General features: G+C 40.8%; 14 protein-coding genes, 1 long non-coding RNA gene and 1 pseudogene across 18 annotated transcripts; 11 read left to right on the forward strand and 5 right to left on the reverse strand.

Annotated features, from left to right (window-relative positions):
* Window positions 1-28,129: 28,129 nt before the first annotated feature.
* LOC130139694 (stigma-specific STIG1-like protein 3) lies at window positions 28,130-28,594 on the reverse strand. The gene has a single exon (XM_056317233.1). The coding sequence runs from the start codon at window positions 28,592-28,594 to the stop codon at window positions 28,130-28,132; it is 465 nt and encodes a 154-aa protein (XP_056173208.1).
* Window positions 28,595-31,099: 2,505 nt separating this feature from the next.
* LOC115674978 (uncharacterized) lies at window positions 31,100-34,927 on the forward strand. Of its 3 annotated transcripts, XR_008817877.1 has the most exons (8): window positions 31,105-31,397; window positions 31,619-31,685; window positions 32,261-32,307; window positions 32,653-32,740; window positions 33,541-33,674; window positions 33,934-34,032; window positions 34,338-34,472; window positions 34,651-34,927. XR_008817877.1 is itself a non-coding variant. In XM_030597517.2 (7 exons), exons 1-7 carry the CDS (start codon window positions 31,176-31,178, stop codon window positions 34,416-34,418), a joined length of 738 nt encoding a protein of 245 aa, XP_030453377.1. In that variant the 5' UTR covers window positions 31,105-31,175; the 3' UTR covers window positions 34,419-34,649. The 3 variants fall into 3 exon arrangements, 2 of the variants coding, with proteins under 2 accessions (XP_056173436.1, XP_030453377.1); XM_030597517.2 differs by lacking the exon at window positions 34,651-34,927 and having other exon boundaries at window positions 34,338-34,649; XM_056317461.1 differs by lacking the exons at window positions 34,338-34,472; window positions 34,651-34,927 and having other exon boundaries at window positions 31,100-31,397; window positions 33,541-33,738; window positions 33,934-33,972.
* A 1,583-nt stretch (window positions 34,928-36,510) lies between these two features.
* Window positions 36,511-41,773, forward strand: LOC115674976 (uncharacterized). 2 transcript variants are annotated; one of them, XM_030597516.2, is made up of 9 exons: window positions 36,515-36,784; window positions 37,732-37,803; window positions 38,098-38,187; window positions 38,634-38,676; window positions 39,402-39,508; window positions 39,700-39,795; window positions 40,538-40,728; window positions 40,824-40,893; window positions 41,329-41,773. In XM_030597516.2, the coding sequence occupies exons 1-9, from the start codon at window positions 36,581-36,583 to the stop codon at window positions 41,431-41,433; spliced, it is 978 nt and encodes a 325-aa protein (XP_030453376.2). In that variant the 5' UTR covers window positions 36,515-36,580; the 3' UTR covers window positions 41,434-41,773. The 2 variants fall into 2 exon arrangements, with proteins under 2 accessions (XP_056173361.1, XP_030453376.2); XM_056317386.1 differs by lacking the exon at window positions 40,824-40,893 and having other exon boundaries at window positions 36,511-36,784.
* Window positions 41,774-44,649: 2,876 nt separating this feature from the next.
* Window positions 44,650-48,358, forward strand: LOC115674975 (ribonuclease 3-like protein 2). Its single transcript, XM_030597515.2, has 4 exons — window positions 44,650-45,133; window positions 46,819-46,971; window positions 47,079-47,455; window positions 47,836-48,358. The coding sequence occupies exons 1-4, from the start codon at window positions 44,759-44,761 to the stop codon at window positions 48,005-48,007; spliced, it is 1,077 nt and encodes a 358-aa protein (XP_030453375.1). The 5' UTR covers window positions 44,650-44,758; the 3' UTR covers window positions 48,008-48,358.
* A 16,607-nt stretch (window positions 48,359-64,965) lies between these two features.
* Window positions 64,966-67,839, forward strand: LOC115674974 (GDP-L-galactose phosphorylase 1-like). Its single transcript, XM_030597513.2, has 7 exons — window positions 64,966-65,693; window positions 65,806-65,927; window positions 66,068-66,127; window positions 66,248-66,490; window positions 66,585-66,770; window positions 66,877-67,125; window positions 67,216-67,839. Exons 1-7 carry the CDS (start codon window positions 65,576-65,578, stop codon window positions 67,555-67,557), a joined length of 1,320 nt encoding a protein of 439 aa, XP_030453373.1. The 5' UTR covers window positions 64,966-65,575; the 3' UTR covers window positions 67,558-67,839.
* Window positions 67,840-72,975: 5,136 nt separating this feature from the next.
* LOC115674979 (uncharacterized) lies at window positions 72,976-75,526 on the forward strand. Its single transcript, XM_030597522.2, has 2 exons — window positions 72,976-73,154; window positions 75,058-75,526. Exon 2 carries the CDS (start codon window positions 75,069-75,071, stop codon window positions 75,273-75,275), a length of 207 nt encoding a protein of 68 aa, XP_030453382.1. The 5' UTR covers window positions 72,976-73,154; window positions 75,058-75,068; the 3' UTR covers window positions 75,276-75,526.
* A 1,543-nt stretch (window positions 75,527-77,069) lies between these two features.
* Window positions 77,070-77,567, forward strand: LOC115675139 (stigma-specific STIG1-like protein 4). The gene has a single exon (XM_030597750.2). It carries the CDS (start codon window positions 77,070-77,072, stop codon window positions 77,565-77,567), a length of 498 nt encoding a protein of 165 aa, XP_030453610.2.
* Window positions 77,568-77,942: 375 nt separating this feature from the next.
* Window positions 77,943-81,211, reverse strand: LOC115674973 (adenylyltransferase and sulfurtransferase MOCS3). The gene is made up of 11 exons (XM_030597512.2): window positions 80,814-81,211; window positions 80,628-80,720; window positions 80,447-80,502; window positions 80,256-80,320; window positions 80,074-80,148; window positions 79,869-79,947; window positions 79,443-79,481; window positions 79,224-79,332; window positions 78,909-79,027; window positions 78,666-78,782; window positions 77,943-78,477 (listed from the first exon to the last, which is right to left on the reverse strand). The coding sequence occupies exons 1-11, from the start codon at window positions 81,076-81,078 to the stop codon at window positions 78,100-78,102; spliced, it is 1,395 nt and encodes a 464-aa protein (XP_030453372.1). The 5' UTR covers window positions 81,079-81,211; the 3' UTR covers window positions 77,943-78,099.
* A 2,567-nt stretch (window positions 81,212-83,778) lies between these two features.
* On the reverse strand, window positions 83,779-86,477 carry LOC115675138 (endoglucanase 11-like). Its single transcript, XM_056317335.1, has 5 exons — window positions 86,119-86,477; window positions 85,767-85,979; window positions 85,295-85,495; window positions 84,779-85,033; window positions 83,779-84,551 (listed from the first exon to the last, which is right to left on the reverse strand). The coding sequence occupies exons 1-5, from the start codon at window positions 86,347-86,349 to the stop codon at window positions 83,874-83,876; spliced, it is 1,578 nt and encodes a 525-aa protein (XP_056173310.1). The 5' UTR covers window positions 86,350-86,477; the 3' UTR covers window positions 83,779-83,873.
* Window positions 86,478-92,107: 5,630 nt separating this feature from the next.
* On the forward strand, window positions 92,108-95,149 carry LOC115668240 (receptor-like protein 9DC3). The gene is made up of 2 exons (XM_056317334.1): window positions 92,108-93,565; window positions 93,638-95,149. Exons 1-2 carry the CDS (start codon window positions 92,166-92,168, stop codon window positions 94,974-94,976), a joined length of 2,739 nt encoding a protein of 912 aa, XP_056173309.1. The 5' UTR covers window positions 92,108-92,165; the 3' UTR covers window positions 94,977-95,149.
* Window positions 95,150-101,209: 6,060 nt separating this feature from the next.
* On the forward strand, window positions 101,210-102,649 carry LOC115664097 (receptor-like protein 9DC3). Its single transcript, XM_030586045.2, has one exon. It carries the CDS (start codon window positions 101,472-101,474, stop codon window positions 102,552-102,554), a length of 1,083 nt encoding a protein of 360 aa, XP_030441905.1. The 5' UTR covers window positions 101,210-101,471; the 3' UTR covers window positions 102,555-102,649.
* Window positions 102,650-108,044: 5,395 nt separating this feature from the next.
* On the forward strand, window positions 108,045-111,420 carry LOC115664096 (receptor-like protein 9DC3). The gene is made up of 2 exons (XM_056317331.1): window positions 108,045-109,921; window positions 109,994-111,420. The coding sequence occupies exons 1-2, from the start codon at window positions 108,108-108,110 to the stop codon at window positions 111,324-111,326; spliced, it is 3,147 nt and encodes a 1,048-aa protein (XP_056173306.1). The 5' UTR covers window positions 108,045-108,107; the 3' UTR covers window positions 111,327-111,420.
* Window positions 111,421-114,621: 3,201 nt separating this feature from the next.
* On the reverse strand, window positions 114,622-116,495 carry LOC130139727 (endoglucanase 5-like). Its single transcript, XM_056317336.1, has 2 exons — window positions 115,813-116,495; window positions 114,622-115,673 (listed from the first exon to the last, which is right to left on the reverse strand). The coding sequence occupies exons 1-2, from the start codon at window positions 116,041-116,043 to the stop codon at window positions 115,395-115,397; spliced, it is 510 nt and encodes a 169-aa protein (XP_056173311.1). The 5' UTR covers window positions 116,044-116,495; the 3' UTR covers window positions 114,622-115,394.
* A 5,211-nt stretch (window positions 116,496-121,706) lies between these two features.
* Window positions 121,707-124,930, forward strand: LOC115675137 (receptor-like protein Cf-9 homolog). Its single transcript, XM_030597748.2, has one exon. The coding sequence runs from the start codon at window positions 121,804-121,806 to the stop codon at window positions 124,915-124,917; it is 3,114 nt and encodes a 1,037-aa protein (XP_030453608.2). The 5' UTR covers window positions 121,707-121,803; the 3' UTR covers window positions 124,918-124,930.
* A 5,228-nt stretch (window positions 124,931-130,158) lies between these two features.
* LOC130139728 (uncharacterized) lies at window positions 130,159-130,919 on the forward strand. Its single transcript, XR_008817829.1, has 2 exons — window positions 130,159-130,472; window positions 130,580-130,919. It is a non-coding gene; the product is annotated as an uncharacterized LOC130139728 (long non-coding RNA).
* A 2,864-nt stretch (window positions 130,920-133,783) lies between these two features.
* LOC115668766 (uncharacterized) lies at window positions 133,784-137,733 on the reverse strand (annotated as a pseudogene).
* Between the last annotated feature and the right edge of the window lie 3,247 nt (window positions 137,734-140,980).

The following is a 140,980-nucleotide window of genomic DNA, read 5'->3' on the forward strand; positions in this document are numbered from 1 at the left end:
CAGGAAACAAGATGCGTTCGCATGTAACCCGTACAACATAAACACCCGAGATGAAGAAAAGGCACAATTGGAGCAACTACTGACCCATAGCAAACATGAAGAAGTCCTCCTAAAGCAAAAATCTAGAAATCTATGGTTGAAGGAAGGGGACAACAATAGCAGGATTTTCTTTGCCTCCATGATGCGTAGAAGTGCTCAGAACAGAATTAACCAGCTCTCACTCGATGATGGCACTACTATAACAGATGAGGGAGTTCTTAAGGATGCAATTGTATCTTATTATCATCGCGTACTTGGTAGCTCCAGGCACACTCATTTCCCTTACGAACGGTTTACTTCCCTATTCCCTGAAGATGTCAGTACCGCCATCATTTTACCAGACTTTCAACGTACTGAGATCATTAAAGTGCTCAATGGCCTAAATAATTTCAAAGCCCCGGGTCCAGATGGATACAATAGTTTATTCTTTAAAAAAGCCTGGCCCATCATAGGGCGTGATATAGAGGATGCTATCATGGACTTCTTCTCCTCTAGAAGACTGTTGAAAGCTATCAATTCTACCCTGTTATCCCTTGTGCCGAAGGTACAAAATCCATCCCGCCTCACGGATTTCAGGCCCATCTCATGCTGCAATGTTCTATATAAGATCATATCAAAACTACTTGTGGAAAGACTCGGCTATTTCCTCCCTTCGGCTGTTGGTCTCAACCAAATCGCTTTTATCTCGGGTAGACAAATATCGGAGAATATTCTGCTTTGCCAGGACCTTCTTCATAACTACCATAAGGACGATAAAGGTAAACGTGTGGCAATAAAAATTGACCTTATGAAAGCTTTTGATATGGTAAAATGGGAAGCAGTTCTTGGTGTTCTTAGGGCTATCAATATACCTCAGCATTTATTTGATCTGATAGCTCAATGCATAACTACACCGAGGTTTTCGATAAACCTCAACGGCGAACAAGTTGGCTACTTTGCTGGTACCAATGGACTAAGACAAGGTGACCCACTCTCTCCTTATCTGTTTGTCTTGGTTATGGAAATCCTCAACAGGATCATAATTGAGAAAGTTGCAGCATCCTCCTTCAAATATCATTGGCGCTGCAAAACGGAAAAAATCACTCACTTATGCTTCGCAGATGATCTGTTTCTTTTTTCTCACGGGGATGTAAATTCAGTCATTTGCCTTGTTGATGTACTTGATGAATTTGTAACTCTCTCAGGACTGCACTTCAATCCAGATAAATGCCAAATCTTTTTCTCTGGGTTGTCCGAGGAAGAAAAGGGAATTATATTGGATCATACACCTTTCCCCACAGGTAACCTCCCTATTAGATACCTTGGTGTTCCGCTTATTACAAGAAGACTCACACACGCAAATTGTAAAAGTCTGACCGATAAAATCTTCAAAAAAAATAGAAGGCTGGGGCATGCAACATATTAGCTACGTTGGTCGTCTCCAGTTGACGAAATCGGTACTTATTTCCATCTGTACCTTTTGGATGCAAATGTTTTTACTTCCTAAGCAAACTATATATGAAATTAAAAAGAAGATTAGACATTTTTTGTGGGTTGGAAATACAGAAGGCCACGGATCACACAAAGTTGCTTGGGAAGTTGTTTGTTCGCCAAAAAAGGAAGGAGGTCTAGGGTTGCCTCATCTAAAATTATGGAACAAAGTTTTGCTTGGTCGTATGCTTTGGAACCTCATAAATTGTCTGTCATCTTCCTTGTGGAGTAAATGGGTCCATAGTACCAAGTGTAGAGGCAATTCGATTATGCAGCTTGAAATCAAGGGCTCTATGGCATGGAGTTGGCGTTGTATTCTTCAACTAAAACCGGCTTTAGCTTCAATCATATCTAGACCAAGATATTGTTGCCAAGAGGTATACGATGAAACCAGAAATGTGAGACCGGCTGTGGAATGGTCCCAATTGATATGGAAAGGCGGTATTAGCAAGCATAACTTCGTCGGCTGGCTAATTTGTAGAGATAGACTACAAACAGCAGAAATCATATCACATTGGAAGCCTGAAGTAGATATTCATTGCAATTTTTGTATGTCTGGTCTGGAAAGCAGAGACCATCTATTCTTCCAATGCACCTGGACCGGAAGCATTTGGCGCACTATTCTTGCACAATACGGAATTCGACGGCCTATAGAAGGATGGAATGATGAACTTAAATGGATAATCAATGCTACAAAAGGTAAGGACTTGGCGGCGAAACTTCTGAAGGTATCTTTCCTAGCGATCATATACTGCATTTGGATGGAGCGTAATCGTAGACGCTTCCAACAAAAGTCAAATGACGCCCTTATCATTTGGCTAAAGTTCGCAAACTTGTTAGAGGGCGAGCTTCGCACTACAAATCTTTTAGACTGTCCCGAACAAATGAAACTTTGGCTACTATATGGAGACTCCCCCACTCCATTTTTTTGTAATCTTAGTTCTATTTGTAATACTGGGGAATGCCCCTAAGCTTCTGTACGTCATCTTATACATATTACTTACATTTACACCCAAAAAAAAAAAAGATGCGTTCGCATGTAGAAGCTATTGGGACATGTAGATTAGTTTTCAATAGTGGCTTTGTTTTGGATTTGGAAAGGACCTATGTTCCAAGTTTCTCTAGAAACTTAATTTCAGTTTCAAGACTTGTGCCTTTGGATTACTCTTTTAACTTTTCAGATTCAAACTTCAGTTTATTGTTTAAATCTGAAAGTATTGGGAGTGGTATTTTGTCTGATGGTCTTTTTCGAATTAATTTACAAGACAATACCTATTATGATGCGATGCATGTTCATGATAATGCTGGTATAAAACGATGTGTTGTGAATGAAGATTCCTCTATGTTGCGGCACCGGAGATTGTGACATATCTCCATAGATAGAATTAAGCGATTAGTAAATGATGGAGTACTCGGTACTTTGGATTTACTAATTATGATATTTGCGTGGACTGCATAAAGGGAAAGCAGACCAACAAGACAAAGAAAGGTGCCAAGAGAAGTACAGACATATTAGAAATCATACATACGGACATTTGTAGTTCTGATATGGACTCGTATGGTCAAAAATACTTCATTTCATTCATTGATGGTTACTCACGTTACATGTATCTCTACTTGCTTCATAATAAGCATGAAGCGTTGGATGCCTTTAAGGTTTTTAAGGCGGAAGTAGAGAAACAATGCGGTAAGCAAATTAAGATTGTGAGATCAGATAGAGGTGGAGAATTTTATGGTAGATACAGTGAAGATGGACAAGCACCTGGTCCGTTTGCAAAGTTTCTTCAAGAGAATGGGATAGTTGCCCAATACACTATGCCAGGTTCTCCGGACCAAAATGGCGTAGCAGAAAGAAAAAACCGAACTTTATTGGACATGGTGCGGAGTATGCTTAGTAGCTCCAAACTTCCTAAGTCCTTGTGGACCGAAGCTCTTAAGACGGCAGTGTACATATTAAATCGAGTTCCAACCAAGGCTGTCCCAAAGACGCCTTTTGAGTTATTTAAAGGTTGGAAGCCAAGTTTGCGACATGTACGCGTTTGGGGATGCCCGTCTGAAGTAAGAGTCTATAATCCATAGGAAAAGAAGTTGGACCCAAGGACTATAAGTGGGTATTTAATTGGATATGCTGAAAAGTCTAAGGGATACAGGTTTTATTGTCCATCTCACACTACTAGGATTATGGAATCAAGAAATGCTAAGTTTCTTGAAAGTGACTTGATTAGTGGGAGTGATCGATTGAAGGACATTGTTTCTGACAAAGATCATTCAGATACTCAACCTTCCACTTCAAGTATTAGGTTGGTTGTTCTTCATAATGCCTCTTCAGTTCAGCCGGCTATTGAACAACCAAATATTGAAGTTCCACAATTTGCTGATAATGATCTAGTAGATCCAGTTGTTCAACAATTACCAGAAGCTGTTGAACAACCAGTTGAACAACACGCTCCTCCAGAGAATGTTGATACAACATTAAGAAGATATACTAGAATGAGGAAATCAGCAATTCCTGGTGATTATATTGTGTATCTATAAGAGTCTGACTATAATATTGGAGCTAAGAATGATCCTGAAACGTTTTCACAAGCCATGAGTAGTGATGAATCCAATTTGTGGTACAATGCCATGAAGGATGAGATGAGTTCTATGGCATCAAATGAAGTATGGGATTTGGTTGAGTTGCCTAATGGTGCAAAAGCCATTGGTTGTAAATGGGTCTTCAAAACTAAGAAGAACTTGTTGGGCAACATTGAGAGATATAAAGCTAGACTCGTTGCCAAAGGATTCACTCAAAAAGAAGGAATCGATTACACGAAGACATTTTCTCATGTATCTAAGAAAGATTCCCTTCGTATTGTTTTGGCCTTGGTTGCCCATTTTGATATGGAATTACATCAAATGGATGTGAAAACAGCGTTCCTCAATGGGGAACTAGAGGAGGAGGTATACATGAAACAACCTAAAGGATTCTCCTCTAGTAAAGGTGAGCAATTGGTATGCAAGCTTAAGAAATCTATATATGGCTTGAAACAAGCATCCCGTCAATGGTACTTAAGGTTCCATGATGTCATCTCTTCGTTCGGTTTTGTAGAGAATATCATGGATCAATGCATATACCAGAAAGTCAGTGGGAGCAAAATTTGTTTTCTTGTGCTATATGTGGATGATATTCTACTTGCAACCAATGATAAGGGGTTGTTGCATGAGGTGAAACAATTCCTCTCTAAGAGTTTTGACATGAAGGATATGGGTGAGGCATCTTATGTCATTGGCATTAAGATCCATAGAGATAGAACTCGAGGAGTTTTAGGACTATCTCAAGAAACCTATATCAATAAGGTCTTGGAGAGATTTCGGATGAAAGATTGTTCACCAAGTATAGCACCCATTGTCAAGGGTGATAGGTTCAATTTGAACCAGTGCCCGAAGAACGATCTGGAAAGGGAACAAATGAAGAACATCCCATATGCTTCTGCTGTCGGAAGCTTGATGTATGCTCAAGTTTGCACTTGACCTGACATCGCTTTTGTTGTAGGAATGTTGGGAAGATATCAGAGTAATCTAGGGATAGACTATTGGAAAGCTGCAAAGAAAGTGATGAAATACCTTCAAGGTACTAAAGGCTACATGCTTATGTATAGATGAACTGGCAACTTGGAAGTAGTTGGTTATTCGGATGCGGATTATGCTGGTTGCGTTGATTCTCTAAAATCAATATCAGGATACATTTTTATGTTAGCTAGCGGAGCCGTGTCATGGAGGAGTGCGAAGCAAACTTTGACTGCTACTTCCACTATGGAGGCTGAGTTCGTTTCTTGTTTTGAGGCTACGTCGCATGGTGTATGGTTGAAAGGTTTCATTTCAGGGCTTAGAATTGTTGATTCTATTTCTAGGCCATTAAGAATATATTGTGACAATTCAGCGGCGGTTTTTACGTCTAAAAATGCTAGAAGTGGTAGTCAAAGTAAGCACATCGACATTAAGTATTTAGCCATAAAGGAACGTGTTGAGGAGAATAAAGTGGTCATTGAACATGTTTGCGCTGAATTGATGATTGCTGATCCTTTAATTAAAGGCATGCCACCAATGAAGTATAAGGATCATGTGGCTAGTATGGGAATAGTTCCCATGATGTGATTTATTGTCGTATGGACGACTTTTGTTGTTTGAAACTCTTATTCAATTGTAATGTTATTCTCAATTTCTAGTGTACACATTCAGTTGTTTATAAGAATAACAATTATCCTTGGTTCTGGAATAAACATAGGGTTTATTCATTAAGATATGTTGTCACATATGGGCTGACATTAAAGGAATAAAATGCATTGTAATACATGGAAGATATTACTCGCTCTTAGAGGACATGTCGCTGTGATTCATGTGTCTTGTTTCTTTTCTTAAGCATAAGGTTTTTGTGGATTTGGTTGGGTAATCCGTATGATGAAAATGTTGGGATTAAGTGGGAGAATGTTATATTTATAATGTGATCCCACATTTAGGGATATAGTTTTTGAAATAAAAACTAATCCGTTGGGTTTGACCCATATTTTCTCTTTTGAGTGACGGTTATCCACATGCGGTTTTTTCCACACTTCGTACCCCTTCGGTGACAACCACCCTCTTCGGTAACCGCCTTGATGGGAAGCGGTTTATAAAGATGAATGTTGATTCCATAAGGGCAGACACAAGGTCTAACGCAAACCCTCTCATTCGGTAATATACCATCAGTATGCGAGGGAATTGGGTTAGTAAAGTACGCCCGTAATCGCTGTCATATTAACGTCGAACTACCGTGGATTTTCGACGAACATAAAGTTGAACAATGGCTGGAGGTCAGTTTATTTTCGATCCTATTTTCCGCATTTGATTTTAATTGTGCATGAATTTTGTTCTTCTATGCATGATTAGAATCCTTCAGTTTTAGTCTTTCATGCTCCTCCCACCTGGCCTCAAGTTTCATCAGTCCAGACAACAAGAACATCTCAAAGAACCCACTATGGTGAGAGCCTGTAGCTGGAGATACCCATGGACCAAAAAGATAACTCAGCATCGACATGCCTGGTTGACAACTGACTCCATTCCAAGCAACAGTCCCCGTGAAGTGATTTAAAACCTATCAGTATGCAATTCAAATAGCAGAGGCAGAAGATGCCCGATAGAAAAAAAAAAATCAGAAGCAATCTATTTCTCATTCAGATGCTAGAAACTCCGTCCAGAAGAATCGAGGTGAGTATTCTAGCACCTGGAAGACCGCCGAAATCCGGGTTGGATGCATCGGCCAGGGTGTCAAGTGCATAAGTCTGTGGGGTCTCCTGCTCTTCTGGTTCTGACGGCACAGCTACTATGGCATAATTCAAAAACCGCCGTAGTCGCACTTGGCCCCCGGTTGACGAACCGCCTAACGCTGGAGGAAACTGTCACCTGCATTATTTCCAGAGGAACTAGGCACGTTGTCCCTTAGAGCCACGGGATGAAAGTTTACACGGAGCCCATTTTCGTGCATGGGCTCGCATCCAGTCCACTAGCCACCATCGGAGGCAATGATAATTGATCAAGAAAGCCCATTTCGAGAGCCCAGCCTGGATGAACGGCTCGAAATGGGCACTTAGACCTCATCAATGTGGAATCTCGAGCAACTCCAAGTTTTATATCTAGCTGGGAATAACTTTAATGGGGCCGTAGAGTTTGAAATATTTACAAAGTTTAAAAATCTGCGAATGCTAAATGTTTCTCTAGAACTAAATGTAACCTATAATACACTGAAGTATACATTCCCGAAGCTCGAGGTGTTAGGGTTGCCTTCTTGCAACTTGACCAAGTTCCCCTATTTCTTGACTTCCTTGAAAAGATTAACGCACTTAGACCTCTCTTCCAATAGGATTAGTGGGGAGATACCGATTTGGTTTTGAGGAATAAGCCATGATACATTTGAAGTCTTAGATCTTTCTAACAACCTTTTGGAGGGAGGTATACTACAATTGCACCGGAAGAGATTGTCGAATATTTGCCTTCGGAACAACTCATTCCAAGGACCACTCCCCATCCCTCCACCTTCTACTTCTTACTTTCATGTATCCAACAATTTTTTCACCGGTGAGATCCCCTCTTCAATTTGCCAGTTGAATTCACTATATTCTTTATGTTTGTCTAACAATAATCTCTCTGGGAATGTGCCACTATGTTTTGGTAATATAATCAATCTTGGATATCTAGACTTAAGCAGTAATAAATTTGGCGGGCCAATTCCACTTCCACCTCCCTTCACATTTTTTTATTGTATTACAAGCAATGATTTTATAGGAAAGGTCCTTTCTTTGATATGCAATGCCATTAAGCTCGAGCACCTCAACTTGTCAAACAACAGCTTAACAAGTAGCTTGCCTCGGTGCTTAACAAATTTTAGCATCGATCTATCAGTTTTGAACTTGCGAATGAATCGCCTTGAGGGCACAATTCCTCAATCATTTTCTTCAAGCAATAGCTTGTCAACTCTTGATTTGAGTCAAAATCGGTTGGAAGGCACATTGCCTCGGTCCCTTGTCAAATGTAAATATCTAGAGATTTTGGATCTCAGTGACAAATCGAATAGATGATAGATTCCCAAGATGGTTGGGAACACTCCCAGAACTAAATATTCTTGTTTTGAGGTCCAACAAAGGATATTTTGAAGTTACCCAAAAGAGCTAACATCTTTCCCAAGCTACACATTTTGGACCTCTCCAACAACAATCTTGGTGGTCCTTTGCTAGTCAATTTAATAATGAACCTTAAAGCCATGATGAATGATGAAAATGGGAAAAACAAATCATTGTATATGATGCGGTTTTTCCAAAGGGCGGCCGGATATGAAAATTCAGTCACCATGAGCATAAAGGGCCAGATTGAGCTGTTGGAGATCTTGAATGTCTTCACAATTATTGACTTGTCGAACAACTCTTTCCAAGGGGATATTCCAGGAGTTGTTGGATGTGTTCACTCTCTCATAGGGCTTAACCTTTCTCATAATCACCTTACCGGTTCCATCCCTATGACTGTAGGGAATTTGACTAATCTTGAATGGCTTGATCTTTTTTCGAACAAGCTTGGGGGGTAATTCCGAGGAAATTGGGAGATTTGGCATCTCTTGGGTACTTGAACCTCTCTCAAAACCAACTCACTGGTCGAATTCGTCAAGATAAGCAATTGAGCACATTTTCAAATGACTCGTTTGGTGGGAATCCAGGCTTATGTTGAACTCCGTTGTCGAAAGCATGCCCTGGTGATGCTCAACCTTCTCCACCAAGTTTCGGCCGGAAAGGGCATGAGAGCTGGATCAAATTAAAAATAGTGTGGATAGGTTATGCATCTGGAATTGTAATTAGGATTTCCATTGCATACATTACATTTGAAACGGGAAGGCCCAAATGGCTCGCGCGAGGTGTGAGAATGCTAGAGAGAAGAGCAACTGAGTGGATGGAGAGCTAGAGCGGAAGGTCATCAAGTTCCATGGACAATGAAATTGTTTGAGTTGTATCTTTCAACTGTGCAATGTACTTTTAATGAATAAATATGTCATTAGACCAGCAAAAATGTCATTTTCCTTATGAAGGGTTGTTTCTATGTCTTCTCTTCTTGTTTCTTGGTGCAATTATACATCGGTTAAATTAAGAGGATAACAACTCAGTTTATATTCTATTTTCCTTCTTGACACTAATTGAATCTTTTGATTCTAGATTTGAAAAAACAAGATTCATGAAAGGTTGCATCGCTGAACACCACATTTAGGTCGCGTTTTGTATGTTCAATTAGAGAAGGGTTCTTATTTGGTTGACAACCCAATTGAAATGCATGTAAGGATTTCAAACACTAGCAATATAAAAAAAAATAGATACCTGTAAAAAAAATGTCGCAGGTGAAACAAGTCGCTTCCCTTGCAAGCACGCATATATGACTGGTCGCAATTAGTAGAAAAATATAAAACATATCGAAGAACTCTAAAACAAAATGAAAAGGCAAGTTGAACTCGTCTTCATCAGAGACGATGGGAGGAGGAGAAGTTGGAAGGCTACGTGAGCCCACCGACAGACCTTTCAAAGAAGACTTGTGTTGATAATCTGGCTTATTAGAAGACTGAACTTAGTATAAGTTCAAGCACTCTCTCCCACCACTTGACTCCCTCGCTTGTTAAGCTGCCAAAATGGGGTGGAATCAAATCCTTGGCCTCCTCTGTTTCCTCTTTTTCTTACATTCCTCCCTTCCCTTTGCCTCGCCCCTTTGCCCTCCCGACCAGCACGATGCCTTGCTCCCATTTGAAAATTCCTTCGTGCGTGGTAGCACGGTGTCCCAGTTTAGTTGTGATGAAGATTTGTATTACCTCGTCACATCTTATCCAAAGACAAACTCATGGAATGAGGGCCTCAACTGCTGCTCATGTCACGTCCTATTTGGCACAGCCGGCGCTGACGTGGACATTTTAAAATAATATTTTAATAATTTTTCGAATTTCTTTTCTTTTCTTTCTCTTTCTTCTTTTTTTCTTCCCTTCTTACTATAGTTGGTCATCGAGGTCCGGCGACCGGCCAAAGGTGAGGGCTGGCGAGGTCGAGAGGCTCGCCATCACCAAGATGGAGAGGTCAAGCCTTCCGACCACATATTTGTGGTTGCTTAAGGTACGGCACGTCCATGGCCGTGGTGTCGAGATTTGGCTTGGTCGATTCGATTGATTTTTGGCCACGAGTGAGAGGAGCTAGAGAGCCATGAGTGGAAGGAGCTAGAGAATTGTGAATGAGGAGGGAGAGAGCGGCCATATCCGTAAGCTCAAAGCTCGAGCAACAATGACTTGGAGCCACCATGGCTTGGAGCTCCAAGATCTGGCAGCCATGGTCGCGAGTGAGAAGCTAGGGTGTCCATGGCCAAGCTTTGGTAGCCACGATCGAGCTCAAAGCTCAAGTGGCCAAATTTGCGCCAATGGCCAGTGAGGTCGCCCTTGCCAGTGGATGGTCGCCGGACCTTAGTAACTTGCTAGGGGGAGAAAGGAAGAAAAAAGAAAAGAAAGAGAAAGAAAAGAAAAAAAAGGAAAAATAAAAAATAATTAAAAATTTCGAAAAATTATTTAAAAATATCATCGTCGGTGCGGGCCACACCACGTAGAATAGCCAGTGTCCATGTTAACGATTTTCGGCCAAAATTGGCCGGATGAACTGAATTGACACAAGTGCAAAAAGTTTAACACTCAATTAGCCAAAAAAAGGTTTGGGACTCAATGGCACAGTTACAATAGGTTTAAGGCTTTTTTTATAATTCTCCCACAAAGGAATTGCTTGTGTTCTTATGATTTTGATGTGTTGGAATCGATGCATATTTGAATATGCTGAAACAATTTATGATACACAAGAATTTTGCGTGTACGAGCCAATAGTGGTGCTATAGAATAAGGGTACGGTAGATGTTGATTAATTTGAAGGCGGCTATTTGCATAATGCAGCCAAACCTTATACTCTCCTTTAAACTCTCGTCATCTTATTTACAATAATTCCTCTCTAACTCGTGTGATAATGACAAGGGAAAAAAAACACAAAGTGCACCGGTCCTATGTTGTATTACGATTTAGTTAGTTAATGACGTGACAACACACTATTTGAGGAAAAATCTTTGTCTTATTATCCTCTATGCTTGAAGTTTTTATGATATCTCGAGGATCGATTTACCATCATATTCAAATGCATTTTCATTCTAATACTACTACACTTTTTGCAGAGATAATCAAGGCCTCCAATGGGGGGATTGTTCAATAAGAGTTGCCCATTAAGAATAGTTTGCGTACAAGGGAAGAACTCCACTACAACCACCCGTTCATTTCAGTCTCCTAATACGTACATGGATCCAATTGGGAAACGGTACAATAGCAACGCAAGCGAACCATCTCTTTTGACAGCTTACAAGACAATCCCTCGACCTGTTTGTCTGTGAATTTGGACAAACTAATTGGGCCCTGATTATGAAGGTTCTTTCTTTATCGTAAGAAAAGGAAAAATAACAGTAGTAAAAGAGAAGGTTCTCTCTACTTTTTCTGAAAAAACCCAATGATAGGTACCAAGTCCTAAAATATCGAGGGTTCTTGTCATACATAAGACAAGCTGAAGGTGGGAACTCTCTCTTTCGTTATTTTTTCAGTAGAATTATTTGAAATTTAAATATGCTTTGAATATTTCGCCAGAACATTTTTCTGATCCACTTTGATTTATGTTCTCCATCAAAGACAATGTATGACATCATAGCTTCCAAACCACAATCTACTGCTACTCACCTGCAACTTCAAACATATAATTGTTGAATCTTGTAGACATATTTTCTCAGCAAATTAATTTATTAACAGCTTTGGCTGAATGGGTTAAGGCCACTATTGGCTTCTAATTCTTCGAGGCCAAATAAAAACTAATCACACGGGAAGATGTAAAAGATATCTGTAGAGGTTAATGGCGTTGGATTCATTTGTGTTTGTCTTTTGCTTCTTCTTGTTCTTTAAAGCTCTACGTTTGACATATCTCATTATCCAACTTCTTAAATTAACCGATATATAATTGCACCCAACAACGAGAAGAGAAGACATTAGAAACAGGCCTTCCTAAGGGAAATGACATTTCAAGCTGGTATAGTGACATCTTCATTCATTGAAATTACATTGCACGGTTGAGAGAGACAACTCCTCACACAATTTCATTGTCCATGAAATTTGATGGCCTTCCACTTTGGCTTCTCCATCCACTCAATTGCTTTTCTCTTCAGCATTCCCACTCCTCGCACAAGCCACTTGGGCCGTCCTGTTTCAAATGCTATGTATGCAATGGAAATCCCAATAACAATTCCAGATGCATAACCTATCCACACGGCTTTCTATTTGATCCAGCTCTCGTGCCCTTTGTGGTCAAAACTTGATGAGGACAATGGTGAAGTAGGTTGAGCATCGCCAGGGCATGCTTTTGGCAATGGAGTTCCACATAAACCTGGATTATCACCAAACAAGTCACTTGAAAATGTACTCAATTGCTTATCTTGAGGAATTCGACCAGTGAGTCAGTTCTTCGAGAGGTTTAAGTATCCAAGGGATGCCAAATCTCCTAATTTTCTAGGAATTACGCCACCAAGCTTGTTAGAAGATAGATCGAGCCATCCAAGTTCAGTCAAGTTCCCTAAAGTCATAGGAATGGAACCTGTAAGGTGCTTATGAGAAAGGTTAAGACCTATAAGAGAGCGAAGATGTCCAATGACTCTTGGGATATCCCCTTGGAAAGAGTTGTGCAACAAGTCAATGGTTGTGAAGAAGTGAAGATCTTCTCTAGCTTAATCTCTCGCCCTTTTATGCTCACAGTCACAGAATTTTCATATCCCATCGTCCTTTGAAAAAACCGTGCCATATACAATGATTTGTCTTGTCCATTTTCGCAATTGATCATGGCTTTAAGGTTCATTATCAAGTTGGCTAGCAAAGGACCACCAAAGTTGTTGGAGAGATCCAAAATATGTAACTTGGGAAAGAGGTGAGCTCCCTTGGGAATATTCAAAACATCCTTTAAATTGTTGGACCTCAAAATGAGAACTTTTAGTTTTGGGAGTGTTTCCAACCATCTCAAGAACGTATCCTCTATTTGATTGTCACTGAGATCTAGAATTTCTAGATATTTACATTTGACAAGGGACCAGGCCAATGTGCCTTCAAACCGATTTTGACTCAAGTCAAGAGTCGACAGGCTATTTCTCCAAGAAAATGATTGAGGAATTATGCCCTCAAGGTGATTCTTTCGCAAGTTCAAAACTGACAGATTTGTGCTAAAATGTGTTAAGCACCAAGGCACGCCACCTGTTAAGCCATTGTCAGACAAGTCGAGGTGCTCGAGCTTAGTGGCATTGCATATCAAAGAAGGAATCTTTCCTGTTATATTATTGCTTGCAATGCAATAAAAAAATGTGAAAGGAAATGGAAGTAGAATTGGCCCTCCAAACTTGTTGTTGGACAAATCTATTGTAGCCAATGAGGTGTTTAAGAAACCCTGTGTGGGCCATAGTCCAATAAAATTGTTGTGGGAAATTACCAAATATTCAAGAACGGGGAAGGAGAGTCCAAATGCAGTGAGGTTGATACTACCATGAAATTTGTTGGAACTCAAATCAAGGTACTCCAGATGCGATTCTTCCAGCCAATGTGGGAAGATATCATTGAACTCATTATCACTGAGAACTAGTACTACTAAGTTCACGCATTTGACTAGGGAGCGCAGTAATGGCCCTTGGAATTTATTACTGCTCTAAGTGTAGATAAGCCACATTTCCAAAACATGGTAGCATATTTCTAGAAGGACTATTGTTATACAAAATTAAATATCGGAGTGAAATCAACTGGCAAATTGAAGAAGGGATCGCACCGATGGAACCATTATTGGAGGCCTTAAAGTATGAAGTAGAAGGTGGAGAGACAGGATGTGTTCCTTGGAATTTATTGCTACTCAAGTCTAGATACCAAAGATTGGTTATATTACCAAAACATGGTGACACATTCCCAAAGAAATTATTGTTAGACAAACATAAAGAATAAAGTGAACTCAACTGGCAAATTGAAGAGGGGATCTCACCGATGAAACCATTGTCGGAGGAATGAAAGTAAGAAGTAGAAGGTGGAGGGATGGGAAGTGATTCTTGGAATGAGTTGTTCCGAAGGTTAATATACAGCAATCTCTTCCAATGCAATTGTAGTATACCTCCCTCCAAAAGGTTATGAGAAAGATCTAAGACTTCCAGTGTATAACAACTTATTCCCCAAAACCACATCAGGATCTCCCCACTAATCCTATTGAAAGAGAGGTCTACGTGTGTTAATCTTTGTAATGAACTCAAGAAATATGGGAACTTGGTCAAGTTGCAAGAAGGCAATCCCTAACGCTTCGAGCTTCGGAAATGTATACTTTAGTGTTTTATAGGTTACATTTAGCTCTAGAGAAACATTAAGCATTATGAGATTTTTAAACTTTGTAAAGTTTTCAAACTCTACAACCCCGCTAAAGTTATTCCCGTCTAGATATAGAACTTGGAGTTGCTTGAGATTCCACAGTGATGAGGGGATGTGTCCTGTGAATCTGCAGTCACTAAGACCTAAATTTGTTAATCTCTTCATGTTTCCAATTGAATTGGGTATTTCTCCTGAAAAGCTAGTACTGTCGAGAGACAAGTACACAAGAGGACTAGTCCAATTGGAGTTGGGAAGAATCCCAAACATGTTGAGATTGGAACGTAAAGAGAGAGTAATAAGACTAGGTAATCGAAAAACAGTATCAAGAAATATACCCCCTAAGGAACAAGTAGAAACTCTTAAATGTGTCAAAGAAGACAAATTCGCAAAGGACATTGGTGAAACTGTGGACATGTCTACTTTATCTAGAAAAAGCTCTCACTGTTGTTAGATTCCGAACAAGCATTGTGAAGATTGAATTTTCCAATGGAAGAGAAGAGAATGAGTTTGTAACATTATAATTGTAAGAGAGATCAAGTGACACAAGCTTGGAGAGGCGAGAGATTTCACCGGGAATGGTACCAAAAAAGTATGTACGTGAGAGATTCAGATGAGTCATTTTTACAAATGCACTTAGATTAGGTGAAATTTGTGGGCCGACGAATTATTACCAAAAAGGTTGAGGCTCCAAAGATGGCGAAGGAGAAGGAGGGAGCTATTGGAATGGAGAGTGCCACGAAGCCAACTGAAAGTAAGTCAAGACCGACAACATTGCCGGTGACACCGTTGCAAGTGACACCATCCCATGAGCAGCAGTCAAGGCTCTTGTTCCATAAGTTTGTCTTTGGATAAGATGTGACAGGATAATACAAATCCAAGTCACAACTAAAGTGGGACGCCATACTATCAAGCACGAAGGAATTTTAGAAGGAGAAAGGCATCGCGCTGGTCAGAAGGGCAAAGGGGCGAGGCAAAGGGAAGGGAGGAATGTTAGAAAAAGATGAAACCGAGGAGGCCAAGGATTTTATTCCACCCCATTTTGCAGCTTAACATGCGAGTGACTTCGGTGGTGGGAGGGAGCGCTTCTACTTATACTAAGTTCAGTCTTCTAAAAAGCCAGGTTACGAACACAAGTCTTCTTTGAAAGGTCTGTCTGTGGGCTCATGTAGCCTTCCAACTTCTCCTCCCGTCGTCTCTGATGAAGACGAGTTCAACTTGCCTTTTCATTTGTTCTGGAGTTCTTCGATATTTTTTAAAAAAAATTTCCGCTAATTGCTACCAGTCATATGTGCGTGCTTCCAAGCGAATCGACTTGCTTCGCCTTCGACATTTTTCTTTTACATGTGTCCTTTTTTTTAATATTGTTAGTGTCTGAAATCCCTACATGCATTTCATTTGGGTTGTCAACCGAATAAGAACCCTTCTCTAATTGAACATACAAAACGCGATCTAATTGTGTTGAGGAAAACTCCTATTAATTTTGAAGTTGACAAAACCTTTTATGTTATTGTAAATCTGATACTTATTCTGAACTATTCCAGGTCTGTATATTCTGGAAGCTCAGAAGAAAGTTATTCAGACTTTACAATCTGTCAAGTATATTTCTGAAGACCCACATAATCGCAGTTCTGAGATTCAGAAGCAGAAGTTATTCAGATGCAGATGCAGAAGTTATTCAGATGCAGATGCAGACGAAGAAATTATTCAGACGAAGAAATTCGTCAGACGCAGAAGAAATTATTCAGACGCAGAAATTCTTCAGACGCAGACGCAGGAGTTCTTCTGATGCAGACGCAGAATATCTTCAGACGCAGAATTCAGAACGTAACACAACAGCTAGTGATCTGGCATGGATTTCACAGAAGGAATGTTCTGATTGTCTCAATCTGAATCAAATTGATTGACAATCAAACATCATGACAAGAATGCATTACAACGGACAAAGTTCTACTTATGGAAACCAAGATTCTGATTGTATGGGCAACCAGAATCAGCGGGATTCAGAATCTGTCAACCAACGGCTACTCAATCCTTACTATACAAATCTGTCCAAGGTAAAGATTGGAAGATGATCCTCTGAAAGCTGTCCAACGGCTAGTTTGGAAGCAGAGGAGTATTTAAGGAGATCAACGAGCAGCAGAAGGAAGTACATAATCAAGAATCAACAAGTCCAAAGTCTGAGCTTAATCCAATCATTTTTCTCTTGTCATTCTGAGCCAAATATTAAGATCTTGAGGAACACTTTGTAAGAGTGATTGTGTGAGATAGAGAGTCCTATCATACACAAGAGTGTTAACACTCAGAAGTTGTAATTCCTCTTGATTACATAGTGAAATCCAGCCAGTAGAGAGGTCGTAAGCGTGGGAGAGTGGACGTAGGCTTGCTATAAGCCGAACCACTATAAACTTGTGTGCAGATTCTCTATCCCTTTATCTCTTACTTTACATTCTGCACATCAAGAGCACAGTCTATATAATCTGTCTTGAATCTGAATTTTATTCAGACTCTTCTGTGATTTATTTTGTTTCCGCATAAATTACTAAAAATTGTTTTAGATCACCTATTCACCCCCCTCTAGGTGATCCTTGCTAGCTACAACAATTGGTATCAGAGCAGGTTGCTCATTTATTGAAGTGTCTTACTTCTGAGCTAACGATCTATATGGCTAGCTATGGTGCTCCAGGGCTCATTGAAGGACAGAGCAACAACAGACCACCATATTTCGATGGCAAGGAATATAGTGTCTGGAAGAATAAGATGAAGGCATTCATAAAGTCAATTGACCACATGCAATGGGATGTCATCATCAGAGGTGTCAATCCAAAGTCTTCTGATTCAAAAGAAAAGGCAGATGCAAGCAAAGCAGCAGATCCTCCATTATCTCAAACTGAGATATCCAAAAGAGAAACCTTAGATTCCAAAGCAATTTATTCTCTTTATTGTGCCTTATCACCTATTGAATATAAAAAAATTGCTGCTTGTGAATCAGCTAAGGAAATCTAGGATACTCTTCTTATTACTTATGAAGGAACAGATCGAGCCAAGGAAACTCAAATTAATCTTCTGCTTGGTCAATATGAATCTTTCAAAATGAAGCCTGGAGAATCAATTGCTGATTTATATGACAGGTTTACTGATATAGTAAACGGTCTTGCTTATCAAGGACAACCAGTTCCAGATGCAATGAAAGTCAACAAACTTCTGAGAGGACTGACAAATCAGTGGGACAACATCAAAACATCTCTTCGAGAGACACAAAGGATCAAGCCTCTATCAGTGAATGAGTTAATTGGAACTCTTCAATCATATGAGACTGAGAAACGAAATGAGGAGATTGAATCCAAAGGTAATAAATCAATTGCTTTGAAGACTAACATTGATTCTGATGCAGATTCTGAAGATGAAGACGTTGATGATGAAGAACTAGCTCTATTTATAAAGAAGTATAAGAAAATGAAGATCAAAGGAAGAAACCTCAGGGGAAAGAAGCCTTTTGAAAAGAAGAAATCTTTCGATGAGACAGAAAGATCGAAGGATGTTATATGCTTTCACTGTAAGAAACGTGGACATTTCAAGCCAAATTGTCCACTTCTGAAAAAGAAGACCAAGTTTGAGAAAGCAAAGAAGGCCTTAAAAGCAGAAACCTGGAGTGACACAGAATGTGAAGACAGTGATGAAGATTTCTGTCTAATGGCTAAGTCAGACTCAGACTCAGATTCAGATTCTGATCCCAAAGTGGAAATTGAGGTAAAACATTCTGACATGCCTATTGAGGTATCAAATTACATTGATGAATTATGCTTTGAATTCAAGACTGCTCTTAAATGCATCTCTTCTTTGAAAAAGGAAAATTCATCACTGAGGCAACAGGATATTTCACAAAAAGAAAAAATCGATTTCCTTCAAAAAGAATTTCATCAAGTCAAGGAAAGTCGAGATTTTCTTTCCAAAGAAAATGCAGTTTTGAAAAAGCAAGTTTCAGAAATTACTTCCAAATTTTCAAAGGGATCAGAAACCTTGAAGCATATCCTTTCTATCCAAATTTCTTACTACAACAAATCTGGTCTCGGATTTGTGAAGGAAAGTGATAGCTTGATTGATTTTCCAAAGGTCAAGGAGAGATTAAAACAAAGACCTCCTCGACAAGCTTATAAAAATCATTTCAAAAGGAATTTTGTAAAACCTGTTGGTCGAAGTGCACTCAAGTGCTCAAAATGTGGAGATCCACAATATTTTGAGAATGAATGTCCTAAGGTCTGGAGACCTGTTAGAAGAGATTTTGTTAAGACAGCCTATACTAATGCTCAAGGACCCAAACAAATTTGGGTACCAAAGAAAACTTGAGATGCTGTGTTTTTTGCAGGTTACCACAAAAAGAAAAAGGAAGTGGTACCTAGACAGTGGATGCTCTAGACATATGACAGGAGATCCAAGTATATTCGTTGATCTACACAATCTGAATGGTGGAAAAGTATCCTTTGGAGGAAATACCAAAGGAAAAATCGTTGGCAAAGGAACAGTTGAAATTGGAGGACTTACAATCAATGATGTCTCGTTGGTAAAAGGACTCAACTACAACTTGATAAGCATAAGCCAACTATGTGATACAGGTTTCAGAATCAACTTTCAAGAAGATACATGCTCAGGGACAAGCAAAGATTCTTCTCAAACATTTACAGGGAGAAGACATGGCAATATCTATCTTCTAGATGTCAATCCAAACTCCACTCATTGCTTGATCTCAATCAAAGAGGATGAAGATCTATGGCATAGAAGACTGGGGCATATCAGTATGAAACAAATCTCAAAGATCTCAAACAAGAAACTGGTTCGAGGTCTACCAGATTTGAAATACAAGAAAACAGAGTTATGCAATGCCTCGCACTCTAGGAAAACAAGTAAGAAGTTCTTTCAAGTCTATACATCATGTTTCCACCGATCGTGCTTTGCAGCTTCTTCATATGGACCTATTTGGACCAACCAGAACACAAAGTATTGGTGGTAAGAAATATTGTTTAGTCATTGTTGATGACTTCACAAGATTTACTTGGGTGTTCTTTCTTGCTCATAAAAATGAAGCATTTTCATATTTTTCAAAATTTGCAAAAAGAGTTCAGAATGAAATGGGCTATTCCATTTCCTGCATTAAAACTGATCATGGGGGAGAATTTGAAAATCAAAGTTTTTCAGATTTTTGTGAGGAAAATGGCTTTCAACACAATTTTTCTACTCCTTACACACCAGAACAAAATGGTGTTGTGGAAAGGAAAAATCGTTCTTTGCAAGAAATGGCAAGAACTTTGCTGATTGAAAGCAAAATTCCTTTTTATTTCTGGGCAGATGCAGTTTTTACAGCATGCTATATCATTAACAGAGCTTTTCTCAGACCCATTCTTGAGAAAACCCCCTATGAGCTTTACAAAGGTAGAAAGCCCAACATTTCATATTTTAGAGTGTTTGGTTGTAAATGCTATATCCTGAAAAATCCAAATGACCGCACTGGAAAGTTTGATGAGAAAGCAGATGAAGGATTTTTCCTTGGATACTCAACTTCAAGTAAAGCATACAGAGTCTACAACAAGAACTCTCAGACTGTTGAAGAATCAATGAATGTGAGGTTTGAAGAAAACATTCAGACTCACAGAGATGAATCTGAACCATCTCCCAACATTCAAGAATCATCAGAAGCATCAGAAGGCAAAGAAGATATAATACAGACTCAACCAGAAAGTTCAGAGTCTGCAGAATTTCAGAAGGAAAAATATGACAAAAACTGGAAACATAAATCCAGTCATCCGAAGAACCTCGTTATTGGAGAAATAGAAGATGGTATCAAGACAAGATCCAAACACAAAGAGAACATCAGCAACTTGGCTTTGATATCAGAAATAGAGCCAAAAGAAGTTGGTGAAGCTTTATCAGATGAAAGCTGGATCGATGCTATGCAGGAGGAACTTCAGCAGTTCAGAATTAATAAAGTATGGGAGCTTGTGCCAAGACCCAAAAATCATCCAGTAATTGGAACAAAATGGGTATTCAGAAACAAACTGGATGACAAAGGGAAAGTTACAAGAAACAAAGCAAGACTGGTTGCAAAAGGCTATTCTCAAGAAGAAGGCATAGACTATGATGAAACATATGCACCAGTTGCAAGGTTAGAAGCCATTCGGCTACTACTAGCTTATGCTTGTTCCCATAACTTTAAATTATTTCAGATGGACGTGAAAAGTGCCTTTCTGAATGGATATATCAAAGAAGAAGTATATGTGGAACAACCACCTGGTTTCGAAGAACCAAGAAAGAGTGATCATGTCTACAGACTCAAGAAGGCTCTTTACGGTCTGAAACAAGCACCAAGAGCTTGGTATGAAAGGTTAAGTAACTTCCTTCTGCAAAATGGTTTTACCAAAGGTAAAGTTGATACAACTTTATTTGTTAAGAAAAAGGGTAAGGATTTCTTAATTGTTCAAATTTATGTTGATGATATAATCTTTGGATCTTCTAACGAATTGCTATGCAAGAAATTCTCAAAGAATATGCAGAATGAATTCGAGATGAGTATGATGGGAGAATTATCATTCTTTCTTGGCCTTCAAGTGAAACAAACCAAAGATGGTACATTCATTTGCCAAGAGAAGTATGCAAAGGAGATTATCAAGAAATTTGGATTACAGAATTGCAAGAAGACAGACATTCCCATGTCTCATTCATCCAAACTGGACAAAGATGAAAATGGTAAAAAGGTTGATCAGAAGGAAAAGTACTTCCGGTACATGTCAACTGTTTGGGAATATGTTGGTATCTTGGTACTCAAAGAAGCAGAGTACAGTTGCACTTTCTACAGCAGAAGCAGAATATGTAGCATTGGGAAGTTGCTGTGCACAGATTCTGTGGATGAAGCAGCAATTACAAGACTTTGATATTGAAGAATCAAGTGTTGCAATCAAATGTGACAACACAAGTGCAATCAATTTGACAAAGAACCCAATTCTTCATTCTCGTGCTAAGCATATTGAAATCAAGCATCACTTTATTCGAGATCATGTTCAAAATGGTGATGTAAATATTCAATTTATTGATTCTAAGAATCAATTAGCTGATATATTTACAAAACCTCTTGATAAATCTTCATTTGAATTCATCAGAGAAAAACTGTGCATTACTTATCCATTTTCTTGAAGTGTTTGATAGACAGGAAATTGTTCAGACTCAAGTATTCTCAGTCTGAACATTTTTCAGACTCACAAAGACAGGTACGTTCCTTATTCAAATTTTGGCGGGTATAAAATTGACATTTTTGGCAGGATACTTGTATAATTCGTTATACTTGGAAGCAAATCAGGTATGCATTCTATTTTATCTGCTAAAATCTGCCTAATATATTGATATGTTTGGTTAAGTTTTAGAGAGAATATTTTCTTCCTACTTGTTTGGGATATCTCTTAATTTCTAAAAGTACTTTTTTCCTTCCAAAAAGTTATCAACCTCCTTTTTAAGCCCGTCCTTCTCTGTTTTCAAACCCTATCAGTACGATCTTTTTCTCTCAAAAACCTTCCGATATACAGAGACTCTCCTCTTCTTCTTCCAAAAGATCGAAACTTTCGTCTTCAAAGGTGATCATAATGCCGGTCAAGATGGTGGCCCACAGAAGATCTTCTCGTATTCTTAATCAAGACTCAAAATCTACCGCAGCGGCGGAATTTTTAGAAGTTTCAGACTCAGAATCCGATCATCATGCCAACCCTTCTGAAGCGTCAACCCCTCAGCGTTCGTCTCCACCGAAATCGTCTGGTAAAACTGATTTTCGGTTCATAAACATTAAACGTGTGTGGGAGAATTATCAAAGGCTGAAAAGGAATAATGCCTCTGAGTCAGCTCTTCATGCTTGTCTGAAAGACAACGATCTTCGCTCTGAAACTCACCTTGCGAAAATCTATTCTGAATACTGCACTAAATCAGGGCAAGTTCCAACCAGCACTACTCCACAAGAAACTTCTTCCAGAAAGGGCAAAGAAAAAGTTGGAGAAGCTTCAACTCCATCTGAAAAGAAATCGGTTCATGTAAGCCCTAAGACATCTAGTGCGTCAAAATTTGTTGTTCCGGATGATGATGCACGATTTTTTGAGAATTTTGAGATGAAAGTCGGAATAGCATCTGGCTTGCCTGGAACAGGAGGCTTATTCAGAAGCACTGCGCATCAGATGTATTACAGGCTGTTACTTGATAGAGGAGTAATGAACAATAGAACTGTGGATTTCGAGTATTTGGAGAAGGCTGGAATTTCTGTACAGAACCTGTTTGAAAAACTAGGGGTTTATGAATTTTGCCTTCAATCTGCCAACACTTATGCTGAATTAACTGCCTACTTTTATTCAAATCTTTCAATTCCGTCACCAAACTGGTTACAGTTTACTATTGGTGACAAGAAAGTTGATTTAAAGGCACATGAGTTGGCAAGGATAATTGGAGCCACACACTCCACTTTTACTCCATTGGCAGTAAGTCTTGCAGAGGCTTCTCAGCTAGCTTCTGAAAATCCGAACTTTGCTCAAGGATCAAAAAGACATCTCTCCTATTCTGACTTATCAAGACGATCGGTGATCTTGCATAAGATCATCATCAACTGTTTAAAGCCAAAGGATGCCTCAAAAACTGACCTTTCGAAATCAGAGATCAAGCTCATTTGGGCTATCTTGACAGGTCAATCCTTCTCTCTTCCTCACCTCATAATATTCCATATGTACAGAGCATTGCAGAAAGATAAGGGTCATCTGCCATATGGAGCTTTGATCACTCGTATCTTCATGTATCTCAATTTATCTATTCCTGGTGAGTTGCGAGAAACTATGCTTCCCCTTATGTTTGTTGGAGAAAAAATGCTCTCCAAAATGAAGAAATTTGAAGATATCAGGGACATAGTAAAAAGGAAAGAGGCTCAACAGTCAGAGGCCAAATCTGTTGGCAAGAAAATTCAGAAAGAAAAGGATCAAAGGAAAAGAACTAGTTCAGCAAGCAAGCAAACTGATTCTCCAACCCCAATCAAAGTGTATAGAAAGAAAAGAAAAACTCTTCTGCATGATGAAAATGATGAAGCAGAAGCAGCATACTTTGAATCAGGTCACACTGCAGAACCAGAACATGTTCCTGAACCAGTTCCAGAACCAATTCATGAAGAGCATGTTTCTGAAGAACAATCACCTGTTCAGGGGGAGATTCCACCAGAATCAGCCGCAGGGTACAATCAGTCTGAAGAAGCTAATGACCAAGGTCAGCCATCTGAAAATCAGAACATCCTTTCGATTCTGCTCGAGATAAAGGACAAGCAGGCTGCTCTAGAACAAAATTTGCAGAACCTACAGAAAATTGTTGAGGAAAACACCAAGGCTCAACAACTTCAAGCAGCAGCAGATAAAGCGGAATTAGAGGGAGCCATTGCTATGTGCTCATCCAGCATGGATAAAGCCATAGGTCAATGCAGTTCGAAGATTGAGGAGGCTGTCTCAATATTGGAAAATTTTCAACTGATTCGTACTCCTAAAAAATAGCCTGTTTTTCAACATTTCTCTCTATTTTTTTCAATTGGTCTGTAATATTTCTCTTACTTATTGTTAGACTGATTGATTACTTAATATCAATGCATTATTCTATCTATTACTATTCTTTTTGTTGATGACAAAAAGGGGGAGAAATCATATTGCAGATTTACAGGTTATTCTCAAAGGAAGAAAGACACAGATATCAACAGAGTTTGCTATTTCAATCTGTGTTTATTGAGCTTAATATGTTTAAAATAATTCAATCTGCAAAGAAAGTTTTGTCACCATCAAAAAGGGGGAGATTGTTGAGGAAAACTCCTATTAATTTTGAAGTTGACAAAACCTTCTATGTTATTGTAAATCGATACTTATTCGAACTATTCCAGTCGTATATTCCGGAAGCTCGGAAGAAAGTTATTCGAGACTTTACAACTGTCAAGTATATTTTGAAGACCCACATAATCGAAGTTACGAGATTCGAAGGCGAAGTTATTCGGATGCGGATGCGAGAAGTTATTCGAGATGCGGATGCGAGACGAAGAAATTATTCGAGACGAAGAAATTCGTCGAGACGAGAAGAAATTATTGGACGCAGAAATTCTTGACGCAGACGCAGGAGTTCTTCGATGCGGCACGAGAATATCTTGACGCTTGAATTGAACGTAACACAACAGCTAGTGATCTAGCATGGATTTCACAGAAGGAATGTTCTGATTGTCTCAATCTGAATCAAATTGATTGACAATCAAACATCATGACAAGAATGCATTACAACGGACAAAGTTCTACTTATGGAAACCAAGATTCTGATTGTATGGGCAACCAGAATCAGCGGGATTCAGAATCTGTCAACCAACGGCTACTCAATCCTTACTATACAAATCTGTCCAAGGTAAAGATTGGAAGATGATCCTCTGAAAGCTGTCCAACGGCTAGTTTGGAAGCAGAGGAGTATTTAAGGAGATCAACGAGCAGCAGAAGGAAGTACAGAATCAAGAATCAACAGGTCCAAAGTCTGAGCTTAATCCAATCATTTTTCTCTTGTCATTCTGAGCCAAATATTAAGATCTTGAGGAACACTTTGTAAGAGTGATTGTGTGAGATAGAGAGTCCTATCATACACAAGAGTGTTAACACTCAGAAGTTGTAATTCCTCTTGATTACATAGTGAAATCCAGCCAGTAGGCTGTAAGCGTGGGAGAGTGGACGTAGGCTTGCTATAAGCCGAACCACTATAAACTTGTGTGCAGATTCTCTATCCCTTATCTCTTACTTTACATTCTGCACATCAAGAGCACAGTCTATATAATCTGTCTTGAATCTGAATTTTATTCAGACTCTTCTGTGATTTATTTTGTTTCCGCATAAATTACTAAAAATTGTTTTAGATCACCTATTCACCCCCCTCTGGGTGATCCTTGCTAGCTACAACAAATTGAACATACAAAACACGGTCAAAATATAGGTGTTCAGCGATGCAACCTTTCGTGATTTTTGTTTTTTCAAATCTAGAATCAAAAGATTCAATTAGTGTCAAGAAGGCAAATAGAATAGAAACTGAGTTGTTATCCTTATGAAGAAAGGCTCCCTTATTAATAAACCATACCAATGTGAAAGCCTCCGGTAATATTGTCGAATATACAAGCAAATAAAAGCCTAGAAAAGTTATTTGACAATTCACTCGAAAACCTATATTTATAGGATCACGTCTAAGCATGTACAATACAAAGAGTACTTGAGATTAAATTTCTCAAAGTTAGATTATTGTGGCATTTAAGATAAGGTAATAAAAGATCTTTAAGTTGAATGAAGTGCTCTTCACATCTTTTACGGCTACAATTTCACAGAAAGGGAAAGAAAAGACAGGAGGGTCTGGTTGAATTCCATGTATTTTGCTGGAGCATAATTGGCTATAGGACGGCAGTGCACGAATTTGAAATGCTAGGAAGTCAAAGTCTTCGTTAAAATGACATTGCTGGGGTCGCAAATTTGGTTGTGTCGATTGTGTTGGTGGGGTTTACTTGGGTGTGGAAAATTCTTGGTGCCATAGAAGCCTACCTTAGCTGAATGCATGAAAGACAATGGTGGGGAGCTTTGAGGGCATCCATTCTAAAGGGGGCATTGACAAATCGGTACTGATAAGTTTGGATTTTATTGGGGATGTTTTCTTGCAATGCCACATCAAGCCTGGACTTTGATTGGTCTACGCATACACGGTGCGAAAGACTTGTTCACTTTCTTTGAAAGGCAAGTCTATGGTGGCATTTTACACTTCAAAGACACGTGTGGCTCTATCATCTCGTAGACGAATTTGGATAATCCTTTATGGGGAAAAGTACACTAAAAATATCATAACTTTCATACGGCATTCATTTTAGTGCCAAAACTTTTTGAGCGATCACTTGAGTGCTTCATCGATAAAAAAAAAAAAAACGAGATCTTTGAAGTGTCTCCAGCGACATATTCCGTCAAAGAGTCCTACGTGGCTTTTTTAATAAATTTTTTAGTTCGGCGTGGCTTTTTCTGAAAAAAAAATCAAGTCTAGAGTGGAAAATGGATGAAATGATGCAGCAATTGGGAGTCCAAAACGACCGAGTTCGAAGAAATGGATTCTCTCTCTTCTCGGAATTTTCTCGCTTTTCTTTTTCTCTGTTTTTCTTCACCATTCCATGGGTAGAACTAGAACACTCACAAGCTCCAACAGATGAATTTGGCCACCGACGAATGAACGACTTTCTGAGAAAGAGATGAGCTCCACAGTTGCCACAATCGGGATGTAAGTACAAGCAATGGAGATAACAAGTTTTCAATAATCATGGACTCGAAATTCTGGGTTCATTTCACAATCTTTGTAGATTCAACTTGTTCCCGGACAAATTGCAGTCAATTGAAGTTCAATCAAGTCTCCAGTTTATTTTAATAAAATCATTTTTAATGTGCGAAGTTGAGCAAAGTACTCCGGAAGTTGGCTGGACAGGAGAGAAAATTTGTTGCTTTCCATATTTCCTGAGGGGTATGTTTTTCCTTTCCATTCTTTCTTGTGTGTCGGCAATGCATAGAGATTGTTTCAATAGAGCTAGAAGTACGCAAAACTTTACAAAGGAAGAACTGAACGTAGAAGTATATAATAAGCATATGATCTGTCCCATGGCAGTTCAATGGGCTTATTCTTCATCTTGCAATGCAAAGAACAAACACTCTAGATTCTCTTCTTTGATAAGATCTGCAAGCATTCATCCTCCACTTCTTTCTCATTTTCGCTCCTTTCCTTTCAAACGATCCTGCAGGCGATTCATGTTTTCTGAATTCGAGAACAATGTATCATAGAGAGAGTCCAACCACAATTATTCACCCATCACCCATCAAAACCAGCCTCCATGCTCTGTATCATTTTCCTAGAATGATGGTTACTGGTGGAATTTCTTGTATACCGTTTGCGCATAACTCTGGCAATGGAAATCCGCATAATTCGAGATTCCGGACGAATGAGTCGTTCTTGAATGTGTTCGAAATTGCCTTCTTTGAGGAATAGGTCGGATCAGCTGATTCGCTGAGAGGTTCAAGAATCATGATCGAAATTTTATATGGGTTCTTCTTTATATATATTGACATTTAGGGTCAGAAATTTTCGAAACGACCATTTAACACAAGCACGCTAGATGTAGTTAATTAAGTGCATTAGAATTGAGATTAGTCATGTTTATGTCATAGACAGGTCTGCCTATGTAAATACATCGAGAACTGACCCTTTAGTTTAGACATATTAGCATATGTTTCACCTTTTTTACACGTTTATTGTACGTGATTTTTTCTATAAAATTGTTAAGCAAATAAGCATTGTGGAGCCTGTTTAATAAATTCATTGTGCCTGGGTTGCAAAGATATGACACATCCAATGAGGATATCATATTCAGATTAGACCTAAAGAGGTTACAAGACGATGACACGAATTGGTAGCTCTATTGACAGAAGCCGCAACAATCATACTAGAGTACATATTATCACACAACTTGCCAAGAAGCTACGCAACAATGGTATTTAAGAATTAATTGGTACTCTAGAGGTTGGAAGGGCCTCAACAAGTGGGATCCGACCTCATGAATTCCTAAACATAATTGCAGAGCCCCAATAGACAAAAGTCGCCCTTATTGCACCTATTGTTACAACCCCCGCAATGCTTCCAATTGAACGATAGATTCACACACATCCCTTTGCAACAAATCTCATTGTACTTGCACTTCTTCCCGCACATCCCGCAGTTAAGCCGGTCGGCCAGCAGATTGACGCACTTCTTCTTGCAATCGGGACTTCCCTTTGCGCGGCATATCCTAGGAAACTTGTTGCAAGTCAAGTGATGCGTGCGCTTCCTTTTCTGCGAAAGGAACCGGCTTGGGGCAAAGGATAAGGCAAGGCGATGTGAGAGCTCGGCATTTGGCTCATACTCAAACTCCCTGAGCACTTCGTCGTAATCTGGATCATAGTCCGTCTTCTCATGCGACAATGCATCAGTAACGAGGGTAATAGCCACTATCGATAAGATGAAAATGGATAAGATGTTGCGGGACTTCATGGTTGAAGAGGGAGTGATTGTTGAGGGAAGATGGGAGGATTTTTGGGTGAATATAGAGCCTAGAGATGCGATGGTCACTGAGAAATGGCCTGAATGAGGAATGTGTAGAGACTACAGATGTTAAATGTTATTTATACCTGAGCTGATTGTCAAAATGAGTTGACATCTGTGCTCTCTTTTGAGATTTTGGTGCTAAGTGGATTGGTCCAAATTCAACGACTAAAAATAATTTAAAGAAAGATAAAGACAATGAAGGTCATAGACCTTTTCACTAGATTCGAAAAACTTCAATTAGGGTCATGCAAACAATCTCTAGAAACGTAATAATCAAACGAAACTCATGGACAACGTTATCATACAACACCTCTCTCTCTCTCTCTCTCTCTCTCTCTCTCTCTCTCTCTCTCTCTCTCTCTCTCTCTCCAATCAAATATGAGAGTTGATTTATGACTGTGATCAATACTCTTTCTGTACTCTTAATCTGTAATGACTCGAAGACCAGATTAGCACAATGAGCAAACCCTCAGCTGATCCTTAAAACATCTCATGTTTATGAGGAAAGATTATCAAAAACATCTCATGTTCATGAGAAAAGATTATCAAAAACTCCCCACTATGGTGTAATTAATCTGTTGCATCGTTCTTCTATCCCCCAAGAAAGCAAGCGCACGCATATAATACATATACGGCAAGTTAATCTTCTTTTGTTCTTTCATGGAGAAGATGGTACACACAAGGGGATAAGACCACGGTGAAGAAAAAGTGGGCGATGGTGACATCGATGGATCGCTACAAATCTAGGCACGTAAGAAGGTTGACTTGTAGGCATTCAGATCTGTACTCGTCGCTTAAATGGTCTGACTTTGGTTCAGACAGAAGCCATGCAAAAGAGGTCTGATTCTCAACTCTCGCAAACAAAGGTCAATGCAAATGCTTGTTAGGCCCAGAATCGGTTTATGTCTGTACCTCGCTTCACTCCAAAGTAGGAAACAGATGGACAGGACGAGGTGAGGAGTAGAACCCCCTTTTGATTCTCCGTCTGTCTTTTATTTCTCTGCTCTTTTTCTGAAGTTGACTTTTCGATGCAGAAATGGGTTGAGAAAACGACACATATGGTACACGAATGGTTCGTGAGCTTTTAACTTGTTTAATATAATCTCTGAGATAATATGATCCCTAAATTTTCAGTTTATTCAATATAGTACATGGACTTTTGGTACATATTCAGTTTAATCCTTAAATTATATCAAAATATTTAATATTGTCTTTAAACTTGAATTAATGGAATGACAATATTTAACATTTTCATATAGTTCGGGGACTAAGTTGAACATCTACCAATAGTCCATGAACCACATTAAACAAATTAAAAATTCAAGGACTATATTGGGTCAAAGTTCAGAGACTATTTGTGTCATAATCCCAAGTGGGTTCATGAACAAGAATGGGCTGGCTATATTTGAAAAGATTGGCTTGATGGTTGCTCTAAATCATGCCTAAAGAAAGAAAGATTGACCTCTTAGCGATGACGCATTGCTCTAAGGATCAAGAAATTGAATCAAAGACTGCCCAAAATAAATGAAATAATTGTCTCCTGAAATTAAAATATATATCATATATATGAAATTAATTCATAGATCAGTGTTTTACTTGATTATAGTTTGTGATATGAAGTCCGAAGCATAGAATAAAAATTGATGATGAGACACGTTGAGGTCAAAAGAATACACATACCAAAGTTAGGCATATGGACACTATGGCACCAAAGTAATAGGACAATACATGTAATTATAAAATAAAAAAAGTGCATAATAATTGGTCTTAGCTTCATATAGGCCACAACCTAATTTTAGATTATGTGGGATTCCACCAAAATATTCATTCGAGACTTGCCAGGTTCAAGTGCGTAGATAAACTCATGTCGCACATGCCTTGCTCATGAAATAAATTTGCCTCATGCCTTCAGCTGAGTGTTGCATATAATCAATTATATAACGACGCAATCCCACAAAAGTGGAGAGTGATTGTCAAGACGAGAGGGCCCGAACAAAGAGTAGCTCCCGACAGGCTTCTAAAATTGTGAAGAAGGCAGAATGAACTGAATTGCACACCAAATACGAAAACAGCGTTCATGTATTATATATGTATAATTGAAATAAACTCAAAAAATGAGCCTTTTGAATATGGGCGATCTTCCGAGAAAATGTCTACATAATTGTTAAAAGAAAAAATCATAAATTTTGGTATGGAACGAGTCAAAACTAAAAATACTTTAAATGAGTTAATTTTTAGCATCACAATTAATGAAAAAATGGAAATTGTAATCCTAACATACTCTGCTAATCTGTTAAAATTAAAAAAAAATGTGACCAAAAAAAAAGCACAGAATTTTCTCTGGGTTTTCTTAGTACACCTATTATTATCGTAGAAAAAACTGTGGTTGCAAAATTTTCTCACTTGTTTTTTCTACGTTCGAATTTACCACTCTACCCCCTCGAAAACGGAAAATCTCGTTTAAGGCAACGAACGGCATAACAGGAGCGGGACACGACGCCGAGCAGTTGGGAACCGCCGCGCTTCCATGGCTACTCCCGCCGTGGAAAGCTTCGCCGTGGCGGCGCTCCGCTCCGTCATGGTCCGAGTCCGCCAGGCGGCCGAGCGATCCGGCGCCCGCGCCGGGAGCGTGCGCGTCGTGGCCGTCTCGAAAACCAAGCCGGTCTCTCTGATCCGCGACGTCTACGACGCGGGTCACCGCTGCTTCGGCGAGAATTACGTCCAGGAGTTCGTCGAGAAAGCTCCTCAGGTCTCTCTCCCTCTGAACATTAGAGCGCTCCGATCAGTTTTTGATTGTGTTCCGTTCGCAGGTTTTGCCGAGATTGCGATTCGTGTTCGTAAGGTTGATTTGAGCTCTTGATCGGGTCATTAGAATTCGATTCGTGTGTTTGAGGAGGTGCATTGGATTGATTGGAGGGTGAAATTTGGGGTTTGTGGCTTTGAATCTGAACGGCGCGCGTCCTTGTGCAGCTGCCGGAGGACATCGAGTGGCATTTCGTGGGGCATTTGCAGAGCAACAAAGCCAAAGCGCTTCTCTGTATGAACAGTTGTTCCTTGCTATTGTTCTGTTTAAAATTCGAAAGAAAGGATTTTGCGCCTTCCTCTCCTAGGATATGTTTGTTTCCTTATCGATGGAAAAGATGACTTGTGTTTTGAAGTAAAAATGTCAAGCCTTCCGTGCTTTTTTTTTGGCAATCATATAGAGTGCGTGTTGTAAATTATCTCCATTGTGTTTCTGTCTATAGTAATAGTTTGATTATTGCAGCTTAGCTCGGAAACAAGTTAAATTGTTAAAGTGTCACGCGTAGATGCAGAGTTGGTGCATGCGCGGAGACTGGATGATTAGTTCTCCTTCTTTAGTCGTTTTAGTTCATGGCTGAGCTTGAAGTTGGCTACGGTACACTTTGAATAGCACCGAAACCGTAGGTCATGGATTTACGTTGAGATGTCTGCGAAACTTTTCTTTGTGAGCCATCACAATTGTCGCTTATGGGAATGGAAATGATATGGTGATCGCTTACGAGGTCTCCTTTTTAAATTTGCACGACTTTGTTCTAAAATATTTCATCTTTATCACAATTTGACACATGATATTTTTATCTGTACATTCAGCTGCAGTTCCAAATTTGGCAATGGTTGAGGGCGTGGACAACGAGAAAGTAAGGACTCCGATCTGTCTTTGCAGAAATTAGAAGCTCTTGCACTTCCATAGCCGTTAGTTATTAGCTAGACACTAGTAGATGGTTTTTTGCTGTAATTTGAATTTAGAACTGTTTATAGTGGGATTTCATGGCTTAACAGTATCTTAAGTGGCGTTCGGACTTATGCTTACATATTGTTGTCCTCGTCAATTTTTTAGACCACAAATGCCTATCAATTCACCATATGTGCTTTTGGAGTTGTTAAGCTTCATTAAAAGTTTCATGGCCTTGGAAAAATCTTGAGGAGGATCCATGGGAAGCTTTCTGGATAAAAATGATCACTGACTACTTCCTTTTTTGCAGATTGCTAACCATCTTGATCGTGCAGTTTCAAGCCTTGGAAGAAATCCATTGAAGGTTTTGGTCCAAGTGAACACCAGTGGAGAAGTGTGTGAGTAAGCAGATAATTATGGCCATGGTCTTTGATTTTTTCAGTAGATTTAGGTGATAGATTAGTGAATTAATCTCTTATTGGGGGATCAATTGGTGCTAAAGTATTTGCTTCTAACTCTGTCAAACTCTGCTGATTTCTCATCCACATGCCTGGTATTGTTAGGCATGTGATTTTAAGCATAGTCGTTCGTGTGCATAAAATGACTGTAGCTGCTCTGTTAATTTCTCCTCAACTCTCTATTTTAAACATAGAGTTAAATTCTGTCATTTCGGGCTTTTAAATGGATTAAATATGATGCTCTTTAGTTATACTTGTTATTTTTCTTCAGTATTCAATATAGATATTGAAAAAGGTTCAAAAAGGTTTTTCTTTGAGCTACATTTTTCATTTACAGTTCATCTTCTTTCTTCCTTGTATCTCCTGTCATGAAGGGCCTTTAACCAATTAATGTCCTCCCTAGTTCAATTCGTGCTGCTCCCATTTCATGGGGTTAGAACCTCTCCCCTGCAGCATGCTGAAGTTTCCTAAAAGATTTTGGTGTATTCTATTAGATGGTCAGAAAAAGAGATTTGTTTTTCTTTTTTTTTTTTCCTGAGAGCAGGTTAATAGAATGCCAAAGTGTATGGATGCGCAATTATAGTTGGACTGGAACGGATGGAGGATTTCTTTTTTATACTGGAAGGAACAAGTGAACATAGCATCAGTATCTTTTGATTAGCCGTGATTGCAGATGATGACTTTTCTTTGGACAAACGATATGCTTTATTGACTGACTAGTCCTCATGACACTGTTGAAGCTAAATCTGGTGTGGAGCCTGCGAATTGTTTGGAACTTGTGAAATATGTCAAATCACGGTGCCCCAACTTGGAATTTTCTGGCTTAATGACAATAGGGATGCCAGACTATACATCAACTCCAGCAAATTTCAAGGTGATGCTTTTTCCTCAATGTCAGGGAATGAAAATGAACCATCTCGTCCATTGTGAAGTCTGAAGTATGCAGCCTAACTTTTTAGGTTCTATCTTCATACTGTTGAGCGTGGTTAATGTGGATCTAAAATTACCTGATATAGGAAAATTCAGGATGGGATTTTCTTCTTCTTTTTATCTGGCTCAGCTTACTTTATTCAGGTTCAGCTTGTTGCCTCTACATGCTAATCTTTTATCAATCATACTGTTTAATGCAACAGACACTTTCAAACTGTAGAACTGAGGTTTGCAAGGCACTAGGAATCAATGAGGAGCAATGTGAGTTGTCAATGGGCATGTCCGGTGACTTTGAGCAAGCGGTAAGTGACATACTCACTTCTTAGTTCTTATTCATTGGTATGTCCAGTTTGGGATCCTCAAGAAGCATTCCTGGTGGATGTTCTATCGAAATGGTAGTAACCACTTAGGAATCTTTATATATCTCGTGTAACTCTCGGGATATATGGATCATTGAAGCAGAATTAATCAGTTTTTGTTTGTCCCGCTGAACAAGATCCGGATCATCCAAGAGATGCAATCAAAAGTATTGGTCTTGCAGCCTATAATTTCAGCATAAGTTGACAAAGTCATGTGAGTAACTAGATCCAATTCCTGATTTATGCAGATTGAGATGGGGAGCACGAATGTGAGAATTGGTTCCACCATATTTGGCCCCAGGGATTATTCCAAGAAGCAACCAAATTAGTGTGCTCTTTACCTGATGTGTGGGTAAATTACATCGGTCCATGCATGTAACCTTGTAATTAATTGATTGAGGTATCTTGCGCTTACTTGATTAAGTTCCTATGATTTGGTTGATTACATTTCTACAATGGCTAGGCCCCTAAATTCATTGATCCTGTAGATAGAGACTTGTCATCTGAGGAATTGCTTCAGGATCATTGCAGTTTCTATACATCAACGGGCATTTTTTTCAGATGGAAAGCATCTTGGCGATGCTTCTTAACTTGCTCTACATGGTATATCGTGATGATGATCATGGAGCTGTAGGTTATGATGACAATCGTGATCACATCGAGGACTAAAACGCATATTTGTGTATATCGTTTACTACAGAAGCTTGAGTATATTTTCCAATACTTCAGAGAACATGCCGAAGACGGAGACTTTCAGAGATTATGTATTTATACGCTTAAGCACGAGTATCGTACTAAGGATAGCTCGTACGGTTGAATGAAGTGAAGGATTTGAACATCAGTCCGCATCACAATTTTCATGAGATTTGAGAAGTGAAGTGGAAGGAAGTTTTTGGACGCTTTGCCACGGAAGCGAAAAATACGAACCGCCTGCCTTGCGAAACGGCATGAAGTATCATTGCATGTGTGCTTACTCCTTTATAACTCGCCCATTCCGATCTATTTTTCAGGCATTTTATAATTGAACCATGTACTCTATTATGCTCTAATTGAACCATGTCAATCCATGATTTCCTAAAAAGGTTAATTCTTGAATAGTTGGACTTCATTACTAATTTCTGCTAGTTATTCAGGTTTAAATAAGATGCGATATCATCAAAAGCACAGTATACAAAGTGATAATTAAGATATAGCGTAACTTATCCAAAAAGTTATAAACCTATTGTAGAGCGACCAATTCAATCTAAAAATTTTAATTGTGTCGAGTCAATTCTAAACATTATGACGATTTGTTAATTTAGTGTCAAATCGTTTGATAATTTATCAATATAGCCCTTCCGGCCAATTTTAGCCAAAAATTACAGACGTTGACAATTTTTTTTTCTTTTTTATTAATTTTTTTTCTTTTTATCCTTTTCTTTTTTTCTTTTTTTTTTTTTTGCTTTCTATTCCTTTTGTCGTGTGGCCGGCCGCCAGAGAGGGCCGCGCTCGCTGGTAGGCGAGGTTGCCGTTGCCGGCCAAAGGTGAGCCTAGGCGAGGGCCATGACGCCTTCATTGGCCCTCACTTGTGGCCAGTTGTTGCCAACCACAACAAAAAAATGAAAAGAAGGAAAAAGAAAAGAAAAGCAAAAAATTCAGAAAATAAAAAAATTATAAAAATTATCCACATCAGTGTTAATCGCACCGTGAAGGGAGGCCTGTATCAAACGCCAATGATTTCCAACTAAAATTGATTGAAACGATGACATTGGCAAATCATCAAATAAAGTAATAGAACAAGCACCTTAAGGACCAAATCTCACCGGCTCTGCCGAAGCAGCTCGGGAAGCATCGCAATCATGTCGTGCTTCAAGAGGCGCTCAAAGGTGGAGCGAGAGACCAGCTCGAGCAACCGCAACTCCTTATTGCTCAAACTGCTTTCGCGTCGACACAGATTGGATGGCTCGATGCTGAGTGTCCTCCCCCGCTGAGGCGACTTTCGATTCTTGCTCCGGCTCCTCATCAAAGCTCTCATGGCCTTCGGGAGCAACGAAGGTTGGGAACGTTTGCTCGGCTTGGAGAGGGAGATGGAGGGGAGAGAGCGTGTGGGAGCTGGTGACAACCGAAAAGAGCGAAATAGAAATGGGTTGGAAATGGGTTGATCTTGAAACCCATTTAGGCCAAATATGGTACTCAGCAAAGCTTGTACGTTTAAATTAACCGAAGGATTTCTGAGCCAAAAAAAAAGTTAAGCGAAGGATTAGATCATATTGAGAGCATCAGTTCAATTGAAAAAGTTTCTTTCGACACTTTGCTAGTGAAGCGAAAATTCCGAAACCGACCGCCCCCCTCGAAACGACATGTAGTAGTATCATTGCGTGCCCCCCTCCTCCCCTTTATAAATCCCCCATTTTTCGATCGAATTTCCAAACATTTTATTTTTCGAAAATTCTATTTAATCTCCGAAATCTCTCTCTCTCTCTCTCTCTCTCTCTCTCGGCGACTCAGCGAAATGGCCATGCCGAATCTGCCGCAATCGCTGTCCATGAACGCGCCGTTCGGGGCCGGGCCGGGCGCGCCGGCCCCGGGCGGCGGCGGCGGCGGCGGCGCCGGGCCTCCGGCGAGCAAGGACCGGAAGATGGCGTCGGCGGAGCAGTTGGTCCTCGACCTGTGCAACCCCGATCTCAGGGAAAACGCCCTCCTCGAGCTCTCCAAGGTAAGACTGCACAGAGGGACTGCGATTGAGTCTACGAATTTGGTCTTGTTTTCCTTTTCTGGGTCGCGACACGTCGTTCGGTAGTGTTTTTTCTTACTGGGCATTTGATGTTTGCTGGTGTGTGGGTGCGCGCGCGCGCCGGGAAAAGAGCGGACTTTTAACAGATATCCGTGTGAATTGGTATGGGCGTTGACGGAAGATGATAAATTAGGTTTTTGGGTGTGATTCTTGGATTTGCTTTGAACGACGGTAGTTTTATCTGTGGTGGGTCGATTGGTTTTGGGCTGATTTAGTGTAGGGAAAGATCGAAATTGAGGTTCTTGGACTTGCATGTGGCTCGTTTTGTTGCTATGGCATTTTTCTTGATGCGATTGGAATCGGTCTTGAATGGTGAAACGGAGCTCTTTTTGGTGGGCTCTCCACGACACACCGATCACCCACCAAAGAAGCAGAGACTCTGCTTTCATGTATCTATAGAATCTAAGATTCAATAAGGTTATAATAAGGCTCGACTTAATAGTGGGGTAGGGTAACATGTCAAAAGACTAATGGAACAATCCAATGGAGGATGACCATGAGTATATGGGTCTTGCAAAGATATGGTTTGAGGCAGGTGCAATGGCATGAGAGAATTTATGCAGTTGATTCAACTTAGCGAGAAAACTCTTCAAGGTAGTAGTAGCGCTGGTGGTTATTTTATTATCATTTAAAATGCAGAAAACTTTTTTTTTTCTTCGGTCAGAAAATGCAGAGAACTTTGAATTGTCTTCCTACAATGGAATTGCTGTATTATGAGTGTCTGTCGGCTTTTGGTTTCATTTCATGGAGCAAGGAACTAGTTTCGAGAACTGGCTACTTTTTTGTTGTTTCGGTTTGTGCATTTTGTGATTGTTGCACTCATGCAGGTATGGCTGATATATCTTTGTTTTTATTGTTACATTTTGTAGAAGAGAGAACTGTTTCAAGATTTGGCTCCACTGCTTTGGAACTCCGTTGGGACTATTGCAGCACTTTTGCAGGTTGGCTTTTATGCAAAACATGAAGCCTTAAGACGATTTGTATCTTGCGCATATTTTATGTTTCAAGATCTCGATCTTTTAATATTGTCTTTGTCGTTTACCTGAGTGCCCTATTGGTAGAAGATATTGGACTCCTTCCTTGGTTGACAATTATATTTTTCGTTCGTCGGAATATGAGATACTTCTGTGCTTCTTTTTGTATGTTTAATAGGCTTCCTGAATTGCTGATATGATCTACCGTTGCTTAGTTTTATGCTTTTTTCATGTTCTTATGTTTAATTTGTTATCCATTAGGAGATCATCTTCATATACCCTGTCCTGTCGCCACCAAATTTAACTCCTGCACAATCAAATCGAGTCTGCAATGCTCTTGCCCTTCTTCAGGTAAAGTTTATATCCTCTTTCAGGTGGTTGGATCTTCATATTACTGGTGCGACTTTACCATCATGGGGGTGGCTCGTCATTTTTTAAAGTCCTTAGCTAGCTCTCACTCCAATATTGCAATAGAAGTTTGTCGGAGTACATTGAATAATTTATACCAATGTTTTCTCTTCTACTTATGACATTGCATTCAGTCCTAGTCAGTGATGATATGGCAACTAGTTCTCAGAATATTGTTTTTGCTTACGACTTTAGGTCCTCATTCTTTTCCTAATTTTGCCTCACATTTCTATTGTGAGACCTGTAAGGATTTTATAAAAGAACGTGCATATGCATTTTGTGAAACCATTTAGCTTTTCTTTTAGAGTGTTTTAATGCGATTTCTGTCTATTCTTCCTTTGTCTACCCCAACTCTGATAATGATGAGTCCTGTCTTTTGTGTTGTACAGTGTGTAGCCTCTCACCCTGACACAAGAATGTTGTTCCTCAAGGGTAATATTCTAGATCCTGTTAAAAGGCTATCTTCATTGAAACATTGTTGAATAAAGCATAATTCTTTTTCTCTTACTTGTGAAGTTTTAATATCAGAAATTACCTAAAGTTATCTCTGAAGCATACATGTTCTAGAGAAAGATTTATATCACAAAGTAAAAGTTGTGTAATTATCAGGATTATCTAAATTACGGATTTATAAGAAGTCTCAAGGTCAAATGTGATTCTTAGAGGTTACAATTTTATGTGGTTTGGGATATATACCTCAACCGGATCCATGTTTGCACCTATCATCGGATAAAGCATACAAACGAGCTAGCAAGTTACTTTAATAATGACTCTAATGATTGCGTCAAAATGTGTAGTTGGAAATTTGGTTGCAGTAAACAGTTTTTTAATGAAAGGACAGTCCGTTTAGCCTTCCATTTCACTTTATAATCTATGAAAGATGATAGCCTCGAGGAATTTTGATGGTGTCGTGTGACATTGGCTTTCATCAGCAACGATTGAACATTTATGACCATATGGTTGATCTTGACAACTTGTCATTTTGACAATAATCACCTTATCATCGTGTTCCAATAAATTGCTTTGTCCGTGATCGATGGCTTATTATCATAATACTCTTTATTTCTTTCAGTGTAAAGTCATCAAGCATGTTTTATTGTTCTTCTCACAAATAAAAATTCCTTTCGACTGATACTTTTCTTATTGCAACTTTCTAGCTCATATACCTTTATACTTGTATCCTTTCCTCAATACGGGGAGCAAGACGAGGCCATTCGAGTATCTGAGACTGACTAGTCTTGGTGTCATTGGTGCCCTGGTTAAGGTATTTGATTTGGACCAACATACTATCTCTCTCATATCTCAGTACATTGACTTTGCATATGCGCATTTACATGAAATTATATACTTGATCCTTGACTTTGACCACTAATACCTTGTAACTATAACTCTGAATTTTTTTCCATTTCACTAGATGTCTGAGAACTTATTTAATTGTAACCTTTCTTTTAACAGGTTGATGACACTGAAGTTATCAGTTTTCTTCTCTCGACAGAAATTATACCGTTGTGCCTTCGAACTATGGAGATGGGTAGTGAATTGTCGAAGACGGTTAAGTTTCTTCTTTGCTAATTTGGAGATATGTTTACATAAAGCAGTATTTCGATCCATTAGCTGTCTTATTTCAGAATTTTTATTCTGATTTTTGAATTACATCACGCTCATGGCTTTTTTTCCGCATGGTGCTATAAGATCAATAATAATTGGTCACCCAATTTCTCTACTTTTTGCGCAACACATAAGAAGAGTTCTTTTTGTAGATAAAAAGTTCATATGTGCCTTCCCCCATTGAAAGAATAGGAACAAGTCTTGGGAATTATTAGACTCACTTGATTTTATAGAAGTTTCCTCCTTTGGTTGAGTTTGATTCATGTGAGCTAGGGTTATACGATGAAGCTTGTATCTGTTGATTTAGATCTTGAAACAACTTTTGCAATTAGTTCCTCAATAGCCTCATGTACAGAGAATGCCCCTAATACCTCTTAATACTGAAATTATGTATCTGGTATATAAAATTACTTGAATGGATTTTGTCACCTTCGTCAAGTTGGTCTCTGCTTATGGAACATGTCTGGGAATTCTGGTATGTTGCTCAAATGATTTTGTTATTCGAGAAACTTCTTGAACTGCAGTACTGTAGAGTGATAACATAGTTGGTCTATCTAATGTGAATTTTTGTGTTAGTATGTCCATAAAAGAAGATACTTGTCCAAAGTTGTCATAAACTTCATCCTTTGATTTTTCTCCCGACAGGAGACTGCAAAGCTATAATGTTTATTTTCTGTTCCTGCAGGTTGCAACATTTATTGTTCAGAAGATTTTGTTGGATGACTTGGGCTTGGACTATATTTGCACCACAGCTGAGCGGTTCTACGCCGTAGGCCGGGTTTTGAATCACATGGTTGGAGCACTTGCTGAACAACCTTCATCGCGGCTGCTGAAGCACATTATTCGTTGTTATTTGCGTTTAGCAGATAATCCAAGGTTGTCTATTTGGAGCGTTCATCTTTAAATAGTTATCGTGTAATGGCTTAAGTATTTGTTTGGTTGACAGAAACTGTGTTTCTGTTCCCTTTCAGGGCCTGCGATGCATTGAGAGGTTGCCTTCCCGAAATGTTAAGGGATGGCACGTTTAATTCTTGTCTGCGTGTAAGTGCTTGTAGCCACGTCCGCTTTTTCTTCTGAATAATGGGAAAATAATTTGTACATCAGTCAGATTTTCTTCATTAAGTGTACTCCGAAAGCTAGAGCTACCCTGTGCGGATGTCCTCTATGTTAGCTTGTATGCGGTTTAAATTCTTTTTAGTGTCATGGCCTGATTATTGTTGTTGATCTCTGTTTTGCCGATTGCATGTCTTTAGAAACTTTTCTATATATGCGCTTTGATGGAAGTTTGTATCGTGGTATCAGCTGCTGAGTGTTTAACCACTGCCATTGCCTTTGAAGATGCTGTCTTTCTATAATGTTGTTATTATTACCTGTTTTTATCATATTAACAACTTGGACTAACCAATGAACTGCCTTGATGCCCTTATTTTCTAGTCGAAGGCATATTCACCGTATCTCGTGGTTTTTTTGCTGCAGGAAGACCCTACGACTAGGCGATGGCTCCAACAATTACTTAGTATTGTAGCCGTGAACCGGGTGCCCGGGCTTCAAGCCGGCGGAGGATTCGATCACATGCTGTGAACTAGAAAAGTACAGTGGTGCACATTTTTACAGAAGTTAACATCCAGACTGTTGGTCCAGTAACATCCAGTATAGGAATGATTTATCATCTGCATTCAGTTCTGTCCTAGTTTTTAAGTTTTGTTCCAGATAGAGTAGGCTAAGCTACAAGCTTTGGCAGTCCTTTGGGCTTCCAAAAAGTAGTTTCGTTGTGTATGAAGGGAAAAGAGAGCCTCACATGATAGTGTTGTAAATGAACAGAGATGAGGCTACTCTTTCTTTTGGTTGGATTTGAGTGAACAAAAGCAACTGCTTGTACTTAAAGAAGGAAGCGAAAAGCTGCTTGGGCATTCACAATTGAGCTCTTTGCGTGTTCTTGTTGGGTAATCTTCGTTTGCTTGTTGGTTTGGTTCTGGCTTCTTTTCACAGTTCAAAAAAAGGCTTGAACTCTAAGATTTCATACCTGCGCTTTTGGTTTTACTTTTGTTTGCGAGGAAACTATCTTATCTTAAGACATATTAGACATTATACATGATCTTGAATAAGTTCTGTATGTTCGTTTTGAAACCTTATGGAACTATAACTAGACAACAGGCTTCCCCCTGTTTTTAGATTTCAGAGTTTGTTAAATTTATGTTTACTAAAACTACGGTTTTACATGTTCATATTCAACTTATATAAATATCTGATATCTAAAATGTTCTAGGGTTACGTCAGTGACAATTTAAATAATTAAAGAAAATATCACGCAAAAATGATGTGAATAGATAATTTAGTATTGTATGTTCATGTTCAAATGTCACTTTTACTATAAGATTATGGATTCTATACTCACTTATATGACTTAATGCTCTGTATATGCATAAATATGTACGTAAGATATCTCAAAACTATTGTGAAAAATATTTATCTCTTAGCCAAGTGATTTTGCTTGATCTTAGGGAACGAGGAGGTAAGAAATTTCTCTCTTTTTCCTTCATCTCTAAGTAGAGCCTCATATTTCCACACTTTCCACTCTAATCAATATCGGAAAAGATCACATCCTTGAACTCTCGTTTCGCATGCCTCAAAACTTGTATGGGTCTCGTTCACATGGTACGCTAAGCGAAATCTTGTAATTTAGCATATCCTATCATCAACGTTTAATTTGAAACGGGTCATTGGCATGTGAATAATGAACTCGAGCGTGTCGGATTCGCCCGTCACAAATAAAAGAAGTCTTCGGGTTTATGCGCTTAAGCCATTGTAAAATATTTTCGATAATAGGGTCGGTGCAGGATTAGAGAGAGAGCGAGAGCATAGAGTTTAAAGAAGAAGAGATGACAGCGATTGATTACACCAAACCGCTATAAAAGTTGTACTTTAAATGAAATGACAAATTCAGTGTTGGCCAAAACCCTAAACAAAATAACGACTTCAAACTTTTCTTTTTCGGTCAAATTGTGACAACTCCCCATGTTTTCTTGCAACGACTTAGACTAGATTTAGGTCTTTATGGTCTATACTCGGCAAATTCTCGTGTCAGGAAATTCCCGATGAAGTTTCGCTATAAACGACAAAAAAGATTTCCATAAAATATAATATTATAAGCCTTTTTATGGCAGTTGAATCTACACGTTTAAGGAATTTGTTTTTCCTTTTTGGTCGGACATATATGGCAGTTGAATCGCCAAGCTTATCGAACAACTTTCAATAGTGAGGACATCATTAATAACAACGAGATCTCCAGGATTAATCCCATCACGTTTCAAAAACGCGCAAGATATTGACAGTTTAAAGATTAAGCAAATCATTTTACTACGGAAGACGCGAATCATTAAATATTGAAACAAATTATTAGTAAAATTACACGATAAAAAAATTGTAGTTAAATGTAGAAAGAGAAAAAAAACAAAATTTAGGGAGGTAATTGTAGAGTACAGAATGTCTAAATTTTGAATATTAAAACATGTGAGAGATATAATATAATTATTAACCTATGCAGCTGTCCATAGACATAATGTTCATAAAATTTTTAGGAAAAAACGATTGAGGTTTCTTCAAATTAGGATAATTCATGTCGCTTTATATCTTAGTTTGATATAAATTAAAATTACAAATATAGTCAGCGGAGGAAAAAAAAAAAACTTCTCCAAAGGATCTTGGTGCCGTAGGTAGACCGGTTGGAAATTGAAAGGAGCGGAAAAAAGGGTCAAAGGCGGCTGCTAGCATCGAAGAGAGCCGTCGTTGTCGACGAGAAAGTGGGAGTTCGGATTCGGCGAACAAAATCGAAATTCGTACATTGTTTGGGTACTGGCGAATATTGTTTCTTCCGTAGTAAATTTTGGGATCGCGCTAATTTTATCCCTCGAAAATTTAATCTGATCTAAGATAATCCTTATCAGATTTTGCATCGTGCGACCTTGCAAAGAGAATTACTATGTCCGCAAAGAAAACTATGGAAAGGGATTAATTCCCCCTGCACCCTTTTCTCTACAAATTGTCATGGAAGCTCTACCTTTAGTTACTTACCTCACCATTAAAGAAAGGTGTGAGCTCCATCTCAAGGCATCTCCAAGCAAGGGGGCATCCCATGTTTGTAGTGCAAGGATGTGTCATATCTTATGGCCTAAGGATAATGAAAAAGATGCTCTTTTTCCTTCTTTTTCACCCAATTGAAAACGGTGTCCTTATTAAGGGTCGGTCCATCAATGAATTTTCGCGACAATGGCGAATTACTCCATGACATTTTGAAGATTGTCAGCGACATGCACTTAACGTTGACTCCAGTAAAATATTTGTCACATATCTTATCACATAATCATTTCGTGATTATCTATGGAAGGTCAATAAATAGAATATCTTCTATATATGAGAAAAAATACATAAATGGATTACTCAAATGTATATTGGCAAAAGTGACTCGCCCGCCTTTTATAACGACCAAATTCAAGGCCTAAGGATAATGAAAAAGATGCACTTCTCTTCTTCTTTTTTCACCCAATTGAAAATGGTGTCTTTATTAAGGGACGGTCCGTCAATAAATTTTCGCGACAATTCAAAATGTCGGGACGTGCTCTTAACGTCGACTCCGGTCAAATTCTTGTCACGTATCTCACCACGTAATTGTACGTGATTAGCTACGGAATGTCAATAAATACAATATCTTCTATATATGAGAAAAAATTAAATAAATGGATTACTCAAATAATATATATTGGCAAAAGTGACCTTGCCCACCTTATAACGACCAAATTCAAAACTCACCAGACACACTTTCTCTCTCCTCTCTCCTCTCTCTCTCTCTCTGTCTCTGTGATCAAAATCGGAACTTGATCACCAAACCTTGCCTAGATTCTCGAAAGAGATGTTTTTTCCGAGCCGCCTCGTCTCCGGCGACCTCGCTCCCCTCCCTCCGCCGTCGCCGGAGAAGATCTACTGGGTCTCCGCCGTCGAGGGCATCCTGAACTACAAGTTCAAGAAGCCGGCGCTGCTGGAGGAGGCCCTGACGCACTCCTCCTTCCCGGACGCCCCGTCCTACGAGCGGCTCGAGTTCGTCGGCGACTCCGTCCTGGAGCTCGCCGTCAGCAACCACCTGTTCCTGGCGCACCCGGAGCTCGACCAGGGGCGGCTCTCGAACCTGCGGTCGGTGAACGTCAGCACCGAGAAGCTCGCCCGGGTGGCCGTGCGCCACGGGCTGTATCGGTTCCTCAGGCACAATGTGCAGTCCATGGACGACAAGGCAAGTACAACTGCGAAATTTGACTCTCTTTGTGTTCGATTTTCTTAGATAAAAAATAGCACTTGAAAGGTGCTCTGTTGGGTGAATTACAGAGTGTTTACTGTTTGGTATGATATGATCTCTGTCGAGTCGACTGTTGGTGAGTAAAGTTCGAAGGGCAAGCAACCAGGCATCACCCATCAGTGTAGTTTGTCAGACAATCGTTTTTTCGCATCAATTATTTGTCCCGGAATATAATCCTTAGTTTTTTTTTTTTTTTAGTTCTACCAACATAGCCTTGACGATGCATCTTGGGCATCACGCAATCTGACCACAGGGTTGGCCGATGGGTGACTTGAATTTCAGGGCTTCCCGGAAAAAACGGGGAAAAGGAGACTCATTGCATCGAACACTACTTACGAAAAGTCGTTCTTTTTGACATTCTATCTATTTTGGTGGATTGGAGAGTAGTGACCGACCTGGTATACGGGTAATGGATCCGTTCTAGATTAGTGATTGTCGTCAGTTTATATAGCTAAGGTCACTTGAAATAGTTCGAGTATTATGTTCATGTGACTGGTTCGGTAAAAACAAGTGAAAGTTTGGCAAAGCAGGTTCATAGCTTACTGACTTTTTGCTATGTTTTGCTAAGTGACACTCTAGCTTTTGGTACTGATTTGGCGATAGGACTCTGTAAAGTGAGGCCAATAGTTGGATGTCTATGTTCGGTTTTCAGAAGTTGACATTTTCTCTCTCTTTTCATTTAAGCTTCAGCTGGGTCCGCCAAGCCAATCGACGGCCCTGGATAGCCACTTTGCGGCTGTTGATTGTTAAGGGTAGCCACAATGTGTTTGGTGGTCCTTGTTATTGGTTCAAAAGAAATGTTGCTGGGATTGGTTCTATTACATCCACTAACATAGAATGAGGACATACAACATTTTCATTTCTTCCGAAAGCAAGGCCAATGGACCCTAGCCCATCTTGCTTTGCTTGCAATGAATTTTTATCAGAGGAAAATGTATAAGGGTGACACCACATACCACGTGACATGTGATTTAGTATTGCCAAACCAACCGAGTATGCACTTGATCAATGTGCAATGAGCAATGGCACTTCATAGAATGAGGATATAATGCCAGCACGTCACATTGTGTAATCATTACCTAATACAGTTCTCCTTCGCAAGTGGCTAATCATTTTTGTAACTGAAGTCTGCATTCTCTTTTCTCAGCGGAGTGCAAGGGTAAATATCTTTTTTTATGTTGTATAGTTTTCTTAAAATGTTTACAAGAGGAAAAAAAAAGTATTGCACCTGGATATTTGCAAAGAGAATGTTAAGCTGAAAAGATCTCCATTCTATCTCTACGTGATCTAAAGTGTGCAATTCTCGAGAGATTTTCAAACTGCCTTCTTAGGGAACTTTTCAGAAGGAACATTACCATCCAAAATCAGTGCCACCTTGTGTACTAAATTTCTGTGGCTGGAATATTGCTTGCGAATTCTTTGTTTCTCTAGAAAGTTGGAAGTGTAATGGCTAGACGAAATGCAACAATCTATTTATTTGTTGTAACTCTATATGCAACTATGAATGTACAAATTGTGTAATATAGTAATGACTAATGAGGTGTATGATCGAGTTTCTATCTGTTACTTGTTAGTATTCTCTATTATGCTTTTTCATTGGGATGTTTCTAGCTATTTTGCAGGTTACAGAGTTTGCCAGAGCAATTGAGGAGGAAGATGATGCTGTTGCACATGGGGGATCAGTTAAAGCCCCAAAAGTTCTTGCAGATATTGTAGAGTCTTTGGCAGCTGCTATCTATATCGATGTCAACTTTGATCTACAGAGATTGTGGGTGGTACGGTGTTTCTTTCTTCAATAAGATAGTCCTTTATTTTAATATTCAAGTTATCCGTTTTGTTATCATCATCGTCTTTAGAACAGATTTGTTTGGTACATGTTTAGATCTTCAGAGGTTTACTGGAGCCTATTGTTGGCCCTGAAGAATTGCAGCAGCAGCCTCAACCGATCACAATGTTATTTGAGGTTTGTCAAAAGCAGGGAAAGAAGCTAGAGATAAGGCAAGGGAAGAAAGGTTCAACTAATATAGCTAGTGTCTATGTTGATGGCAATTTCATTGCCTCATGTTCTTCCGAGCATAAGGAAATTGCTAAGCTTAATGCTGCCAGGAGATCTTTGTCTCAATTACTAGCACAATTAGAGCCCTCCAACCGTGGAATGATGGAAATAGATGGGTTTGATGGTCCCTTTGAAATTGAGGGAGCCAAACAGAAGTTGCACGAGCTTTGTGACAAAAAGAAATGGCCCAAACCTATCTACCGGTACACTTCCTTCTTCATTTGATTTATTTACCATTGGGGTGCTTGCTTTGCAGATGTTAAGTCTTCCAGGCAGTTTCCTTTCCTCTCTGCCTGTTCTTTTGGATTTTATTGCAAGAACCAATGACATGTCCAATCTTCTTATGATATTTAGTCTTGCATATACTCTATGAAAAGATGTAAACTCTACGAAAAGATTTATGAGTGATAAATTTGGCAAGATTTTATCATGACCATAATATTTTTGGTATTTTCCAATGAGATGAAATGATGAATGCCTCTTTTTTTCTTCTTCACCAATGGTTGTGCTCTTTTTTTCTGCTTCTTTCTGCTAAAATTTCATGTAAAATTATTCTCTTGACGTCAGTCCTTTTGACTTGCAGAAAGAATGAGTCGGGCCCTCCACATAGTAAGAAATTTATTTGTACAGTTCAAATAGCTACAGTCGATGGTGTGTACACTATGGAGGGGGAAGAAAGATCAAGAGTCAAAGATGCAGAGAACTGTGCCGCTTCCCTACTGTGCCGTGCCTTGCACGAATATAATTATCTTTGAGTCTCTCCTGAGCGTAAGAATTTGGAGAGAAACCCTTTGCTAATTCTTTGCAGCAGCTTTGTCCAGAAGATGACTCCCATAAACAAGGGGAGTTCTCTGTCCTGTGATGAGCTTGCAAAGAAGCAGTTATAAGAGGATGCATTCTCTATATTCTTATGGTTGGTGGAGACTTATAGATAATTAGATTTGTTCAAAGCATGGAAGGTTTGGGTGGGTAAATTATTAGATACATGTCGCTTGTATTTTCTGATTGGATTTCAAATTTCTCATTTCTTTTAGTTCTCTTTCCAGTTGTTGAGAACTGGCATAAATGTTCAGGTTACCATTTCCAATAATATGTTATTTAAATAATCAATTTGGCAGTCAGTATAATCTTCACTGCAGAAGTCACAAAGCACTCGATATCGCAGACCGATGGTATCTACATTCGTTACAACCTCGTTTACAGTTGAAAACTGTGATGAATCCTAGGGGACTCGGTTCCTCTTATTTCATTGCTTCAGAAAACCTCAATGACATGAAAAATATGTAACTTAAGCAACATTATTGCCCTAAGTGACATGTACTTGGCAGATCTTTTTTATTTTTCTGAGTGTGTTTGTTTCCTAGTAAATTATCTTTAATATGAAGAAAAAATTCGTTAGAATACATTTGGATGGAGAACCATTTACAAACCATTTTTACCTCAAAGGTTTGAAAGACGATAGTCGGTTAGTGCTCGACTTAGATAACTAAGTGGTGGCGGAGAAGACAGTGACTTGCTCACAGTTGTATGAGGAAGTGGCTGCCTCCGCCGATTGGTGGTGGTGATGGACCTGGCGGCACTGGTAATCGGCTATTATGGTTGTGGTGTTGGTGGTGGCAAGTTGTGGCAGAGGCCACTGGTGGTGGTCAGGTGAAGTAATAAGCCAAAATCAGTTTATGGAAAATAACGTCCAATTCTTGAAGTCAGAGATTATGCAGATTGCAGGGTTTCCCGACTAGATAAACTTCCCGGAAGCTCCTCAAGCCTCTTCCATCAGCCACATTGCATGACATGATTTCAAGAAAGTCACTATTCATCTATGCCAGGGGATGTTCAGTTCGTCTCTTATTCTTCTCTTGTTAGGCTTATTATGCTAATGCCAAAGCATGAAATCTGACTTGGAAAGATAAGGAACAAAGATCCACGCAAGCAGCGACATTTGTGGACAGCGTTGCGGACACCGACTCCTTTATACGGAAAGATTGAAAAGTAAAAAGCTACTTAGCTTTATAAGAACATCCAAAAGATGATCGTTTTGATGTGCGTACAGCAAGAACGTTCTAGTGAAATCAACTCCTCGCGCGAGTCTAAGTGCATTTGTGGACTACGTCAGACAAGTGAAAGAGAGTGTTTATTGATTTGTAAAGTATTGGGTAGACAGAGAAAGAACATTATGTGGTTCTCAGAGGGTGCTTTCAATCAATTCTAGCAGACGAGGAATTTGTATTCAGGGTTCCTCCAAAAAAGGTGCACTGCAGTGTTGATTCTGTATACGGCTACGAGCTCATCTGAAATTCCATAGGTAACTCCGAGATGTTACGATGCATGCGGCAAAATGACAACATCATATGAAAGAAAGATAAAAAAAGGTGTTCCGTGGGACTACAACTTTAACGACCTTTTTGAAAATCCGAAAATAGTGACGATGGCCATGGCTTCTAGTAGAATTTCGTGTGGAGAGAGCTGGCAATGTCCCCGGTAGCATCTGTTCTCCACTAAATTAGTCTTTTCAAGTTGATGGAATAGGGCAAGTTGATGACCTCCACTGTTGCTGATGATGCGGCCGATTTGGGTGAACTGAACAGAAAGACAAATAAGCCGGACAGTGTTGTTGTCCTTAACGGCGGTATCATAAAATCATACGCTGCAGTATCCACCCCCTACATGGATTGCAGTGGAAGAAACGAAGAGCCTCCCTCCTCCATACTACTCTTTTATACGAAATTACTTACAGAAACCAAGTAAATTTTGATGAACAGTGATGCATCATCATTGAGAATAATATATCAGCAATTGTAAATATATATAAGTACATTGATATTCTAGTTCAGTACAAACGACATCCCTTAATCAGGTTCCATAAGACCCGAGCAGATTCTCCTAATCGCCATCTCAACTCGCTAGACTAATATGATAATCCTAAAGAGGAATGATCAATGTGGAGGAATAAAATAGAAGAGAGAACTGCATAAGTTCAATAGACTTCTAGACATGACAAGTAGACCCTACTTACATAATATAGTTGGAGAAAGATGAATGAAATGATACTTCTGCCTTCTTTTCATACAGTAGCTGATCTTCAAAAGGCTTTCTGATAAATCCCATGGATCTTCTTCCATGATTCTTCCCTCTGCATCTTCAGCTGCTTGTAGAAGTTCCCAATGAAGGTCTCGGCTTTGGTGAACAGCTCTTGCCTGCTGATCCCCTCAGCCTGCTCTGGCTCTTCGTCTTCTTCACTGTCTTCCTCACACTCATATTTCTCTGTCTCAGCCTCTCCGCCACCAATGAAAAACAGGCTCGGCATGGAGGGGCACTTCTTGACCTTCTCTTTTTTCGCTGCGCCAGCACTCATCTTCTCAGAAGCAGATTTCAGCACAAATTTAGTCTTCCTTTCATTGCTTTCAGGAGTTCTCTTCTCAATGCTTCCAGGAGCAATAATGGGTCTTTCGACAGCAGCATCTCCTTCTTCATTAGGAGTTGGAGGTGTGTCTGGAGCAGAAATCACGGCGGTGATCGGTTTCGGCACATGATTTACAGTTTTTTTGTCATCCGAAGGCTTTGAGAAGACTGAGAGAAGGCCGGCTTCTGCTCCGAGTGCTATGATGAGGAGGTTGAAGATGAAGTAGAGGTATGGAGACCTTAAGTTCGAGGAGAGAAGCGGTGTCACTATGAGAAGTGCAAGTAGAAGGGTGAGCATCAACACTTGGGACTTCATGAACTTCTCCATTTGGTGGTGTCTTGGAGGAAGTTGGTGCTGGGTCCGTGGCTTATTTGTCTGAGAGTCAGATGATCTGAATGTTAAACTGGTGGGACTTGGGGGAGTGGGGACTGTCCAGTGAAGATCCTCAGACAATTATATAGAGCAGGCAGGAGAGAGAGAGAGAGAGAGAGAGAGAGAGAGAGAGAGAGAGAGAGAGAGAGAGAGATGGACATTTTCTTGGAAATTTCTGAAGAAAAATTTGAGAGCTGCATCAGTCAAAAAAGTGCGGAAGATATGCATTGACTGACCAAATGGGTGTTATCAATTGCCAAAGAAATTCTTCCATTCCTAATCTTGTATTTGAAATGGTAATGATGCGGTGTGTATCTACTAGCTCATGCATAAATCTTGAACTAATAGCTCTCTGAAAGTTCAATTATGAAATCTATAGTCGATTCTCTTTTCACTCTCTATAAAAAAATAATGAACTTCTCGAATTGTTCCAAGTTCTAAATAGTCTTGGCAGGCCCGCAAGATGGGTCCGACTTCACCCTCTATGAGAAAATAATTAACTTCTCAAATTGTTCCATGTTCATAATAGTCTTGGTAAGTCCGTAAGATGGATCCGACTTCACTTTTAGAAATATCAAAATGGCTTATTTTTTCCCCAATATTTTTTGTTTTTATTAATCTTGTAAGTTTCGTTTGTTAGTTATTGGAGCATATCTTTCCTTGATTGCATTTGGCATTGTTATTTTTACGTAATATTCTAATCTTAGTTCATGTCATTACAATTTATAAGCCATGGTCAGCATAAATCATCTTCTTCAATATTCAAATCTTCCACACATTATTTGTTACTGTAATTTAATAAATTCACTACCAACTATCAAGTACTAACATTCTTTTATTCTTCATTGTGAATCAATACAAAAATTGAAAATTCTATGTAGTGTTGAAAGCCAATTATTTAGCATCTTATGGTCTAAATAGTCTAAATGGGTCAATTTGGATAGAACCATTTTCGACCCAACTCAAATTGACCCACCGATTTGACGAACCTAAGCACGGGTCACAAGTTTGAAAAGAGTAAACTTTAGGACATTTCACCAACCACAATGAACCAGCACACTCACCCCTTAGATTGTATCAAAACAAGCTTGCCGAGCACCGGTTTCACATGGCAAGTTCTTGCATTGACAATGTGCGAGTGTCACGGAATGTGATTCTCCCGTACCCTCGTACCCTTGTGAGTTGAGCTTGATGCCGTCGGAGTGAAGAGTGGGTGATGTAGAGGGAATGATACAATTGATTTGTGGGAGTGGCGTCGGGGTGATTTGTGCTAGGAGTTCTAGGTTATAATGAATATATCCTTAGGAGCTCTGAAAACTGGGTTGATCTCCATTGCACAAACTGATCGGGAGTTAATGTCGCTCTCTTGATACGACACGATACGATGATGCTATTCGTCGCACTGTCATTAGGAATAACTATAGATTGAAGGCTAGCCTGGGGTCTTCTCGGCTCGCCAAGCGCCACACGGGCTATTCCGCTTCCACAGAACTGTCGGCCTGTCCGTGACACGAGGACGTCTTGAGGCGACGAAGTAATCCGGAATCTTTGAGGCCAAAGCAAAGCACCTAAATAGATAACTACTATTGACGTTTGCATGCATGCTCAAGGAGGCAAAATCAAGATAAAACCACACCAACTTTAGAGAGAAAAAAATCAAAAAAGAGAGAGAGAGAGATAAGGTCGGTGAAAGCAATTATTCTTTGGGGGCTCAAAGAACACCAAACTTTTCTTTTTCTTGTGGGGGTGGTGGGATGGGATGGGATGATCACGGCTGGACGAAGGCCGGGCCAACCAATTTTCTTGATGTTTGCTTGGCTGCCTCATGGGGGCTGCCCCCCTCATCTCCGACGCAAACGTGGTATTCGCACGCGGGCCCCACGAAGGTTGTTCGGGGCCCCCACTTTGGAAAAATTTGAGGATCTTTTTGGCGCGATTTTTGGACCCTCCCCCGGAATATCTTGCCCCTCCAACCCTTCTCCACCGACCCACTTGTGTACCTCAGTGCGGTTGTAGACCCCTACGGAGGTGGTCGATAAGGTATCGTACGTGCCATGCCAACGTCTTCGATAACGCGTGAAAGAAACTAATTATTATCGAGAAGATAGAAAGTTTTGAAAGTTCGAATTCGAACTTAATCAAGATGAATGTCGCGTGGATAATGCAATTGGGTTTACTTTTAAGCAGTTGATATGAGGTTCGCGTTCATATATTGCCATCTCTTGTCTTCGATCGAGATGCTTTATCGCTCTACTCCCCTTGACAAACCACAAGAAGTTCCGTTCATGAATGCCAAGCGTGTATGTCACTCGAATCTGGCATTTTCAGAATCGGGACCGGATCGCCCTTTGGAGATCGAATCGGTTCAGATCTCATTTTTCGATTGCTGTAAAAGAGAAATGTTGATCGCGAAAGGCGGCTTAGATCCTCTGACCTTTCGGAGGCTACCCGTGTTCCCCCAACTATGACTCGTTTAGACTATGTTTGGCTGATCTATTATCTAGACACGCCTTATATCTTGAAAGAATGATGAATCTACAATTAGTATGTCGACCTGAGTGCAAAACTCTAGCAACTTTACAGACGCAGCTCTGCATGATTGTTGGCTACGTGACGCACTACATAATATAATATAATATATATGTTGAACCATGCACGAGTGGCACATTAGGTATGGCCTCCAATACTGTTTCCAAAATATTGCTCAAATCCTACTGGACTCGACTTGAAAATCGAACAAAACGCCCTATTTAAGATCGAAGCGATTCGATAATCATTTATAAGTCGGAATTCATCATAGCTTAACTCGATTATCTACGAAGCAATCAATCTCGTTCTTACAACCTATCCATCCTTACACGACACATGACTGCATCTGCCTTTATTAAATCCGTCAACGGAAACCGCGACACGAATCTTCTCTAAGATCAAGAATACTAGTTGTTGGAGTTGGACATAAGATTGGCTAGAGATTAACCAGGATATGCTCGTGCTCTTGCACTTTTCTGGGTGAAGTTGTTCAAATGTAGCCTTGTCCCTTGCCCTGTTTGTGTTTATCCATATTTCTTTTCGGCTAATGCCCTTCCATCTTTTCACATTTGGCCCCGGCACGTTTTTTTTATTCCCAAGTGCGTCTCCACTTTTTAGGGGAATGCAATTCAAGTCAAACAAGTTAACGAAATCTTCCGTTTCGTGGAAGTACAAGATCTATAAAAAGTGCCTAAAAGCAACCAAGCATATATTCCCCGAGTAAGCAAAGACATTGGTCACAATCCCTACATTTAGCACTTTCTTATCTAGTCAAGATTTTGTGGATGTGGGTGCGCCGTGGTTATGTTCATTGCATCTTGGCATAAGATAATGGTGTCGTCGCATATACCTAATCCATGCACGTTCATCAACTATTTGCCCCCACCAATTCCAAATTTTGTTCCTTACTCTCATGGGCAATTTACCTTGTTTTGGGATGGAAGTACTTGGAAACTTAAATATCGCATTTTCTTTTTGGATGGAAAATGACACGAATGATTTCCAAATTTTAGTCCAACGTGCAATATTGTCTCTAAACTTTTAGTTTTTTCAATATGGTCCGTGAACTAATGGTAAATGCTCAATGTAATCATTCCGTTTGCTCAAACAACAAATTAGACGTTATTTGTGGATTACCATATGCTAAGTTGGAGTATTAGAAATGACAAGTCAACATGTCCATCTTTTTATCCATCTGCTTTAGAAAAGGAAAAAGAAAATTAGAGCGTCAACAAAACCATCGTTATTTGATGATGTGGATTATTGTATCCCGATATGGGATGAATTTCTGACTTGGATAATCAACGTGTAACTTTTTTTTCTGTTGTCCAACGTTTTAAAATTAACAGATTGAAAGCTGAATCAACATATTCCATCAACTTGAATTCACGGAATGGAGATATTAAACATTTTCATATTGTTCAGGGACCAGATTAAACTTTTACCACCAATAATTGAGGGATTGTATTGAACAAATCAAAAGTCTATGGATGAGATTGCACATTAAACCTTAGTTCAGGGATTATCTATGGCAATTTCTCCTCTTCTTTTTTTTCCTAAATTGTTGGTGGACCGAGTGATGAATTGATAGTCCCGTGGCTCAGTCCTATTATGTACCAAATTCAATTTCAGGAGGTCTAGGATCATAGCATATTTCATGCACCTCGACTCGGCCCAAGGTAACAATTCACAAAAACGAGATCTGGGCCGACTTGATACTTGAGCCCAATGGGCTTGAAACAGCAGCCCTTTAGCAACAAAAAGAAATTTGTCTAATCAAGAGCCCGTATTTTTAAGTCTCCTGTAAATATTTATACGTATAGACGTAAGCATTGCTCGCGAGATGCTTACACGAGTTTGCAAAAGATGGATGTACAGGATGACGACGACATGAGGCTGAGCGATATCTATCCCCTATCATCAACCTATACTCCATTGATAAGTGCGCACATATCAAAAACTTCGAGATACCACCCGCTCACCACTTTCGTTTCTGGTCAAGGGTATGTAAATTATCTTCAAAGAACCGCGAAACCTCGGTAGAAGATGCATCGCTTTTGTCGTCGGTCGAGAAATTTGTCTCGGGTGATTGATTATCTTTGTAATTAGCGTGCCAAATGAGCACCTTGAGTTGGACGAGATTACCAAAAACATGTACATTCTTAAGGAATTTGGACGCAGAAACGATATCACAAGTTCCATGGGAGTTTCGCACGCGAGATTGTCTTTGATTTGGTGCATTCGAACATGGAACCGGATCGGTTTGCATAATGTAAGTCATGGCATAATTATATATAGAATAGAGGAAGATTCCTAGATGTTTCATCTCACATGCATAATTGGAGAATCAAGCTAACCATCAAGCGGATAATTAGATGTATTGCGAAACTTATCGCCAGTTAGGTATTATCACAAAAAATTGGATGTACCTAACTTAATTGCCTGTTAGGTATATCAAAAAATGTATTGCGAAACTTATTACTAGTTAGGATAGGTTTCCGTTGACTGAGCAGTTAGGTATATCGCAATGCTTTTCATCACGGATAATTAGGTATGTCCACATCAGCGCCGGTCGTGCCAAGTAGGACAGCCGGCGTTAACGTCATCGATTTCTGGCCAAAATCGACCGTATGAAATTAATTGACAAAGCATGAAAATGTTCATGACTAAATTGATAAAAAGTGTAATGGATTTATGATTTTTTCGGTATTTTTCCAAATTAGAAAAATGCAGTATTATTTAATGACGGATGTACCTATAACTCGTCTTGTCATTGGAAGAATAATAAACAAAGTGGTACCTAAGTCACGTGGGCTGCCGATATATTGTCACGTTGAGATGGCTTATTTCTTAAGAATTGCAACGTTAAATTCGCGATGGATAGATTTGTTGCGGGAATTCGAAGAGAAGTTGTGAAAAGCGTTAGAAAAAAATTAGGGAAAAGTAAACCGGACATGGTATATCAATAATATGTAATCCGACAAAGCCGGCTACAATAGAAATTATGTTATAGGATATCCTTTTCTTTTCTTAGGAACACATACAATTTTAGTCAAATGGCGTAGCTCAAATATTTTTTTCTTAGACTCCGTTCGTTTCGTTGAAAATATAACGTTTCTGGAAAATGTTTTCCAAGAAACCATTTTCCAGGAAAATGACACAATTTTCCGGTATTCGGCTAAAATATGAAAAAGACTTGAAAAATATTTTCCGTCATTTGGTATGGAAAATATGATCCTCCATACACTACTTATAATATTTTTTTTATTTTTTAAAATCAATTTTTTAATTATCTTTTTCTTTTGTTTTCTTTTTTTTCTTTTTTTCTTTTCTTTCTCTTTTTGACCTTCTTCTCTGGCCCAGTTGCCGACCACGGCGAAGGCCGGCAACCGACCATAGGCAAGCTCGGGCCTCGCCAAATCGGCGATGCTTGAGCGTTGCCAAAGGCGAGCGAGCTCGCCACTGCCTCGAGAGTCGCGGTCTGGCGAGTTCAAGGCGACAGCGAACTCGCTCACCAACCTCTAGCGAGGCCTCAATCGACGAGGCCCGAGCCTCGTCGCCCTTTGGTGACACTCGAGCGTCGCCGATCTGGCAAGGCTCGAGCTCGTCTGTGGCCAGTCGTCGGCCTTCGCCGTGGCCGGCAACTGGCCGGAGAAGAAGGTAAAAAAATAAGAAAGAAAAGGAGAAAATAAAAAAAATAAAAAATATAATAAAAAATTAGAATTTAAAAAATAAAAATGAATGGTGAAAGAAGGAGGAAGGAAAATGTTTTCCTCGTTTCACTTTTGAAGGTATTTTTTCCATTGAGGGAAAAAAATTTTGACAACTAGTTTATTTTCCGTGAAACAAACGCCGAAAAATCCGGAAAACGTTTCCTGGAAATTGTTTTCCATGAAATGAACGGAACCTTAATCTGCATGGTAAGAGAAGATGAATTGATTGGAACTTATTATGTGATAGCTAATGTATAATGAAAAAAGAAGAAGAAGAAGAACCAATAATAATCCCTTCAAGATACAAACTTCAAGTATAAAATTCAAAAAGGCATGTCCTTACAGAGATATGACCTTTCACCAAAACAAAAGTAATGATAAATCAACGAAAGAACTAGTAAATAGCTATACTTATAATTATAAAATACTCCAATACTATATGTAATCATAATAAAATATGAAAATAGATTAATTTTCCTTTTAATAAATGGAGTAATCACCCAAGTACTTATATAATTTCACACTTTGTTCAATGTCTTCTCTAATTTCTTTTTTTTTAATTGATCGTACGAATTTTATAATTTATGTTATGACTCGGTCTTTCTATAAAAAAAAAAACACATCAACATACTTTGCTAAAATCAATAAAACAATCTCGTCGGATTGCTTACTCATCTTGGTTGACATCACAAGAGGAAAAAATTGACACCAGCGGTGTCTCAAAATTTCGCAGATGTTTACTTTCGTTGTTGTCTTTAATACTTAATCAAGTCCCTAAACTTTTATTTGTTAAGTGCATGGCTGGCGGTGCATAAACACTATGCCGAATTTTGTTTACATAATAAAATGACCACCTTTTGATTATTATCGACATGTAATAAACTTAATCAATGAGAGTAAAGTTTGGTCATTTATGAACAAAATTATCAGTAACTCGAACGGAATCAACAATTCGCCAATGAAGCCATCAACGACACACAATGTGAAGTTATCGGCAAGAACCTTGAAGTTAATCGACGGAGTTATCGATATCAACAGCAAACAATCGATACGAGGATAATCGCTAGGTGGCTATTTTTATTACCGCTATTTTAGGATTGTTGTAACTTCTTATAGATAAGTGTTACTAGATAATAGTAGACAGTGGAGTAACTTCTCGTTGTAATTTCTCGTAATTACTATAAGGTTATTTCTTTTTAAATAATCATCTGTAACCTCTATACGTGACCTCTATTTGTAATTGTCGATTGTAAACTTTTAATAGCTACATCGTACTCTTTGTAAACCTCATACACAAACAACAACAAAAAAAACCCGTTACCTTTCAGCTCCTGCATTCTAGTCGTAGTTTCTAGATATCTCATCGTCGATTAAATTGCGATGTGTCTTAGTCGCAGCTTTCAGGTTCTCGCCGTCAATTAAATTCCGATATTGTATCTTTATGTCATCAAAGTTTGCTGTCGATTAAATTCTATTAAAGCGTATCTATTCTCTGTGCTCCACCGCCCGTCTCTCATTAACGAAAATCGAGGATAAACCGCATCGTGACCTATTATAATTATCATATAATGCCATGTAATTCATTTGATATATTTATAAGGTTAATACCGTGAAAAATCCTAAACTGGTACATCTGTGACAGATTTACCTTCAACTAATATTTTGACCACCAAAAACCCAAACTGGTACACTTGTGATATATTTACCCCGAACTAATTTTTTTATCACAAAAAACTCAAAACTGGTACACTTATGACAAATTTACCCTCCATAAAATTGGATCAATACCACGAAAAATCACAAATTAGTAAACATGTGATAAAACCATAAACTGGTACAATCATCAACTGTTACGTATTATCCAATTTAGAAATTTGGCGACAAAATTTAACGGAAATTAATCGGGGGTAAATTTATCACAAATGTACCGATTTAAGGTTTTTGATAGTCAAAATATTAATTCGAGATAAATTTATCGTAAGTATATCAATTCGAGATTTTTCATTATATTAATTCTATTTATAATTAAGAAAATTTACCAACTGCGACATGATGCATGCCGCATGTCGAAGGTCTCAACCAATGTGGGGTGGGAAGAAAGGCAAAAAGCTTGCCGCCTAGAAAAGACAACACAAAAGCTGGTTTTAGTTGACGTATTCCGAATTTTTATAAGAGTCAATCATGCCCTCCATAGATTCCGAATCTGGCCGCTTTTCCCGGCAAGTTTCTTCTTGGGTCTTTCCGTTGATTTAGTTGTTTAATCACACCTTACAATCGAATTATTTTCCCATACGAAATGGCATCATCAACCCTTTGCTAAGTGCTCGATGCGATCCATTAATCTATGGCGGATGACGTCGACTCAGCGCTCCAAGGACAATTATTAATCATACTCATTAAAGAAATGCCGCGGATCACGAGAAGAAATGTGACGGGCAAAGTTTAGGATTTTTTTATAGGGTTAATACCATGAAAAATCACAAACGGACAAATTTACCAAAAACGAATTTTTTTATTATCATGAAAAACCCTCAAACTGGTATAACCCGTGACAAATTTACTCTCGCTTAGTTATTGTTAAATTTTCCCGTCAACTTGCTGAGTTAGATGACACATGACAGTTAACGGATGTACCAATTTGGGGTTTTACTCCTCACAAGTTTATCAATTTGTGATTTTTCATGGTATTAAATGTACCGGTTTAGATTTTCGGTGATAAAAAAAAAAGCTCCAGGGAAAAATTTTCTCGAGTGTATCAGTTTGGGGTTTTTCGTAGTATTAACTCATTTTTTTCTATTTTGTTACTTAGACCCAAATCGTAAACATTTTATAGTAAAGAATCCGTCGCGATTCATCAGGCCATTTGTTAATTCGAATCTTCAATTCAAAGTATATCCGGGATTATCTGTTGAATAATCTTTGCAAAATCAACATGCTCTGGCTGCTTCCTCAAAAAAAAAAATTTATTTTTTTCATTTTTGTTTTTATTTAAAGGGGAACGGTGTCTGGATGAGGCCCCACGTGTTTTGTACAGAACTAGCACGTGGCGGAAAAACAGAGTGGCGGGGCACCTCACGAGAAAGTTCCCGTCAAGACAGACGAGGAGGAGAGATAAGTAGGGCCCACCAGGAGGGCCGGTCCGGGTGTACGGCCCGGTCGAACCCTCCCGCCCCGAAACTTCCTCGCCTTTGGACAAGGATTTTTGTTTAGCTTCTTCTACTCTTCCCTCCCCCTTCCGCAAGCAATTACCGACCGCCAAAAATTTTGCACCATCGCAAGAAGGTTCGTTTGAATGAAACCTTGTACGAGAAGCTTTCGCCGAGCTGCTTGGAGGTGACCGGGAGAGCGGGGGGCGGCGAGAAGCTTCGTCGAGCAACCGGCCCCATCTACCCCCTGTTTCGCCGGAATTGCTCCCGCGAAGAAATACCCGTCTGTCGAAAGCCGTTCTTTCCGGCTTTGATGAGAGGAGACGGGTTCTGTGGCGATTCCGGACATGCTTGAAAATACAGCAGCTTTTCACGGCAACATATGTACACAAACTGTGTCGGAATTTAATCGACCGACAAAGCTCGAGAAGGTGCAAAGATGTAACGCCAGAATTCAATCGACGACGCAACACTCAAGATAGATATGCACGTCGGAATTTAATCGACGACGCGAATCGGAAAGCTATATCTAAGGAAAAATAAAGTGCGGTACAGGAAAGTGGAGATAATTGAAACATAACATTTTGTTTGATTTGTCGGGAAGCTCCGAAGAGTACGATGTGGCAATCTAAAGCCTACATTGAGGTTACAAATGATTACTACACAGAAATAACTTCTTAGTGGTTATGAGAGGTTAGAAAAAGAGGTTACGCAGAGAAGTTACGTAATGAGGTTATAAACGGTTATTACAAAAAAATAACTTCCTAATGATTACGATGAGTTTGAAAGATAAGTTACAAAATGAGGTTACAAATAGAGCTTACGAATGATTATCGAACGGCTATCGAACGGTTATCGACGGTTATGTAAACTCCATTACGTTGAAGGTTTCTTCAACACAATTACGTTGACGGTTGCATCCGAGACTGTCGACTCTACTTTTCTCAACTCCTTCACTTTGTCAATTCTTCAAGTTATCGCATGTCGATAGTAACTAAAAATTGAACATTTTTTGGATGCAAACACCCTCGTGTGATATCTCTAACATCGTGCATGGGAAAGTCGCCGAAGCCTTTGTTTGTCATCACATCTAAAAGCTTTTCGTCGATATCTATGTTGAATCTTGTATCTCATTGGCCGTCTGTTCTGAAACTCGCTACTGTCGAATGTTAGGTTGGAGCATGGCGATTTTCCTTGATTTTGCTCGAGCGAGGATACACTCGGCCACGACATTGCAATCGCTTGATTTATTAAACGGTCGCATGATTCGTTTGGTCATATTTGTTTTGCAACAATACAAAAAGCTCGAAATTATATCCTCTAGGAACGTGTCCCGACAACGAAGAGATAATAATGGAGTTGTCAAATAAGGCGACCAAAAGCCTAATGTTATTTGAAAAAAAAAAAAAGAGAAAAAAATCGATGCTAACATAGAGCGGAAAGCGATTGATACTTGGTTACTCCAGTTTTGTAACACTGTTCTTATGAATCAATTGACCCGTTTAATTTAACTTTGGTTGCATTGATAGGTATCGATGGACGCAATGACATCGATCCGCCAAAATCAAAGATCACAGTAATTTTAAAGTTCGAAGGGTTCAATTGCACGTACAATTCCTACACAACAACACGACACGTGTCCTTCGTTTTCACCGGGGGGGAGAAAAAAGCGATACGCGCGTGCAAGAGAATAGCGGCACTCGGATGCAAAAAAATTCCGGAGAATCGCAAAAGCGGGAAAACGAATTGACCGGGAAAGGTCAATTCTCCATTCGTTGGTTTGCTGGGACGTATCTGTCGGGACTTGGTAATCCTGAACAGGACAGCGATCGAATCAGACGCATTAATCTGTTGTCCCAAAAATAATTGGACGGCAATAATTGAGACGTCCCAGGATGAGACCCACGCAGCGTTCCCCACGCTCATTTCTTCCTTGGACGTCAAATTTCGACATCCTTGGGCTGGTGGGCGTGGTAAACGAGGGACCATGTACCTTCGAAGAAATTATCAAAGAAAAAAAAAAATCTTAAACTTATTGTATATGTGCCAATTCAATCTTGAATCTTTTAATTTGACCAGTTTAGTCCTAAATTTTTTGACAATTTGCCAATTCAGCCATTTCGATTGATTTTGGTTGGAAATCGCTGACGTTGATAGATTTTTTCAAAAAAAAATTTTGAATTAAGGATCACCGGCGACCCTCACTGGCCGTGGGCGAGGGGCGCGAAGGCCCTTCCTAGATCTGGGCTGAGGCCGCCTAAACCCCAGCCGATGGGGCCGCGAAGGCCCTCGCCCGCGACCGGCAAGGCCATCGTGGCCTCGCCCAGGGCCTCCGCGGCTGCGAGTGAGGCCGTGAAGGAGAGCTGCCTTGCCGGCCGCCCCTTACCTGTGGCTAGCGAGGGTCGCTAGTGACCTTGGCCAGTACAACGAAAAAAAAAGGAAAGAAAAAAAAAACATATTCAAAATTCGATTTTTTTCAAAAGAAGTTACAAAAATTGTCTACGTCAATACCGATCGTGTCACGTTGGACGGCCGATATTTACGTCGGTGATTTCCCGCTAATTTTGACTGGAAGGACTCAATTGATAAATTGTCAAAAGGTTTGGGACTAAATTGATAAAATTGAAAAGTTTAAGTCTAAATTAACATAAGTACAATAAATTTAATATTTTTTTTTATAATTTCCGCACGTAATTTGGGAAGACGCACTCCCTTCCTTCTCCAAGGGCCCACGTCTCTAATAATCCACCTTATTATATTTGCTAGTCCCGCTTTCTAGCCATCGCTGCGTCAATCATTATCGTCAAGATAATGTTTTAAGTGTTGCTTATTTTCCAATCGTTTCCATCGCCCTCTTTTTCTACCCTTTTGGGCTTCCGTACGATCGCTCAAAATCCTAGATTTTTTTAGTCCTGAACAGTGCTTCTGACCCTGTTGGTTAATTTCTAACTTTCCGGAAGATTTGTCCAGGTATTTTTTAACTGCTAAAAAAAAAACAAAAAAATGACCCCCTAAAACGTGTTCAAAATCACGATCCAATCTGCCTGAAGATGAGAATACGTGGTGAGGTGTACCAAAGAACAGCGAAATCATGTGTCGAAAAGTACGTACACCGGGAACTAAATGCATGATAAGTAGTAAAATACAATATGCACCCACGAATGTGTGAACGTGGTCTCGTCTCGTGGCACAATTAGGGCGCGTTTGGTAACGTGCCAAACAGTGAAAATTTCTGTTCTTTTGTTCTCAGAAATAATTTTGGAACAGAAATGCGTTTGGTAAACTTTTTGTTCCCAGACACATTTTTGCAAAAATTTATGCCCAGAAACAGTTTTGGAAGAAAAACAAGAAGTAAAAAAAAGTTATTTCTTTTTTTAAGACAATTTTGAGAATGAGTTCTTTTTCTTCTTTTCTTTTTTTCTTTTCTTCTTTGTGTTGTTCTTCCCTGGGCTGTGGCCGGTCGCCGGTGACCGGCCATAGCCCAGGGCCGACGAGGGCGTCATGGCCCTCGCCAGCGAGGGCGAGGGCTGGACCCTCGCTGCCTGGGTGAGGTGGCTCGCCGTCGATCATGGCGAGGTCGGCCTCGCTCGATCTGGGCGAGGCCGAGCCTCGCTGTCTCGACCAACGGCGAGGTCGGCTTCGCCGTCGCGACCCACGGCGAGGTCGGCCTTGCCCAGATCGGGTGAAGCCGAGCCTCGCCGTTGCGACCCACGGCGAAGCCGACCTCATCGTTGCAACCCACAGCGAGGCTCGGCCTCGCCTGATCTGGGCGAGGCCGGCGATGAGGCAGGCGTCCAGGGCGGCGGCGAGGGCCGCGATGCCCTGGCCCATGGCCGGTCGCCGGCGCCGGCGATCGGCCATGGCCAAAGAAGGGAAGGGTAGAAAGAAAAAAAAAAGAAAAAAATATTAAACAATTTAAAATATTATTAATAAAAAGAAATTTTGTGTAGTTACCAAACGTATTTCTGTTTTTTTCTATCCCAGGAATAGAAATTTTGGACAGTTACCAAACGCCTTTAAATGCTTAGAAATTATTTCCGGACACAGAATAAAAAAGAATCATTTCTGAGTAGAAATAGTTTCCGGGCACAGAATGATTGTCATGCGCACCCTTAGCCGCCTAATTACGGGTGGCCAGGATAATGTGGAAAAATCTCCCGGACTAACGAAAATAAGAACGTCAATAAAATAAAATAAAAATAAAAAATTGGAAAAAAAATTAGAAATAGAGAGTCGACATTTTTCCACCGTCCGATCCGCATATTCGTACCTGAGCGGGTCCGGCGCAGCGTCCGCCAACCAATTCAGTTGGTTCGGCCGATCCCGAAGCCGAACCTCTGCTTCGGACATTTCGGCAACCTGTCGAAAATTAGACAATTATTGTCTTGTCCCTACGGTCCCATGCACAGTGCCAATGGAGGCAGCCCGGGTCGGGTCGGGTCCATTTCGGCCCATCTCCCACCCTGCCGGGCCGCCACCCGGGTCTTCTCCGTGGAGTCAATCTCTCAATCTCTCCTTCATCTATAAAAGCAGCGTACCACCACCCCATCTTCTCCGCCCCAACCAACCGCCTTCCGTCGCTGCAGAAAATCTCTCCGCCTTCCCTTCTCTCCGCAGCCTACTCGCCGGCGACCGCGCGCTTCGGCCCCCTAGGGAATCGGAGCCCCGAGTTTCTCGATCGATCGCTCGCGCGAAGGGCAGGGCTTCCTCCGCCTCGAATCGCCGCCGGAGTTTGTGTTCGTCGCGGGTGGGGTAAAACCCGGTGGCAGACGAGTTGAGGACATCACGGCTATACACGGCGTAGCCCGGCCTCTCATCCATGCCCGCTCCGTTCGACGCCGCAAGGGTTGCCTGATCGCCGCCTCCTGCGTCGGCAACCCTTCGCCGCACGGCGGACGAGGCGCCCTCCCCTCCGAAGGCGGCAGCCCCTCCGACCTCCTCTTCCTCGCCGGCGGGGGTCCCTCCTCCCTCCTCTACTGCTAGCGTATTTTCTTCTTTAGGGTCTCGTGCTCGTCCCTAGCTACTACGACGTATTCTGCTGCTGTGTACCGAGCGAGTTGCTGGTGTTTTTTTTTAGATCTCGTGTTTTTTCTCGTACCTGTTCTGGCTGCTTTCGATTTGAACATCGTCGAGAGAGAGTTGAGAGCAAAGGGGTGAGAGAAGATGATGCTCAGGATCAAGAGGGTTCCGACCGTCGTTTCGAATTACCAGAAGGAGGAGGTTGAAGGCGGGCGGGTCGGGGGTTGCGGCCGCAATTGTCTCAACAAGTGCTGCATTCAAGGTAAAATTTTTAAGGAATCTTCCGTCTTCCGTGTTCGTAATTTATGTAAATTGTGCGTCTCCTAGATTGCGTAATTGAGCTGTTGTCGACTCTGGTTTGGGATTGATAATAGGAGCGAAACTCCCGTTATATGCTTTCAAGAAGGAGGAGGAAGTCCCTAGCGACAAGGCTTTGCTTGGGCATGAGGATGGGGAGCCTCCTGTCGCATTTCTCGACTCCCTTCTGCTTGGAGAGGTAAATTTGTTACCAATCAAGAATAAAGCAAACTCGAAAAGGGATTTCAGCGAGTTCCGAAAGTTGTACTTCTGTTATCTTTATGTGTTTAGCTCAAGTTGCTCGATATGTGTTAAGATGCTTGTTCTCTTGATTGGTAGTGGGAGGATCGGATGGAGAAGGGTCTATTTCGCTATGACGTCACTGCCTGCGAAACTAAGGTCTCTTCCCTGGCTCCATAGTTTTATCTTGTAGCTGTCCCGAGCTTGTGGGTTTCTATCTGATTAAGAAAGGGGATTCGGGGCTCTGGTGTGATGATTAGTGCGTTGATTTTGGCGTAGGTGATTCCGGGTGGGTATGGCTTCATTGCACAGCTGAATGAAGGACGTCATCTCAAGAAGAGACCAACTGAGTTCCGCGTTGATAAGGTGCTCCAGCCTTTTGACGGAAGCAAATTCAACTTCACCAAAGTTGGTCAGGAAGAGGTTCTCTTTCGGTTCGAAGCAAGCGAGGATGGTGAAACTCAGTTCTTCCCCAATGCTCCAATTGATGTTGAGAGTTCCCCCAGTGTTGTTGCCATCAATGTATGCGGTTGTCTATTCGAAACTAAATGATTGTCTTGCTTATAACATCTTTTAGGAAGCTTGTTGGCTGATCTTTCTTTTTCTGTATTTGCAGGTCAGTCCTATTGAATATGGCCATGTGCTGTTGATCCCTCGCATCCTGGAGTGCCTGCCACAAAGGATTGATCATGCGAGTTTCTTGCTTGCTCTGTACATGGCTTCAGAAGCTGGAAACCCTTATTTCCGAGTAGGTTACAACAGCCTGGGGGCATTTGCCACCATCAATCACCTGCATTTCCAGGTGTCTACTCGATCGATTTCTATCTATAATTTGTTGGCTTTGTTGAATAATGACTTGTAAACTTCGGTAGGATAAAAGATATAACTTGATTATAAATATCAAACAGGCATACTATTTGGATGTGCCCTTCCCTGTCGAGAAGGCTCCCACTCGAAAAATAGCAGCCCTGGACAATGGGGTGAATGTATCTGTACTCCTCAATTATCCAGTCCGAGGTCTTGTTTTTGAAGGTGGAAATACCATACAAGACTTGTCCAATGCAGTTTCGGACTCGTGTATCTGCCTGCAAGACAACAATATACCTTACAACGTCCTCATATCTGATTGTGGAAAGCGTATATTCCTCTTCCCACAGGTGATCCACAATTTATATTTCTCGATATATGAAGACGTCATGAATATACTCCATGAAAGATTCTAATTAATGTATTGGTGTAACGAGCAGTGTTATGCTGAGAAGCAAGCTCTTGGAGAAGTCAGTATGGAGCTTCTGGACACGCAAGTGAACCCAGCTGTGTGGGAAATCAGCGGGCATATGGTCCTGAAGAGGAAGAAAGACTACGAGGAGGCATCCAAGGAGAATGCATGGAGGCTCCTAGCAGAGGTTTCCTTATCTGAGGAGAGGTTCCGTGAAGTGAGCAACCTAATCTTCGAAGCAATCTCTTGCAGCGTTGATGATGTTGCTCGATGCTCGCTTGATGAGCCCAATGCCGAACCTCTGGCGGACTTTGCTGCCACCTGCCCCAATATGGTGGGCAGGAAGAATGATTGCCTGGTTCTGCAGTGAGAATTGATCCTTTTGATATTTGCATTGTGGGAGTGTGTGTGTGTCTGGAATTTCAGTTGCTATGGGCTTCCTGAGGATGCCAGCAACTGCAGAATAAGCGAACTCGGTTTCGTCGTTCTAGTGTCGGGGCGAGTCTTGTGTAGTGTCTATGTGGAATGTATCGTCTGTGTTCACCTGAATTATTGGTTGCTGTAAATTACTGTATTGGTACGCTTCTCGGAGATACTATCAAGCATCCTCCGAGAGCGTGATATTTCAATCTTCTGCAAAAATTCTAGTTCAGATCGATGTTCATCCCTTGCAAATAACTGCTAGTCTTCCTCTTGCCTGAAGAAGACAGACTACTTTTCCCAGTTCAAAGCATGGAGACTTGCACAAGATCCGACTACATTATGGTGCCAGCTGCTAAAAGGAATTTACTTAAGGAATTTACTTCCCAAACGGATGCTTATGGAAAGCAAAAAAGAGCAGCTGCTAAAAGGAATTTACTTCCCAAACGGATGCTTATGGAAAGCAAAAAAGAGCTCCCGCCCTTCGTGGGGGTGGCAAAGCTTGTTAATGGGAAGGGAAGCTATAAGCTCAGATGTTAAATGGCTGGTGGGGAATGGAGAGAGTATCAACATTAGAGAGGATAAATGGCTAGAACAGAGCGTGATCGGAGGTTCAGCCAGGTTCAGCAAACCGAGAAGACCCTCAAAGAGTCGTAGAACTGATTGACCAAGGGACCAAAACATGGAATGAAAACCAGTTACAAGGGCTGTTCCAAGAGGAGATTATGAGTGAAATTCTTGCCATTCGGCTTAAGCCAAACCCGAAAAGTGATAAACAGATCTGGACTGGAAATACATCAGGGGAGTACACGGTTAGACAAGGATATTCCAAACTACGTGCATCTACACCCAAACAAAATACAGAACAAGCTTCATCATCATACCAGCAGCCCCGCTCACTATGGTCCAACATATGGAAACTACACACAGAGCCAAAAATTCGGTTCTTCTTGTGGTGTGTGTGCCGAAATACTCTACCCACAGCGGAAAATCTATACAAAAGAAGGGCGATAACTAACCCGCTCTGTCCAATTTGCTAGAAATATCCAGAGACAATGGAGCATATCTTCATCCTATGCGACTGGACCAAGAAAATCTGGTCAGACCCGAGGCTACAGGTAGATGTATCTCCGAGAAATTTAACAAGAATGGATAAGTGGTTTGACGAAGCACTCACCGGCAGCACAGATCCGTCCCTTCAAGAATTTCTCGCGGGAATCCTGTGGTAGATCTGGAAGGCTAGGAACGCCCAGGTGTTCCAACAAAAAAGTCCAAACCTGGGAGCAATTGTAGATGAAGCTATCCATCTTAGCAGGAATTATCACGTCCAAAACTCACCTGAGTTGAGGAGCTGGTCCGAGAAGCCCATCACAGAACGGTGGTCGCCGCTAGCAACAGGACAGTGGAAATTCAACGTTGACGGGTCATGGATCGAAGGCAAAACAGAGGGGTTGGGGGGGGGGGTGGGGGGGGGGGGGTATGTAGGGATCACAGGGGATTGCCTTTAGCTGGGTTTGCAAAAGTGGCTACTGCTTCTTCTCCTCTGGAAATTGAAGGCATGGCAGTGAAGGAAGCCATGCTCTGTCTACGGGAAGCGGCTGAGTTGAAAAATGAACTAGCGGAGCATGTGAGCATTTTGTCAGATAATGAAGCCACCGTTAGAATTACTAATCAACCGTCTTTGAGCCCATGGGCTTTACGAAGTCTTTTTGAGGAATGTAATGCACTACTCGCCCAATCTCAAGGTGTCTCTTTAGGCCACTGTCCACGCGAAGCCAATCAAGTCGCAGACTGGATCGCCAAATCCCATCGAAAAGGGACACTTCCAATCAACTGGTTGTCTAGACCACCCCCATCTCTTTGGGATTTATTTTGTATTGACTTTTGTCAACTTCACTCATGTGGTCCGCCTTTAAATGAATGAAATGGTATGTGTTTAGACAAAAAAAAAACATGAAATAAACTTCTTAAAATCACTAAGAATTTATTATTTTGAATGAGCTATGCTCTAATAATTGAAATTCAGTTTTGTTTTAGACAAGGTGGATTTCCTTATTTAATGTGATGTTCTTGTGATATTTGTATATAGTCTTTTCCCATGATGGAGATAAGTGGTAACGATGGTCTATTTATTCTATTATGGAAAAACGGCACAGATAGTTTTTGAACTTTGACTCAATATGCAGTGTAGTTCATGAGTTTTTAATTTGTTCAATATAGTCTCTGAAGTTTAATCCAATGTGCAATATAGTCCATGAGCTTTTAATTTGTTCAATGTCGTCCTTGGATTTTTGGTACATGTTCAATGTAGTCCTTGAACTATATGAAAATGTTTAATATAATCCTTCTATTAATTCAAATTTAGAGATTATATTGAATATTTTCATATAGTTCAGGGATTGCATAGAACATGCACCAAAAGTCCGGGGACTATTGAACAAATTAAAAGTTCAGCGACCGTATTGAATATTAGGCTAAAGTTCAAGAATTAAATTAAACAAATTAAAAGTTTAGGGACCATATTGCATATTAAGCTAAAGTCTAGGGACTGTTTATATCATTATCCTTTCTATTTTTTTAAATTTTACTTGAATTGTGAGGAAATGATGAAAATTGTAGTTTGACAAACTAATAAGCTAAACGTCATTAACTTAGAGCTAACTGAATTTTTTTAAGTAATTTTAATTTCAAGTGAAAGTGGATTTTTTAATAGAAAATGCTTTCATTTTATTTCTCGATTGTATGGACTTTCTTGAATCATATAAGTTATCTATAACTAGATACTTGGCCTGCGCATTTGCTTTGACAATTGTGGTGGATATCTTGTTTTCGTTGCAGGTAATATCATCTTAAGATAAATTCCTGATAATTAGGCAAACTAAATATCGTTGTAATAAATGAATTCTAAATCAACGACGGAATAATCACAAAATAGAATTTATTCTAAATAGCAAAGGTAATTTTCTTATACAATGCTGTGAAATAACGCGAAAATTAATGGATCTTGCAATTCAATAACTTATCGAAAACATCAATGAGGAACAAGAAGCACATTAGAGATTTATTTGGGTCGATTCGAGTATCAATACTACTCTATAGGGAGAGCCAATTGCTAAGAAATTCATTATGAATCGGGGGTGCAGTTGTTTCATAAAAAATATGAATGAATGAAAAATATTTTTATTGTTAGCGAAAATGTTTAGACATAAAATATTGTTGATATTGAAAACATATTCCATTGACTAATTCAAGTGATATAAGCGATTATTTTTATAAATATGTTTTCTAAATCATTTATTTTCCGTAAAATAAGCGAAGCTCGGGGGAGTACAAATTTTACCATGGCTCCGTCGCTCGAGTACTACCCAGCCCCCAATCACCCCTAAAATAAACCCACAAATGTTATCTTACAATCTCTAATTGAGAATTGAAAACTTCGAGATAGAAAATCCTAATAGTTTTCTTGTTTGCTATGGTGCGTTCATCTCGTAGAGTTACATCTCACATATATGCATAATTGTTGCATCCAAAGTAAGAAACCGGGAAAGTTACCCAAGCTAGGAAATCTACTGGGATGGGGTTTAGTTTACGTACTCAAATTTGAGATATATTCTCAATACAAAATACGTTTTTTTTATACAATATTGATCTAATATAGATAAGTTAGCGTGGGCATATTTGGAAATAACTCGTTTTGGCAAATCTTTGCTTGGAGTTCTCATGGACCCAGACGAATGTGCAGTGAAGCCCACTTCTTGCTTCTCTGCGAGTGAATGTTCTTCTAATATTGTCATTCTCAGAAGGGGCTTTAATCATATTTGTGTGGACATTTATACTTTTTCACAATTTTTTCTATTGTTATATGGCTTAGTTGTGTGCTTGGAGAATTGAATTCCATCAAACTTGCTTAATAGAGGTGTTCTTGCATGCGCAATCCGTTTTTGCACGTAATTCCGTCACTTTCATAATTCATTATGTTGGTTTGGTATTTTTCTTTTCTTATCATGGCTTTATCCTTTTGTTTGTTTGTTCTATTGAACTAGTTTGCTTTGCGTTCATTTATCATAACTATTTAGTAACTTCTGTCTTGGTGCTTTAATGGCTACCCCTTCTATTATTCTTTTATTTGGATTTAGTATAAACACTTCGATTTTAGCCCTAAAACTAAAAGCCCTATCTCTCCCTTGCACTACATCTGCCTAGGGCCGTCAAATGGGTGGGTTGGGTCGGGTTTGGATCGGGTCGAATATGGTCCGACCCATATTAATCCATATAACCCGTTTTAACCTTTTTTCATGCAATGCAATTTTTATGACCCATATCCAACTCAATCCATACCCGACCTGACCCGTATTATCAAAACACGTTAATAATCTAGGAAAATTCATACCCACCCATTTAACTAATTTTAAGCTTTTCACATGGATAGGTTTTATGGATAAAAACTTCGCATCATATTAAGCAATAAAAAATTAGTAAATAAAATAAAAAATGCAAAACACCTATAAATCAAAACACGTTTTAATTTTTGGATAGTGCGATCAGACGTGAAAATTATAATTATGCGTAAAAACCGATAAAGAGAAACAAAGTCAAAAATGAAAAGTTACGATGACATATTCCTTTTCTTTCCCTTAAAAAAAAAAGGAAAAACCGAATAAACACGAAATGTTGTCGGAACGCCTCCCTCTCTCTCCTCCGTATGCCTCTTGCTCTCCCTCTCTCTCTCCTTCCATGTGAATCTCCATCTTCAATCTTCTTCAGCTACTCGCTCTCCTCTCTCTCTCTCTCTCTCTCTCTCTCTCTCTTCTTGTTCAAGGCAACAGTCAATGGCTCTCTCGGCGACGTCAGTACATTTCTAGATCCTGAAGCTTCTCTCTTCCTCGCTCGGGTTGGGAACTTCGGCAGCGGTCACTTCTACTCGCGGAAGCGTTGGAGCCCCACCGCGTCCTCGAGGAGGTTTCCACCGAGTCGAGCGGTCGTCGGCTCAGTCCGAGTCGACTTAGTCGTCGTCGTCCTCCTCGGATAGCGACATCGTTCGATTGGGGACGGAGTCTCTCGCGGCGGCGGCGGCGGCGGCGAGTGCAACCAAGAGACGATCGGAGGGGGAGGGACGGTAGAAGCGGAGAGGGGGCAGCGAGACTCAAGGGCGAGAGAGAGGCGAGGAGCGGGGGTGCTGCTGCTGCTTCGTCTGCAGAGGGGGAAAGAGAAAGAGAGTAGCTTGGGTTGAAAGTGGGTTTATTACTTAACCCACTAAAGCCCATATTTTTTTGGCCTTTCTCTTTCTTGAGAACCACCATTTTCATAAATATGAGTTAAAATATGAATTTGTGATCCATTTTGACAGCCCTACATCTGCCATCTCCTGGGTCGACTCAAAGCTTTTAGGGCTTTCTCTCTCGGCGCCGGCTCCTGCTTCGCTCAAAGCAAGAAGCCTCCAACAATTTGCCCTCCTGCGACGGACGACGGAACTCGGGTTCGAAGCGAACATCGGCAGCTGTGTTCAAGATTCGGCTCCGTCATTGCTTTTGCTCCAGAGATTGAGCGGTAAGTTCGTCGCTTCGTTCATTGCTGCTTCTTGTTCTTTGTATTGTCTCTTGTTATTTCCCGAGTGTTTGAGGAGGTTTTTGGGGCGAGGGGCTTGCGGATTGATTGATTTCTTATCGGCATGATTTTGTGTCCCGGGATTGATTCTTGGAATTATGGAACCATTAGGTTGTAGCTGCTGTTCTTAACTTATTGTTGCGTGCAAACCTTCGAGTGAAGTTTCCGGTTGTGCGCGTAAGGTGTTCGATGAAATGACGATGAGAAACCCATTTGACACCCATTTGATGGTAGGTGCATTTGCACTGAGTTGGAGTTTGATGCTACAAAAGAACCGGTCAAAATCTACTTGTTTAAATCTACTTTTAGCAGTATGACCAAAAAAAATAAATTGTTTTAACAGAATGAACAAAGTAGTTTGTTTGAGGAGCTTAAGTTGTCGAGACAAGGTGCTGCATTGCCCTCGGAAGATGGGTTTCGTGACTTTTTGCTGATTACCCTCGAGGTTTGTTCTGGGTTGTCATTTTTGAGTGATAAGTTAGCGTGGGCATATTTGGAAGTAACTCGTTTTGGCAAATCTATGCTTGGAGTTCTCATAGACGCGGATGAATGTGCAGTGAAGTCCACTTCTTGCTTCTCTGCGAGTGAATGTTCTTCTGATAGTCATTCTCAGAAGGGGCTTGAATCATATTTGTATGGACATTTATACTTTTTCACAATTTTTTCTATTGTTATATGGCTTAGTTGTGTGCTTGGAGAATTGAATTCCATCAAACTTGCTTAATAGAGGTGTTCTTGCATGTGCAGTCTGTTTTTGCACGTAATTCCGTCACTTTCATAATTCATCCTGTTCGTTTGGTATTTTTCTTTTCTCATCATGACTTTATCCTTGTGTTTGTTTGTTCTGTTGAACTAGTTTGCTTTGCGTTCATTTATCATAACTATTTGGTAACTTCTGTCCTGGTGCTTTAATGGCTACCCCTTCTATTATTCTTTTATTTGGATTAAGTATCTGCTTATGATACAAAGTTTGTTAACTTGACACAGCCACTTGAATTATAATAATTTCAGGTTTTAATTGTCATAGATTGGTAGATGTCTACTTCAATGAGTGAATCTAGTGGCACAAATAGAAGGAGGACGAGATCTACTGCGTGGGAACACTATAAAATGACTAAAAACGCAGACAAAGCTGAATGGTTATATTGTGGGGCTATTGTTGGTTGTTCTACCTCTCAAGGGACTAGCGCGATGCGTAATCATTTAGGTGTTGTATAGGTTGTGATTTTTGCCAGGCTTGAGAAGTGCATATTTTACAGGTCCTTTCTATGCAACGTGTATGCTCACCCGAAAGGTGTTTGAGGAACTGTCCGAGAGAGAGATACCAATGTTCGACTATCTAGGTCGGCGATTGAGTTGAGCGATATAGAAAGCATGGGTTTTGATATGCGGTTCGACATTGTCGAAAGTGGTCGAGAGTAAGATTGGCTTTTACGTTGTGAAAGTCGTCGGCTTGGGCATGAAGTGATGGTTCTATAATCTGGTGAAGGGTTGTTGGTTTGTTATTTTGTTTGTTATTAGAATGTGACTTATTTCAAAGGTTTAGGATACCCATCTATACTTTGCATGGATTATACAGTTTATAGTGTCATTTATGGTCTAAAGGCATATTTTAGACAGGTGTGGATTTTGTGAATGGATGAGAAATTAATATTAGAGTATTAGTTTCTTTATTTACTATACAAAACGGCGTGGTACATATGCGACGACGATTAAAGTCAAAATTCACTTGGCCCATCAGAAAAATTAATCGAGTTGAGTTATGGAGAATGGTGTCCCTCATGTGAATCATTTGGTTGTGTCTTGTGTCTACTTCTGCTTGTTATATATTCTTCTTGGGCTGCAGATAAGCGAAAAATGAAGAAAGGGATACACCCTCAGATGCAATGGATATCGTATGTGACCCAGAGTGGGAGATTGATGCATGTTATGATGACGAAGATACACAATACTGGCAAAGTTTACCATTTTCGAGCGAGACGTCAGATGGCTCAGAGCTTGGGGCAGATTGCAAAATTCAAACGCCGTTATGAGCAGCAGAATGCTGAGGACAATGAAAAGTAGTACCTTTGAAGGTGCAAATATAAAGTCAAAGTCGACCATTTGATTTCTGGGTTCGATCTTTTTTAGTGCAAACACTTCGATTCACGTGCTTCCCACCTTCCGTTTAATAAGTCCAGGAAGGAAACGTTTTCATCATTATACAGAGAATGAGATGGAAGATGAGAAGTGTATTTGTCAATAGATTGTTTGGTTTATCCTTGGTTTAATAGATTTTTGTTCTTCCTTAATGATGCATCAGGATTATTCATGCATGTTTCATTTGTCTGGCCCTCAAGTCTGTTCTTGTGAAAGCATTAAACTGGAGCTTGTCCTACAAAATGCTCGAATGCTCTTCAATTTGTTGTTGTGAATGATGAAACTATGCAACATCTCAATTAAAAATGTGTAAAAAGAGCCCAATTTAAGGTTTAAGTCTAGGATCATAGATCGTGCCAGTTAAGAAGGGTTTCAGCGAGACCTTTCTTTGATGACGGTCCAATTGAAATAAGCAATTTTCTGGACAATGTTTGAAGACTTGCTTTAGTGGCATCACTTCAAATCTTGGATTTTGATCGTATGCAGCCAAATAGGGGCCTGGAAAATTGCTCTGATCAACCTTATCCTCAGTCCTACAGGGGTGAAGAGTTCAGCACGGTTTTATGCATCAACTCGACTCAATTAGGCACAGTTCGATACTCCGTTTGAGCTTTAGATCAACCTTAGTTTCTCAAGCTTTATCTCGAAGTGACCAAGTTTTCAACCTTAGTTTCTCAAGCTTTATCTCGAAGCGACCAAGTTTTCAATACGCTTGAACTTTAACTCAACTCGATTAATTAGTAAAATATGATATAAACTCAAGCTCGAACCTTGAAACTCTACCATACGGTATAACTCGACAAGTATTTATAAATTCGATCAAAACATGTAGTAGTTCGATCACTCGATTAGGCATGTGTATTAGTCGAGTATTTTTCAGTCCAAACTCGACCTGATTAAATATTCGAGCTATCCAAACTCGAGGAGAATCGAAACCCAGATCGAGCGAGCACTTAAGCTTTGCCTAGACATGAGGGTTCTATCCAACGTCTGATATGAATGGTGGCTTTGTCATTTGTTGTGGGTGCATAAGTTAGAAGATTCTTAAGCATCCTATTTTGAGCTTGCACACAGTATCTGCTGCAATGGTCATTAATTTGCTGTAAGTGCTGACCAGCCTAGCTCTTAAACAAGTGCCTGTGGATAATCACTAAGATTAATAATCTTGATGTGGATAGTAAGAATTATTCCATATAATTATCGGTCTGTGGCTGTTTAGTTGTCCTAGTTAGCCTAAACCTTATCAGCTTGAAATTGAACCACATTTTCACGGGAACCTTCTGATTGTCCATGCTCATCTCGGATCATGACAATGACTTACCTTTTCTAATTTATGTGACAAGACATTGCAATGCAGTAGGAGCCTGCTAGTGCCGTTACAGCTTTAAATCAGGAACTTAAATAATAATGAAGCAAAAAAGGGCCCTTCAACAACAGCAAACAAAAAGTTAAACCCTCATCACGAATTAAGCAATACACCCCCCTCGCCAGGGTCACCACCTAAAACATGAAACCTCATGGCTCAACCAGGTAAGAAAAACATGAATTCAATCTTCTCCCACAATATCAAATTAAGCAACGGACCCACCTTCTGACCTTTATATAAACACAGCACCAAGCTCGCCAATCATCCTAGCACATCATCTCACAACGATGCGGCTACACAATGCGCGAATCCTGTTCTTGTGGCTACTCTTGTTATATGCATGTTCCGTGACAATGGAAGCTAAGCCGACAACTTCAAGGATTGGGAAAAATGAGACCAATGCCTCATTGTCTCCTTGGCTAAAGACTGTGTTGAAGAACAAGGACAAGGACAAGGATCCGAGGGACAAGGATCCGAGGGCCGTCCGGTGCAGGGGCAGGCCATGGATATGCAACCAGGGGTCTCCGCCATTCCGCATGCAGTGCTGCAAGAACCGGTGCGTTGACATCACATCGCACGTCAACCACTGTGGGGCGTGCCTCATCAGGTGCCCTTTCACTTGGCAGTGCTGCTCCGGCCTCTGCAGGAACATAAACATCAATCCGATTCACTGCGGTCGGTGCTTCAACCGCTGTCCCTTTGGGGTCCCATGCCTCTTCGGGTTGTGTGGGTATGCCTGGCCTCTGCTGCCGCGCCGCCCAGACCCTTTCAAACCTAGGCCTCCCAAGCCTTACCCGCCCCACCCCTGGCCTCGCCCGCCAAAGGGCTATGAGCCGCCTGCGGTCGCTTGAAGGCTGAATGTCCATTAATTTGTGTGTGCTTTGATTCCCGTAGTATTGAATTTCATATCTGGATGTTATTTATTGTTATAATTTCCTGTCTATATCGATGTTTCTCATGCTATGTATGGGTCATAGCCCTATACAGTATACAGTATGCCTGTGACCCTCCCACCCTCCTAAGAATAAGCTCAGTTTATTCAGATCTTTCCCATTATCATTTCATACATTATACAGTATGCCTGAGACCAAACACCATGGTGAAACAGAACATCAAGGGAAAAATGAAAAATGAGAGAGAGAGAGAGAGAGAGAGAGAGAGAGAGAGAGAGAGAGAGAGAGAGAGAGAGAGAGAGAGAGAGAGAGAGAGAGAGAGAGAGAGAGAAGGATCACTGAAGTGCCAAGCAACATAAACATCTTCTTTATCTGAGAAGCTGTGTATCCGTTACAAAAAGTGGAGGAAATTACGGATTACAGCATAATGGAACTAATTGAGCACAAAGCTATCACCCACACACGCGTTTACTGCAACCATCGATAATTACTAATAAGTAGGGAAGCTGGGATCCACATCCCGAGCCCAGGACTCCAGTCCCCCAATGATATCCTTGGCAGAAGTAAAGCCTATCTTCTGGAGGTAGTTGACAGCCCTCTGTGAATCATTACCTCTTCGGCAAATCACGTAAAGGCTTGCATCCCTCTGGCCCTCTGCTTCCTTTAAAGCTGATGAGATTTCAGCTACTCTTTTCTCTAAGGTCGAGAGCGGAATGTTCAAGGAATTGGGAAGAGATACAATCCTGAAGTGGTGCTCAGGGCGGACATCGACCAGTATATGCGCTTCGCCATTTTTAAGTCTCTCACCGTAGTCCTTACTGCTTATCCTGGAGTCTACCGATAGCAAATTTAACTTCGGAGGGGCAGACTGCATCCAATAGAAGATCATTGGGACAGAGAATTTCTTCAATTAAGCATAAAAAATCAGAAGAACACATATTACCGCAGACAATGGGGACCTTATAAAACATGTCAACGTAATAGAAGTACAAGAAGAAATACACCCTTGATAGGATCATGCCAAGGGGAGAAGAAGAGCAGAAGAACACATATTACCGCAGACAATGGGGACTGGGTGAACTTCTCATAGTCAAATTCTTGAAATTGTTGTTGTGTAAATGTTGCATTCTCTCCACACACTTCACAGTGCAAAGACTTGCCTCTTATCTTGACCTATACATACAAAAGAGAAACAGGAAATAGGTTGGAAGCTCTTAGAGTATTTCACAAACAACTCAGTAGAAGAATGATCTGTTTCAAAAAAAATCTGAGTTCATAACATAATGTGATGATGCATACAATTCGTATCCGTCCAGATAAAGCATCAAACAAAAGCATCCTTCCCACTAGTGGTTCACCAACTGCACTTGCAATCTTTATTGCCTCGAGTGCCTGAAGACAGCCAATGATACCCGGTACTGAAAAATTCACAATAAGGAATCACTCTCAAGGTCTTGACTAATAACATTGGAAAATAATGCTGTTTCCCTATAGTTCCTATCTCCATTAATGACCACTAATAGGAGAATGCGGAAAATACAATCTCCACTCAAGAGCATACATTGCAAGAATGAACAGGAAATTCCACAAGCCATCCTAATTGAGGCCACTTACCTACTCCTAGAACTCCGCTGTCAGAACATCGCTGGCATGCTGTTGTCGGTGGTGGAGTAGGAAACAAGCATCGGTAGCATGGACCTCCATTGCAGTTATAAACTGTGAGCTGTAAACAGGTAATTTACGTTTCTGTTAATCTCACAAGTATTTCTGGTCCTTCTGAGGAAAAAAAAAATGCAATTCATAATTTTGTATTGAAGTAGCTGCTAAGCTTACCTGCCCCTCCAATCCTAGTGCAGCACCTGATACAAGAGGCTGCGCTTTCAAAAGAAGCAACTCATCACAATTACAGCTAGAATGCTAGGCACATAAAAGATTAACTTGCTTCTCTATGCTCAATCAACATGTCCAATCAATAAACCCAGAAGAAGTACGAAGCTCTTATTGTGATACCTCAGCTCAATTATCAAGAAGCATCAACATTTAATAAGGAAAGAATTAATTGTTACATTTACATTTCTTAGGTGCACACTATCATAGGAAGGTTTATTCTAGTAGATGACGTGCATCAAGCTATAAGCCTCGCTGCTAGGGACATCTCAATTTTCACGGAAGGAGTCAGCCAACCAATAGAAGTCAACTGGTGACTTGGTGTCTTTGCCAAGTAAAAGCAATCACAGACCTGACAAAAAACCACTATACCTTCCCCAACACCACACAGCAATCGCTGATCATGTACCGGCTTGGAGCATTATCCGTTGCATCTACCACAATGTCATACCTAGCAAGCACAACAGACATGAAAATCAAGATACTTCAATCACCGAGAAGTGAGAAGGAAAAAAAACCCAAACGTGGAACATGAAAAGAAAATGTCCAAAATAGCGTATTATCACTTCCAGCATACTTGCTCAAGATTTCCAAGGCATTGGAAGTACGTAAAGCCTCTCTGTGTTCAACGATCTGGACAGTTGAGTTGATGCTGAAATCATATCAATATCTTATCAGAATACAACAAAATTCCAATTAAAATACAGCATATGAAATTTCGGAAAAAAAGGACAGAAAAGAGTCGTCGGTGTCACGTACGCACGACAAGCAGCAGCAGCAGACTCGACCTTTGACCGGCCTACATATGCTTCGGTGTGGATAATCTAAAGTACAATGTAACAAAAGGAAGCAGGTCATGTCGCGAACTCACGACAGCGAAAAACAGCCAAGAAAGACAAATGCGCAAACTGCGATCGTGACTGTGCTCGAGAGCAAGTTCCAGCATGTACCTGCCTGTGCATATTATTAAGCTCTACCACATCGTTGTCGACAATACCCAACCGACCTGGGTTTAGCCACCAAACATACTGAGCTCAGCAGATGACAAAACTCCAGAGCCACGGTTACAAGCGAGCTACGAAATCAATCATCAATCGAAAAATGTTACAACTAGTCAGTGAGCAGACATACCGACTCCACAAGCCGCGAGATATAACAGAGCCGGCGATCCCAATCCTCCGGCTCCAACCACTAGAATCGACGACTTCAAGAGATTCGACTGCGCTGCGCAAATCAAGCGAAGAACGACGTAATTAGAACAAACTCGCGGCAAATCAAAAGCCCGCCCATCGATTGCGATTCGAGGTAGAATCGAACCTCGAACTCCAAAAGAAGGGAGCAAGAGCTGACGGCTGTATCGGTGGATCATCTCCGGCGAGAGCCCGTGCCCGAGCCCCGGATCGTCGACGGTCGCCGCCGGCGGGCCCGAGCCGTTGCTCGAGACGGCGCCGCTCCGGCGGCAGCTCGAGCCCTTGAGCTGAGCCTCGAGAGCTGAGATCTTGGCCTCTATGTCGCTCTTCGCCGCCTTCAGGGCATCGATTTCGCCGAGGATTCGAGCTGCGTCGGCGCCGCCGGAATCCATCTCGCTCTCTCTCCTCGAGACGGCTGAGCGCGAGAAGCGATGGAGATACGAGAGCGAGAGACTGAGACGGAGAGGGAGAGGGAGACGGGGGAGGGCTTCGAAGGTGGCAAAAGCCCTAAGCTTTTGGATGTTGAAGAAAGAGGCGACGCCGGGGAAAGAGACGAGTGAAGGGTTTTGACTTTTGAAACCGTTGACTCTTGTACACTGTGATTAACAAATGATGCTGTGCCGGTGCGCCACGTCAGCTGACTAGGTCCGAGAAAATATAAAGTAGCCTCGCCCTGCCACGTCGGCTTGGTCTCGACCCACTTAGTTGTCAACACGTGGCGCCACGTCAGGGAGTGAGCCCCACTAGATTCGAGCACTCACTTTCTCTCTCAATCGCGAAGTTGCTCTGAAAGAGATAACAGAGCAAGAGAAACTTAAGTTTAAGCAACTCTTTATACGAAAAATCAGAACTGCACCAAAAATCGAAAAAAAGAGGCTGTTTATACTCTCCCTTTGCATTCAAGGAGCATCTCGAAAATCATGAATACGCTCGTCACAAAAGGCACTTAATTTTGCATCCCGATCGATCTTTAATGACTTGTCACGTGACAAATATAGAGACGGGCACGCACGGCATATTTGATGACGGGGAATTTGGTCCATTTTTTTTTTTGGAGCCATGTGGATATTTGTGTCCTGCTGCTGGTAATAGTTGATGACATTATTTCAGATTCGACCGATTAAATGTTTGCAATTGCACCGTTGATTGAAAAAGAAAAAATCAAGCAATTTTCGTACCTCTAAAATCCCCTTGGTTGGGCCTATTCGAAAGATCACAATCCAATATGGGCCCGGGCTCGGCCCAGACTCTTCGGCCCAGTGATTTCGAGCCCAAAAGGCCCGCCCCCCTCCCCCTCTCTCTCGCCCTCAAATCAGAAACCCATCGCCCCTGCGGCCGGACACGCGCTGGGCCGGCGCGTGGACGTCCGAGAAATGGAACAAGTCAACGCTCTAAATTGTTATGACAAAATCCATTTGTTTAAAAAAAAAAGAAAAGAAAATCGGTACGACCAAATCCAATTTTCTTTGGTTTGAAAAATGGAGACTTTAGAAAAAATAATCCTAGGATAACCGACGAATCTGTTGGGACAGGAGGCTTGTTTAGTATAATTTTCTCGCGAATATACGTAGACGTAGACGGAGACGGAGAAAGTAGTGCTATAACTTTAAACATTAATGGTCAATGAGTACGGCATTTCTATAATTCTATTGATATTGGAACGGTCTGCATGACTCTTAAAAAGTCCTCATCATTATTGATTCTAATGTGCCGCAATATCGAAACGTGTATTATTACAAGCAAATAAAAGGGTTTATATCATGAAAAAATACCAAACGGGTACATCTGTGACAAATTTACCTAAAACTAATTTTTTGACCACCAAAAACCCCAAACTGATACGTTTGTGACAAATTCATCCCATGTTAAATTAAATTAATACCACGACAAATCACAAATTGGAACACATATAAACCCCAAATTGGTATACCCGTCAAATGTCACGTGTCGTCCAACTCAGAAATTTGACGGAAAAATTTAAAGAAAACTAACGAAGGGTAAAATTATCAAAGGTATACCAGTTTAGAATTTTTGGTGAGAGTAAATTTATTACAAGTATAATAGTTTAGAATTTTTCGTGATATTAATGAAAAAAAAGAAGAAGATATTTTAGGTGGTCTTCCGACTCGAAAACCCCAATTTCCGTTGGCCACAAAGAGGGCGTGGGCGATGATTTTGCAGTTTGGGATTAATGTTTAAAGAGGGCGTGGGCGATGATGAGGTAAGGATTTTAGGGGAGAAGTGGTGGGAGAAAGGTGCATGAACATCTGCGGAGTTCGACGCGTTTGATGTTTCCCTTCTTCCTAGGATGTTTGTTCGTTCATCATTCGGGATGCATGTTACCCAAAAAGGGGACAACAACGATCACATAAGGTGGACGTAATCGTATTCTTTGATAGTGAGCGGTTTCAGACTCCTTATGGATTCCGTATGAAACTTGAAACCTGCCCGTCGAAATAGGTTTCTCATTTTTTGGAATCTGGAACTCACTCTGCATATCCTGAAATCTGGAACATACTCTATCACAAGTTCCGGAGTCTACCCAAGTTCCATCTATATTGATAATTAGACGATTGCATTGCATCATCACATTTAACGACCACTATTTGCTGCTACAATCCACTGACTACAACTTATATTTAGATACACAGAGAATATAAAAAATTAACAAAGTAGAAACCTCAGTCATTGATATCGTCGGAAATAGAAGCTTAGACCAGTACACTCATCATCGAACGCCGTGAAATACCATAGGATTGCGCGGAGATATAAAACAAGAAAACCACACAAACTTGTTTCAGGTTTCAGGTTCCAGGTTTTAGGTTCTAGACACCCGTCAGAACCGATTCTCTAATTTTTTAAATCTAAAATCTATTATACATACTTTAGAACTTGACATCGGACCGATTCCCACCGATCCCTAAAACCATGCTCATCCCTAGCATCTATAGATAGCCGAAGGCCAAAAAACACCCCAAAATGATGAGTGGAATGCACAAGGGGAAGTGTCGGACTGTGCTCTAGTCAAGCCTCTTTTTCGTTTTCTTTTTTCAAAATTTCGAATCATTAGGAAATGAGGCAACATATAAAAGTAACAAATTAATTTTCTTTTTATTTCTATACTTTGGAATATTATCTTTGTATAAATGAGCATGTACACAGCACGACGCACTAAAAGCTATATTTTTCAGATTGAGGCACGCGATGACAGGTCAAAGGAGTTAACACCCTCATCAGTATCGCCCAAATCTAAGCTACTCAGTCTAGCCAATGCACCAACCAATGTCGCTGTGTTGTATGTGCACGCTTCCGTCTGCATAAAATTCTTCCTCTCGTCCCTGAACCGGTCCATGTTGTCGGGCCCGCCCACGAGCGCCCCAACCACCACGTTCGGGTTCGGGACGCGGCGTCCGAACCAGTTGTCGTACCCCTGCGTGCACCCGATGAACCCCTTGTTCCTCCTGTAGGATTCGATGGAGGCGCCCCGGTGGTGTACCCTCAGAGGGTAGCTATCGCCGTAGCCCACCAAGTAGCTCGTGCCGCGCGGGTTGTCCCCCAGGATGTAGTCGACCTGGGACTTCGCCAGGCGGAGGAGCTCCTGCGGGTCCACCTGCTCCCCGTCGCAGCTGAGCGTCTGGTCGACCGCCCGGAGGTGGTCGGAGTAGACCGACAGCAGGAAGGCCGCGCTCGCTACGTACTGCATGTTGTTCCACTTGCGGACGAACAGTAAGCCGCCGGGGGTGCGGTGCACGTTGGTCGCGTTGTTCTTGTTGAGGCAAGCGCACAAGTAGTGCTCGGCCTTGGCACGATACTGTTCCAGGATCTGTCTGTGCGGCTCGTGTTTTGCTCCATCATCCATCAGCAACTGCCACCCAAAACACGATGTGAAACTTCGATCAATCAAGAGTTAATGCAACGTGAAGAGGAGCAGGTGGCGAAGAAATTAATGTATAATTTGGCCCGACATCTCCTCGTTCGCACTCTCAGACCTTTCACGCAAAGACAAGAGCATAATTGAATTGGAACTAAGATCTCGTACGTTCATTACGTGCTCCCTATTAAAGAGGAGAGAGAGGGAGAGGGGGGGCATACCATGGAGGCCAGGGTTTGGACGCCAGCGAACTTGACGTCCCAGCTGAACTCGGCGATGGCCCAGGTGATCCCACCGAGCGACGCCGCGTTGTCCAGCACGTACTCCAGGTAGTCGGCGCTGTCGGTGGCCTTGTAGAGCCACAGTGCAGCCCACAGCAGCTCGTCGTTGTACCCGCTCACCGACGGGTAGTACCCCTTCGCCGCCGCCACGCTCGCGTCGTACTTCCCTCTCCTCTTGTCTCCGAACTCGAACAGCTGCGCAGCCCACCAGCAATAAAACAAATTCAGCTTCATTAAAGAAAGGCTCGAGAGAACGGTGTCGTTCTAGCTGTAATGCAATGGTTCACCTAAACGCAAACCGTTTTTGGTTCAATGTGGTGTACCAAGTACCAACTAGGAATATCACTTAACATATGTCGCTATAACGGTCTCAATGTAACTTGACAAAAGCCAAAAAGAAAGACACACACACACACACATATATACATATATATATATATATATATATATATGTACCTGCTGGGCGTGGTGCAATAGCAGGCGGGAGTAATGTGGGTTCGTCTCCCTAAACACGATGGAGGCCGCCGCCATTGCCGCCGCCGTCTCGCCGGCGATGTCCGACCCCGGGTTGTTCTCGTCCACCTTGTGCGCCTGCCGGGACGTCGTCATGTCCTCCGGCCGCTGCCAGCAGTAGTGGTCCGTGTCCCCGTCACCCACCTTGATAATTGAAAAAGCCGGTCATTAACTAATCCCCTTAAACCCAATTAACCAAAGGACGACCGAGTGTGTTTGGAAACCCACTTTAACACGTTTGCAAAATCTGACATTGAATGGACCAAATCTACCTAAAATCGGCTAATCATACTTACGCAGTTGCCGATTTTTCTTTTTCGGCTATTTACAGAATTTCACGATTGTGATCGACTCGAAAAAAAAGAAGAGAGAAGAAAATTATGAAAACAAATGGGGGAGACAAAATATATGATACCTGAGCCCAGAGGACGTTGGGGTGGGTGTGAGCTTTGATGAAGTAATCGGTGCCCCATTTGATGGCCTCGAGCGCGTGCGCCAGCTCGCCGGCGCCGGCGATCTGTTCGCCGTACTCGATCACCCCCCACGACAGCATTGTGATGGTGAACGCCATTGGGAGGCCGAACTTGACGTTGTCGCCGGCGTCGTAGTATCCTCCGACCAGGTCCACCTTCGCATTCCAGCAGAACGCAGAATTCGTCAAGCAATATTCATTTTAATGCACGACCCATATGGAAAGGATAACAGAAAGGGGAAGAAAAGATCGAAAAGAAGATCCGATGGCACAGTCGGATTGAATCAGGACGCACCCCTTGCTCGAGGCCATCGGTGAGGCCGGAGTGGCCGCGCCAGGCGACGCGCTGGTTGTGCGGCAGACGCCCGGAGCGCTGCGACTCGAAGTAGAGGAGGCTCTTCGCGAGCGCTTCGCCGTAGTCCGGAGGCCAGGACTGAGAACGAGAGACGGTCGCGAGCGCGAAGAGGAGGAGGAGGGGAAGGGCGGGGCGACGCCGCCGTAGAAACGCGAGCATGGCGGCGTTCATGCAGGGATGGCGTCTCTCCCTCCCTCTCTCTTCTCTGTCTCTCTCTCTCTCTTGGCGGGTATGTATGCGGAGTTTATAATATGCGAGCCTTTTGGTAACTTGGCAACTTGCCTTGATATGATTAGCAAAAAAAGCTAAAAACAATTTTGGGTTCAAACCTTAAACGAGCTCAACCTCAAGCATATGTCCTTAAAAGGAACTCATGCGATGACAAAAACAGTAACTTACTAGGATCTGGTTACCAATCTGTTTCATGGGAAAAGCATTAATTATGTTTCCCCCCGGTGTAACAACAGCGATGCTCCCGCTAAGAGTCCCCCGAGAACAACCGCTGAAATGGAAGAAGTCGCCTCGCGCGTATATGTTATATCGGGGCAGGTGTCGGTCCATCTAATCAAGTGCCTTCGTCTGCTACGATTTCTATACGGATACCGAAGACGGGACGCATCTTGATCGAGTGACGGTGGGTGAAATGTTACCCGAAGCTCTAATTTTTTGGAGACCCCCGAGGCTACATGTAGGTGACTCTTCGTGGGGGGGAGGTTGATTTGACAGGGCAAAGACGAAGACCCATTTTCATGGAATTTTCAATTCGAACGGGGGTGGGGGAAGATTGAATGACTCTCGACTTCCCACCACCGCTTTTACGTGTTCAACCTGACACGTTCCCTTTCGTCTGGTGCAACGCAGTTGGTTTTTTTATTTTTGTTTTATTTTTGGGGGTAAAAAAAGGGAGTTGGATTAAGTCGCGCAGGTATGGTTAAAGCGTGGTCCGATGAGGAGAAATTTCAGACACTGTGCTGGGGGAAAACCTTTTGGCTCCGAGCGCGTGAGACGCAAGCAGCGCTTCTGAAAGAGATGGGAGAACGAACTCTGGGGTTGACGGTGGAAGGAGTTTGGGAAAGTAAATTAAGTATATGATTATTCATGTATTATATGATTTCTCGTGTGAGGGGGAAATTACCTAAAAGAGTCCCGAATCTATTGTACTTTTACCAATTCAGTCTTAAACCTTTTAATTGTGCCAATCGAGCCATAAATCTTTTCACGTTTTGCCAATTGAGTTCATCCGGTCGATTTTGACCGGAAATTGCTGACATGGACGCAGGCTGTCCTACGTGGCTCGGCCAACAGCAACGTGGACATTATTAATAATATTTTAATAATTTTTTGATTTTTCCTTTCTTTCTTTTGTTCTCTTTTGCTTCTTTACCTGTTCTTTTTTTTTTCCCCTTTTTCCTTCGTCGGCCTCAGGCAAGGGGCAAAAGGCAACCCTTGCTTGAGGCTGGTAGCCGACCATCGACAAGGCCCGACGGAAGGAAAAAGGGAAAAAAGAAAAAAAGAAAAAAAAGATAAAATAAATAAATAAGAGAAAAGAAAAAAAAGAGTAAAAAAATTAATAAAATTTTGAAAAAAATTTAAAGTATTATTAAAAATTGTTTATGTCAAGGCTGGCCATCCCCGGCCATGCCACGCAGGATGGCTGGCGTCCACGTCAGCTATTTCAATCCAAGATTGATCGGATGGACTTAATTAGCAAAACGTGAAAAATGTTTATAACTCAATTGTCACAATTAAAAGGTTTAGAACTGAATTGGTAAAAGTGCAATAAATTTAAAATTTTTTGGACGATTTTCCCCTCGTGTAGTCTAATGAACTCAGGAGGAAAAGAAATGATATTTTTTAAGTAATATAACAAGATGGTTACAAGTTTTCGGGAGGCGTGCGCCAATTAAACCTCAAAATGATTCTAAATCTCATAGGAATTTCCTAATAGGTGCCTCAAACCCGTCTCGCAATTCGAAACCCGATTGGAAATTGGTGTTTGATCCCGATTTAACCCCCATCAGCCTCCATCCCTAGAACAAACATATAAGGTAAGCAACTTTTAAGTATAGGAGTCCTCCTCCAAACTCATTACCTAGATACGTTGAGCATGATTTACATGGAACTTGATTTGTTACCGAGTGAAAGGTTCATTTTTGTCATATCTCTGCTAGGAAAGTCTGCTGGATGCAAAAAAGAGGAAAAGATGCAGTTGTTATTTACCGCACAATTGCAAATTTCACTTATAGACTATACTGTCGGTCAAGGATCTTTAGATCAGTTCGGATGATACCGTATATAAAATCGATGTAATCTGCATATTTGGCTAATAGACTTCAAACGAAACATGTTTGTTCACGCGCTAATGATGCCGTTTCCAAGAAAAAGTCATGTGGGTACATGAACTTATGATCAATCTATACACGCATGAGTGAGTTTTCTCTTCACCAACTCCAAATGCCAAATGATAATGTAGAGTTTGGTCACTCGAGTCAATCTCCAGACAATATAATCTTAAGGTGAGTTCAAGCTTCATCGTCTTCACCAGTGAGAGTGGACTTGTGGAGCAATAGCAGGTCGACCCTTTTCATATGCGTTCCGAAATATGATGATTAGGTACCTAAAAATGTCAGTAGCATGTCTTTGTCCATTGATAAGGTCGTCGTGGTTCAGTATGTGGGTATTGAGGTTCAGATCCAGCTCATTATCATAAGCTTAACTACTCGTATTAAGTGGAAACCACCGACTTTGGGGTTTAAATTAATAAGTTTTTGAGAGAAGATTAGCGTTTATTTTGCTTTCTAGAAACAGTAGGTAATTGAGGGAACAAGTATAGTACATGGAAAATGATGTGTTCAGTGAGATTGCATCATCTCTTCCCACCAAAGACATAAAGAACGACTTCTCCAATGAAGAGAGAAAAGAGCGAATACTGTCTCAAGTGTAGCCTTCCTCAGCCTGGCCCTTTGCGTGCAAATCTTACAGTTGGGGCTGTGCTTACTGAGACTAATGCTAAGTTTGTCCTACCGTGACTCGAGAATCCTGTACGTGTATATTCATACGTATCTACATGGTTCATAAACTAGAGACAGTATGTATTGTTATGGTTTTATGTGTCTATGCTAGTGCAGACGAGGGTTTAAATTGCGATTATGGGGTTCTTTCCAGGGGGAAAAAGATGGATTACATTCCATTCAACCAGAACTGGCATATATATAAACGAGCAAAAAGGCCCAAAGTTTAGGCGTGTAGCTTGCAGCAGAGGAAACATTAGCTGCTCCAAGTTTTGCAACTCCCTAGCGTCTATGGTGGCTTGGGCTTCGACGACCAATAAGGTGGCGAATAATGACCATAGAGTGTCGACCCAAAAAAAAGATGACCGTAGAGTGTAAGCCAGGGGTTTCCGCAACAAGATCCATGTCCCGGGGACCCGAATCATCTCTAGAGATGACAAAGATCAAGAGCCAGCATGTGCTATGGCGATCAGACGGAGAAAATGAGGTAAATAGGCTCTCGAAGGAGGCGACAATCAAGGCGAATCCAAGCCCATACGCAGCCAAATCGATCGACACCCTTATTTGCCTCTCCGATATAGTTAATTTTCAAAGATTAACTTTACGCTGCATCCAAGCTCTACACAGCCACACCAAAGATCATTTTCCATCTACAACGCAAGAATGATCACGATAGCATCATCACCCATAGTAGATTATAACGAATCCTTTCTTTGCACTCTGATCTCATTTGTTTGGTTTGATCCTTAGGAATGTGAGTTTTAGCTGTACGGATCCAAGTTTCGTGGATTAGCAATCGCCTAGAACTCACCTCAGAGGCCTAAAACTATTCAGCCCGGTGACATTGATACATGACCTACTACTTTTTGGGCTCGACTAAAAGTAAAACCATGAGCTGTATAAGGTCTCTTCAACAGATCTCTGCAATAGAACCTAGTATCCGACAAAGAAATTTGGGTAGAAACGTCCTCAATTCTATGTGTCATCAAATTAACTTACAAGGGATGTATATTGGTTGGTCGCATCAATGTGCGAAGTTATATTCGTAATCGAAGGTGAGTACAATTCGTCAATTTCGGTCTGGTAAGTTTCTGCTGAACCTTGGTCCTCAAAAATAATTAATTTCAGTACCATCTTTAACTATGCTCTTTCTTTATGAGTGAAAATCAATTACCAAGGGTTTTCTTTTCATGCCTTCTTTCTCCAATAGAGGCCTCTCGCTGAGCTTGGTCCATCCACATGTTGGGCCTTCCAGCCAGCCTTGCTCTGTATTTTCTCTTTAACGGTGGAATCGTATTTCTTTTCTTTCTTTTTTTCCTTTTTAATTTGGACCGTCTCTTATTTTATATGGTATCTTAACATAGAAGTAACGTTCGAAATGTTTCTTGTAAATTTCGTTTTAGCTCATACATTTGATGTGCTTGTTCAATCCAATGAAGTGATTCCGATCACCTTACCTTAACCTTTTAGGTTGGATGTTTATTTAATGATTTTTGCACACAAAAACCTAGGATAATCAAGAGAACCAAATGATTGACTCCCACATTATTAAAATTTCTCAGTAAATGCACTTTGACTTTTGTAAAATCCAAAATACCTTATACTTTTATAACATGCAAAATATTGACACGTGGATTTACATATAATTTGTCTATATTTTGTAAAGTTAGAACACTATTTTAACTGTTGACGTATTCTTTACTTTCACAATCGAATTTTAAACAGATAAGCCTTTTATTTTCCAATGGAATACATTTTATTTTGCGCAATTATACAGGATCTCCTGAATTTAATAGGGATATGTGAAGATAGTTAGCTTACTTTACATATTTCACTCATCCAGCGAGATCGATGATGCTTTTATGAAATGGATTTGGATCTGAGATAAGCTCATATCAAGTCAATTTAATAGGCATTTTGCACGTTCTAATGTCACCTTTTCAGTCCGTTCTAATTTGTGTAAAGTAAACCCATTACAAATTTACACGATTTGAAAAGTGAAAAGAGCGGAATTAAGATTATGTAATTCAATGTGTTGCCAAGTAGCTCTCCTGGATGATCCAAAAAACAAAAATAGAAATAGTGTGCCTTGCCTATAAGGACTATGCAAAGCCCTTGGATCTTTAATTTGTCTAATCGAGTCATTAAATTTATATGGCTTTTCTAATTATATCTCTCCACCTCTAAATTTGGTTAACTGGAGCCCATGCTTTCAACGAAGTGGGCGAGAGAATATTGAAATATTGTAACGCTCTGGTTTTTTTCTCTAGTATTAAGCGTGGAAATATTTCATTGGGGAAGCAAAAAATGAACGCCTGAAAAGATTTGAACTTAAGAGTTCCTGCTCTGGTATCATGTTAGGTTTCGTGGGATCACTGCCAACTATTCTAAAAATTTAAACTGTTAAACAAATACGTAATTTAATAATTAAATATTCTAACAGTAATAAAGATTTCCTAGTAATTCTATAAGGAATTATCGATTAAAAACCTCTTTAAGTCTCTTTATTGGCAAATGAGATTTGACTTGCGAAACGGAGCTCTATCATCAGGCAAGTAATTTGTCGTGAGGCATTGACAAAGCGTATTCTTGTCATGCTCATTTACAGTTACCACTATAAAAAAAAAAAAGCGCAATTAAAGAATTTTTAGGACAGTCCAATTCGTCAATCGTCAAATGGACAAGTTGTTAGCTCCGTGACCATGCGGTGATGTACACGTGGCAATGCACAGCCCGCGCGGGACGTTTCAAGAAGATTTTTTCCGTGGAAATATTTCTGTGGTGCTAAGGATTTTCCACACCCAAGTGACCCCACCATGGAAATTCTATGTCTCAATAATGTCATCTTAAGAAGACCTTGGCTTCGACCTTCTAGAGAAGACCCGTGTTGATCACTTGACGCTACAGAAGGGCTTTATAAGTGGAAGCACCCCCTCCACCGCCACCAACAAACTCACTCGCATCCTAAATTGCAATATGGGGTGGCATCAGATCCTCCTCCGCCTCCTCCTCTGTTTCCACTTTTTCATGCATGCCTCCCTCCGCTTTGCTTCGCCCCTTTGCCCTCCTGACCAACGCGATGCCTTGCTCCATTTTAAGAATTCCTTCATGCTTGATAGCGTGGAATCGAACTCTTGTGATCGGGATGGCCATGTCGTGTCTTATCCGAAGACAAACTCATGGAATAAGGGCGTGGACTGCTGCTCGTGGGACGGCATCACTTGTGACGGTGTCACTGGCAACGTCATCGGTCTCAATCTTACTTGCAGTCGGCTTCATGGCGCTCTCCATTCCAATAGCTCCCTCCTTCTCCTTCGCCATCTTCGGAGCCTCAACCTTTTCGGCAATAACTTTGTTGGCTCACACATTTCGCCTAATTTGAGTACTTTTGCATCATTGACTCATCTTAATCTCTCTAGTTCAGCTTTTTCAGGCACCGTTCCCAGTGAAATCTCTCACCTTTCCAAGTTGGTGTCACTTGATCTCTCTCACAATTATAATTTCGACTTCTACTCGTTCTCATTCTCTACACTCAGGTTGGAAAACTCGATCCTCACTGTGCTTGTTCGGAATCTAATGACGTTGAGAAAGCTTGTTCTTGATGAAGTAAACATGTCCATGGTTTCACCAAAGCCCTTTGCGAACTTATCTTCTTCTTTGACTTATTTGAGCACTAGTGGTTGTTCCTTAGGGGGGATATTTCCGGATACTGTTTTTCGATTACCGAGCCTCACTTATCTCGATTTAAGTAACAATTATAAAGTGTCTGGGATTCTTCCCAAATCCAATTGGACCTGTCCTCTCGAGTCTTTGTCTCTCTGGATTACGAGCTTTTCGGGAGAAATACCCGATTCAATTGGTACCTTGAAGAGTATAACAATTTTAGACCTTACAGAGTGCAAATTCACAGGACATGTCCCATCATCATTGGTAGATCTCAAGCAACTCCAAGTCCTATGTATTGGTGGGAATAGCTTCACCGGTGAGATCCCCTCTATGATTTACCAGTTGAGTTCACTCATAAGTTTGGATTTGTCTAACAATAGTCTCTCTGGGAATATGCCGTCATGTTTTGGTAATATAACCAATCTCCAGTATCTACACTTGAGCAGCAATAAATTACAAGGACCGTTACCGCGTTCCCTCGTCAAATGTGTGAACTTATCGACACTAGCTCTCGGTGGCAATGAGTTCAGTGATTTCTTCCCACATTGGCTGGATGCACCACAACTCAATTACCTTGATTTGCAATCGAACAAATTTCATGGTAGGATCAACCTTACTGCCTTTAAACTCTCTTTCCCCACTCTTGCAATTCTACTTATTTCCAACAACAATTTCACTGGACGGTGGCCCACAGAGTTTTTCTCAAACACCTCATTATCTGTAATAGATTTGTCCAACAATAATTTCACTGGACGGTGGTCCACAGAGGTTTTCTCAAACACCTCATTATATATAATGGATTTGTCCAACAACAAGTTTGGAGGGCCAATTCCACTTCCATCTCCCGTCACATTTTATTATGCTATTGCAAGTAGTAAGTTAGCTGGAAAGATCCCATCTTTGATATGCAATTTCGCAAGGCTTGAGATCATTGACTTGTCCAACAACAACTTAACAGGTAGCTTGCCTCGATGCTTAACAAATTTTAGCACCGATCTATCAGTTTTGAACTTGCGAATGAATTACCTCGAGGGCGCAATTCCTCGATCTTTTTCTTCGATAAGTAGCTTGACGACTCTTGACTTGAGTCGAAATCGATTTGAAGGCACAATACCTCGGTCGCTTGTTAAATGTTGGCAACTTGAAGTTTTGGATCTCAGTGATAATCGGATAGAGGATACATTTCCAAGATGGTTGGGAACACTCCCAGAACTAAAAGTTCTCGTTTTGAGGTCCAACAATCTGAGGGATCTTTTGGATATTCCTAGAGGAGCTCACATCTTTCCCAAGTTACACATTTTGGACCTCTCCAACAACAACTTTAGCGGTCCTTTGCCAGCCAACTTGATAATGATCCTTAGAGCCATTGTGAATGGCGAAAATGCGCAGGACGAATCATTATATATGACACGGTTTCTTGGGGAATGGAATACGAGTACCCTATCGAGGTTATATGAAAATTCCGTGACCTTGACCATGAAAGGGCAAGAGATTGAGCTAGTGAAGATCGTAACCTTCCTCACAATTATTGACTTATCGAACAACTCTTTCCAAGGGGATATTCCCGGAGTAATTGGACATCTTCACTCTCTTGTAGGTCTCAACCTTTCTCATAACCACTTTACAGGTTCCATCCCTCCGACTTTAGGGAACTTGACTAATCTTGGATGGCTAGATCTTTCTTCGAACAAGCTTAGTGGGGCAATTCCTAGAAAATTGGGAGATTTGGCATCCCTTGGGTACTTAAACCTCTCGAACAACCAGCTCACCGGTCGAATTCCTCAAGATAAGCAATTGAGCACATTTTCAAGTGACTCGTTTAGTGGGAATCCGAGCTTATGTGGAACTCCATTGCAAAAAGCATGCCTTGGCGATGCTCAACCTCCTCCACCATCGTCCTCATCAACTTTCGACTGCGAAGGGCGTGAGAGTTGGTTCAAACATAAAACAATGTGGATAGGTTATTCATCGGGGCTCGTAATTGGGATTTCGCTAGCATACATTGCATTTGAAACGGAAAGACCAAAATGGCTTACGCGAGGTGTGAGAATGCTGGAGAGAAGAGCAGTCGAGTGGACGGAGAAACCAAAGTGGAAGGCCATCAAATTTTATGGACAATGAAATTGTTTGAGGAGTTGTCTTTGTAAACTAGCATTGTAAATTCAGTTAATAAAGATGTCTCCATGTGAGATTGAAATGGCATTTCCCTTACGAAGGCTTGTTTGCAATGTCTTCTCTCCATGTTTCTCGGTGCAATTGTATATTGGTTGAATTGAGAAGATGAATAATATGATCTGTCAACCACACGGCTTTTAAAAAACGAGAAGCAAAAACAAAAGCAACAAATGAAGCAAGTACCATTAACCTCTACAAATATCTTTTCCATTTTCCTTTGTGCGTAACGTTTGCCCGTGAAGAATTCGAAGCGAAGATTGGCGTTAACTCATGCAGTCACAGTCGTTAATAGATTAATCTGCCGAATAATTATGTCTCAAAGAATCAACACTGAAATCTGTCTGGAGGATCTACTGCTTTTCTCTATTCAAAGAATATTTCTTTGGTTGGAACGTGATTATTACTATGTTTCATTAAATCAACCTACGACATTTTTACGAGCGGTGGGTCACGTTAATAGACAAAGTTATATTAAAAGTCGAAGGTTAGCAGAATTGATCGATCTCCGTAGCGTAAGATTCTGCTACAATTAACTTACAAAACCATCTTCGGCCGTGCTCTTTCTGAGTGTGAACCAATTACCATGAATTTTCTTTCTTCTCATGCCTTCTTTGAACATAGGCCTCTTGCTGAGCCCGGTCCATCCGCAAGTTGGCTCTTGCAGCCAGTTCGCTCTAAGGCATAAATTTGCCCTAGGTTTTTTTTTTTTTTTTAAAGGTGGGACCTTATTTGCTTCTTTTCTTTTCTTTTTAATTTGGGAAGTCTCTTATTTTGCTCACATCTTTTGTCTTACTATATCTACATATAGTATGTTATTATATGAGCAGTGTTGGAATTTCTCTTGCAAATTTCGTGTTGGGCTCATCGCCTTGACGCACTTGTTTCACCTGATGGTGTGATTTTTGGTCAGCGCAGCTTATCCTTTGAGGTCGAATGTTTACTTAACAATTTCCGCATACGTAAACCTAAGATAATCAAGAGAACCAAAACTACCGTCCAAAAACTTTCAGGACGATCACTGATTCGAAAATGCTGTAATGTTTAACGGAAGGACTATTCTTTATAACGGTTATCGCGAGTGAATTAGTAATTAAAAAATCATTTTTTAAAATATGCTTATCAAACGGATATGAGCCAGTTTTGTTGGGATGGGGAGACGATGATGGGGGATGGGGAAGGGGTGGGTGTTGCTGGGCCCGATGGGGGAGGAACAGTTGGCCCTTAAAAGCAAAACCCACGCCACCACTCGATGCGACAAATCATGGCCGAAATGCACTGTACGTATCCCTTCCTTTTTCCCACATTGGAAATCATTTTTCTTTAATTTCTGGAAAAAAATTTGAAAAAAAGATAAAAGAATTAAAAAGATCTGACCGACCCGAACCTCCGATGCTTGTGTGCTGTGCACACCTTATCGTCTCTCGGTTCTCCAAGCTAATTTCAAAAAAAAAAACACAAACTTTATTTTAAGTGACAATTCAGGTCCGACCTTTTTTTTGTCCAATAAAAAGCACTAACTTTTATTCGAATCCCAAATTTGGCCCCCGTGATGTGAAATTTTCAAATTGCTCGAGTCAGATTTAAGATTTAAGTGAAAATTTATGATTTTTTATGAGACAAAAAAAAAAGTTTGGGCCAGAATTGTCGCTTAAGATAAAATTGGTTTTTTTTTTTGGAATTAGGCCTCGGTTCTCCATCAAAAGCCGAGAAATAAAAAGAAAAAAAAACAGAGAGAAAGGGAAAGAATGGGGGGTATTGCTATTGTGTGGCTGCGATTCCCCGAGATGGCGCGGGAGGATCGCGAATTCGTGGGATTTATTAAGGTTTTGAGTGCTAAGTCCTGATGGCTTTTATTTGAGTTCTGATTTGGTGAATTAGGAGTCTGGTTTTGATAATGCTTGCACGGGGATGAGAATGGCAACGTCATGTCCCTTTCTGATCCAGATTTTTGCTCCATCGAGATGTTTTTTCTTTTACACCACCATCGCTTGTCTCATGAATTTGCTTGGAATATGTCAAGAATATATAGCTTACTTTACTTTTTTTACTTTGTGTAACGAGACCGATGATGCCCTCGTGAGATAATTTTCACATACAAATGTGGATCTAGGATAAATTCATATTGGTCAACTTAAGCCTCACCTACTTAGCTATCATCTCATTTGGATGGAGGAGTCACGGAGTTCGATCCCTACCTCTAACGCTTGAAGGGTGCAGTAGGCCAGCAAAAGCTAGCAATGGCAAAAAAAATAATAAAGAAATGAGTAATGTCACCATCGACCCTTCTATGTTTACCCTAAAATGAAAATTGTCCTTCTACAATTTTTCTTCTTTTTTTTTTTCGTTCAAAAGCATTCGTCTACTACTTTTTAAAAATGTCGAGCATTCCTTAGGTTATACTTTTTCTTTCGATGGTCAATTTTTGTTGACATAAATTGTCCGGTTATTGACACGAACACAGTTATACGCATGTCGTGCTGTGACTTACTCAATTTATGTGGCACCAAATTGGCAGCTCTCCAAGCAATAGAAGAGAAAAAACAAATTGAGAGAGAGAGAGAGAGAGAGAGAGAGAGAGAGAGAGAGAGAGAGAGAGAGAGAGAGAGAGAGAGAGAGAGAGAGATGGGAGTTTCATTATGACAGCCATAGCTGCCAACTCAAACTCTAAGCTCGCGGCCCATTCATGCTCAAGCTTCGGATGCCATGGCTACTCAAGCTCGTGATCGTGGCCGCTCGATTTATGCTTGCGGTAGCCATGGCAACTTGAACCTTGAGCTCGATGCGGTCATGGCTGCAAGGTCTTTTCAAGTCACAAAATTCGAGGTCATGGCCTCTCGAGCTTCGAGCTCACGGCCACGGCCACTCAATTGGTGATTGTGAAGGGTACAAATCATAGTTTTTGCATTGTGGTGGTTGTTAAATTTTGTGAATTTTTGATTTAGTAGGATTTAAGGAAGAAGAAGAAAAAGAATATGTAGGAGAGAGAGAGCGAGAGAGAGAGAGAGAGAGTCAACATTCAAAAGAAGAAAAGAAAACACATCGGCAAATAAAAGGAAACCAAAAATCCATGCAAGAAAATAGTTACTGGCGTTAGCGCCAAGTCAGTAAATTCCACCGCTGGACCCAAACAAGATCGATGGCACTTTTCTAAAGTGAGGGATGGTTTTGAAGCAAAAAAGGTAGAAATGATGACCAACAGTGACTTATCCATTCTATTGGCACTTTTTCGGCCTGTTCTAATGCATGTGAAGTAAACCCGTGATTTGAATTGATCAGAGACCGAAACTAGAAAACAAGCATCAAACCATCAACTTTCTCAATGCCTCGGCCATGGTAAACAAAATCGCACATGCAACTATCACAGTGCCACTGCCGCCGGAGTGATAGACAACCAAAACAATCAGCCCCTTCGAGGAGCTACCAACGAATGAGCTCACAATATCGAAAACCTTCGAACCCAACCCTCTACACCTGAACCCCAGCAAGCTCGACCCAGTTCTTGGACTACCACCAAATTCGATGTCAGCGGTTCCTCTTGGACCTCCTCCTCAACATGGATAGCAAAAATGAAGACAAAAATGAAGAAGAAGAGGATTACAACGATAACGAAGTGAGGAATTACAATCAAGAGTAGAGTAAATGGAAGGACAGAGGCAAAATTGAAGATGGGCTTTCTGTTCTTCGCAGGTCCAGAGTGGACATGTACTGTCAGTGTGAGCCTCGGTCCCGACGCGTTCCAAGCATGGGGCTCTGGCACGAGCGGCAGAGGAGATTCCTCAAGTGCTTGACGACAAGAAAGTTCGTGCCATGAACTCTGGAATCGCAATCTCAGCACGGGTTTGCTTGGTCCAACACACAGTACATGGTCGCGAGACTTTTGCAGAGTTCGCATGGCTTCCTCTCCTTTATGTCTCTCTCTTCGGCTCGCTTGCTCGTTTCGGTTTCAGTGAAGAAGAAGAAGATGGCCACAAGTAGCAAGAGTGAGCCCAGTAATGTTGTAACATAAAGACTACGACTTCCGTCACACCGTGTCTTTTCTTTCCGTTTTCTCGCAAGTAAAATACTTGACAAGCACTTTTTTTACAAATTAATCGTCGTCAAGTAACGGAAAGATTCATTTCCCGGAAGACTTTTCCATGGAAAATTCTATGGCACTAAGAATTTTCCACACCCAATTGAACCCGCCAAGACTCTTTCCCTAGGAAGTTCTGTGACCCCGATAATTTCATTTTAAGAAGACCTTGACTTTTTTTTTTGGTAGACCTTGACTTTGACCTTTAAGAGAAGGCTCGTGTCGATCTCTCCACACTATAGAAGGGCTATATAAGTGGAAGCACTCTCCTCTACCACCAATAAACTCACTCGCATGCTAATTTGCATAATGGAGTGCCATCTGATTCTTCTCCTCTGTTTTCACTTTTTCTTACATTCTTCCCTCGGCTTTGCTTCACCCCTTTGCCCTCCTGACCAACGTGATGCCTTGCTCCATTTTAAGAATTCCTTCGTGCTTGATAGCATGGCGTCGTACTCTTGTAGTTGGTATTACCCTGCCCCGTCTTATCGAGTGATAAACCATGTCAAGTCTTATCCAAAGACAAACACATGGAACAAGGGCGTGAATTGCTGCTCATGTGATGGTGTCACTTGTGATGGTGTCACCGGCAACATCATCAGTCTCGATCTTGCTTGCAGTTGGCTTCGTGGTACTCTCCATTCCAATAGCTCCCTCATTCTCCTTCGCCATCTTCGGAGCCTCAACCTTTCTGGTAATAACTTTGTTGGCTCACACATTTTATCTAATCTGAGTGCTTTTGCAACATTAACTCATCTGAATCTCTCTAGTTCAGCCTTTTCGGGTTCCATTCCCAATGAAATCTCTCGCCTTTCTAAGTTGGTGTCACTTGATCTCTCTCACAATAAATTTTTCGACAGATACATGCTCCGTTATCTCAGGTTGGAAAATTTGATCTTCACAATGCTTGTTCAGAATCTAACAGCATTGAGAAAGCTTGCTCTTGATGTAGTTGACATGTCCATGGTTTCACCAAAGTCCTTTGCGAATTTGTCTTCCTCTTTGACATATTTAAGCTTTTATTCTTGTTCCCTAAAGGGGATATTTCCAGATACTGTTTTTCGATTGCCAAACCTTACTACTCTCGATATAAGTGTCAATGACAACATGTCCGGGATTCTTCCCAAATCTAATTGGACTTGTCCTCTCAAGTCTTTGTCTCTTTGGTCTACGAGCTTTTCAGGAGAAATACCCGATTCAATTGGTAACCTGAAGAGTTTAACAGTTTTAGATCTTCAAACGTGCAAATTCACAGGACACATCCCATCATCATTGACAAATCTTAAGCAACTCCAAGTTCTATATATTGATGAGAATAGCTTTAGCGGGGTTGTAGAGTTTGATATTTTTGCAAAGCTTAAAAATCTTCGAAAGCTTGCAATTTCTCAAGAGCTAAATATTGATACACTGAATTGTACATTCCCAAAGCTTGAAGTGTTGGGGTTGCCTTTTTGCAACTTGACCAAGTTTCCCTATTTCTTGAATTCCTTGACAAGATTAACACGCTTAGACCTCTCTTTCAATAGGATTATTGGGGAGATCCCAAAGTGGTTTTGAGGAATAAGTCAAGATACATTGGGTGTCTTAGATCTTTCTCATAACCTTTTGGAGGGAAGTATACAACAATTTCATTGGAAGAGATTGTGGTATCTTAGCCTTCATAACAACTCATTCCATGGACCACTCCCCATTCCTCCACCTTTTACTTCTTACTTTTATGCCTCAGATAATCGTTTCACCGGCGAGATCCCCTTTTCCATTGCCAATTGAGTTCACTCGAATATTTACATTTGTCTAACAATAATTTCTCGGGGAATATGCCACCATGTCTTGGTAATATAACCAATCTCTCCGGTCTAAACTTGAGCAACAATAAATTACAAGGACCATTACCACGCTCCCTAGTCAGATGCGTGAGCTTATATTCACTGGATCTCAGTCACAACGAGTTCAATGATATCTTTCCATTGTAGTTGGAAGCACCTCAACTAAGTTACCTTGACTTGCAATCGAACAAATTTCATGGTAGTATCAACCTTACTGCATTTGGACTCTCCTTCCCTGTTCTTGAATATTTGATAATTTCCTACAACAAATTTACTGGACAATGGCCCACACAGGGTTTCTCAAACACATCATTGGCTATAATAGGTTTGTCCAACAACAAGTTTGGAGGGCCAATTCCACTTCCATCTCCTATCACATTTTTTTATTCCATTGCAAATAATAAGATAACAGGAAAGATCCCCTCTTTGATATGCAATGCCACCGAGCTTGAGATCATTGACTTGTCCATCAACAGCTTAACGGGTAGCTTGCCTCGGTGTTTAACAAATTTTAGCACCAAACTCTCTGTTTTGAATTTGCGAATGAATTACCTCGAGGGCACAATTCCTCAATCGTTTTCTTCGAGAAGTAGCTTGATGACTTTTGACTTGAGTCGAAATCGGTTTGAAGGCACATTGCCCCGGTCCTCTGTCAAATGTAGACATCTTGAAGTTCTGGATCTCAGTGACAATAAGATAGATGATACATTTCCAAGATGGTTAGGAACACTCCCAGAACTAAAAGTTCTTGTTTTGAGGTCTAACAATTTGAAGGATCTTTTGGAATTTCCAAGGGGAGCTCACCTCTTTCCCAAGCTACACATTTTGGAACTCTCCAACAACAATTTGAGCGGTCCTTTGCCAGCCAACTTGGTGATGAACCTTAAAGGCATGATGAATGGCGAAAATGGGCAAGACAAATCATTGTATATGACACGATATTTCAATATGATGCCATACGAAAACTCTGTGACTGTGATGATGAAAGGGTTCGAGATTGAGCTAGTCAGGATCTTAACCTTCCTCACAATTATTGACTTGTCACACAACTCTTTCCAAGGGGATATCCCGGGAGTTATTGGACATCTTCACTCTCTCATAGGGCTGAATCTCTCTCATAACCACTTAACAGGTTCCAGCCCTCCGACTTTGGAGAACTTGACTGATCTTGGATGGCTTGATCTTTCTTCTAACAAGCTTAGTGGGGTGATTCCTAGAAAATTGGGAGATTTGGCATCCCTTGGGTACTTAAACCTCTCGGAGAACCAACTTAGCAGTCGAATTCCACAAGATAAGCAATTGAGCACATTTTCAAGCAACTTGTTCAGTGAGAATCCAGGCTTATGTGGAACTCCATTGCCAAAAGCATGCCCTAGCAATGCTCAACCTCCTCCACCATCGTCCTCATCAACTTTCGACCGCGAGGGGCATGAGAGTTGGTTCAAACTGAAAGCAATGTGGATGGGTTATGCATCGGGAATTGTAATTGGTATTTCAATAGCATACATTGCATTTGAAACAGGAAGGCCCAAATGGCTTGCGCGAGGTGTGAGGATGCTAGAGAGGAGAGTAGCCGAGTGGATGGAGAAGCCAAAGCGGAAGGCCATCAAATTTCATGGACAATGAAATTGTTCGAGGAGTCTGTCTCTGTAAACTAGCAATGTAAATCCAATTAATAAAGATGTCACCAGACTAGCTTGAAATGTCAATTCCCTTATGAAGGCTTTGTTTCTAATGTCTCGCATTCTTGTTTCTCGGTGCAATTATATATCGTTCGAATTGAGAAGATGAATAATATGATCTGTCAAGCACAAGAATTTGAATAAAGAAGAAGCAAAAAACAGAAAAAAAAAAATGAAGCAAGTGCCATTAACCTCTATAGATATCTTTTCCACCTTCCCGTGCGTGTAACTTTTATTTGTCCATCAATAATTAAAAGTGAAGAGTGTCCTTGACCAATTCAGCCAAAGTATTTAAAATATTAATCTGCTGAAGAATTATGTCCCGAGGAATCAACATTCAAATCCATGTATAAGATCTGCTGTTTTTCTCTATTCAAAGAACAAATCGTTGGGCGGAACGTACTTAATATTATGTTTCATTAAATCAACTCGAGACATATGTACGAGCGGTGGGTCACGTCAATATACGAAGTTATATGAACAGTCGAAGGTCAGCAGAATTCATCAATCTCCATAGCACAAGTTGGTCTTCAAAACAAGTAACTAACAGAAACATCTTCGGCCGTGCTCTTTCTGAGTGGAAATCAATTACCATGAATTTTCTTTCTTCTCATGCCTTCTTTGAACATAGGCCTCTTGCTGAACCCGGTCCATCCGCAAGTTGGGTCTTCTAGCCAGTTCGCTCTAAGGCATTACTTTCCTCTAGGTTTATTTTTTTTAAAGGTGGGACCATATTTTTTCTTTTTCTTGTTTTTAATTTGCGAAGTCTCTTATTTTGCTCACGTCATTTGTCTTGCTATATAATATAGTAGTATTATGAGCAGTGTTGGAATTTCTCTTGCGAATTTCGTTTCAGGCTTGCAGCCTTGATGCACGCGTTCGATCTAACGGAGGGATTTTTGACCGGCTTAGCTTATCCTTTGAGGTCGAATGTTCACTAAATAAATTTTGCACCGAAATTATAATTTACAAAAAGTACTCGCGCCCGAGAACTTCCAAGGCAATCACTGATTCGAAAAATACCGTAATGTTCAACGGAAGGAGTAGTCTTTATACTGTGTGTCGCAAGTGAATTAGTAATTTTAAAAAAATTATTGATTAAATATGGTTAATAAACGGATACGAACCAGTTTTTGTTGTGATGGGAGACAATGATGGAGGATGAGGAAGGGGGAGGGGGTGGTGCTGGCCCCGATGGGGAGGAGGAACACCCACCGCTCGATGCGACGAATCGTGGCCGAACTGCAACGGATCCTCTTCCTTTTTCCCGTATTGAACTTTTTAATTTCTGGAAAAATGAAAAAAAAGATAGAGAATTAAAAAGATCTGACCGACCCGAACCTCTCCAACGCTGTGGCGTGCTGTGTGGACACCTTACCGGTCCCGCGGTTCTCCATAAAATTGTCTTTTTTTTTTTTTCAATAGCGTTCCTCTACTTTTTAAAAATACCGAGAATTCCTTAGGTTATACTTTTTCTTTTTGATGGTCGATTTTTGCTGACATAGGTTGTCCGATTAGTGACGCGAACACGAATTTACGCATTTTGTGCCGTGACTCGCTCAATGTGCACGAACACACCACAATGGAGCCACGTCAAGGAACATAAAAAAAAAATCAAATTGAGAAAGAGAGATGGAAGTCCATTACAACAGCCATAGCCGCCAACTCAAGCTTTAATCTCGCAGCCACCAGGGCCATTCATGTTCAAGCACGCGGATGCCATGGCTGCCGCGAGCTCACATCCATGACAACTTGAACTTTGAGCTTGATGCGGTTATGGCTACAAGATCTTTTCAAGCCACAAAATTCGAGCTCATGGCCACTCGAGCTTCAAGCTCATAGCCATGGCCACTGAATTGGTGTGCTTATAGACTTTTGTGATTTTTTGATTTAGTTGGATTTAAAGAAGAAGAATCTGTAGGAGAGAGAGAGAGAACATTTGAAAAAAAAAAAAACCACATCTACAAATAAAGGGAAACAAAAATTCATGCTAGAAAATAGTTAAAAGCGTTAACGTCAAGTCGGCAAATTCCATCGACGGACAGACCCGAATAAGTACAATTGAAATTGATGGCACTTTTTTTAAAGTAAGGGATGGTTCTGAAGCCAAAAAGGTGCGCTAACAATTTTGTTTTTGGACAAAAGTAAAAGGACCAACGGTGAGTTACCCTTCTATTGGCACTTTTTCAACCCGTTCTAATGCATATAAAGTAAATCCATTAGAGATCTACACGATTTGAATTGATCAATGACCACAACTAGACCATGAGCATTAAACCATCCACTTTCTCGGTGCTAGCCATAGCAAACGAAATCGCGCATGCAACTACCACGGCACCACTGCTGCCGTAGTTTAAGTTGTGGAATCACTGTCAACTATTTAAAAAGTTTAAGTTGTTAGACAAATACGTAGTTTAATATTTGAATATTCCAACAGTAATGAAGATTTCCTAGTAATCCTATAAAAAGCGTACTAGCTTTGTCATAGGGAATTACTAATTATCGATTAGAAACCTCCCTGAGTCTCTTTATTGGCAAATGATATTTGACTACACTCTCATCAGGTAAATACTTCGTCGTGAGGCATCGACAAAGCCTATTCTTTTTAGCTCATTTACAAATACGGCAAAACGAATGTACGACCGTCAAATTTGTCAATTGTCAAAAAGAGTTGTGAGTGCCGTAACAATGGGGTGTTGTGCACGCGGTGAGACCTAACACGCACGAGACGTTTCAAGAAGATTTTTCTTGGACATTTCTATGGCACTAAGAATTTTCCACAACCAAGTGACGCTACCATGGAAATTATGTGTCCCAGTAATGTCATTTTAAGAGGACTTTGACTTTGACCTTCTACAGAAGGCTCGTGCTCACCACTTCACAATATGGATTGGGCTTTATACGTGGAAGCACCCTCCACCACCAATACACTCACCCACATTCTAGAAAGACCGATGGTATTTTACACGTTCTGATGGCACTTTTTCAGACGGTTTTGATGCGTGTAAAGTAAATTCATTAGAAACTCACGCGACTTGAAAAGTGAAAAAAGTGGAATTGAAATAATGTTATATAATGTATTGTCAAATAGCATAAAAAAAATAAAAATAGTGTGCCTTGCCTATAAGGGCCATGCAAATCCTTTGGACCTTTAATTTGTCCAATCGGATCATTAAATTTATATGGCTTTCCTAATTAAATATTTTCGACTCTAAATTTGATTAACCATATGTGTTCAATGAAGTGGGCATCTGACATGAAAAAGGTCATTTGCCGTTATGAACCATCAATTGATCGAAGACCACAAGTAAACCACTAGCAACAAGATTTTTCACTATGATCATTAGGTCCTAGCTTTCCACGTCAAACTCTTACTAGCTTCCATGGATATATCGGCTCCGATGAAATTAATACTTGGAAGAACTTAGTGTATTTCCCCTATTAAAGTCAACAGCATCACGTAGAAGGATGATTTCTTGGTCTAAAAGCTTAATTATAGAGTCCCCGTCACGGATAAAGCTAGACGAACATAGTTCACGAGCAACCATTGTGTCTCCAACCTTTAAAATGATTGCGGTCATGCCTAATTAGAATATCGCGAACTCCCCAAGTCATGATTGACTACAAAATCGGCACCAAACAACCTCCCTGCAAAATCTTTATGAAAGAGAGCTCTCACGTCCAATCTTCTTCCCATTTTATCATTTCAAAAAATCAAAACAAACAAAAGACGTACTTCGAGAATGAGATAACGCTATTTACATATATTGCCGATCTACGAATACCCCCCATTCGCTTAATTATTCTTTGAGTCGATCCATTGTTTCGGCACATTTTCCATCACGTAAGAGGAAAAAATGCCGAATTTCGTGTTTACACAATCAAAACATAAATGTTCAAATTAGTGCCCCCACCACCCTCTCAGACCCTATTCTATACACATTTAAAAAATTTATAGTAATCCGAACACCTAGTATAACGGGCATATTAGGTCATGTAAGTAACTAATCACGTGAAGTCGTGAAAAAATTTCAACTGGTTTTCAAAGTTATAATTTTATTGTAATGAAGATTTTCTAGTAATCCTATCAAGCGCTTACTGGCTTTGTCATAAGGAATTACTAATTATTGATTAGAAACCTCCGTAAGTGTCTTTACTGGCGAATGAGATTTGACTAGCGAAACGGAGCTCTGCCATCAGGTATATACTTCATCGTGAGGCATCGACAAAGCGTTATTCTATTCAGCTCATTTACAAATATCACCACAAAAAAAAAAAACGCAATTAAATAATTTTTACGACAGTCAACTTCGTCAATTGTCAAGTGGACAAGTTGTTAGCACCGTGACCATGAGGTGCTGTACACGTGGCAATGCATAGCCCGCGCAAGACGTTTCAAGAAGATTTTTTGCATGGATATATTTCTATGGTGCTAAGAATTTTCCACACCCAAGTGACCCGCACCATGGAAATTCTGTGTCCCGATAATGTCATCTGAAGGCGACTTTGACCTCGACCTTCTAGAGAAGACCCGTGTTCATCACTTAACAGTACAAAAGGGCTTTATAAGTGGAAGCACCCTCCGCCACCAATAAACTCACTCGCATCCTAAATTGCAATATGGGGTGGCATCAGATCCACCTTCGCCACCTCCTCTGTTTCCACTTTTTCTCACAGGCCTCCCTTCAATTTCCGATTTATCAACTACCCTTAATTATTCTTTGAGTCGATTCATTGTTTCGGCACCTTTTTCATCACGTACAAGGACTATATGCCGAATTTTGTGTTCGCACAATCAAAAAGTAAATATTCAACTTAGTGTCCCAACACACTCTAGGACCTTATTGTATACACGTTCTAAACAATTCACAATAATCTGAACACCTAGCTTTTTTTGGTCGAAATCCGAACACCTAGTATAGCGAGCATATTAGGTCGTGTAGGTACTAATCATGTGAAAACCTGAAAAACTTAGTAGCTTTGTCATAAGTAATTACTAATTGTCGATTAGAAATCTCCCTAAGTCTTTTTACTGGCAAATGAGATTTGACTTGTGAAACAGAGCTATGTCATCAGGTAAGTAACTTGTCGTGAGGCATCGACAAAGTGGTATTCTTTTTCAGCTCATTTACAGATACCACCAAAAAAAAAAACGCAATTACAGAAGTTTTAGGACAGTCGAATTCATCAATTGTCAAGTGGACAAGTTGTTGGCGCCATGACCATGGGGTGCTGTACACGTGGCAATGCACAGCCCGCGCGGGACGTTTCTTGAAGATTTTTTCCATGGAAATATTTCTGTGGCGCTAAGGATTTTCCACACCAAGTGACCCCACCATGGAAATTCTATGTCCCAATAATGTCATCTTAAGAAGACTTTGGCTTCGACCTTCTAGAGAAGACCCGTGTTGATCACTTCACGCAACAGAAGGGCTTTATAAGTGGAAGCACCCCCTCCACCGCCACCAATAAACTCACTCGCATCCTAAATTGCAATATGGGGTGGCATCAGATCCTCCTCCGCCTCCTCCTCTGTTTCCACTTTTTCATGCATGCCTCCCTCCGCTTTGCTTCGTCCCTTTGCCCTCCTGACCAACGCGATGCCTTGCTCCATTTTAAGAGTTCCTTCGTGCTTGATAGCATGGCATCGGAAAATTGTGATTGGTATGGCCCTGTCGTGTCTTATCCGAAGACAAACTCATGGAACAAGGGCGTGGACTGCTGCTCGTGGGACGGCGTCACTTGTGACGGTGTCACCGGCAACGTCATCGGTCTCGATCTTAGTTGCAGTCGGCTTCGTGGCGCTCTCCATTCCAATAGCTCCCTCCATCTCCTTCGCCATCTTCGGAGCCTCAATCTTTCCAGCAATGACTTTGTTGGCTCACACATTTTATTTAATTTGAGTGCTTTTGCAACATTGACTCATCTGAATCTCTCTTATTCAGTTTTTTTGGGCCCCGTTCCCGATGAAATCTCTCGCCTCTCTAAGTTGGTGTCACTTGATCTCTCTAACAATTTTAATTTTGACACATACTCGTTCTCTACTCTCAGGTTGGAAAATTCGATCTTCACAATGCTTGTTCGGAATCTAACAACATTGAGAAAGCTTGTTCTCGATGGAGTAGACATGTTCATGGTTTCACCAAAGTCCTTTGCGAACTTGTCATCTTCTTTGACATATTTGAGCGCTGATTCTTGTTCCTTAGGGGGGATATTTCCAGATTCTATTTTTCGATTACCGAGCCTTAGATTTCTCGATATGAGTTGCAATGAAAACATGTCTGGAACTCTTCCCAAATCCAATTGGACCAGTCCTCTCGAGTCTTTGTCTCTCCGGTCTACGAGCTTTTTGGGAGAAATACCCAATTCAATTGGTACCTTGAAGAGTTTAACATTTTTAGATCTTGCAATGTGCAAATTCACAGGACACGTCCCATCATCATTAGCAGATCTCCAGCAACTCCAAGTTCTGGATATTGCCTGGAATAGCTTTAGCGGGGTTGTAGAGTTTGAAGTCTTTTCAAAGCTTAAAAATATCCAAGAGCTTAGTGTTTCTCAAGAACTAAATCTAATCTACGATACACTGAAGTATACATTCCCGAAGCTTGAAGTGTTGAGGTTGTCCTTTTGCAACTTGACCAAGTTTCCCTATTTCCTGAATTCATTGAAAAGATTAACATACTTATACCTCTCTTCAAATAGGATTAGTGGGGAGATCCCGAGGTGGTTTTGGGGAGTAAGCCATGATACATTGGAACGGTTGGATCTTTCTTTTAACCTTTTGGGGGGAGTTATACAACAATTGCCCTGGAAGAGATTATCAATTATTAACATTGACAACAACTCATTCCAAGGACCACTCCCCATCCTTCCTCTTTCCACTTCCGTGTTTTATGCCTTCAACAATGGTTTCACCGGTGAGATCCCCTCTACGATTTGCCAGTTGAGTTCACTCCAACGTTTGGATTTGTCTCACAATAATCTCTCTGGGAATATGCCACCATGTTTTGGTAATATAACCAATCTCCGGTCTCTACACTTGAGCAGCAATAGATTACAAGGACCATTACCGCGTTCCCTGGTCAAATGCGTGAACTTATCGACACTAGTTCTCAGTGGCAATGAGTTCAGTGATTTCTTCCCACATTGGCTAGAAGCACCGCAACTCTATTACCTTGATTTGCAATCGAACAAATTTCATGGTAGGATCAACCTCACTGCCTTTGGACTCTCTTTCCTTGCTCTTGAAGTTCTTCTTATTTCCAACAACAATTTCACTGGACAGTGGTCCACAGAGTTTTTCTCAAACACCTCATTATATATAATAGATTTGTCCAACAACAATTTCACTGGACGGTGGTCCATAGAGGTTTTCTCAAACACCTCACTATATATAATAGATTTGTCCAACAACAAGTTTGGAGGGCCAATTCCACTTCCATCTCCCATCACATTTTATTATGCTATTGCAAGTAATAAGTTGGCTGGAAAGATCCCCTCTTTGATATGCAATTTCACAAGGCTTGAGATCATTGACTTGTCCAACAACAACTTAACAGGTAGTTTGCCTCGGTGCTTAACAAATTTTAGCACCAATCTATCAGTTTTGAACTTGCGAATGAATTACCTCGAGGGCGCAATTCCTCGATCTTTTTCTTCGAGAAGTAGCTTGATGACTCTTGACTTGAGTCAAAATCGATTTGAAGGCATGTTGCCTCGGTCGCTTGTTAAATGTTGGCATCTTGAAGTTTTGGATCTCAGTGATAATCGGATAGAGGATACATTTCCAAGATGGTTGGGAGCACTCCCAGAACTAAAAGTTCTCGTTTTGAGGTCAAACAATTTGAGGGATCTTTTGGATATTCCTAGAGGAGCTCACATCTTTCCCAAGTTACACATTTTGGACCTCTCCAACAACAACTTTAGAGGTTCTTTGCCAACCAACTTGATAATGATCCTTAGAGCCAGTGTGAATGGCGAAAATGTGCGGGACGAATCATTATATATGACACGGTATCTTGGGGGACGGAGTGCTCCATCGAGGTTATATGAAAATTCCGTGACCCTGACCATAAAAGGGCAAGAGATTGAGCTAGTGAAGATCGTAACCTTCCTCACAATTATTGACTTGTCGAACAACTCTTTCCAAGGGGATATCCCGGGAGTAATTGGACATCTTCACTCTCTCGTAGGTCTCAACCTTTCTCATAACCACTTTACAGGTTCCATCCCTCCGACTTTAGGGAACTTGACTAATCTTGGATGGCTAGATCTTTCTTCGAACAAGCTTAGTGGGATAATTCCTAGAAAATTGGGAGATTTGGCATCCCTTGGGTACTTAAACCTCTCGAACAACCAGCTCACCGGTCAAATTCCTCAAGATAAGCAATTGAGCACATTTTCAAGCGACTCGTTTAGTGGGAATCCGAGCTTATGTGGAACTCCATTGCCAAAAGCATGCCTTGGCGATGCTCAACCTCCTCCACCATCGTCCTCATCAACTTTCGACCATGAAGGGCATGAGAGTTGGTTCAAACAGAAAACAATGTGGATAGGTTATTCATCGGGGATAGTAATTGGGATTTCGCTAGCATACATTGCATTTGAAATGGAAAAACCAAAATGGCTCATGCGAGGTGTGAGAATGCTAGAGAGAAGAGCAGTCGAGTGGACGGAGAAACCAAAGTGGAAGGCCATCAAATTTTATGGACAATGAAATTGTTTGAGGAGTTGTCTTTATAAACTAGCATTGTAAATTCAGTTAATAAAGATGTCTCCATGTGAGATTGAAATGGCATTTCCCTTACGAAGGCTTGTTTGCAATGTCTTATCTCCTTGTTTCTCGGTGCAATTGTACATTGGTTGAATTGAGAAGATGAATAATATGATCTGTCAAGCACACGGCTTTTAAAAAACGAGAAGCAAAAACAAAAGCAACAAATGAAGCAAGTGACATTAACCTCTACAAGTATCTTTTCCATTTTCCTTTGTGCGTAACGTTTGCCCGTGAAGAATTAGAAGTGAAGACTGGCGTTAGCTCATACAGTCACAGTCGTTAATAGATTAATCTGCCGAAGAATTATGTCCCGAAGAATCAATACTGAAATCTGTCTGTAGGATCTACTGCTTTTCTCTACTCAAAGAATATTTCTTTGGTTGGAACATGATTATTACTATGTTTTATTAAATCAACTTACGACATTTTTACGAGCGGTGGGTAACGTTAATAGACGAAGTTATATTAAAAGTCGAAGGTTAGTAGAATTGATCGATCTCCGTAGCGTAAGATTCTGCTTCAATTAACTTACAAAACCCTCTTCGGCCGTGCTCTTTTTGAGCGTGAACCAATTACCATGAATTTTCTTTCTTCTCATGCCTTCTTTGAACATAGGCCTCTTGCTGAGCCCGGTCCATCCGCAAGTTGGGTCTTGCAGCCAGTTCGCTCTAAGGCATAAATTTGCCCTAGGTTTTTTTTTTTTTTTAAAGGTGGGACCTTATTTGCTTCTTTTTCTTTTCTTTTTAATTTGGGAAGTCTCTTATTTTGCTCACATCTTTTGTCTTACTATATCTACATGTAGTATGTTATTATATGAGCAGTGTTGGAATTTCTCTTGCAAATTTCGTGTTGGGCTCATCGCCTTGACGCACTTGTTCCACCTGATGGAGTGATTTTTGGTCAGCTCAGCTTATCCTTTGAGGTCGAATGTTTACTTAACGATTTCTGTATACGTAAACCTAAGATAATCAAGAGAATCAAAATTACCGTCAAAAGACTTTCAAGACGATCACTGATTCGAAAATGCTGTAATGTTTAACGGAATGATTATTCTTTATAATGGTTATCGCGAGTGAATTAGTAATTAAAAAATCAATTTTTAAAATATGCTTATTAAACGGATATGAAGCAGTGTTCTTGGGATGGGGAGACGATGATGGGGGATGAGGAAGGGGTGGGTGGTGCTGGGCCCGATGGGGGAGGAACAGTTGGCCCTTAAAAGCAAAACCCACACCACCACTCGATGCGACAAATCATGGCCGAAATGCACTGTATGTATCCCTTGCTTTTTCCCACATTGGAAATCATTTTTCTTTAATTTCTGGAAAAAAAATTGGAAAAAAGATAAAAGAATTTAAAAGATCTGACCGACCCGAACCTCCGATGCTTGCGTGCTGTGCACACCTTATCGTCCCTCGGTTCTCCGAGCTAATTTCAAAAAAAAAAATACAAACTTTATTTTGAATGACAATTCAGGTCCGACCTTTTTTTTGTTCAATAAAAAGCACTAACTTTTATTCGAATCCCAAATTTAGCTCCCATGATGTGAAATTTTCAAATTGCTCAAGTCAGATTTAAGATTTAAGTGAAAGTTTGTGATTTTTTATTAGACAAAAAAAGGTTCGGGCCAGAATTGTCGCTTAAGATAAAATTGGTGTTTTTTTTGGAATTAGGCCTCGATTCTCCATCAAAAGCCGAGAAATAAAAAGGAAAAAAAAAGAGAAAGGGAAAGAATGGGGGGTATTGCTATTGTGTGGCTGCGAATCGCCGAGATGGCGCGGGAGGATCGCGAATTCGTGGGATTTGTTAGGGTTTTGAGTGCTAAGTCCTGATGGCTTTTATCTGAGTTCTGATTTGGTGAATTAGGAGGCTGGTTTTGGTAATGTTTGCACGGGGATGAGAATGGCAATGTCATGTCCCTTTCTGATCCAGATTTTTGCTCCATCGAGATGTGTTTTCTTTTACACCACCATCGCTTGTCTCATGAATTTGCTTGGAATTTGTCAAGAATATATAGCTTACTTTACTTTTTTTACTTTGTGTAACGAGACCGACGATGCTCTCGTGAGATAATTTTCACATACAAATGTGGATCTAGGATAAATTCATATCGGTCGACTTAAGCCTCACCTAATTAGCTATCATCTCGTTTGGATGGGGGAGTTATGGAGCTTGATCCCTACCTCTTACGCCTGAAGGGTGCGGTAGGCCAGCAAAAGCTGGCAATGGCAAAAAAAAAAAAAAAGAAATGAGTAATGTCACGATTGGCCCTTCTATGTTTACCCAAAAATGAAAATCGTCCTTCTACCGTTTTACTTTTTTATTTTTTCGTTCAAAAGCATTCCTCTACTACTTTTTAAAAATGTCGAGCATTCCTTAGGTTATAATTTTTCTTTTGATGGTCAATTTTTGTTGACATAAATTGTCCGGTTATTGACACAAACACAGTTATACCCATGTCGTGCCGTGACTTACTCAATTTATATGGCACCAAATTGGCAGCTCTCCAGGCAATAGAAGAGAAAAAACAAATTGAGAGAGAGAGAGAGAGAGAGAGAGAGAGAGAGAGAGAGAGAGAGAGAGAGAGAGAGAGAGAGAGAGAGAGAGAGAGATGGGAGTCCATTATGACGGACGGCCATAGCCACCAACTCAAACTCTAGGCTCGCAGCCTATTCATGCTCAAGCTTTGGATGCCATGGCTACTCAAGCTCATGACCGTAGCCGCTCGATTTAAGCTTGCGGCAGCCATGGCAACTTGAACTTTGAGCTCAATGCTGTCATGGCTGCAAGATCTTTTCGAGCCACGAAATTCGAGGCCATGGCCACTCAATTGGTGGTTGTGAGGGGTACAAATCATAGTTTTTGCATTGTTGTGGTTGTTAAATTTTGTGAACTTTTTATTTAGTAGGATTTAAGGAAGAAGAAGAAAAGGAATATGTAGGGGAGAGAGAGAGAGAGACAGACAGAAATAGTCAACATTCGAAAAAAGAAAAGAAAACCACATCGGCAAATAAAAGGAAACCAAAATCCATGCAAGAAAATAGTTAACGGCATTATCGCCAAGTCAGCAAATTCCATCGCTGGACCTAAATAAGATTGATGGCACTTTTCTAAAGTGAGGGATGGTTTTGAAGCCAAAAAGGTAGACTGACGATGTTGTTTTCGGGCGGAAGTAAAAGGACCAAATATGACTTGCCCATTCTATTGGCACTTTTTCAGCCTGTTCTAATGCATGTGAAGTAAACCCGTGATTTGAATTGATCAGGGACCCAAACTAGACAACAAGCATCAAACCATCAACTTTCTCAATGCCTCGGCCATAGCAAACAAAATCACACATACAACTATCACAGTGCCATTGCCGCCGAAGTGACAGGCAACCAAAACAATCATCCCCTCGCGGAGCTAGGACCAATGAACGAGCTCACAATATCGAAAACCTTCGAACCCAACCTCTAAACCCGAATCCTAGCAAGCTCGACCCAGTCCTTGGACTACCACCAAATTCGATGGCTGCGGTTCCTCTTGGACCTCCTCATCAACATGGATAGCAAAAATGAAGACGAAAATGAAGAAGAAGAGGATTACGACGATAATGAAGTGAGGAATTACAATCAAGAGAAGAGTAAATGGAAGGACAGAGGCAAAATTGAAGATGGGCTTTCTGTTCTTCGTAGGTCCAGAGTGGACATTTACTGTCGGTGTGAGCCTCGGCCCCGACGCGTTCCATAGCGTGGGGCTCTGGAACGAGCGGCAGAGGAGATTCCTCAAGTGCTTGGCGACATGGAAGTTCGTGCCGTGGACTTTGGAATCGCAATCTCAGCACAGGTTCGCTTGGTCCAACTCACAGTACATGGTAGCTAGACTATTGCAGAGCTCGCATGGCTTCTTCTCCTTCATAGCTCTCTCTCTATGGCTCGCTCGTTTGTTTCGGTTTCAGTGAAAAAGAAGAAGATAGCCACGAGTAGCAAGAGAGAGCCAGGCTTTTCATTGGAAAGCTGCGACAATTTATCGAAAAAAAAGAAGAGAGAAGAAAATTATGAAAACAAATGGGGGAGACAAAATATATGATACCTGAGCCCAGAGGACGTTGGGGTGGGTGTGAGCTTTGATGAAGTAATCGGTGCCCCATTTGATGGCCTCGAGCGCGTGCGCCAGCTCGCCGGCGCCGGCGATCTGTTCGCCGTACTCGATCACCCCCCACGACAGCATTGTGATGGTGAACGCCATTGGGAGGCCGAACTTGACGTTGTCGCCGGCGTCGTAGTATCCTCCGACCAGGTCCACCTTCGCATTCCAGCAGAACGCAGAATTCGTCAAGCAATATTCATTTTAATGCACGACCCATATGGAAAGGATAACAGAAAGGGGAAGAAAAGATCGAAAAGAAGATCCGATGGCACAGTCGGATTGAATCAGGACGCACCCCTTGCTCGAGGCCATCGGTGAGGCCGGAGTGGCCGCGCCAGGCGACGCGCTGGTTGTGCGGCAGACGCCCGGAGCGCGGCGACTCGAAGTAGAGGAGGCTCTTCGCGAGCGCTTCGCCGTAGTCCGGAGGCCAGGATTGAGAACGAGAGACGGTCGCGAGTGCGAAGAGGAGGAGGAGGGGAAGGGCGGGGCGACGCCGCCGGAGAAACGCGAGCATGGCGGCGTTCATGCAGGGATGGCGTCTCTCCCTCCCTCTCTCTTCTCTCTCTCTCTCTCTCTCTCTTGGTGGGTATGTATGCGGAGTTTATAATATGCGAGCCTTTTGGTAACTTGGCAACTTGCCTTGATATGGTTAGCAAAAAAAGCTCAAAAAAAATTTTGGGTTCAAACCTTAAACGAGCTCAAGCACGCGTCCTAAAAAGGAACTCATGCGGTGACAAAAACAGTAACTTACTAGGATCTGGTTACCAATCTGTTTCAAGGGAAAAGCATTAATTATTTTTCCCCCCGGGTGTAATAACAGCGATGCTCCCTCTAAGAGTCCCCCGAGAACATCCGCTGAAATGGAAGAAGAAGTCTCGTGCGTATATGTTATATCGGGGCAGGTGTCGGTCAACTAATCAAGTGCCCTCGTCTGCTACGATTTCTATACGGAGACCGAAGACGGGACGCATCTTGATCGAGCGAACGACACCGTCTCACAGCCCGTCACGGTAGGTGAAATGTTGCCTGGAGCTCTAATTTTTTGGAGACCCCCGAGGCTACACGTAGGTGACTCTTCGTGGGGAAGGGGTGGTTGATTTGACAGGGCAAAGACGAAGACCCATTTTCATGGAATTTTCAATTCGAACGGGGGTGGAGATTGAATGACTCTCGACTTTCCCACCACCGCTTTTACGTGTTCAACCTGACACGTTCCCTTTCGTCTGGTGAAACGCAGTTGGATTTTTTATTTTTAGTTTTATTTTTGGGGGTAAAAAAAGGGAGTTGGATTAAGTCGCGCAGGTATGGTCAAGGCATGGTCCGATGAGGAGAAATTTCAGACACTGTGCTGGGGGAAAACCTTTTGGCTCCGAGCGCGTGAGACGCAAGCAGCGCTTCTGAGAGAGATGGGAGAACGAACTCTCGGGATGACGGTGGAAGGAGTTTGGGAGAGTAAATTAAGTATATGATTTCTCATGTAAGGGGGAAATTGTCCAAAAAAGTCTCGAATCTATTACACTTTTATCAATTCAGTCTTAAATTTTTTAATTATGCCAATCGAGTCATAAATCTTTTCACGTTTTACCAATTGAGTTCATTCGGCTGATACGCAGGCTGTCCTAAGTGGCGCGGCCAATAGCGACGTAGACATTATTAATAATATTTTAATAATTTTTTGATTTGTCCTTTCTTTCTTTTGTTCTCTTTTGCTTCTTTACTTGTTCCTTTTTTATTTTTCCTTTTTCCTTCGTCCGCTTCAGGCAAGGGGCAAAGGGCGGCCCTTGCCTGAGGTTGGTGGCCGACCATCGACAAGGCCCGACGGAAGGAAAAAAGAAAAAGAAGATAAAAAAATTAAAGAAGAGAAAAAAAAAGATTAAAATAAAAAATTAATAAAAAATTGAAAAAAAATTAAAGAATTATCAAAAATTGTCTATGTCAGGGCCGGCCATCCCCGGCCGTGCCACACAGGACGGCCGGTGTCAACATCAACTGTTTCAGGCCAAAATTGATCGGATGGACTTAATTGACAAAGCGTGAAAATGTTTATGACTCAATTGTCACAATTAAAAGGTTTAGAATTGAATTGGCAAAAGTGCAATAGATTTAGGACTTTTTGGATGATTTGCCTCTCGTGTAATCTAATGAACTCGGAAGGAAAAGAAATGATATTTTTTAAGTAATATAACAAGATGGTTACAAGTTTTCGGGAGGCGTGCGCCAATTAAACCTCCAACCCATTCTAAATCTCATAGGATTTTCCTAATAGGTGCCTCAAACCCGTCTCACAATTCGAAACCCGATTGCAAATTGGTGTTTGATCCCGATTTAACCCCATCAGCCTCCATCCCTAGAACAAACATCTAAGGTAAGCAACTTTTAAGTATAGAAGTCCTACTCCTAACTCATTACCTAGATACGTTGAGCATGATTTATATGGAACTTGATTTGTTACCGAGTGAAAGGTTCATTTTTGTCATATCTCTGATAGGAAAGTCTGCCGGATGCAAAAAAGAGGAAAAGATGCAGTTGTTATTTACGGCATAATTGCAAATTTCACTTATAGACTATCTGTCTGTCAAGGATCTTTAGATCAGTTCGGATGATGCCATATATAAAATCGATGTAATATGCATATTTGGCTAACGGACTTCAAACGAATCATGTTTGTTCACGCGCTAACGATGTCGTTTCCAAGGAAAAGGCATGTGGGTACATGAACTTATGATCAATCTATACACGCACGAGTGAGTTTTCTCTCCACCAACTCCAAATGCCAAATGATAATGTAGAGTTTGGTCACTCGAGTCAATCTCCAGACAATATAATTTGACGGTGAGTTCAAGCTTCATCGTCTTCACCGGTGAGAGTGGACTTGTGGAGCAATAGCAAGTCGACCCTTTTCATATGCGTTCCGAAATATGATGATTAGGTACCCAAAAATGTCAGTAGCATGTCTTTGTCCATTGATAAGGTCGTCGTGGTTCAGTATGTGGGTATTGAGGTTCAGATCCAGCTCATTATCATAAGCTTAACTACTCGTATTAAGTGGAAACCACCGACTTTGGGGTTTAATTTAATAAGTTTTTGAGAGAAGATTAGCGTTTATTTTGCTTTCTAGAAACAGTAGGTAATTGAGGGAACAAATATAGTACGTGGAAAATGATGTGTTCAGTGAGATTGCATCATCTCTTCCCACCAAAGACATAAAGAACGACTTCTCCAAAGAAGGGAGAAAAGAGCGAATACTGTCTCAAGTGTAGCCTTCCCCAGCCTGGCCCTTTGCATGCAAATCTTACAGTTGGGGCTGGGCTTACTGAGACTAATGCTAAGTTTGTCCTACCGCAACTCGAGAATCGTGTACATGTATATTCATACGTATTTACATGGTACATAAAGTAGAGACAGTATGTATTGCTATGGTTTTATGTGTCTATGCTAGTGCAGACAAGGGTTTAAATTGCGATTATGGGATTCTTTCCGGGGGAAAAAGATGTGTTACAAGAGCAAAAAGGCGTACATATAAACAAGAGCAAAAAGGCCCAAAGTTTAGGCTTGTAGCTTGCAGCAGAGGAAACATTAGCTGCTCCAAGTTTTGCAACTCCCTAGCGTCTATGGTGGCTTGGGCTTCGACGACCAATAAGGTGGCGAATAATGACCATAGAGTGTCGACCAAAAAAACAAATGACCATAGAGTGTAAGCCAGGGGTTTCCGCAACAAGATCCATGTCCCGGGGACCCGAATCATCTCTAGAGATGACAAAGATCAAGAGCTAGCATGTGCTATGGCGATCAGACGGAGAAAATGAGGGAAATAGGCTCTCGAAGGAGGCGACAATCGAGGCGAATCCAAGCCCCTACACAGCCAAATCGATCGACACCCTTATTTGCCTATCCGATATAGTTAATTTTCAAAGATTAACTTTACGCTGCACCCAAGCCCTACACAGCCACAACAAAGATCATTTTCCATCTACAACGCAAGAATGATCACGATAGCATCATCACCCATAGTAGATTATAACGAATCCTTTCTTTGCACTCTGATCTCATTTGTTTGGTTTGATCCTTAGGAATGTGAGTTTTAGCTGTACGGATCCAAGTTTCGTGGATTAGCAATCGCCTAGAACTCACCTCAGAGGCCCAAAACCATTCAGCCCGGTGACATTGATACATGGCCTACTGCTTTTTGGGCTTGACTAAAAGTAAAACCATGAGCTGTATAAGCTCTCTTCAACAGATCTCTGTAATAGAACCTAGTATCCGATAAAGAAATTTGGGTAGAAACGTCCTCAATTTTATGTTTCATCAAATTAATTTACGAGGGATGTATGATCGGTTGGTCGCGTCAATGTGCGAAGTTATATTCGTAATCGAAGGTGAGTACAATTTGTCAATTTCGGTCTGATAAGTTTCTGCTGAACCTTGGTCCTCAAAAACAATTAATTTCAGTACCATCTTTAACTATGCTCTTTCTTTATGAGTGAAAATCAATTACCAAGGGTTTTCTTTTCATGCCTTCTTTCTCCAATAGGCCTCTCGCTGAGATTGGTCCATCCACATGTTGGGCCTTCCAGCCAGCCTTGCTCTGTATTTTCTCTTTAATGTTGGAATCGTATTTCTTTTCTTTCTTTTTTTCCTTTTTAATTTGGACCGTCTCTTATTTTATATGGTATCTTAACATAGAAGTAACGTTCGAAATGTTTCTTGTAAATTTCGTTTTAGCTCATACATTTGATGTGCTTGTTCAATCCAATGAAGTGATTCCGGTCACCTTACCTTAACTTTTTAGGTTGGATGTTTATTTAATGATTTTTGCACACAAAAACCTAGGATAATCAAGAGAACCAAATGATTGACTCCCACATTATTAAAATTTCTCAGTAAATGCACTTTGACTTTTGTAAAATCCAAAATACCTTATACTTTTACAACATGCAAATTATTGACACGTGGATTTACATATAATTTGTCTATATTTTGTAAAGTTAGAACACTATTTTAACTGTTGACGTATTCTTTACTTTCACAATCGAATTTTAAACAAATAAGCCTTTTATTTTCCAATGGAATACATTTTCTTTTGCGCATTTATACAGGATCTCCCGAATTTAATAGGGATATGTGAAGATAGTTAGCTTACTTTACATATTTCACTCATCCAACAAGATGCTTTTATGAAACGGATTTGGATATGAGATAAGCTCATATCAAGTCAATTTAATAGGCATTTTGCACGTTCTAATGGCACCTTTTTAGTCCGTTCCAATTTGTGTAAAGTAAACCCATTACAAATTTACACGATTAGAAAAGTGAAAAGAGCGGAATTAAGATTATGTAATTCAATGTGTTGCCAAGTAGCTCTCCCGGATGATCCAAAAAACAAAAACAGAAATAGTGTGCCTTGCCTATAAAGACTATGCAAAGCCCTTGGATCTTTAATTTGTCTAATCGAGTCATTAAATTTATATGGCTTTTCTAATTATATCTCTCCACCTCTAAATTTGGTTAACTGGAGCCCATGCTTTCAACGAAGTGGGTGAGAGAATATTGAAATATTTTAACACTCTGGTTTTTTTCTCTAGTATTAAGCGTGGAAATATTTCATTGGGGAAGCAAAAAATGGACGCCTGAAAAGATTTGAACTTAAGAGTTCCTGCTCTGGTACCATGTTAGGTTTCGTGGGATCACTGCCAACTATTCTAAAAATTTAAACTGTTAAACAAATACGTAGTTTAATAATTAAATATTCTAACAGCAATAAAGATTTCCTAGTAATTCTATAAGGAATTATCGATTAAAAACATCTTTAAGTCTCTTTATTGGCAAATGAGATTTGACTTGCGAAACGGAGCTCTATCATCAGGCAAGTAATTTGTCGTGAGGCATTGACAAAGCGTATTCTTGTCAAGCTCATTTACAGTTACCACTATAAAAAAAAAGCGCAATTAAAGAATTTTTAGGACAGTCCAATTCGTCAATCGTCAAATGGACAAGTTGTTAGCTCCGTGACCGTGCGGCGATGTACACGTGGCAATGCACAGGCCCGCGCGGGACGTTTCAAGAAGATTTTTTCCGTGGAAATATTTCTGTGGTGCTAAGGATTTTCCACACCCAAGTGACCCCACCATGGAAATTATGTGCCCCAATAATGTCATCTTAAGAAGACTTTGGCTTCGACCTTCTTGAGAAGACCCGTGTTGATCACTTCACGCTACAGAAGGGCTTTATAAGTGGAAGCACCCCTTCCACCGCCACCAATAAACTCACTCGCATCCTAAATTGCAATATGGGGTGGCATCAGATCCTCCTCCGCCTCCTCCTCTGTTTCCACTTTTTCATGCATGCCTCCCTCCGCTTTGCTTCTCCCCTTTGCCCTCCTGACCAACGCGATGCCTTGCTCCATTTTAAGAGTTCCTTCGTGCTTGATAGCGTGGCGTCGGGCTATTGTGATTGGGATGGCCATGTCGCGTCTTATCCGAAGACAAACTCATGGAATAAGGGCGTGGACTGCTGCTCGTGGGACGGCGTCACTTGTGACGGTGTCACCGGCAACGTCATCGGTCTCGATCTTACTTGCAGTCGGCTTCGTGGCGCTCTCCATTCCAATAGCTCCCTCCTTCTCCTTCGCCATCTTCGAAGCCTCAACCTTTTCGGCAATAACTTCGTTGGCTCACACATTTCGCCTAATCTGAGTACTTTTGCAACATTAACTCATCTTAATCTCTCTAGTTCAGCTTTTTCGGGCACCGTTCCCGGTGAAATCTCTCACCTTTCCAAGTTGGTGTCACTTGATCTCTCTCACAATTATAATTTCGACTCATACTCGTTCTCTACACTCAGGTTGGAAAACTCAATCTTCACAATGCTTGTTCGGAATCTAACGACATTGAGAAAGCTTGTTCTTGATGAAGTAAACATGTCCATGGTTTCACCAAAGCCCTTTGCGAATTTATCTTCTTTGACACATTTAAGCGCTTCTTCTTGTTCCTTAAGGGGGATATTTTCGGATACTATTTTTCGATTACCGAGCCTCACTTATCTCGATTTAAGTGAAAATTATGAAGTGTCCGGGATTCTTCCCAAATCCAATTGGACTGGTCCTCTTGAGTCTTTGTCTCTCTCGTTTACGAGCTTTTCGGGAGAAATACCCGATTCAATTGGTACCTTGAAGAGTTTAACATTTTTAGATCTTACAGAGTGCAAATTCACGGGACATGTCCCATCATCATTGGCAGATCTCAAGCAACTCCAAGTTCTATGTATTGCTGGGAATAACTTCAGCAGCGCTATAGAGTTTGAAATCTTTACAAAGCTTGAAAATCTCCGAGAGCTTGGGGTTTCTCAAGAACTAAATCTAATCTACAATACACTGAAGTATACATTCCCGAAGCTTGAAGAATTGCAACTGTCTTCTTGCAACTTGACCAAGTTTCCCTATTTCTTGAATTCGTTGAAAAGATTAACATACTTGGACCTCTCGTCAAATAGGATTAGAGGGGAGATCCCGAGGTGGTTTTGGGGAGTAAGCCATGATACATTGGAAGTGTTGGATCTTTCTTATAACCGTTTGGAGGGAGGTATACAACAATTGCACTGGAAGAGATTGTCATATATTAACCTTGAGAGCAACTCATTCCAAGGACAACTCCCCTTCCTTCCTCTTTCAACTTCCATGTTTTCTGCCATCAACAATGGTTTCACCGGTGAGATCCCCTCTATGATTTGCCAGTTGAGTTCACTCAGAAGTTTGTCTTTGTCTAACAATAGTCTCTCTGGGAATATGCCACCATGTTTTGGTAATATAACCAATCTCGAGGAACTAGAGTTGAGCAACAATAAATTACAAGGAACATTACCGCGCTCCCTAGTCAAATGTGTAAACTTATCGAGACTAGCTCTCGATCACAACGAGTTCAGGGATGTCTTCCCACATTGGCTGGAAGCACCACAACTGAATTATCTTGATTTGCAATTGAACAAATTCCATGGTAGGATCAACCTCACTACCTTTGGACTCTCCTTCCCTACTCTTAAAACTTTGTCTATTTCCAACAACAATTTCATTGGACGGTGGCCCACCAAGGTTTTCTTAAACACCTCATTGACTATTATAGATTTGTCCAAAAACAAATTTGGAGGGCCAATTCCACTTCCATCTCCTTTCACATATTATTATTCCATTGCCAGTAATAATATAAGCGGAAGGATCCCTTCTTTGATTTGCAATGCCACCAATCTCAAGGTGATTGACTTTTCCAACAACAGCTTAACAGGTAGCTTGCCTTGGTGCTTAACAAATCTTAGCACCAGTCTGTCAGTTTTGAACTTGGGAATGAATTACCTCGATGGCACAATTCCTCAGTCGTTTTCTTCGAAAAGTAATTTGATGACTCTTGACTTGAGTCGAAATCAGTTTGAAGGCATATTGCCCCGATCGCTCATCAAATGTACATATATGGAAGTTCTAGATCTCAGTAACAATCAGATTGAGGATACGTTCCCAAGTTGGTTGGGAACACTCCCAGAACTGAAAGTTCTTGTTTTGAGGTCCAATAATTTGAAGGATCTTTTGAATATTCCTAGAGGAGCTCATCTCTTTCCCAAGTTACATATTTTGGACCTCTCCAACAACAACTTTAGCGGTCCTTTGCCGGTCAATTTGATAACGAACCTTGAAGGCATGATGAATGGCGATAATGGGCTAGACAAGTCATTGTATATGACCCGATCTTTCGGAATAAAGCCATACGAAAACACCGTGACCGTGACCATGAAAGGGCTTGAGATTGAGCTAGTGAGGATCTTGACCTTCCTCACAATTATTGACTTGTCGCGCAACTCTTTCCAAGGGAATATCCCCGAAGTTATTGGACATCTTCGCTCTCTCGTAGGGCTCAACCTTTCTCATAACCGTCTTATAGGTTCCATCCCTCCGACTCTAGGGAACTTGGCCGATCTTGGATGGCTTGATCTTTCTTCGAACAAGCTTAGTGGGGCAATTCCTAGAAAATTGGGAGATTTGGCATCCCTTGGGTACTTAAACCTCTTGGAGAACCAATTCACCGGTCGAATTCCACAAGATAAGCAATTGAGCACATTTTCAAGTGACTCGTTCAATGAGAATCCGGGCTTATGTGGAACTCCACTGCCAAAAGCATGCCCTGGCGATGCTCAACGTCCACCACCATCATCCTTATCAACTTTTGATCGCGAGGGGCATGAGAGTTGCTTCAAACAGAAAGTAGTGTGGATAGGTTATGCATCGGGAATCGTAATTGGGATTTCGATAGCATACATTGCATTTGAAACGGGAAGGCCCAAATGGCTCACACGAGGTGTGAGGATGCTAGAGAGAAGAACAACCGAGTTGATGGAGAAGTCAAAGCGGAAGGCCATCTAATTTCATGGACAATTAAATTCTTTGAGTCTGTCTCCGTAAACTAGCAATGTAAATCCAGTTAATAAAGATGTTGTCAGACTAGCTTGAAATGTCCTTTCCCTTATGAAGGCTTTGTTTCTAATGTCATCCCTTCTTGTTTCTCGGTGCAATTATATGTCAGTTGAATTGAGAAGATGAATAATCTGATCTGTCAAGCACACGAATTTAAATAAAGAAGAAGCAAAAAACAGGAAAAAGGAAAATAATCAAGTGCCATTAACCTCTGCGGTTATCTTGTCCATCTTCCCGTGTGCGTAACTTTTATTTGTCCATGAAGTATTAAAAGTGAAGAGTATCCGTAACCCATTTAGCCAGCGTCGTTAATGAGTTAATATGCCGAGGAAACATATCCCGAAGAATCATCACCGAAATCCGTCTATAGGATCTACTGTTTTTTTTTCCATTCAAAGAACGAAGCTTTGGGTGGAACATGCTTAATATTATGTTTCATTAAATCAACTTGGGACATATGTACGAGCAGTGGGTCACGTCAATATACGAAGTTATATGAATAATCGAAGGTTAGCAGAATTTATTTTTCTCATTGCGTAAGTTGGTCTTCGAAAGAATTTGACTTACAGAAACATCTTCGACCATGCTCTTTACGAGTGAAAACCAACTGCCACGAATTTTCTTCTCATACCTTCTTTGACATAGGCCTCTTGCTAAGCCCGGTCCATCTGCAAGTTGGATCTTCCAGCCAGTTCGCTCTAAGGCGTTACTTTGCCCTAGGGTTATTTTTTTTTTAAAGGTGGGACAATATCTTTTCTTTTTTTTTCTTTTTTAATTTGGGAAGTCTCTTATTTTTCTTTTTTTCGTTTCAGGCTCGTAGCCTTGACACGCACGTTCGATCCAATGGAGTTATTTTTGATCGGCTTGTCTCATCTTTTGAGGTCAAATGTTCACTAAATGAACTTTGCATACGAAAACTTACAATAGTCAAGAGAAATTTACAGCAAGTTTTTGGGGATCACTGACCGGAAACTACTGTAATGTTTAATGGAAGGATTATTCTTTACGATTAATACCACGAAAAATCTCAAACCGCTACACTTATGATAAATTTATCTCAAATTAATTTTTTGACCACCAAAACCCAAATTGATACACACGTGACAAATTTACTATTCGTTAGTTTACGTTAAATTTTACCATCAAATTGCTGAGTTAAATAATACGTGGCAGTTGACAGGTGTACCAATTTAGGATTTTACCCCTCTGTTTGTCACAGATTTATTAATTTATGATTTTTCGTGATATTAATCCAATTTAACGGAAGGTAAATTTGTCACAAGTGTACTGATTTAGGGTTTTTGGTGATTAAAAAATTAGTTTTGAGATAAATTATTGTTAAATTTTTCGTGATACTGATCCTATTTTTTTATTACGTGCATAACAAGTGAATTAGTAATTTTAAAACGGATACGAACTAGTTTTGTTTTGATGGGAGACATACAATGATGGAGGATAAGGCGAGGAAGGGGGGACGGTGGCGAGAAAATATTGCATGAGTGGAATACTCCACGTCAGCAATACACAACTCCATTGAGCGAGTGACACGTGGCAAGCGGGCCCACAGATCAGATTTATTAAAAAATCTCACTCTTTCCCTTCTCTCTCCCAACCTCCGTTAACTCTCCTCCGTTAGTGCTCAAATATTCACTTTTCACCTCCTGGTTTCTCTCTCCTTTACTCCTCCCGCTCAAAATTCCTCGCGCTCGCGACTTCCTTTTCCTTCCTCCCCGACTTCCTCTCCCTTCCTCCCCGACTTCGCATCCTTTGGTCGTGAACCCGCCGCGCCTACGCCGGTTGCCTCCGCCGTCCCCTTCTAGAAAACCCATTTGCTCTCTCTCTCTCTCTCTCTCTTTCCTCCTCGAAGCGCGGCTCTTTTTGTGGACCGCGCCTCTGCCTCCGCCGGTTTCCTCCGTCGTGGCCTCCCGGAGCCCATCGGTGGCTCAGATCCTGACCACGCGGCCGCCTCCGCCTACGCCGTCGCGTCGCCGTCTCCTCCGAAGCCCTCCATTGGCGATTCGTCCTCTGCCACTCTCTCTCTATCCCAAGAAACGGCTCCGCTCTGCTCTCTGTGACGAGCCGCGCCTCCGCCGTCGCCTCCCGCAGCCCCTTTGGAGATCTCGGGCTTCGACTCGCCCTCTGCGTTACTTCCCGAAGCCCCATTCTCAGGTTAGAGTTTTGCATGACTTGAACTTCCCGTCGTTTTTGCCCTAAAGTGAAGATTGGTGGCTCAGATCTCGACCACGCGGCCGCCTCCGCCTACGCCGTCGCCTCCGAAGCCCCCCATTTGGCGATTCGTCCTCTGCCCTTCTCTCTTTGTCCCGAGAAACGGGTTTGCTCGGCTCTCTGTGACTAACCGCGCCCCCAACAGGTTCCCTATTATTATGTTTTTTTGGCGTTCGGGCAGATTATCGGATTGGTCATGCTTAATTTGTCAAATAATCAGCTTGAGGTTCGTTTGGTGAATGGGTGATAATGCTTGTGCTTGTTATGACTGTGTGCTAAATGAAAGATGTGGCCTGTGCTCATTCTTACGCTCTCTATTGATTTTGTTCGAAGAACATGAGGCATGTTTCTTGAGTGCAATCTGTGGATAATGCCACAGACAACCATTTTTGTTCTTGTGCGGGAGAAAATAGATGCAAGCATCATAGGTTGTCTCTTCATTGGATTTCATCTGCAAAAATATAAAAGGGATCTTTTTAGTTGCACTGCTTTGAGATTATTGAGCTCTATTCGTTAAGCGCATCAATTAGTCTATTTTCTGCAAATTGGTTATGTTCACGTCCGGCATTTTTGTTAATTGTAGTCAATTCAAGTGTGGATCTAATTATGTTTAAATAACTGGCTTTTTTTATATTTTTTATCTTGAGTTCCCCCTTTTGCAGTTTGGTTTTGTGATCAATGAGCGGCCGAGGATCAATAAGAACAAGCACAAGGTCATGTAAATTTATCCGTACTTTTTGTAACACTGAAAATCAGGGCCCTCCATGTTGTTTGCGTTTCAAGAATTATTGTCGTCCATCTGTAAACTGTCAAGGAAACTAGATCAGACGCACCATGCCTCTAACAGCTTATGTTCCTTTATCTTGCATCCACGGAAGTTGAAGTAGGCAATGATCCATTTGGATTTCTATTACTTGATGAGGAGGACATCGAGAAAGCCAAAACAGAGATTGCGTACATGGATGCTTTTATCTACTATCTGATATCTGAGTTAAGATGGAGGAACATCATCACGGAAAATCCATACGAGGAAAAAATGGAACTCATGTGCTATTGGCCTTACCTTGCTCAAGGCAATTTAGGAGCTCTTTTAAGTTAAATTCTAGCTGATTCAAATATAAATGGTAATGGTCCTGGAAGATCAACTCAAGTCGATGATGATTTAGCTAGACATTTCAGTAACGCATTTCTTCAACTTTTTCAGATATTTGTTGAGGTAGCTGGTACTTACAGGGTGATTATGCCTCTTGCAATTAACAAGCAAAAATGAGAATCTTCAAGTTTTCACTCAATTTGATAAGACAAGTGTATCCATTGAATCAATGTAAATGTGGATAGGATACACTTGAACTACGCCTTTCGTTTTTCTTGTATATGTAAATTTGGGTGTATAGCTTACGTCACAAATTTCCTATATGTAAGTTTGCCCATCTACTTCCTTTGATTTTACTTTCATTGTCCCTGAAATGTTTCATACATGATAATCCAGGATCTCCTGCATGCATTGAAATGTTGCTTGAAGTTTGATGATGCGATTCACTATGCACAATATGTGAGTACTTTTATCGTTTCTTTAATTAGCATTAAGATATCATCGGAAGTTTGTGGACAATAGCACAAACTCCAACATTTAGTACCACTAATATTTGCACTAAAAACTTAATAATTCCTTCGTGTGATATCTCTGTAACACTAGGTTTTGAGGTGGGAAGAAATGCCTGCTGTTGAACGTGCTCATTTGTCGCGGGAGAAACAGGCAATTTTTTAACTCTTCCTTTTATTGCCAAAGTTCAATATCCTAATCATTTCTCTTGTGAGAAATCCATAATATAGGATGTATTTGCGAGCAATGTACTGCAACCTATTTGGGCTACTATGTTTATTTGTTGGGCTTATCTGCAAACAATAGACAGTCTTGAGTGGATGTACCGATGTACCAGTAGAGTCGCATCTTAGTGGAACTCAAAGCTTAGAAATAGTAGCTAGAATGAATTTGTTAGATGTTAACTTGTAAATTGTGTTGTCTGGGTGGCTGGCTTTGCTGCTTTGTCCAATTGAAAATCATTGGATATCTAATCTAATGAATCAATAGTTGATTGTTTTTGTTGGTTGTGGAGCACTTCTGCTGTGGTTAGTGTGGTTAAAGCCAATATTCAACGTGATATGTTAATGTTAGGGATTTTGGAATGACAACGGTGACTATAAAAGTGTAGCTGATCCTGAAAATTGTGTATAGAATATAGACATTCTATGGTACACATGGTGATCGATTTGCCAAATTTATTGGTTTTTTAATAGCTTGTCCGGATACTTCATTTAGACACAATGGATTAATGCATAAGATATGAACTTTCCTTGAATCTTTTTTTCTAGACATAAAACTGTCTAAGGAAAAGTAGGTGTGGCTCCAATGAGGGAAAGACATAAGTCCATGATACCCCATTGAGATGATTTTTCTTGTTTGGCAGTAAGTAAGAGATTAAACCCCAATATCGTTAATTTCGATTTTCCGTTCGTTATTGATGACGATGTGGAGTTTAGTAATTACATTGGGTCCCTAAATAAATCCCATGCTTGTATATTTTGCTGATTGTGCTCTAAAAATGTTTGTGTGAGTGATTGTGTTCTAAAAATGTTTGTTTTTTATTTCATTAGGAGGGAACTTCATAGTCTCTCACCACCTCAGTTATTTTGCACTTGTAAAGATATCAAATGACTGACTTAGAGGTAATTCTTTACTCATAAAACATAATTTGTGATGCATGGGATGGTTTTCTCAAATGAACTTGAAGCATATCATAAGCATATCAACAAAGGATTTGGAGTGAGAAAGGGTAATGCGGTTAAAAATAGAAAAGGTGAAAATAACCCGGCGGACTTTTTTGTGTAATTGTGAGGGGTATTCGGTTGGGTCATCTGATCAAGAAAAGAAATATGAGAGATTCGGTTGGGTCATCGGAAAATATCCAATATGCAGCTTCAGTGATCGGAGGCTCATTCATGATCAAAGGTATTTCGACTTACCATTTGTTTTGGGCTGCTACTTATAATGAAATCATTGGTATTTTGACTTACCATTTAGTGATCGGAGGCTCATTCACCTATAATATTTGTTCAGCAATGTGCAGATCAAGAGTGATTTGAACCTGTCAACTGGTGTGAAGTATCAGTGTGAAGTTTCAAGAATGATCCGAAGGAACAAGTTCGTATGGCGTCGTCTCACAATTTAGTATTTGGGTCCAGAATGCATGAACTCATGCATATATTGAAGATGATTGGTTTTGATTCAAGCTAGCAAAATTACAAGCTCTACTATACTAGACTGAAAATGTATTTATGTATCATAGGTGGATTCTAAATTGATTCCCTTGTCTAAATTGAACAGGGACCTGGTGAGAAGCCAGCAGCAGCACCACCAGCTACAGCACTTGCAGCTGAGTTAGTATATGCAACAAAATGGGCAGATTTCTCTTTATCCACAGTTGGATTTATCTTATAGAATTTTATTGGGCTTTCAGGGTATTGAACAAGGCAAAGAAGTGAGACCCGTGATGAAGAACACTAAAGAGTACACAAATTTTGGTGTTCTTTGTGTCTTTAGTAACTATGTTAGATTATTTTTGCCTACTTGTTTCTGTTTGTTTTGGAACTTACTGTTTCGTCCGGTAGAAAGACGGAGTTTGATGATTTTTAAAGTTCTATTTAGATCCTTGTCTTTCCAATTATTACCGTGGATTTCATTCTTTTAGTGTTGCACTTGGGTGTGACTGTTTTTCTCTGATTCATCCTTACTCACTTCGTTGGATCCATCTATGTGCATTATCAATTTGTATGAATGGAGTTTCTTTTCTAAAAAAGAGAGAGAGTGGCAGCATTGGAAGCTGGTACACCCATATGTCGTAGAAGGGTGCATTACCTATAGCAATTACATTTGTCGTGACTAGAGTTGAAAATGATCACAATTCGTGGTGTTTTATGATCATGTGTGGGTTTATCTTGCGTCAGAATAAGCAAAGCTAATATTGTTTGGCATACTTTAGGTAAAAAGCGTTATGTTGCTTAAAACAGGCAAGCACTGTGTGTTAATCTTGTCTATCAAGAAAATTGACCCAAAAAACGATTATGTTTTGAATTAAGGTCTGCTTCTGGAGTGAAAGATGGGAAATTCTTCATTGGGACTTAACAAAATGACCAGATGGATGAAAAATTTAGCATCCTATTCGGGATAAGGTCTGTTTCCACAAGTTAGAGCATCCTTTTTAGTAAATGAATTCCACATTTGAGGTCTGAATATTAGTTTCTTCATGTTGTATATCTCCGCAATCTTAATTTCAATGTTCCTTGCACGGATTTAGAGCTTTTAGCAATTCTTTCGTGCAATATTGCCAAGTTTGTTTTGTGTCAATATGCCTTTCACATCTCCACATAAGTACATGGATATACATAAATTAGAGGAGTAAGAAAAGAAATGGGCACAAGACTAACCAAACTGTCCGCAACGCGGAGCTTTAGCGCGAAATTTGGTTGCGCCATAACTTTCTTCACTAAACTCCATTTCAAGCGAGCTTATAGTTAAAAGAAAGCTCATTCAGAGCACTACAAGAACCCTAACTTGGCCGTCCCAAAATCGAGCCGAAAGTGGACGAAAATCGGCCTAAAAGCCGCTGATCGCGCACTGTTCACTACGCACGCTCAACTTCAAAAATTCATATCAGGCAAACTGTAAGTCGTAATCGGGTTCCATAAAATCCCACGGTCCCGCAACATCCTAAACTACCAATTTTATATATATACGTAGCTCAATGACTAAAAAATCGGATTTCGCCACTTGAATAACACATAAATGGGCACAAAGACTAGCCAAACTATCCGCAACGCGAAGCTTAAGCAGGAAATTTAGTTGCACCGTAACTTTCTCCACTAAACTCTGTTCCAAGCAAGCTTATAGTTAAAAGAAAGCCCATTTGAAGTACTACAAGAACCCTTACTTGGCCGTTCCAAAATCGATCCGAAAGCGGACGAAAATCGGCCTAAAAGCCGCTGGTCGCGCACTGTTCACTGCACGCGCTCAACTTCAAAAATTCATATCTGGCAAACCGTAAGTCCTAATCGGGTTCCGTAAAATCCCACAGTCCCGCAACACCCTAAACTACCAATTCTACATATATATGTAGCTCAACGACTCAAAAATCGAACTTCGCCGGTCAAATAACACATAATTCTGAAATATGAGCCCTAACTCGGAAAAATATTCCGATTGAACAAACGAGGGGTGTGAATTCTTACTGGACATTGCTAATCGAAGTCGAATCGGCTTAGCGAGACCCTCGCGGTGCAAAATCCTCTTCTGTTTTCTCTTTTTCTTCTTCCTCATTCCTTTCCTCTCTTTTCTTTTCTTTCTCGACAGCTCTCGGCCCCTTTAAAAATCAGAAGATGTCCACTGTAGCTTTTGTTGACTTATTGGCTTGTTGATTTTTTTTTTTCCAAATATTACAAGTTCTCTCTCTAAATCCTGAGTTCTGTTTTCCATTCTCTCCCAATCTTACTAACAAGTGAAGAGAGTTGCAAAATAACACAAAATGGCATCCATCTTGCAGACAATTACACTACTTAAAGAGCAGTGAGTATATCTAATCTCCATGTCGCAACAATTCCATCCACTATTAACCAATTACACAATGGCTTATGAAAAATAGAATCTAATTGGCCTTTCCACTGTAATGCAGATACAAACCAAGCCAAATAGAAATAACAAAGCCAATCAGTTCACTCACATTGACAAGCTCACCACAAGGGACCTCCTCACCCGAACCAGAGGGCAGAAACAGAGGAGGTGCTATGTAGTTTATGGGAATTGCTAAAATAGAGGGCAGAGTGGATCAAGTAGGATTTTTCGCTTGAACAAATCAGACTATCTTTCCAGAAACAGTCATAACCAGACAATCTTTGCTGAAACAGTCAACCAAGAATTGGATTGAAGAAGATGAAATCCCATGTTATCATAACAAAGAAGCCATAACTAGACTATCTTTCCCACGATCATTGCATAATGGAATAGTCAACATCTTATTCACTGAATCCATCAGCAACAAAAGAACAAAAACAACCACATCACTTCCCTGAACCCATCATCAACAAAAAAATACAGCCACATCACTTCCCTAAACCCAACCCCCACAAATGGCTATCATTCTTATAGGTCAGAGTTGCGTCCTTTCAATATTTTTTTTCTTTCTTGATGGCCTTACTACTTTAACTGGAACTTCAACTTCAGCTTCTAGTGATGTTGATTCAACCTGTGCTTGTGTATCAATTCTTTGTCTCTTGTCCTCTCTAGCACTTTTTACTCTTAACCTAATATTATAAGATTTCATTAATTTAAAAATCGTTGTTAGTAAAAATGTAAATCTAACAAAATGGAAGTACTTACCGGAAGTTTTTGCCTAGACAATGGTGTTTGTGATGCCACTAACCCAGCCTTCTTAGTGGGGCATGTTAAACTATTGTGTCCCGTCTTCTTGCAACTTCGATATGTCATCTTCATTCCCATCCTCAACATCCTAATACCACTTGCGACCTCACCTTCCTCTTATTCTGCAACTATATCTGGATGCAGGAAACGTTTGGCAAACCACCTAGTCATGTAGAACAAGATTGAAGATCCATTAGGAGACTTGTGAATGATCATTACCGGGGTCGGAAGGAAAAGACCACTTGCCATTTAGTTTGGTTAAATGCAGATACATGTATGACGCGATCACTCCATTCTAAGTCCTTCCACTCATCAACAACACCATCATAGTGGAAAAGCATCACCACAAAATCATTTGCCAGAAACTGCAAAGTGAAAATTGACACAGTTAGCCTGGAAAAAAGCTCGATAAAAATAGGCTAAGCAACAGCCAGAAAAGTCTCCTCACCTTTGTAACAATTTTATTCACAAGATCCTTTTGCTTGATTCCAACAGCCACGGCAAACAAGTTAGACGAAGAACTAAGAGAGCCCTGTCCAAAGATCAAGCAAGTTAATGCATGTTCAGAACTATGATGTTATATCTTCTACATTGAAAAAACTATTGTCATTTCAGGTTGTTGTTTTTCCTCTGCAGAATCCCATAACGGCCTCATTTCCAAATCAGAAGAAATGGGAACAATACCTTCTGGTAAGGCCTCACTTCCACATGGTCTGCATCGATTCTGAAATGAAAACACAAATAAGCTATTAAGCAACAAGTGAGACATCTGGCATGGCACAATTAAATTGAAAGTGATGAGGTTCAAAACTGCCATTCTCTAATAACAAGCACTGGATGGAAGGATGACATACCGCACAAGTGCTGGTGTTAGAGCTCTGTGATTTATCAATTATCCTCCAATCCCATCCTGAGAATTTCTGCAAAACATTTTCAATTTCATTCGCAACATCCAGCATATAAACTACCGGAACCGAGTAACAGTGAAAAAACATGATTATCTGTAGAACTAAGAAGAGTAGGTATACACCTCTCTGTAATCTGATGCCAACAGCGCACTCCCGATGAAGAGTCCTAGACAAAACAAAGATGCCGCAGGAAAGAAGTTACAGAATTGTATCTCTGTTCTTGTCATTCTATGCTTCCAGCAAGCATTTATCTAACCCTGAAAGCCATAGTTAGACTGCAGTCCCATTGTTGTAATACATTTTACATATTCCTGCAAGTGATAGGATCCAGTCCTTAGTCAAGTTATCAATCTTATACTAAAATTATAAAATTAACCTAGTCAAAAGCCAATTATTGACTTCAACACAAAATGGCAATTTTCAGTGAAGTAATCTCTTATAAAGTTCATCCAGTTTCAATGAACTCTAAGCAAAGGTGTATAGTCATAAGTGAAAAAATATTGTACCATGGTTATTCAGAGGTAGGTCCATCTAACTATGAACACCAAAGTAAAATGCATCTCTGGAAATCCTAAGGATAGGAAAACTCAATGATAGTTTGGCACTTGTTTATATGGCATTGTTGTGCATTTAAACCTAAACAACACTCGTAGACATAAACACTTACTAAACCTTAAAAAACCCTCAGGAAGTCTCTAAATAACACAGGAGTTACTAAGGCCGTGTAGATTTTGCTCCATTATGTTAATGCTAGACCAAAGAAACTTGAGATTTTTCAAGATTTCTTACTTGGTGGAGAACTGCCCTCCGGGTGCTAGATCCAACATATTCCTCAAGATATTCCTGCACATAATACATTACGCTTCCATAATAGAAAGAAAAATAGACCAATGGCTTTACCCTGTGGATTGCTCTCTCTCTCTCTCTCTCTCAGATTATCTGAAACCTCTGTCCGTGGAAGCCTAACACATCGACGCACTTCCATGTTCCAAAAGAAAGACTCCAATCATAAGAACACAAATGAATTTACTTGGGAGTCATTTATTCATACTATCACAGAACAACTAATTGTTCTCCTGAAATCCTTCTTTCTTTTGGGATGGAGAAAGATTAAGCGTTTCTCCTTTGACAGAGATGAAAGGAGGATGCAGTGGATTTTACAATGATGGTTTAAGTACATAAGTACTGCCTACTTTTGAGTAGTGGGTATCCAAATCAACAGCAGCCCTTTGTTCCAGAGTTTTAGCCCTAAAAACGCGGATTGCAATTGAGATGGTTCGCCGGTCAATCTACGCAAATCAAAAGATCATTGTTAGACCACTCAAATAGTGGATCAAGTGCAATATCAGCACTGGATTCAATTTTTTTTGTTTTAATTGACAATGCAATTGCATCATCAAAACTAATTTAATTCACATGGTAAATAGCACGAGTAGCTACTTAAAACAAGTATGGGAATTTCTTTGGGAAAGTAAAAATGAAACCAATTTCCTTGAGGAAAGTCAAAACAGCTTCCACTTCCCCCAATAACAATGTTCCATCATATGGTGAGGTCAAGATACAGAATATGAATGGATTCAAGTGAACAATAAGCAGTTTCACCATTAAAAGGCAAACTGTGAGAGGACCCTTTTTTGCCTAGATGAAAACACGGAATCATCTCAGGAAGACTGCAACTGTGATGCAAAAAGGCTCTCGCTAGATATTGATCTTTCTTACAATCTCTATTTCAAAAAATCATTGTTCCTGCACAATATCCAAGGTTAAGTCCTATGCCTCTGCATTGCTTCTCATTTTCACAAGGAAAAGGACTCCTGTAGCTAATCAACGAGAGATCTTTTGAAAAATAGTCATTTCTATGATTTTGTGCAGTAGCTACGGCTGGGATATTCAAATGATGCAATGAGATCTTTTGAAGATTTTTCCATCTGAATGATTTTGTATGGTAGCTGTGATTGGGACATTCCAGAGATGCAAACTGTGAAAGCAACTTCTACTACTACGCGCAAACATTAATAAGGAACATTCTTGACATGGATTAAAATCGGCAAGTAACCAAACAGTAAAAGTTCATAACGGCTCCTTTCTAAGCAGTATATTAGTAAAAAAAATCCATTTCCTCTTGTTCATGTGGTTAAAGCAAAGGATAGGAGCATGGAACAGGCTCAGCATGCAATAAATGAACAACCTGTCTGTAAAGTACTGAATGGCGAACACCCACACAAACAAATGGTTCTTTTAATGATAAAAGAAACTGGGAAGAACATTCTTTCCCCTTTTAGTTTGCATGGAGAAAAAAGGAAGGACCATCGCATACTAAAATGAATGCAATACCTTTAGGAAACATTCATAACCTCCACCAGTCATATTGAGCAATCCTAAAGATAAAACTCTGTTGGGCACCATGGCAGCCAACTTGCAAGCGATCATAGCTCCTGTTTTGACAGCAAAAGAGGGCAGTTAGTCACCCTGAAACAAACAGGAACCCGATCTGGACTCACAAGTAGACATGTCATGGATGTGATTTTTAGTTCACTATTAAGTTTAAAAAATGGCCAGATAAATCCAGGCATCCAGAAATTGCAATCAGAATGGTTGTTTTAATTTCTCATATGAACCACAGAGCCAAATAAGCATCCATGAAATTTGGGTCATTCAAGACTCACTCATTGAATGGCCAATGACATGGGCTCTTTCCCATCCCAGGTGATCGAGTACAGCAATCACATCTTTCGCCATAATCTTTGTCCTGCTCCAGAAATCACATCGAAAGTCAAAGTCAATTTTCGTTAAAATGTTTTCGGAACAGCACCAAATTATCATCAAACTAAAAAACTAAGAAAGCCATCCAATGTCCACGATTAGTCCGAGGAAAGCTGAAGCTGCATTTCAGCTTTGTACCAACTGGCAACCATTCTCTTGTGAATACGCTCCCGATTCAAGAAACTCCACGAAGCAGCACACACTCAAACGAACTAGAAAGCTCACCATATGCGTCAATCGGACTCACGTGTACTCTGACTTGTCAGCGGGCACGGAGCTCCGGCCCGCGCCACGATTGTTGAACGCGCACACCTCGACCCCACCATCACCACCACCAGCGCTAGCTCCTCCACCGAGGGCTCGCCAAAGGGGCTTCGGGAGGCGACGGCGGGGGCGCGGTTAGTCACAGAGAGCCGAGCAAACCCGTTTCTCGGGACAAAGAGAGAAGGGCAGAGGACGAATCGCCAAATGGGGGGCTTCGGAGGCGACGGCGTAGGCGGAGGCGGCCGCGTGGTCGAGATCTGAGCCACCAATCTTCACTTTAGGGCAAAAACGACGGGAAGTTCAAGTCATGCAAAACTCTAACCTGAGAATGGGGCTTCGGGAAGTAACGCAGAGGGCGAGTCGAAGCCCGAGATCTCCAAAGGGGCTGCGGGAGGCGACGGCGGAGGCGCGGCTCGTCACAGAGAGCAGAGCGGAGCCGTTTCTTGGGATAGAGAGAGAGTGGCAGAGGACGAATCGCCAATGGAGGGCTTCGGAGGAGACGGCGACGCGACGGCGTAGGCGGAGGCGGCCGCGTGGTCAGGATCTGAGCCACCGATGGGCTCCGGGAGGCCACGACGGAGGAAACCGGCGGAGGCAGAGGCGCGGTCCACAAAAAGAGCCGCGCTTCGAGGAGGAAAGAGAGAGAGAGAGAGAGAGAGCAAATGGGTTTTCTAGAAGGGGACGGCGGAGGCAACCGGCGTAGGCGCGGCGGGTTCACGACCAAAGGATGCGAAGTCGGGGAGGAAGGGAGAGGAAGTCGGGGAGGAAGGAAAAGGAAGTCGCGAGCGCGAGGAATTTTGAGCGGGAGGAGTAAAGGAGAGAGAAACCAGGAGGTGAAAAGTGAATATTTGAGCACTAACGGAGGAGAGTTAACGGAGGTTGGGAGAGAGAAGGGAAAGAGTGAGATTTTTTAATAAATCTGATCTGTGGGCCCGCTTGCCACGTGTCACTCGCTCAATGGAGTTGTGTATTGCTGACGTGGAGTATTCCACTCATGCAATATTTTCTCGAGGGTGGCGGTGCTTGGGCCCAATGGGGGAGGAACAGCTGGCTCCGTAAAGGCCAAAACCCACACCCACCACCACTCGATGCGACAAATCATGGCCGAAATGCACCGGTGGTGATCCCTCTTCCCCTTTTCCCCATATCGGAAATCATTTCTATTATATCTTTTTTATTTCTGAAAAAATTGAAAAAAAAAAAAAAGATAAAGAATCGAAAGATCTGACCGACCCGAACCTCCCCAACGCTATTCCGTGCTGTGCGCACCTCATCGTCCCCGCGGTTCTCCATCAAAAAGCCGAGAAAAGAAGAAGAAAAAGAGAGAAGGACAAATAGAAAGGAAGAGGGGGCGGTAATGTGTGGCTGCGATTCCCGGAGATGGCGTGGGAAGGGTGGGCGAATTCGTGGGGAAGTTGTTTAGGACTTTTGTAAGTGCGCGTCGCGATGCTCCAGAAGCTGGTATTCCACGACCTACCCACCCACCACCCCCTCCGCTGTATTGCTCAGCAGTCCCTAATGGCTTTGTATCTGAGTTTTGATTTGGTGGAATTGGTAGGCTGGTTTTGGTATTGCTGGGCCGGGGATGAGGATGGCAATGTCATGTCGCGTCGCTTTCTCATCCAGATCTTGCTCCATTGCGACGTATTTTCCCTTCTTTTTTTTTATAAGAAAAGGGATAAGAATCCGAAAATCACATCGTTACTCTCGTGATAAAACATGATCCAATATTATGCCCTGACGACAAAAGAAGCAAACCTATCGGCAGACTCTATAATGGTTAGATAACCCAATTTTGCTAGCCAATCTGCACGTGCATTTCCCTCCTGAAATTATGGAGAATCTTGACCCGTCGAAAATGCTCGAGCATACTTCTAATTTGAGAAATGAGCGTGTCGCCAAAATGAGGCGAAGGAATTGATTTCCGAAGCGGAGAAATGGCTACTTACGAGTTTACCTCTACAACAAGTTTGGTAATATCCAAACATATCTACCATCATTTGTCTGGTGAATTTACTTTGAATGTGTCAATATGTGTAGCTTACTATACAAATTGTACTTTGTATACTGAGATCGACGATGTTTTGACGAAAAGAATTTTCCCTAGCAAAGTGGATCTAAGATAAGTTCCTATCAGTCGACTTAGGCTTCGCCTAATTAGCTACCGATCCCATTTGGACGGGGTAGGTACGGATTCCGATCCCTACCTCTTAGGCTTGAGGGTGCGCCGGCCGGGCCAGCAAAAGCTAGCAATTGCAAAAAATAATAATGATAAAGAAATGGGTAATGTCACAATTGGTCATTATTATTAACTCAAAAATCAAAATCATTTCTCTACTGTTCTTTTTTTTACTTTTCGAAAATCACTCATCTACTTTTTAAAAAACGTCGAGCACTTCTTGGGTTATACTTTTTCTTTTGATGGTCGATTTTTGCCGACATAGACCGACCGATAATTGACACGGACACACTTATACACATGTCTAGCTATGACTTGCTCAATTTACGTGGTACCAAATTGGCACCACGTCAAGCAATATAAAAAATAAAAAACAAATTGAAAGAGAGAGAGAGATGGGAGAGTCCATTACAACGATCATAGTTACCAACTAAAGCTCTAAGCTCCCGGCCACTAGGGCCATTCATGCTCAAGCTTGCAAATGCCACTGCCTACTCAAGCTCATGACCATGGCCACTCGATTTGAGCTTATTGCAATCATGGCAACTTGAACTTTGAACTCGATGCTGTTATGGCTGCAAGATCTTTTCGAGCAACGAAATTCTAGGCCATGGCCACTCAACCTTCGAGCTCACGACCATAGCCACTTAGTTGGTGGTTACGAGGTGGTACAAATCATATTTTTCGCATTGTTGGGGTTGTTAAATTTTGTGAGTTTTTGATTTAGTAGGATTTAAGGAAGAAGAAGAAGAAGAAAAAATCTGTAGGGGAGAGAGAGGGAGGAAGATTCAAAATTCAAAAAAATAAAAATAAAACCACATAAACAAATAAAAGGAAATTAAAATCCATGCCCGATTGATGGCACTTGGCAAAAGTGGAAAGACCAATGGTGACGCACCCATTCTATTGGCGCTTTTTCGGCCCGCTCTGATGCGTGTGAAGTAAACCCATCAGAGATCTATACGAATTGAATCGAGCAAAGATCGCAACTCAATGGTCCCAAGCTTTCCACGCAAGACTCTTACCAGTTTTAATGGGCATAAGGGCACCAGTGAAATTAATACTTGCAATAACTTCGCCCACAAGACTAATGATTGCGGGCAATTTCTTCTTATAGTATTGAGTGTATTTTCCCCTATTGAAATCAAATAGCATCACGTACAAAGGATTATTTCCTGGTCCAAAAGCATCATCAAAGCA

Source organism: Syzygium oleosum, unplaced genomic scaffold (assembly GCF_021117445.2).
Source record: "Syzygium oleosum isolate NSW1041296 unplaced genomic scaffold, Sole_v2.1 Sole_v2.13, whole genome shotgun sequence".
NCBI lineage: Eukaryota > Viridiplantae > Streptophyta > Magnoliopsida > Myrtales > Myrtaceae > Syzygium > Syzygium oleosum.

Coding starts and splice junctions, on each gene's coding strand:
- LOC115675137 (XM_030597748.2), top strand. CDS start 121,804: ATGGGGTGGCATCAGATCCTCCTCCGCCTCCTCCTCTGTTTCCACTTT.
- LOC115674973 (XM_030597512.2), bottom strand. CDS start 81,078: ATGGATTCCGGCGGCGCCGACGCAGCTCGAATCCTCGGCGAAATCGAT. Junction 79,482..79,868: donor GCTGTGTGGTGTTGGGGAAG/GTATAGTGGTTT, acceptor TTGAAAGCGCAG/CCTCTTGTATCAGGTGCTGC. Junction 78,783..78,908: donor TATCTGGACGGATACGAATT/GTATGCATCATC, acceptor TTGTATGTATAG/GTCAAGATAAGAGGCAAGTC.
- LOC115664097 (XM_030586045.2), top strand. CDS start 101,472: ATGAATTACCTCGAGGGCACAATTCCTCAATCGTTTTCTTCGAGAAGT.
- LOC115668240 (XM_056317334.1), top strand. CDS start 92,166: ATGGGGTGGCATCAGATCCTCCTCCGCCTCCTCCTCTGTTTCCACTTT. Junction 93,566..93,637: donor ACAGAGTTTTTCTCAAACAC/CTCATTATCTGT, acceptor TTTCTCAAACAC/CTCATTATATATAATGGATT.
- LOC115674975 (XM_030597515.2), top strand. CDS start 44,759: ATGTTTTTTCCGAGCCGCCTCGTCTCCGGCGACCTCGCTCCCCTCCCT. Junction 46,972..47,078: donor ATCTACAGAGATTGTGGGTG/GTACGGTGTTTC, acceptor GTACATGTTTAG/ATCTTCAGAGGTTTACTGGA. Junction 47,456..47,835: donor TGGCCCAAACCTATCTACCG/GTACACTTCCTT, acceptor TTTGACTTGCAG/AAAGAATGAGTCGGGCCCTC.
- LOC115674974 (XM_030597513.2), top strand. CDS start 65,576: ATGATGCTCAGGATCAAGAGGGTTCCGACCGTCGTTTCGAATTACCAG. Junction 66,128..66,247: donor TCACTGCCTGCGAAACTAAG/GTCTCTTCCCTG, acceptor ATTTTGGCGTAG/GTGATTCCGGGTGGGTATGG. Junction 66,491..66,584: donor CCAGTGTTGTTGCCATCAAT/GTATGCGGTTGT, acceptor CTGTATTTGCAG/GTCAGTCCTATTGAATATGG.
- LOC115675138 (XM_056317335.1), bottom strand. CDS start 86,349: ATGAACGCCGCCATGCTCGCGTTTCTACGGCGGCGTCGCCCCGCCCTT. Junction 85,034..85,294: donor TATTGCACCACGCCCAGCAG/GTACATATATAT, acceptor TGGGCTGCGCAG/CTGTTCGAGTTCGGAGACAA. Junction 84,552..84,778: donor TCCAAACCCTGGCCTCCATG/GTATGCCCCCCC, acceptor TTTGGGTGGCAG/TTGCTGATGGATGATGGAGC.
- LOC130139727 (XM_056317336.1), bottom strand. CDS start 116,043: ATGAACGCCGCCATGCTCGCGTTTCTCCGGCGGCGTCGCCCCGCCCTT. Junction 115,674..115,812: donor CCGATGGCCTCGAGCAAGGG/GTGCGTCCTGAT, acceptor TGGAATGCGAAG/GTGGACCTGGTCGGAGGATA.
- LOC115674976 (XM_030597516.2), top strand. CDS start 36,581: ATGGCCATGCCGAATCTGCCGCAATCGCTGTCCATGAACGCGCCGTTC. Junction 37,804..38,097: donor CTATTGCAGCACTTTTGCAG/GTTGGCTTTTAT, acceptor GTTATCCATTAG/GAGATCATCTTCATATACCC. Junction 40,894..41,328: donor CGTTTAATTCTTGTCTGCGT/GTAAGTGCTTGT, acceptor TTTTTGCTGCAG/GAAGACCCTACGACTAGGCG.
- LOC130139694 (XM_056317233.1), bottom strand. CDS start 28,594: ATGAAGTCCCGCAACATCTTATCCATTTTCATCTTATCGATAGTGGCT.
- LOC115674978 (XM_030597517.2), top strand. CDS start 31,176: ATGGCTACTCCCGCCGTGGAAAGCTTCGCCGTGGCGGCGCTCCGCTCC. Junction 31,686..32,260: donor CAAAGCCAAAGCGCTTCTCT/GTATGAACAGTT, acceptor CTGTACATTCAG/CTGCAGTTCCAAATTTGGCA. Junction 33,675..33,933: donor CAACTCCAGCAAATTTCAAG/GTGATGCTTTTT, acceptor TTAATGCAACAG/ACACTTTCAAACTGTAGAAC.
- LOC115674979 (XM_030597522.2), top strand. CDS start 75,069: ATGAAGAAAGGGATACACCCTCAGATGCAATGGATATCGTATGTGACC.
- LOC115675139 (XM_030597750.2), top strand. CDS start 77,070: ATGGAAGCTAAGCCGACAACTTCAAGGATTGGGAAAAATGAGACCAAT.
- LOC115664096 (XM_056317331.1), top strand. CDS start 108,108: ATGGGGTGGCATCAGATCCTCCTCCGCCTCCTCCTCTGTTTCCACTTT. Junction 109,922..109,993: donor ACAGAGTTTTTCTCAAACAC/CTCATTATATAT, acceptor TTTCTCAAACAC/CTCACTATATATAATAGATT.